Below are 144,179 nucleotides of genomic sequence, written 5' to 3' on the forward strand. Positions count from 1 at the left end.
TAGTAGTCCGGTAGCTCTGGCTGACGGGATGATGTGGGATATTAGGGGTAGTAGTCCGGTGGCTCTGGCTGACGGGATGATGTGGGATATTAGGGGTAGTAGTCCGGCATCTGTGATGGGATGATGTGGGATATTAGGGGTAGTAGTCCGGTAGCTCTGGCTGACGGGATGATGTGGGATATTAGGGGTAGTAGTCCGGTGGCTCTGGCTGACGGGATGATGTGGGATATTAGGGGTAGTAGTCCGGTAGCTCTGGCTGACGGGATGATGTGGGATATTAGGGGTAGTAGTCCGGTAGCTCTGGCTGACGGGGTGATGTGGGATATTAGGGGTAGTAGTCCGGTAGCTCTGGCTGACGGGATGATGTGGGATATTAGGGGTAGTAGTCCGGTGGCTCTGGCTGACGGGATGATGTGGGATATTAGGGGTAGTAGTCCGGTTGCTCTGGCTGACGGGATGATGTGGGATATTAGGGGTAGTAGTCCGGTGGCTCTGGCTGACGGGATGATGTGGGATATTAGGGGTAGTAGTCCGGTGGCTCTGGCTGACGGGGTGATGTGGGATATTAGGGGTAGTAGTCCGGTAGCTCTGGCTGACGGGATGATGTGGGATATTAGGGGTAGTAGTCCGGTGGCTCTGGCTGACGGGGTGATGTGGGATATTAGGGGTAGTAGTCCGGTAGCACTGGCTGACGAGATGATGTGGAATATTAGGGGTAGTAGTCCGGTGGCTCTGGATGACGGGATGATGTGTGGTATTAGGGGTAGTAGTCCGGTGGCTCTGGCTGACGGGATGACTTAGGATATTAGGGGTAGTAGTCCAGTGGCTCTGGCTGACGGGATGATGTGGGATATTAGGGGTAGGAGTCCGGTGGCTCTGGTTGATGGGATGATGTGGGATATTAGGGGTAGTAGTCCGGTAGCTCTGGCTGACGGGATGATGTGGAATATTAGGGGTAGTAGTCCGGTGGCTCTGGCTGACGGGATGATGTGGGATATTAGGGGAAGTATTCCGGTGGCTCTGGCTGACGGGATGATGTGGGATATTAGGGGTAGTAGTCCAGTGGCTCTGGCTGACGGGATGATGTGGGATATTAGGGGTAGTATTCCGGTGGCTCTGGCTGATGGGATGATGTGGGATATTAGGGGTAGTAGTCCGGTAGCTCTGGCTGACGGGATGATGTGGAATATTAGGGGTAGTATTCCGGTGGCTCTGGCTGACGGGATGATGTGGGATATTAGGGGTAGTAGTCCGGTAGCTCTGGCTGACGGGATGATGTGGAATATTAGGGGTAGTAGTCCGGTAGCTCTGGCTGACGGGATGATGTGGGATATTAGGGGTAGTAGTCCGGTAGCTCTGGCTGACGGGATGATGTGGGATATTAGGGGTAGTAATCCGGTGGCTCTGGCTGATGGGATGATGTGGGATATTAGGGGTAGTAGTCCGGTAGCTCTGGCTGACGGGATGATGTGGGGTATTAGGGGTAGTAATCCGGTGGCTCTGGCTGATGGGATGATGTGGGATATTAGGGGTAGTAGTCCGGTAGCTCTGGCTGACGGGATGATGTGGGGTATTAGGGGTAGTAGTCCGGTGGCTCTGGCTGACGGGATGATGTAGGATATTAGGGGTAGTAGTCCAGTGGCTCTGGCTGACGGGATGATGTGGGATATTAGGGGTAGTAGTCCGGTGGCTCTGGCTGACGGGATGATGTGGGGTATTAGGGGTAGTAGTCCGGTGGCTCTGGCTGATGGGATGATGTGGGATATTAGGGGTAGTAGTCCGGTAGCTCTGGCTGACGGGATGATGTGGGATATTAGGGGTAGTAGTCCGGTGGCTCTGGCTGACGGGATGATGTGGGGTATTAGGGGTAGTAGTCCGGTGGCTCTGGCTGACGGGATGATGTAGGATATTAGGGGTAGTAGTCCAGTGGCTCTGGCTGACGGGATGATGTGGGATATTAGGGGTAGTAGTCCGGTGGCTCTGGTTGATGAGATGATGTGGGATATTAGGGGTAGTATTCCGGTGGCTCTGGCTGACGGGATGATGTGGGATATTAGTGGTAGTAGTCCGGTGGCTCTTGCTGACGGGATGATGTGGGATATTAGGGGTAGTAGTCCGGTAGCTCTGGCTGACGGGATGATGTGGGATATTAGGGGTAGTAGTCCGGTGGCTCTGGCTGACGGGATGATGTGGGATATTAGGGGTAGTAGTCCGGTGGCTCTGGCTGACGGGATGATGTGGGATATTAGGGGTAGTAGTCCGGTGGCTCTGGTTGATGAGATGATGTGGGATATTAGGGGTAGTATTCCGGTGGCTCTGGCTGACGGGATGATGTGGGATATTAGGGGTAGTATTCCGGTGGCTCTTGCTGACGGGATGATGTGGGATATTAGGGGTAGTAGTCCGGTAGCTCTGGCTGACGGGATGATGTGGGATATTAGGGGTAGTAGTCCGGTAGCTCTGGCTGACGGGATGATGTGGGATATTAGGGGTAGTAGTCCGGTAGCTCTGGCTGACGGGATGATGTGGGATATTAGGGGTAGTAGTCCGGTGGCTCTGGCTGACGGGATGATGTGGGATATTAGGGGTAGTAGTCCGGTAGCTCTGGCTGACGGGATGATGTGGGATATTAGGGGTAGTAGTCCGGTAGCTCTGGCTGATGGGATGATGTGGGATATTAGGGGTAGTAGTCCGGTGGCTCTGGCTGACGGGGTGATGTGGGATATTAGGGGTAGTAGTCCGGTAGCTCTGGCTGACGGGATGATGTGGGATATTAGGGGTAGTAGTCCGGTGGCTCTGGCTGACGGGATGATGTGGGATATTAGGGGTAGTAGTCCGGCGGCTCTGGCTGACGGGATGATGTGGGATATTAGGGGTAGTAGTCCGGTGGCTCTGGCTGACGGGGTGATGTGGGATATTAGGGGTAGTAGTCCGGTAGCTCTGGCTGACGGGATGATGTGGAATATTAGGGGTAGTAGTCCGGTGGCTCTGGCTGACGGGATGATGTGGGGTATTAGGGGTAGTAGTCCGGTGGCTCTGGTTGATGGGATGATGTGGATATTAGGGGTAGTATTCCGGTGGCTCTGGCTGACGGGATGATGTGGGATATTAGGGGTAGTATTCCGGTGGCTCTGGCTGACGGGATGATGTGGGATATTAGGGGTAGTAGTCCGGTGGCTCTGGCTGACGGGATGATGTGGGATATTAGGGGTAGTATTCCGGTGGCTCTGGCTGACGGGATGATGTGGGATATTAGGGGGAGGAGTCCGGTAGCTCTGGCTGACGGGATGATGTGGGATATTAGGGGTAGTAGTCCGGTGGCTCTGGCTGACGGGATGATGTGGGATATTAGGGGTAGTAGTCCGGTGGCTCTGGCTGACGGGATGATGTGGGATATTAGGGGTAGTAGTCCGGTGGCTCTGGCTGACGGGATGATGTGGGATATTAGGGGTAGTATTCCGGTGGCTCTGGCTGACGGGATGATGTGGGATATTAGGGGTAGTAGTCCGGTAGCTCTGGCTGACGGGATGATGTGGGATATTAGGGGGAGTAGTCCGGTGGCTCTGGCTGACGGGATGATGTGGGATATTAGGGGTAGTATTCCGGTGGCTCTGGCTGACGGGATGATGTGGGATATTAGGGGTAGTATTCCGGTGGCTCTGGCTGACGGGATGATGTGGCATATTAGGGGTAGTAGTCCCGTGGCTCTGGCTGACGGGATGATGTGGGATATTAGGGGTAGTAGTCCGGTGGCTCTGGCTGACGGGGTGATGTGGGATATTAGGGGTAGTAGTCCGGTAGCTCTGGCTGACGGGATGATGTGGAATATTAGGGGTAGTAGTCCGGTGGCTCTGGCTGACGGGATGATGTGGGGTATTAGGGGTAGTAGTCCGGTGGCTCTGGTTGATGGGATGATGTGGGATATTAGGGGTAGTATTCCGGTGGCTCTGGCTGACGGGATGATGTGGGATATTAGGGGTAGTAGTCCGGTGGCTCTGGCTGACGGGGTGATGTGGGATATTAGGGGTAGTAGTCCGGTAGCTCTGGCTGACGGGATGATGTGGAATATTAGGGGTAGTAGTCCTGTGGCTCTGGCTGACGGGATGATGTGGGGTATTAGGGGTAGTAGTCCGGTGGCTCTGGTTGATGGGATGATGTGGGATATTAGTGGTAGTATTCCGGTGGCTCTGGCTGATGGGATGATGTGGGATATTAGGGGTAGTATTCCGGTGGCTCTGGCTGACGGGATGATGTGGGATATTAGGGGTAGTATTCCGGTGGCTCTGGCTGACGGGATGATGTGGGATATTAGGGGTAGTAGTCCGGTGGCTCTGGCTGACGGGATGATGTGGGATATTAGGGGTAGTAGTCCGGTGGCTCTGGCTGACGGGATGATGTGGGATATTAGGGGTAGTATTCCGGTGGCTCTGGCTGACGGGATGATGTGGGATATTAGGGGGAGTAGTCCGGTAGCTCTGGCTGACGGGATGATGTGGGATATTAGGGGTAGTATTCCGGTGGCTCTGGCTGACGGGATGATGTGGGATATTAGGGGTAGTAGTCCGGTGGCTCTGGCTGACGGGATGATGTGGGATATTAGGGGTAGTATTCCGGTGGCTCTGGCTGACGGGATGATGTGGGATATTAGGGGGAGTAGTCCGGTGGCTCTGGCTGACGGGATGATGTGGGATATTAGGGGTAGTATTCCGGTGGCTCTGGCTGACGGGATGATGTGGGATATTAGGGGTAGTATTCCGGTGGCTCTGGCTGACGGGATGATGTGGGATATTAGGGGTAGTAGTCCGGTGGCTCTGGCTGACGGGATGATGTGGGATATTAGGGGTAGTAGTCCGGTAGCTCTGGCTGACGGGATGATGTGGGATATTAGGGGTAGTAGTCCGGTGGCTCTGGCTGACGGGATGATGTGGGATATTAGGGGTAGTAGTCCGGTAGCTATGGCTGACGGGATGATGTGGGATATTAGGGGTAGTAGTCCGGTGGCTCTGGCTGACGGGGTGATGTGGGATATTAGGGGTAGTAGTCCGGTAGCTCTGGCTGACGGGATGATGTGGAATATTAGGGGTAGAAGTCCGGTGGCTCTGGATGACGGGATGATGTGGGATATTAGGGGTAGTAGTCCGGTGGCTCTGGCTGACGGTATGATGTGGGATATTAGTGGTAGTAGTCCGGTGGCTCTGGCTGACGGGATGATGTGGGATATTAGGGGGAGTAGTCCGGTGGCTCTGGATGACGGGATGATGTGGGATATTAGGGGTAGTATTCCGGTGGCTCTGGCTGACGGGATGATGTGGGATATTAGGGGTAGTATTCCGGTGGCTCTGGCTGACGGGATGATGTGGGATATTAGGGGTAGTAGTCCGGTGGCTCTGGCTGACGGGATGATGTGGGATATTAGGGGTAGTAGTCCGGTAGCTCTGGCTGACGGGATGATGTGGGATATTAGGGGTAGTAGTCCGGTGGCTCTGGCTGACGGGATGATGTGGAATATTAGGGGTAGTAGTCCGGTGGCTCTGGATGACGGGATGATGTGGGATATTAGGGGTAGTAGTCCGGTAGCTCTGGCTGACGGTATGATGTGGGATATTAGTGGTAGTAGTCCGGTGGCTCTGGCTGACGGGATGATGTGGGATATTAGGGGGAGTAGTCCGGTAGCTCTGGCTGACGGGATGATGTGGGATATTAGGGGTAGTAGTCCGGTGGCTCTGGCTGACGGGATGATGTGGGATATTAGGGGTAGTATTCCGGTGGCTCTGGCTGACGGGATGATGTGGGATATTAGTGGTAGTAGTCCGGTAGCTCTGGCTGACGGGATGATGTGGGATATTAGGGGGAGTAGTCCGGTGGCTCTGGCTGACGGGATGATGTGGGATATTAGGGGTAGTATTCCGGTGGCTCTGGCTGACGGGATGATGTGGGATATTAGGGGTAGTATTCCGGTGGCTCTGGCTGACGGGATGATGTGGGATTTTAGGGGTAGTAGTCCGGTGGCTCTGGCTGACGGGATGATGTGGGATATTAGGGGTAGTAGTCCGGTGGCTCTGGCTGACGGGATGATGTGGGATATTAGGGGTAGTAGTCCGGTAGCTCTGGCTGACGGGATGATGTGGGATATTAGGGGTAGTAGTCCGGTGGCTCTGGCTGACGGGGTGATGTGGGATATTAGGGGTAGTAGTCCGGTAGCTCTGGCTGACGGGATGATGTGGAATATTAGGGGTAGTAGTCCGGTGGCTCTGGCTGACGGGATGATGTGGGGTATTAGGGGTAGTAGTCCGGTGGCTCTGGTTGATGGGATGATGTGGGATATTAGGGGTAGTATTCCGGTGGCTCTGGCTGACGGGATGATGTGGGATATTAGGGGTAGTATTCCGGTGGCTCTGTCTGACGGGATGATGTGGGATATTAGGGGTAGTAGTCCGGTGGCTCTGGTTGATGGGATGATGTGGGATATTAGGGGTAGTATTCCGGTGGCTCTGGCTGACGGGATAATGTGGGATATTAGGGGTAGTATTCCGGTGGCTCTGTCTGACGGGATGATGTGGAATATTAGGGGTAGTAGTCCGGTGGCTCTGGCTGACGGGATGATGTGGGATATTAGGGGTAGTATTCCGGTGGCTCTGGCTGACGGGATGATGTGGGATATTAGGGGGAGTAGTCCGGTAGCTCTGGCTGACAGGATGATGTGGGATATTAGGGGTAGTAGTCGGGTGGCTCTGGCTGACGGGATGATGTGGGATATTAGGGGTAGTATTCCGGTGGCTCTGGCTGACGGGATGATGTGGGATATTAGGGGTAGTATTCCGGTGGCTCTGGCTGACGGGATGATGTGGGATATTAGGGGTAGTAGTCCGGTGGCTCTGGCTGACGGGATGATGTGGGATATTAGGGGTAGTAGTCCGGTAGCTCTGGCTGACGGGATGATGTGGGATATTAGGGGTAGTAGTCCGGTGGCTCTGGCTGATGGGATGATGTGGGATATTAGGGGTAGTAGTCTGGTAGCTCTGGCTGACGGGATGATGTGGGATATTAGGGGTAGTAGTCCGGTGGCTCTGGCTGACGGGGTGATGTGGGATATTAGGGGTAGTAGTTCGGTAGCTCTGGCTGACGGGATGATGTGGAATATTAGGGGTAGTAGTCCGGTGGCTCTGGATGACGGGATGATGTGGGGTATTAGGGGTAGTAGTCCGGTGGCTCTGGCTGACGGGATGATTTAGGATATTAGGGGTAGTAGTCCAGTGGCTCTGGCTGAAGGGATGATGTGGGATATTAGGGGTAGTAGTCCGGTGGCTCTGGTTGATGGGATGATGTGGGATATTAGGGGTAGTATTCAGGTGGCTCTGGCTGATGGGATGATGTGGGATATTAGGGGTAGTAGTCCGGTAGCTCTGGCTGATGGGATGATGTGGGATATTAGGGGTAGTATTCCGGTGGCTCTGGCTGACGGGATGATGTGGGATATTAGGGGTAGTAGTCCGGTGGCTCTGGCTGACGGGATGATGTGGGATATTAGGGGTAGTAGTCCGGTAGCTCTGGCTGACGGGATGATGTGGGATATTAGGGGTAGTAGTCCGGTGGCTCTGGCTGACGGGATGATGTGGAATATTAGGGGTAGTAGTCCGGTGGCTCTGGATGACGGGATGATGTGGGATATTAGGGGTAGTAGTCCGGTAGCTCTGGCTGACGGTATGATGTGGGATATTAGTGGTAGTAGTCCGGTGGCTCTGGCTGACGGGATGATGTGGGATATTAGGGGGAGTAGTCCGGTAGCTCTGGCTGACGGGATGATGTGGGATATTAGGGGTAGTAGTCCGGTGGCTCTGGCTGACGGGATGATGTGGGATATTAGGGGTAGTATTCCGGTGGCTCTGGCTGACGGGATGATGTGGGATATTAGTGGTAGTAGTCCGGTAGCTCTGGCTGACGGGATGATGTGGGATATTAGGGGGAGTAGTCCGGTGGCTCTGGCTGACGGGATGATGTGGGATATTAGGGGTAGTATTCCGGTGGCTCTGGCTGACGGGATGATGTGGGATATTAGGGGTAGTATTCCGGTGGCTCTGGCTGACGGGATGATGTGGGATTTTAGGGGTAGTAGTCCGGTGGCTCTGGCTGACGGGATGATGTGGGATATTAGGGGTAGTAGTCCGGTGGCTCTGGCTGACGGGATGATGTGGGATATTAGGGGTAGTAGTCCGGTAGCTCTGGCTGACGGGATGATGTGGGATATTAGGGGTAGTAGTCCGGTGGCTCTGGCTGACGGGGTGATGTGGGATATTAGGGGTAGTAGTCCGGTAGCTCTGGCTGACGGGATGATGTGGAATATTAGGGGTAGTAGTCCGGTGGCTCTGGTTGACGGGATGATGTGGGGTATTAGGGGTAGTAGTCCGGTGGCTCTGGTTGATGGGATGATGTGGGATATTAGGGGTAGTATTCCGGTGGCTCTGGCTGACGGGATGATGTGGGATATTAGGGGTAGTATTCCGGTGGCTCTGTCTGACGGGATGATGTGGGATATTAGGGGTAGTAGTCCGGTGGCTCTGGTTGATGGGATGATGTGGGATATTAGGGGTAGTATTCCGGTGGCTCTGGCTGACGGGATAATGTGGGATATTAGGGGTAGTATTCCGGTGGCTCTGTCTGACGGGATGATGTGGAATATTAGGGGTAGTAGTCCGGTGGCTCTGGCTGACGGGATGATGTGGGATATTAGGGGTAGTATTCCGGTGGCTCTGGCTGACGGGATGATGTGGGATATTAGGGGGAGTAGTCCGGTAGCTCTGGCTGACAGGATGATGTGGGATATTAGGGGTAGTAGTCGGGTGGCTCTGGCTGACGGGATGATGTGGGATATTAGGGGTAGTATTCCGGTGGCTCTGGCTGACGGGATGATGTGGGATATTAGGGGTAGTATTCCGGTGGCTCTGGCTGACGGGATGATGTGGGATATTAGGGGTAGTAGTCCGGTGGCTCTGGCTGACGGGATGATGTGGGATATTAGGGGTAGTAGTCCGGTAGCTCTGGCTGACGGGATGATGTGGGATATTAGGGGTAGTAGTCCGGTGGCTCTGGCTGATGGGATGATGTGGGATATTAGGGGTAGTAGTCTGGTAGCTCTGGCTGACGGGATGATGTGGGATATTAGGGGTAGTAGTCCGGTGGCTCTGGCTGACGGGGTGATGTGGGATATTAGGGATAGTAGTTCGGTAGCTCTGGCTGACGGGATGATGTGGAATATTAGGGGTAGTAGTCCGGTGGCTCTGGATGACGGGATGATGTGGGGTATTAGGGGTAGTAGTCCGGTGGCTCTGGCTGACGGGATGATTTAGGATATTAGGGGTAGTAGTCCAGTGGCTCTGGCTGAAGGGATGATGTGGGATATTAGGGGTAGTAGTCCGGTGGCTCTGGTTGATGGGATGATGTGGGATATTAGGGGTAGTATTCAGGTGGCTCTGGCTGATGGGATGATGTGGGATATTAGGGGTAGTAGTCCGGTAGCTCTGGCTGATGGGATGATGTGGGATATTAGGGGTAGTATTCCGGTGGCTCTGGCTGACGGGATGATGTGGGATATTAGGGGTAGTAGTCCGGGAGCTCTGGCTGACGGGATGATGTGGGATATTAGGGGGAGTAGTCCGGTGGCTCTGGCTGACGGTATGATGTGGGATATTAGGGGTAGTATTCCGGTGGCTCTGGCTGACGGTATGATGTGGGATATTAGGGGTAGTAGTTCGGTGGCTCTGGCTGACGGGATGATGTGGGATATTAGGGGTAGTAGTCCGGTGGCTCTGGCTGACGGGATGATGTGGGATATTAGGGGTAGTAGTCCGGTAGCTCTGGCTGACGGGATGATGTGGGATATTAGGGGTAGTAGTCCGGTGGCTCTGGCTGACGGGATGATGTGAGGTATTAGGGGTAGTAGTCCGGTTGCTCTGGTTGATGGGATGATGTGGGATATTAGGGGTAGTATTCCGGTGGCTCTGGCTGACGGGATGATGTGGGATATTAGGGGTAGTATTCCGGTGGCTCTGGCTGACGGGATGATGTGGGATATTAGGGGTAGTAGTCCGGTGGCTCTGGATGACGGGATGATGTGGGGTATTAGGGGTAGTAGTCCGGTGGCTCTGGCTGACGGGATGATTTAGGATATTAGGGGTAGTAGTCCAGTGGCTCTGGCTGACGGGATGATGTGGGATATTAGGGGTAGTAGTCCGGTGGCTCTGGTTGATGGGATGATGTGGGATATTAGGGGTAGTATTCAGGTGGCTCTGGCTGATGGGATGATGTGGGATATTAGGGGTAGTAGTCCGGTAGCTCTGGCTGACGGGATGATGTGGAATATTAGGGGTAGTAGTCCGGTGGCTCTGGCTGACGGGATGATGTGGGATATTAGGGGTAGTAGTCCGGTGGCTCTGGCTGACGGGATGATGTAGGATATTAGGGGTAGTAGTCCAGTGGCTCTGGCTGACGGGATGATGTGGAATATTAGGGGTAGTAGTCCGGTAGCTCTGGCTGACGGGATGATGTGGGATATTAGGGGTAGTAGTCCGGTGGCTCTGGCTGACGGGATGATGTGGGGTATTAGGGGTAGTAGTCCGGTGGCTCTGGCTGACGGGATGATGTAGGATATTAGGGGTAGTAGTCCAGTGGCTCTGGCTGACGGGATGATGTGGGATATTAGGGGTAGTAGTCCGGTGGCTCTGGCTGATGGGATGATGTGGGATATTAGGGGTAGTATTCAGGTGGCTCTGGCTGATGGGATGATGTGGGATATTAGGGGTAGTAGTCCGGTAGCTCTGGCTGACGGGATGATGTGGAATATTAGGGGTAGTAGTCCGGTGGCTCTGGCTGACGGGATGATGTGGGATATTAGGGGTAGTAGTCCGGTGGCTCTGGCTGACGGGATGATGTAGGATATTAGGGGTAGTAGTCCAGTGGCTCTGGCTGACGGGATGATGTGGAATATTAGGGGTAGTAGTCCGGTAGCTCTGGCTAACGGGATGATGTGGGATATTAGGGGTAGTAGTCCGGTGGCTCTGGCTGACGGGATGATGTGGGGTATTAGGGGTAGTAGTCCGGTGGCTCTGGCTGACGGGATGATGTAGGATATTAGGGGTAGTAGTCCGGTGGCTCTGGCTGACGGGATGATGTGGGATATTAGGGGTAGTAGTCCGGTGGCTCTGGTTGATGGGATGATGTGGGATATTAGGGGTAGTATTCCGGTGGCTCTGGCTGATGGGATGATGTGGGATATTAGGGGTAGTATTCCGGTGGCTCTGGCTGACGGGATGATGTGGGATATTAGGGGTAGTATTCCGGTGGCTCTGGCTGACGGGATGATGTGGGATATTAGGGGTAGTAGTCCGGTGGCTCTGGCTGACGGGATGATGTGGGATATTAGGGGTAGTATTCCGGTGGCTCTGGCTGACGGGATGATGTGGGATATTAGGGGGAGTAGTCCGGTAGCTCTGGCTGACGGGATGATGTGGGATATTAGGGGTAGTAGTCCGGTGGCTCTGGCTGACGGGATGATGTGGGATATTAGGGGTAGTATTCCGGTGGCTCTGGCTGACGGGATGATGTGGGATATTAGGGGGAGTAGTCCGGAAGCTCTGGCTGACGGGATGATGTGGGATATTAGGGGGAGTAGTCCGGTGGCTCTGGCTGACGGGATGATGTGGGATATTAGGGGTAATTGTCCGGTGGCTCTGGCTGACGGGATGATGTGGGATATTAGGGGTAGTAGTCCGGTAGCACTGGCTGACGGGATGATGTGGGATATTAGGGGTAGTATTCCGGTGGCTCTGGCTGACGGGATGATGTGGGATATTAGGGGGAGTAGTCCGGAAGCTCTGGCTGACGGGATGATGTGGGATATTAGGGGTAGTAGTCCGGTGGCTCTGGCTGACGGGATGATGTGGGATATTAGGGGTAGTAGTCCGGTGGCTCTGGCTGACGGGATGATGTGGGATATTAGGGGTAGTAGTCCGGTAGCTCTGGCTGACGGGATGATGTGGGATATTAGGGGTAGTAGTCCGGCATCTGTGACGGGATGATGTGGGATATTAGGGGTAGTAGTCCGGTGGCTCTGGCTGACGGGATGATGTGGGATATTAGGTGTAGTAGTCCGGTGGCTCTGGCTGATGGGATGATGTGGGATATTAGGGGTAGTATTCCGGTGGCTCTGGCTGACGGGATGATGTGGGATATTAGTGGTAGTAGTCCGGTGGCTCTGGCTGATGGAATGATGTGGGATATTAGTGGTAGTAGTCCGGTAGCTCTGGCTGACGGGATGATGTGGGATATTAGGGGTAGTAGTCCGGTGGCTCTGGCTGACGGGATGATGTGGGATATTAGGGGTAGTAGTCCGGTAGCTCTGGCTGACGGGATGATGTGGGATATTAGGGGTAGTAGTCCGGTAGCTCTGGCTGACGGGATGATGTGGGATATTAGGGGTAGTAGTCCGGTGGCTCTGGCTGACGGGATGATGTGGGATATTAGGGGTAGTAGTCCGGTGGCTCTGGCTGACGGGATGATGTGGGATATTAGGGGTAGTAGTCCGTTAGCTTTGGCTGACGGGATGATGTGGGATATTAGGGGTAGTAGTCCGGTAGCTCTGGCTGACGGGATGATGTGGGATATTAGGGGTAGTAGTCCGGTGGCTCTGGCTGACGGGGTGATGTGGGATATTAAGGGTAGTAGTCCGGTAGCTCTGGCTGACGGGATGATGTGGGATATTAGGGGTAGTAGTCCGGTGGCTCTGGCTGACGGGATGATGTGGGATATTAGGGGTAGTAGTCCGGTAGCTCTGGCTGACGGGATGATGTGGGATATTAGGGGTAGTAGTCTGGTGGCTCTGGCTGACGGGATGATGTGGGATATTAGGGGTAGTAGTCCGGTAGCTCTGGCTGACGGGATGATGTGGGATATTAGGGGTAGTAGTCCGGTGGCTCTGGCTGACGGGGTGATGTGGGATATTAGGGGTAGTAGTCCGGTAGCTCTGGCTGACGGGATGATGTGGAATTTTAGGGGTAGTATTCCGGTGGCTCTGGCTGACGTGATGATGTGGGATATTAGGGGTAGTAGTCTGGTGGCTCTGGCTGACGGGATGATGTAGGATATTAGGGGTAGTATTCCGGTGGCTCTGGCTGACGGGATGATGTGGGATATTAGGGGGAGTAGTCCGGTAGCTCTGGCTGACGGGATGATGTGGGATATTAGGGGTAGTAGTCCGGTGGCTCTGGCTGACGGGATGATGTGGGATATTAGGGGGAGTAGTCCGGTGGCTCTGGCTGACGGGATGATATGGGATATTAGGGGTAGTATTCCGGTGGCTCTGGCTGACGGGATGATGTGGGATATTAGGGGTAGTATTCCGGTGGCTCTGGCTGACGGGATGATGTGGGATATTAGGGGTAGTAGTCCGGTGGCTCTGGCTGACGGGATGATGTGGGATATTAGGGGTAGTAGTCCGGTGGCTCTGGCTGACGGGATGATGTGGGATATTAGGGGTAGTAGTCCGGTAGCTCTGGCTGACGGGATGATGTGGGATATTAGTGGTAGTAGTCCGGTGGCTCTGGCTGACGGGGTGATGTGGGATATTAGGGGTAGTAGTCCGGTAGCTCTGGCTGACGGGATGATGTGGAATATTAGGGGTAGTAGTCCGGTGGCTCTGGCTGACGGGATGATGTGGGGTATTAGGGGTAGTAGTCCGGTGGCTCTGTTTGATGGGATGATGTGGGATATTAGGGGTAGTAGTCCGGTGGCTCTGGCTGACGGGATGATTTAGGATATTAGGGGTAGTAGTCCGGTGGCTCTGGCTGACGGGATGATGTGGGATATTAGGGGTAGTATTCCGGTGGCTCTGGCTGACGGGATGATGTGGGATATTAGGGGTAGTATTCCGGTGGCTCTGGCTGACGGGATGATGTGGGATATTAGGGGTAGTAGTCCGGTGGCTCTGGCTGACGGGATGATTTAGGATATTAGGGGTAGTAGTCCGGTGGCTCTGGCTGATGGGATGATGTGGGATATTAGGGGTAGTATTCCGGTGGCTCTGGCTGACGGGATGATGTGGGATATTAGGGGTAGTAGTCCGGTGGCTCTGGCTGACGGGATGATGTGGGATATTAGGGGTAGTATTCCGGTGGCTCTGGCTGACGGGATGATGTGGGATATTAGGGGTAGTAGTCCGGTGGCTCTGGGTGACGGGATGATGTGGGATATTAGGGGTAGTATTCCGGTGGCTCTGGCTGACGGGATGATGTGGGATATTAGGGGGAGTAGTCCGGTGGCTCTGGCTGACAGGATGATGTGGGATATTAGGGGTAGTAGTCCGGTGGCTCTGGCTGACGGGATGATGTGGGATATTAGGGGTAGTATTCCGATGGCTCTGGCTGACGGGATGATGTGGGATATTAGGGGTACTAGTCCGGTAGCTCTGGCTGACGGGATGATGTGGGATATTAGGGGTAGTAGTCCGGTGGCTCTGGCTGACGGGATGATGTGGGATATTAGGGGTAGTATTCCGGTGGCTCTGGCTGACGGGATGATGTGGGATATTAGGGGTAGTAGTCCGGTGGCTCTGGCTGACGGGATGATGTGGGATATTAGGGGTAGTAGTCCGGTGGCTCTGGCTGACGGGATGATGTGGGATATTAGGGGTAGTAGTCCGGTGGCTCTGGCTGACGGGATGATGTGGGATATTAGGGGTAGTAGTCCGGTGGCTCTGGCTGACGGGATGATGAGGGATATTAGGGGTAGTAGTCCGGTAGCTCTGGCTGACGGGATGATGTGGGGTATTAGGGGTAGTAGTCCGGTGGCTCTGGTTGACGGGATGATGTGGGATATTAGGGGTAGTAGTCCGGTGGCTCTGGCTGACGGGATGATGTGGGGTATTAGGGGTAGTAGTCCGGTGGCTCTGGTTGACGGGATGATGTGGGATATTAGCGGTAGTAGTCCGGTGGCTCTGGCTGACGGGATGATGTGGGATATTAGGGGTAGTAGTCCGGTGGCTCTGGCTGACGGGATGATGTGGGGTATTAGGGGTAGTAGTCCGGTGGCTCTGGTTGACGGGATGATGTGGGATATTAGGGGTTGTATTCCGGTGGCTCTGGCTGACGGGATGATGTGGGGTATTAGGGGTAGTAATACGGTGGCTCTGGTTGACGGGATGATGTGGGATATTAGGGGTAGTATTCCGGTGGCTCTGGCTGACGGGATGATGAGGGATATTAGGGGTAGTAGTCCGGTAGCTCTGGCTGACGGGATGATGTGGGGTATTAGGGGTAGTAGTCCGGTGGCTCTGGTTGACGGGATGATGTGGGATATTAGGGGTAGTATTCCGGTGGCTCTGGCTGACGGGATGATGTGGGGTATTAGGGGTAGTAATACGGTGGCTCTGGTTGACGGGATGATGTGGGATATTAGGGGTAGTAGTCCGGTGGCTCTGGCTGACGGGATGATGTGGGATATTAGGGGTAGTATTCCAGTGGCTCTGGCTGACGGGATGATATGGGATATTAGGGGTAGTAGTCCGGTAGCTCTGGCTGACGGGATGATGTGGGATATTAGGGGTAGTAGTCCGGTGGCTCTGGCTGACGGGATGATGTGGGGTATTAGGGGTAGTAGTCCGGTGGCTCTGGTTGACGGGATGATGTGGGATATTAGGGGTAGTATTCCGGTGGCTCTGGTTGACGGGATGATGTGGGATATTAGGGGGAGTAGTCCGGTGGCTCTGGCTGACGGGATGATGTGGCATATTAGGGGTAGTATTCCGGTGGCTCTGGCTGACGGGATGATGTGGGATATTAGGGGTAGTATTCCGGTGGCTCTGGCTGACGGGATGATGTGGGATATTAGGGGTAGTAGTCCAGTGGCTCTGGCTGACGGGACGATGTGGGATATTAGCGGTAGTAGTCCGGTGGCTCTGGCTGACGGGATGATGTGGGATATTAGGGGTAGTAGTCCGGTGGCTCTGGCTGACGGGATGATGTGGGATATTAGGGGTAGTAGTCTGGTGGCTCTGGCTGATGGGATGATGTGGGATATTAGGGGTAGTAGTCCGGTGGCTCTGGCTGACGGGATGATGTGGGATATTACGGGTAGTTGTCCGGTGGCTCTGGCTGACGGGATGATGTGGGATATTAGGGGTAGTAGTCCAGTGGCTCTGGCTGACGGGATGATGTGGGATATTACGGGTAGTTGTCCGGTGGCTCTGGCTGACGGGATGATGTGGGATATTAGTGGTAGTAGTCCGGTAGCTCTGGCTGATGGGATGATGTGGGATATTAGGGGTAGTATTCCGGTGGCTCTGGCTGACGGGATGATGTGGGATATTAGGGGTAGTAGTCCGGTGGCTCTGGCTGACGGGATGATGTGGGATATTAGTGGTAGTAGTCCGGTGGCTCTGGCTGACGGGATGATGTGGGATATTAGGGGTAGTTGTCCGGTGGCTCTGGCTGACGGGATGATGTGGGATAATAGGGGGAGTAGTCCGGTGGCTCTGGCTGACGGGATGATGTGGGATATTAGGGGTAGTAGTCCGATGCCTCTGGCTGACAGGATGATGTGGGATAATAGGGGGAGTAGTCCGGTGGCTCTGGCTTACGGGATGATGTGGGATAATAGGGGGAGTAGTCCGGTGGCTCTGGCTGGGTGGATGATGTGGGATATTAGGGGGAGTAGTCCGGTGGCTCTGGCTGAGGGGATGATGTGGGATATTAGGGGTAGTAGTCCGGTGGCTCTGGCTGACGGGATGATGTGGGATATTAGGGGTAGTAGTCCGGTAGCTCTGGCTGACGGGGTGATGTGGGATATTAGGGGTAGTAGTCCGGTAGCTCTGGCTGACGGGATGATGTGGAATATTAGGGGTAGTAGTCCGGTGGCTCTGGCTGACGGGATGATGTGGGGTATTAGGGGTAGTAGTCCGGTGGCTCTGGCTGACGGGATGATGTGGGATATTAGGGGTAGTAGTCCGGTGGCTCTGGCTGACGGGATGATGTGGGGTATTAGGGGTAGTAGTCCGGTGGCTCTGGCTGACGGGATGATGTGGGATATTAGGGGTAGTAGTCCGGTGGCTCTGGCTGACGGGATGATGTGGGATATTAGGGGTAGTAGTCCGGTGGCTCTGATGGGATGATGTGGGATATTAGGGGTAGTATTCCGGTGGCTCTGGCTGACGGGATGATGTGGGATATTAGGGGTAGTATTCCGGTGGCTCTGGCTAACTGGATGATGTGGGATATTAGGGGTAGTATTCTGATGTCAGATCTAGGGATTATTCGGAGATAAGCGGCGTAACATCGGCGCCGCTGATCTCTTCCTGCAAAAGCTGCTTTTATCAGATCCTGCAGATGATTGCATGTTAATTATATCTGTCTCCCTACTCTTTTTCCAATATATTGTATGAGTGCATGCCAAATTGCTGATGAAAGGGACATTTTTTACCAAATTGGTGCCAAAAATACATTTTTTTTTGCTAAATTGGTGCCAAAAATGACTTTTTTTGGCAAATTTGTGACAAAAGGAAATTTTTTTTGTGTAAATATTCACATTTTATTTTGATATATCTGGAGCCGCTGCATTTTGGTCTTTTCTTCTCGCCATAAAAGAAGAGACTAATTTTGCTTTTATTTACAGTTTAAAATCCCTCTGCAAGATCAGTGCTGCCCGGCAGCAGCATCCGCGAGTGAGCCGACGACCTTGTGCTGCAGCTGTCAAAATATAAAACATTTTCTCTATCTGCTCTTTTGCGTTTTCAGCAAAATTCAATCCGCTTTGATTAAATATTAATGATCGTGTTCAATAGTTTAGGCAAATAGGTGGCGTACTAATTGATCTTTCTGCTGCATTTGTACAAGAGAAACTCACTGTTCACATGTCGCAGTGATTCTTCCAAAACCGCAGAAAAATACTGCACTTCTGCTACATTCTTGGAAAAATCGTTGCAAAGAAGCACACGTTTTTTTTTCTGAACGCCATTTTCTACTTTACATACAAAATTTTGCAATGTTTTAAACACATTATTGTTACCTGATTTACAGTCTGAATTATTGTGTCCAGAGCTGCATTCACAATTCTACAGGCTCCAGAGCTGAAATCTCCCAGCATCTCTTGCTGCTTGATTGTTTGCACAGAACTTGTTCTGGTTATTTGTGTAATAGGTGATATAAAAGTAATTACTGCCTGTGGACTGTTTCCAATGGTGACCGACAGAATAGTGAGTGCAGCTCTGGGGTATAATACAGGAGGTAACTCAGGATCAGTAATGTAATGTATGTACACAGTGACTGCACCAGCAGAATAGTGAGTGCAGCTCTGGGGTATAATACAGGATGTATCTCAGGATCAGTAAAGTAATGTATGTACACAGTGACTGCACCAGCAGAATAGTGAGCGCAGCTCTGGAGTATAATACAGGATGTAACTCAGGATCAGTAATGTAATGTATGTACACAGTGACTGCACCAGCAGAATAGTGAGTGCAGCTCTGGAGTATAATACAGGATGTAACTCAGGATCAGTAATGTAATGTATGTACACAGTGACTGCACCAGCAGAATAGTGAGCGCAGCTCTGGAGTATAATACAGGATGTAACTCAGGATCAGTAATGTAATGTATGTACACAGTGACTGCACCAGCACAATAGTGAGTGCAGCTCTGGGGTATAATACAGGATGTAACTCAGGATCAGTAATATAATGTATGCACACAGTGACTGTGTGGTAGGGGCCGGGATTGGGGGGTGGACCGCTGCTTACCCGGTGCGGATGACACAGACACCAGGCGATGCAAGGACGAGGCAGAGACAGATTTCAGTTGTAACAGTTCTGGATTTATTCGTCGTCCTCCTGACGACCACAACCACGCACTGCAGCCACTTTACAGTTCTCTGTCTCCAGGCCCGGGTACCTGCACCTTTGCTTTAGTCGAAGTAACGTCCCTCGCTGGGGCTGTCCTAGACCAATCTACCGCCAGCGCTTCACCTGCCCGAGGTCGTCGTCCAATCGGTACCCCCGGGGCCTCACCTATCCTGCGGTCCGTCGGGTCAGAGCCACCCCCCTGACTGTCTCTTTCCTGTCAGTCCCCTAGTCGAGCTCTTCGCTGTCCTCCATCTTCTACCGAGCTCCTCCCAGGATTAACCTCCCTGGAACCCTACCCTGTTCTATTTATCCCCTCTCTCACCGGGAATTCCCCTCCAGGGTTCCTGTCTCCCTGCCCCCCATGACTATGCAGTTTCTATAGCCATAAGCTGATGTAAAGTCCTGTACTACACTCCTCCCTGCCATCTTGTGGTCAAATCTCAGTACTGCACTCCCTTTTCTGCCTCTCCCTGCTGTTACCTTTCTGTCACTGCCAATCCCTGTCTACCGTGCACACATCGTCCCCTCCTACTACCAGTCTTGTCTGTCCGTCAAGTCACCTTCCCCACACTCCCCCTCCCTTTGTCCATTGTCATCCCGACAATCAAACTCCTTACCTACATCGTTCTGAAACTTGTCCACAGTCTGTTGTCGGACCAGTCGTTGGGGCAAAACCCGCTGCCTATGGGGCCGAACTAAACCGGGAGCACCATGCTCCGAGCAGCCTACTGTTACTCGCCAGCGTGCACGCCACATGACAATTTCTTTCAGGTTGGCGAGGTCCACCCGGACTACTCTACGGCGTGAACCTCCCACTACTCTCCCCTTCTACTACCTTCAGCTACTGTCCTTTTGGGGTGTCCGTGGTGTCGGGGACTTGACTGACGGACCACTGTCTGGTTCAAAATCCTTTGTCTCTTTGTCCTTCACTTAAAAGAGTCATGGTCGGCGTCTTAGTTACATCTACCTCGTACCCGGAACCTGTTACATACACATTTTTGTTATACACACTACTCACTAAATCAACTTTAACATACTGTTATCTCTATCTTAATAACAATATGAGTTACCCAACAGGGGTAACCCCTTTTCCCTTGTTTGCTTTTTTGTTTTTTTTTCTTTTCCTTCAGCATAACATTTTAAAACAGAACATAAATACTCCCCCTCCCTTTAACATGAGTACTTCCTCTCCTAAGTCCCCGCTATGCCAGGAGCAAACAATCAACAATAAAACATGTCCCTTATATTGGACGTCGAACAGTCCTCTTGGGGCCTGCACAACGGTGCAGCGAAATCCCAACAATGCGGGCCATCTCCTGATGGCTGATATTGCGCCAGTCCAGCAGGGGAACCCCACAACCATAAGGTTCCCGGGATGTCTCGACTGTTCCTGAGCCCCGAGTGTTCTTTTTGCCCAGGGCTCAAGGGTCATCTCCCTCCTGAGAGATGAGTCAAAAGGGGTAGAAGGGGCCGAAGGTGGTTCCACGGCGTGCGTTCCGCGCCATTTCTCTACCTTGGGGACCAGCAGTCCACCAGCGGTGGTGACGTGGACGCGCTCATCTCTGTCGAGGTGGTGGCTTCACTCCATCCGGCCCCCCGCTCCTGCAGCTCCAACCACAGGTGATGGACCGGGGTCGTTGACCGATGAGAAGCGGAGAGGCAAAGCTGGGGCCTGCTAGTGTGGATGGCAGAGGGCTCCGCAGAGGCGGCGGAGCCCGATGACCTGGCCGAAGCCGCCATCCGGAGGGGGGCCGGAGCAGCCGCGGACCTTGATGGGCAGGCCACAGCCGCAGTATGGAGTGTGGCAGAGACGGCCCTGGGTATCAGTGAGCAGGCCGCAGCTGGAACCATAAGCGAGGCCGAGGCGGCCGCGGGTGCCGCCGGGTAGGCCGTGGCCGGCACCGCAATCGAACCAGAGGCGGCCGTGGAGCAGGCCGCAATCGGAGTCGCAGACGGGGCCGGAGTGGTGGCCGGCACTGATGAGACCGCAGGGGAGGCCGGAGTGGCGGCAGGCTTCGGGTGGTAAACCGCTGCTGCCAGGTGGAACACAGCAGCGTCGGCCACGGGCTGGTTCCGCACCGCGCCGCCGGGCGGGGTGGCTCAGGGTGGCGAGTGAGAGCGTCGGTCGGCCCAGCGGAGGCTGCAAAGCCCTCCGCGACCGGGCCCACAGGAACGCAGGAGGCCTTGCGGGAAGGCCGGGTGGAGGAGGCTGGTCGCGGAGCCGCCGGTCGGTGGAACTCTCACCTTCCCCGGCACCGCGGCCTCCGGCAGGTCACTCCGCAGCTCCTCCCGCGACCTCCGATCTTCGCCCCACCGTCTGGCAGGGCTAGATTCCAGGCTCGTGGGTCCCGCGGGGAGGCTCCCAGGCGATGTCTTTGGCGGCTGCTCCAGCAGAGCCCGAAGTCGCTCCTCCTCTCCGCCCGATGTCTGGGGGCCATCAGTGGCTCCCGAAAGCAGGCCTCCTGACGAGATTCGACCTCTTGACGCCACTGCCCCTGATCCGGAACTAAGTCTCCAATTATAATCCACAGGTGAGCAGTCTTGTAATCCACAGGTATTTGTAATCCACAGGTGAACAGTCCAAGTCCTGTTGGGTTCTTCAGACGCAGGCCTGCCGCGGAAGATGTCGTATTAGCAGCGGCGATCCTGCCGACTACGCCAAATGTGGTAGGGACTGGGATTGGGGGGTGGACCTCTGCTCACCCGGTCCGGATGACACAGACACCAGGCGATGCAAGGATGAGGCAGAGAGAGATTTCAGTTGTAACAGTTCTGGATTTATTCATCGTCCTCCTGACGACCACAGCCACGCACCGCAGCCACTTTACAGTTCTCTGTCTCCAGGCCCGAGTACCTGCACCTTTGCTTTAGTCGAAGTAACATCCCTCGCGGATCTTTTGCTGGGGCTGTCCTAGACCAATCTACCGCCAGCGCTTCACCTGCCTGAGGTCATCGTCCAATCGGTACCCCTGGGGCCTCGCCTGTCCTGCGGTCCGTCGGGTCAGGGCCACCCCCCTGACTCTCTCTTTCCTGTCAGTCCCCTAGTCGAGCTCTTCGCTGTCCTCCGTCTTCTACCAAGCTCCTCCCTGGACTAACCTCCCTGGAACCCTACCCTGTTCTATTTATCCCCTCTCTCACCGGGAATTCCCCTCCAGGGTTCCTGTCTCCCCGCCCCCATGACTATGCAGTTTCTATAGCCGTAAGCTGATGTAAAGTCCTGTACTACACTCATCCCTGCCATCTTGTGGTCAAATCTCGGTACTGCACTGCCTTTTCTGCCTCTCCCTGTTGTTACCTTTCTGTCACTGCCAATCCCTGTCTACCATGCACACATCGTCCCCTCCTACTACCAGTCACGTCTGTCCGTCAAGTCACCTTCCCCACAACTGCACCAGCAGAATAGTGAGTGCAGCTCTGGAGTATAATACAGGATATAACTCAGGATCAGTACTGTAATGTATGTACACAGTGATTGCACCAGCAGAATAGTGAGTGCAGCTCTGGAGTATAATACAGGATGTAACTCAGGATCAGTAATGTAATGTATGTACACAGTGACTGCACCAGCAGAATAGTGAGTGCAGCTCTGGGGTATAATACAGGATGTAACTCAGGATCAGTAATGTAATGTATGTACACAGTGACTGCACCAGCAGAATAGTGAGTGCAGCTCTGGAGTATAATACAGGGTATATCTCATCCATACAGGTAATATGAGTAATATTAGAGTCCCATCATAGATATCCTAGCAGATGACCGAACATCAGCAGGAGATATATTTTGCTGAATATAAAGCAGAGAAATGAACAGCTGAGTACACCCGTGCGCAGATTTACATTCTCTCATCCAAGGCCTCTGCTTCTCTGTCTTTCTCCACAGTTTAGGAATGTAAAAGATTCCCAACTGGTCGGTCGGCCAGCAGTGTCTAGGGGACAGGTGCTGGCACTACATCATACGTTCAGCATTTCCGAAATAGAACCCTCCGTGGCGACCAAACGGCCACCGCTGACTATAATTACAATGCTAGATGAAAAATCATTTCTATAGCAAATATGGCTGCTATTTGCACTGTACATGGAAAATCTAGAACGTGGGAAACGATAGGAAATATGCACATAGTGAGATGACCGCCATTCATCACCCACCTAATACTGACAACACCGCACTGTATGATGCTCTAATATATGGAAAGAATACAAAATACTGACATACAGTACCGTCATACTGCAATAGCATGTCCTACGGTGCCTATATAATAGCACCAGAAAATGCACGTATATTCCCTCCTGATATTGATAGGTCATGTGAGTAACACACAGGTGCTGTGGGGCACATCCTCACGCGGAAAACAACAGATAGTGGCGCACCGCTCAATTATTCCCTTATGTACGGCACTATACATAACATAGCACTATACAAACTAAAGCGTGGGTTAATAATATATACATTTTTTATATTAATTGTATTACTTAATATTGAGCAGAATTAAGTATGGTGGCATCACCCGATATATACAGTATGAGCCCCCACATAGCTCATGAGTCCCTTAATACAGTATGAGCCACCACATAGCCTCCTATATACATTACAAGCCCTCATATAGCCCCTATACACAGTATAAGCCCCCACATAACTCCCTGTATATACTAACTCCCCACATAGCCTCCTATATATAGTAAAAGCCCTCACATAGCCTCTTATATACAGTTTGAGCTCCCTCATAGCCTCCTATATACATTACAAGCCCTCATATAGCCCATATATACAGTATGAGCTCCCACATAACTCCCTGTATATACTAAGAACTCCCCACATAGCCTCCTATATAGAGTACAAGTCCTCACATAGCCCCAACATACAGTATGAGCCCCCAAATAACTCCCTACATATATTATGAACCACCCACATAGCAACCTAAATATAGTACGAGCCCTCACTTATCACTCTATATAAAGTATGAGCCCTCACATAGCTCCCTATATACAGTACGAGCCCTCACATAGCCTTCTATATACTGTACAGTATGAGCCCTCACATAGCTCCCTATATACAGTACGAGCCCCCACATAGTCTCCTATATACAGTATGAGCCCTCACATAGCTCCCTATATACAGCATGAGCCCTCACATAGCCTCCTATATACAGTATGAGCCCCCACATAGCTCCCTATACACAGTATGAGCCCTCACATAGCCTCCTATACACAGTACGAGCCCTCACATAGCCTCCTATATACAGTATGAGCCCCCACATAGCTCCCTATATACAGTATGAGCCCTCACATAGCCTCCGATATACAGTATGAGCCCTCACATAGCCTCCTATATACAGTTTGAGTGTTACACCGCTCCGCCATACTCACCCGGCCTCCGCTCCCACGCCGCAGTCGCCCTCCGCTCCCACGCCGCAGCCTCTCTCCACCCGACGGCCTGACGGCCTGTCACCTGAGACAGGCCTGCCACCGATGCCTTCCCTGCATGCTATGCGCATGCGCCATAGGCCGCGGTCGCGCCTCCTTCCTGCTTCTTATGCTCCGGCTGTGCCCTGACCCGGAAGCACCTTTGGACCTATGGCTGACCAGACGGGGCCATATCAGGCCGCTTCCCCCTGAGGGAGGCGCCTGATCGTTGTGTTTCCTGACACTCTGGCCTCGCTCCATCGTGCACACTCTGCTCCTGCAGTTCCTGTCTCGGCTGCTCCTCACAGCAGCTTCTCAGTCCAGCTACCCGTGTTCTTGGTTACCTACTCCAGTCATGCCTTCAGTGTTCCTGTCGTCCTACTCCAGTCCTGCCTTGTGTTCCTGCTGTCCTACTCCAGTCCTGCCTTCAGTGTTCCTGCCGTCCTACTCCAGTCCTGCCTTGTGTTCCTGCCGTCCTACTCCAGTCCTGCCTTCAGTGTTCCTGCCGTCCTACTCCAGTCCTGCCTTCAGTGTTCCTGTCATCCTACTCCAGTCCTATCTTCAGTGCTCCTGCCGTCCTACTCCAGTCCTGTCTTCAGTGCTCCTGCCGTCCTACTCCAGTCTCAGTCTTACTCCGGTCCATCCTGAGCCGCCCCTCTCGGTACCGGCTACCGTGGTACTCGAACCCCTGGGCCTGCTCCTAACGGTCCCTGTATAGGGGTCGGTTCCACCTGGCAGCTCGCCCGGGGTCCCTCGGTGCCACGGTCCAGAGGGTCCACTCTCGAGTTCCCGCTCCTGACCACCCGCGCTAACAGTACGATCAGGCCATGGACTCCGCCGGTACTACGGCTGCTACCCAGAAAGAGTTGCTATTCCTACGGGAGAATCAGGGGCGCATTATGTCAATCATGAAGTCGATGGACACCAGTTTGTCGGCCTTACAGGTGGCCGATCCTGGAAATGCCACTCAGCTGGCCAGTCTCCAACAGGAGCTGGGTCAGCAGCAAGATACTCAAACCCACATTTTGTCCTACATGGCCTCCTTTGATAGTCGCTTGTCGGCCCTCCAGGCTGCAGCTGCAGTGCCGACTCCTCCCCCTGCGTCTACTGCTCCTCCGACGCCCCGCCTCGCCAAGCCGCCTCGTTTCACCGGGGATCCCAAGCTCTGTAGGGGGTTCTTAAATCAGTGTAGTCTCCACTTTGAATGGCTGCCGCAGCAATATCCCTCGGACCGGGCCAAAGTGGCCTTCATCATGTCCCATCTGGAGGGAGAGGCCCTTTCTTGGGTAAACCCGCTCTGGGAACGTGACGACCCGGTCGTTTCAAGTCTCCCGGTTTTCCTGGATACGTTTCGTAAGGTTTTCGATGAGCCGGGCCGGTTAGCCTCTTTCACTGAGTCACTCTTTAACTTACACCAGGGCTCTCTCACGGTCGGACAGTACGCTATTCGCTTTCGCACTATTTCCTCCGAGCTCGGCTGGAATAACGCAGCTTTGGTGGGGGCATTCTGGCGCGGTCTTTCTAGTAAAATAAAGGATGAACTCGCAGGTCGAGATACCCCGTCCACCTTAGAGGACCTTATCTCGCTGGCTACCCGCATTGACCTGCGCTTCCTGGAGCGCGCTCGGGAGTCAGTGAGAGACAGGCGCTCCTCCAGGTCAGTTTCTCCTTTCCCTCAGTCGGCCAGCTCACGTTCAGTCGGATCTTCTTCCCTCACTTCGGGTGAGCCCATGCAGATAGATCATCTCAGGTTGGCCGAGTTACGTCAGAGAGAGAGACGGGCACAAGGTCTGTGCCTCTATTGCGGTCATTCGTCACACTATATCCGCACCTGTCCTAAGAGACAGGGAAACGACTCCACCTAGGTCAGGTAAGAGAGGCCTTCCTAGGTGATGATGATGATTCCTCTCAACCCCTTACGATTTCTGTGCTTTTGGTTTCAGGAGGGAGGCGTGGTTCCGAGGTGGCCTACGTGGATTCGGGCTCAGCGGGTAACTTCATTCGGCCGGAAGAGGTAGACAAATACCAAATTCCTGTAGTCACTCTATCTAAGCCAATTCAGATTGCCACCGTGGATGGCAAACCGCTACAGGTGACCGTCACCTTGGTCACTGAAGAGGTGGAATTGCAAACCGGAGCCTTACATCGAGAGAAGATAGCCTTTTACGTTTTACCTAAGCTCTCTCACGCCATTCTACTCGGTCTTCCATGGTTAAGGACTCATCAGCCTGTTCTCGACTGGTCTTCTGGGGAGATACTCCGCTGGGGGCACCCGTGCCAAGCTCGCTGTCTGACTCCTGTCCGCCTGGCGGCCGCTCCACGGTCACCTCCAGACCTCCCGGGTCTTCCTCCAGCTTACAGCTCCTACGCCGATGTTTTTGATAAGAAGGAAGCGGAGGTCCTCCCTCCACACCGGCCGTTTGACTGCCCAATTGAACTTGTTTCTGGTTCAACCCCCCCAAGGGGCAGAATCTACCCTCTGTCTCCCGCGGAGACCACCGCCATGTCTGAGTACGCCCGAGAGAACCTCGCCAAAGGCTTTATACGGAAATCCTCTTCGCCCGCAGGAGCCGGGTTCTTCTTCGTCAAAAAGAAGGACGGGACTCTACGGCCATGCATTGACTATAGGGGCTTGAATGAGATTACCATCAAGAACAGGTACCCTCTTCCACTCATTCCAGAACTGTTTGACCGTCTCAGAGGGGCTCGGGTCTTTACCAAGATGGACCTCAGAGGAGCCTACAATCTGGTCCGTATCCGTGCAGGTGACGAGTGGAAGACCGCTTTCAACACTCGAGATGGCCATTACGAGTACCTGGTCATGCCCTTCGGTCTTTGCAATGCTCCTGCAGTCTTTCAAGAGTTCGTCAATGAGATCTTCCGGGATCTCTTGTACTCCTGTGTGGTCGTGTACTTAGACGACATCCTCGTCTTCTCGCCGGACCTCTCGTCCCACAGAAAGAGTGTCCGCCTGGTGCTTCAGCGTCTTCGGGAGAACCGTCTGTATGCAAAGATCGAGAAATGTCTCTTCGAACAGACCTCTCTGCCATTTCTGGGATACATTATCTCCGACGCTGGTCTAAGGATGGATCCCAAGAAGTTGTCTGCCATCCTCAAATGGCCTCGCCCCGTCGGATTAAAGGCGATACAACGATTCCTCGGGTTCGCCAACTATTACCGGCAATTTGTCTCCCACTTCTCCGCGATCACAAGACCCATTTCTGTGCTCACCCGTAAAGGGTCTACTTCCAAGGATTGGTCTCCTGAGGCAGAGGAGGCCTTTCTGACCCTAAAACGGGCTTTCTCCACGGCTCCGGTCCTGCATCGCCCTGAGAGCGATCGACCTTTTGTACTCGAGGTGGACGCTTCCTCGACTGGTGCCGGGGCGGTGCTGTCCCAGAGAACCGCCTCCGGTCGCCTGCACCCTTGTGGCTTCTTCTCGAAGGCCTTTTCTCCATCCGAGTGTAACTACTCGATCGGTGACCGGGAACTTTTGGCCATCAAGTTGGCCTTGGAGGAATGGCGCCACCTCCTGGAAGGAGCTGTCCATCCTTTTGTCATCTTCTCGGACCACAAGAATCTGGCCTATCTCCAGTCTGCCCAGAGACTAAACCCTCGCCAGGCCAGATGGTCTTTATTTTTTGCCCGATTTGATTTCGAGCTCCGATTCCGTCCCGGCAACAAGAATTCCAAAGCCGACGCCCTGTCCAGGGTCTTCCAACCACACGAATCCACGGAGGAACCGTCACATATCATTGATCCCACTAGGATCATCACCGTGGCTCCAGTGAACTGGCTTACTCCTCCGCCTGGCAAGACGCTTGTGCCAGAGAATCTCAAGCAAAAGGTTCGTCTATGGGGGCACTCCTCCAAACTGGCCGGCCATGCCGGAACTAAGAAGACCCTTGACCTTATCAAACGTCACTACTGGTGGCCCTCACTACGCCAAGATGTACTCGACTTTGTGGCTTCTTGTCCATCCTGTGCAAAAAACAAGGGGCCACGGAGATCTCCGTCCGGCTTGTTGCTTCCGTTGCCTGTCCCTACGGTTCCTTGGGAGAACATCGCCATGGATTTCATCACCGACCTACCCTGCTCTGCGGGCTGCACAGTCATCCTGGTGGTGGTGGATCGTTTTTCCAAGATGGCTCACTTCATCCCTCTGCCCGGTCTTCCCTCAGTGCCAGAGCTGGCCGAAATCTTCATTCATCAAGTCTTCAGGCTTCATGGACTACCTCGACGCATTGTGTCTGACCGAGGGGTTCAGTTTACCTCCAAGTTCTGGCGTTCGCTTTGTAAGCTCATGAACGCTTCCCTCGACTTCTCCTCGGCCTACCATCCACAGTCCAACGGACAAGTAGAGCGTACCAACCAGACGCTTACGGGATACTTACGCCACTTCTCTAACGCCCACCAGAACGATTGGGTCAACTTACTCCCCTGGGCAGAGTTCGCTTATAACAACCATGCCGGTGAGTCTTCGGCCAAGTGTCCGTTTTTCATTGTTTTTGGCAGACATCCTGGTGTTCCTCTTCCGATAACCCCTGCCTCTGAGGTACCCGCGGCCAATGCCTTGTCCTCGGTCTCAGCCCAAATCTTAGAAAATTCCAACACATCACTCAAGAGATCCGCTGATCAGATGAAGAACTATGCAGACAAAAAGAGGTTGGATTCTCCTCCGTATCGTGTTGGCGACAAGGTCTGGCTCTCCTCCAAATTCGTCCGACTAAAACTTCCCTCCTACAAGTTGGGTCCACGCTACATTGGTCCGTTTGAAATTCTGGGACGTATTAACGAAGTTGCCTACAAATTGAGGTTGCCTGCTATACACATTACGAGCCCTCACATAGCCTCCTATATACAGTACGAGCCCTCACATAGCTCCCTATATACAGTATGAGCCCTCACATAGCCTCCTATATACAGTACGATCCCTCACATAGCCTCCTATATACAGTACGATCCCTCACATAGCCTCCTATATACAGTATGAGCCCTCACATAGCCTCTGATATACAGTATGAGCCCTCACATAGCCTCCTATATACAGTATGAGCCCTCATATAGCTCCCTATATATAGTATGAGCCCTCACATAGTCTCCTATATACAGTATGAGCCCTCACATAGCCTCCTATATACAGTACGAGCCCTCACATAGCCTCCTATATACAGTACGATCCCTCACATAGCCTCCTATATACAGTATGAGCCCTCACATAGCCTCTGATATACAGTATGAGCCCTCACATAGCCTCCTATATACAGTACGAGCCCTCACATAGCCTCCTATATACAGTATGAGCACTCACATTGCTCCCTATACACAGTACGAGCCCTCACATAGCCTCCTATATACAGTATGACCCCTCACATAGCCTCCTATATACAGTATGAGCCCTCACATAGCCTCCTATATACAGTACGAGCCCTCACATAGCCCATATATACACGCACACGTCCCATACACATATTATTAAAAAAAAAAAACACCACATACTTACCTCGCGCCCGTTCCCCTTGCGCTCTGCTCTTGTCCCTGAGGCTCCACTTGTACTTATGGTGCGTTCATGCTGGTGCGCTGGCTGATGATGTCATTGCGGCAGTACGACACAGCAGAGGCGACGGGAGCTCCCCTGGAGTTGCGCTGCTATCCTGTATCGGCTGTGGAGCTGCAGGAAAACTCCCTGTCGAGATATGTGCGTTGCTAATGACGGAGCACAAAACATTATGCTAAGGACAATCTGGCCATGGGTCCCCCCCACAGCCTTGGAGGTAGCCCAAATTGCCCTCATTATAATCTGCCTATAAGCACTCCCATCAAAGTTTTTATCCTCTTAACATATTGCAGTCATATTATACAGCACTGTGTACTTACAATTGCTCATTTTGCCTTTCTACCCAGCTAATTCATCTCTTTTCCATTAGGTCTATGACATCACATGATTATTAACAGACTAGCTGAATCCTTCCAAGCTCTATGTAGAAACAGGAGGTCAATTTTCTCTGTATGAGTCATGAGTCACTGCAAAAGTCCCTGACAGGGGAAGGAGGGAGCAGCTGGGTCAGTAGGTGAAGAAGGGAATGATAAATGCAGGAACAAGAGACTTCGTGTTTCTACATAGAGCAAAGAAAAGAGAAGAATTAGTGGGGTAGAAAGGTAAAATGAGCAATTGTAAGTACACAGTGCTGTATAATATGACTGCAATATATTAAGAAGATAAAAAATTTGATGTGAGGAGGAGGAGGAAGAGGAGGAGAAGGAGGAAGAAGAGGAGGAGGGCTTCTTTAAAAACAAAGTATGCCAATGATGAGCATCGAAATCAAAGGGCTGTTCATGTAATGAACGTCCGTGCTGCATTCTCCAGATTCTGCTAAGTGTGGTGTGCCCACTACAAAATATGATTGCTTTCAAGACTCAAACTAATTCTTTCATTAATTTGGAGCGTTCTGCTTCCTCTTGAACTAATGCTTTGGCTCAGCTTCAATTATGACTTAAGTCACGAGAGTGAGCGACCGTCTAAGGGACATTATTGGACTTTTGTACTTTGTAAATGATGTCCATTGACTCCGTGTTCCACTTCTCCCAACTCTACAATTATTCATTCGTCAGATTGCTAAATCTCAGGGCATGTCTGCTGTAGGGGACAAATGAAAGTCAATCATATTTTTTTTTAACTTGTCGTGTGCCTCGAGGGCATATTTGATTGATATTTAGGCAATATTTCAGCGATTAGACCAATATAAGGCTTTGTGTTACCTGTGCTGGCTCCAGCGCCAGTCTTTGTGTCTTGCTTGTTGCCTTATCATGGCAATGCACACCTCTGATTGCACTCTCCGGGACCTGTTAAGGCTGGCTCATGTGGCTGTATACCACCTGAGTGTACAGGTAGTTGGTGATCAATGTCACTAATACATCGTTGAAATTCAATACTCCCAATACCACTTGAGAGACCCAGATCTACTTCTCCAAGGTGCCTTTCTGTCCACCTGTCTACAAACTCGCTTCTGCTATATTAAGGTGACTGACCACCTATTCAGCTTAGCTGTTGTAAGGTGCTTATCTGCACACTCAGCTCTGCTTTATCAAGGTGTCTGGCTTTCTGACTCTATTGTTTAAGGCCGGTCTCACACGTCCAGATAATTCCGGTACCGGAAAAAATGGTAACGCAGTTATCCGTGTGGCAACCGTGTGCCGCATCAGGACCACATGGACGGCCACTGGGAAGAAGCGCTACAGTAAGCGCTGTTCCCTTACGGCTGGTGCTGAACGCGGCTGTCATTCTTCTCTCCTGCTCTGCCGGCAACAGCGAGCAGGAGAGAAGAATGGATGAAAACCCGACGTGGGGTCCCCCTCTGTTTGTGAACCAACCAGCAGAACTTACAGCTGGGGACTGCAGCTTTCAGCTGTAGGCTTCAGCAAGGTTGGTTCTCAAGAATAGAGGGGTCCCCACGCTGTTTTTTTAATTATTTAAGTAAATAATAAAAAAAAAAGGTGTGGGGTTACCCCCTATTTTTGACAACCAGCCTGACTAAAGCTGACAGCTGAGGGCTGATATTCGCAGGCTGGTAAGGGGCCATTGATCTTGGCCCCCCAGCCTAAAAACAGCAGCCCGCAGGGGAACAGCGGCTTACTGAAGCGCTTCTTCCCCGGCGGCCGTCCGTGAGCACGGAGGACAGTGTGAACTATTCTCTGTGTGCACGTGTCCAGCACTTTTGCGGACTGTGCGCTTCCACGAACACTGACATGTCTCTGTGTTTTTCACATGGACCGTGTGTCCATGAAAACACGCTGACATGTGCAGAGACACATTCATTTTAATGTGTCTACGTGTGTCAGAGTCTCCTGTACGTGAGGAAACTGTCAGTACACGTACCGGAGCCACTGGCGTGTGAAACCGGACTATGGTGTTTGTCTGCACATTCGACTCTCATATATCAAGGTGCCCGACTGCCTTTCCGGCTCTGCTGTTCTAAGGTGCTTGTCTGCACACTCGACTCTGTTATATCAAGGTGCCTCACTGCCTTTCTGACTTTGCTGTTTTAAGGTGCTTGTCTGCACACTCGTCTTCTATCAAGGTGCCTCACTGCCTTTCCGGATTTGCTGGTCTAAGGTGTTTGTTCGCACTCGACTCTCATATATCAACGTGCCTGACTGCCTTTCCGGCTCTGCTGTTCTAAGGTGCTGGTCTGCCCAGTTGATTGTTATTTCAAGGTGCCTCACTGCCTTTCCGGATTTGCTGGTCTAAGGTGTTTGTTCGCACTCGACTCTCATATATCAACGTGCCTGACTGCCTTTCCGGCTCTGCTGTTCTAAGGTGCTGGTCTGCCCAGTTGATTGTTATTTCAAGGTGCCTCACTGCCTTTCTGACTTTGCTGTTTTAAGGAGCATGTCTGCACACTCAACTCTCTTATATCAAGGCGCCTGACTGTCTTTCTGGCTCTGCTGTTCTAAGGTGCTTTTCCACACACTCGATCCTGCTATATCACAGTGCCTGACTACCTATACAGCTCTGCTGTTTTAAGGTGATGACATCATATTCTACACTGCTGCCTTAGTATTTCATATTCCTCTATTATTCCTACAGGAAATCTATTAATAAATTAGCGATTATATCAAAAGGGGGATAAAGTGTCAGCCCGGATTGGACATTCAATGTGAAATCAGGGCCTTTAAACTAGTAGTTTCAATTTAAATACCCTCTAGAGTCAAGGTGGGTGCTCCTTGGTTGAAAATATTGTGTGGCGCCCCAAGGGGTAAGGTCACCACACTGGCTTTGCCTTCCTCCAGGGGAGGGTAATGCCAGGCTTGGAAGCAGTGAAGGGTCTCTCTCGCAGTTTACCTATGCATACAACACAGTTCCACTCCAGGACAGCAGGGGGAACTCTGAACCGAAATTAAGGGGAGGGGTGCTCCCTGAGGGTCGAGAGGAAGGAGTGGTTAGTTAGTCTGTGGAGGGTGAAGTGTGCAGACGTGTAGAGAGAAGCTGGAGGTTGAGCTGAGGAAAGAGAGCTCCCTCACAGTGAGAGCGCATGATCTGGAACCTGGTCTCCACGGCTGTATGGACACTGATGGTCCTACAGCAGATACCAGAGGAATAGGAGGCTGTAAATGCCCTACCCCCATCTAAGACTCGGAGGGACAACAGCATGCAGTGAGCCAGGAGAGGAATAGCGGCTACAGCTGTCTGCCATACGAGGAGTGAGAGTAGAAGAGAATTGAGAGGAACTTCTGTGTAACTCAGTACTAGGAGGACTTCATTCAAATAAGCGCTAGGAAGGAGACTGCACAGCCCATCTGCTGAGAGAGAATCCTGAGTTGCTTCCAGGCTAGCCTGCTCCGGTACCATCTGTAATCAGGACCCTGGACTGTAGTTATCAAGTAAAGGTACAGAAACTGCACCCTGCTGTGTCTTGTCTGCTTCCTACCTTTCCGGCACTGCTACATCCCCGTGCCAATCACATCTACACTGCCCTGGGACTACAGCTTCACCTGTGGGGAGCTTTTACATCTCTGCTGCGCAATTAGTCCCAGCGGATCTGCATGCAGCGTCGGCTTAACACCTCCCTTGCCGAGCACCACAGGTGGCGTCACGAACTATTCATCTAACTACATTCCACCATTACATTCCCCCATTACTTGGGCGCCCAGGGCCACGGACCGGGTCACCGCTGCTGTGACACATCCCGCTGACACCGGCCCTGTACCAAGTACCCCACAGCCCTGGGAGGGCGACCGAATTGACCCTAAAGGCGATCACTACTACCAGCCCATGTCATATCTCTGTAATACTACAGATGAAACATTTATGAATTAAGTGACTCACTGATGTGAATGAGCTTCGAAACTGAGCTAAAAATCAAAACTAGCAATAGAATGAAAGTGTCAACATGACCTGAAATCCTGAGATACGGAGGCAAAATCCATTTTTTCGAGGCTGTCTTTTTAAGTGATGCGCAATATTTAAAAAAAAAAAAAAGGAAAAAAAAAAAGTTGCATGGAAATAATAGGCCATCCGCAGCGCAGAACAGTAAAAATAAATCTACAGATGTTACACGATGTCTATAATTACGGAGGGAATGGAATTCATATGAGAAAACACTTAGGCAAAAAAAACAGCGAATATCGGTGGAGAGGTGCCAGGACGTGGGAACGCAGGGTAAAAAAAAATATTACATTGACTTCAATACAGCGGCGAAACGCCCCGGCACTGTTATTAACATTGCACTGTTATCAGATGTTACGCCTGCTGACGGGGCTTCAGAAGATGCGGTAAGGAGAAGCAAAGGGAATAGATTACTATGGGGAAAATAAAACTTTTAAAGAGGACTCACGTTTTACAGAGGGCTTTATTCATTATGAATGCTGCAGAAAATTCCCTTATGCTTCAGACAAATGGTAGAGAGCTTCAAATATTTACATGCAACATGTCCAGGATGCCTGCTTGTTGGGTAGATGAATTCATATTCAGCCACATATAAAGCATAAAAATAGTCCTATATGGCTGGGACCTTGCAACAGATGGGATGAGGACCTTGACTTACATCTGGTTGACTTGTTCCCAATGTTTAGATCTTGATCAAACGCAAGGTTGGCTCAGTATTCAGGTAGGAGTGCCCACATACCAGGAGTGAAATCACACTTTCTACTTCCCTATGCTCTAGCTAGGTGTCTGACTACCTTCCCAGCTACTCCTGATTGCTATCCAGCAACCCGTATCCACTAAGAAAAGTCAGTCAAATAATTCCTGGTGTTCTCTGCATCCTAAACTCTGCTAGCAAGGTACCAACTAATCCTTGTGCTATTCACGCCTTAAACTCTGTTATCAAGGTATCTGAAAACCTTTTCATCTCTGCTAATCATCATGCTGTTCACACCCTCAACTCTGCTATCAAGGTACCTGATAACCAACTCATCTCTGCCAATCCTTGTGCTGTCCACTCCCTCAACCCTGCCATCAAGATACCTGATAACCATTTCCTCTCTGCTAATCCTCATGCTATTCACACACACAACTCTGCTATCAAGGTACCTGATAACCAACTCATCCCTGCTAATCCTGGTCCTGTCCACAAGCTCAGCTCTGCTATCAAGGTACCAGATAACCGACTCATCTGTGCTAATCATTATGCTGTCCGCACCCTCAACTCTGTGTAAGGAGATAAACAAATAAGAGATTACCACAATTTGAGGCCTAATAAAATATCCGCAATATGTACCCCGCAAATGTTGTAGGACAAAAAAACTAGCAAAAACTGCATCAGCAGGAACTGTAGGGCAAAGTACATGGTTCCTGAGGGGAAGAGATTGGAGGAGATCTCAGGTCAGGGGACAGCTGTGGCACAGTTATTAATTATAAAAGGCCCAGGAAGGCTAATACAACATCTTCCGCGGCAGACCTGCGTTTGAAGAACCTAGAAGGACGTGGACTGTTCCTCTGTGGATTACAAGTGCCTGTGGATTACAAAGACCTGTGGATTACAAATCACTGACCTGTGGATTACAAAATGGGGACGCTGTTTCGGATCTGCGTTGCCAACAGAGGATCCGGGGCGGCGCCAGATTCCGTCCAAGATGGCGGTGGAACTCCAACGCCGGGGATAGGCCCGGGAGTTTGCAGTTGTTCTGGATGGACTGGGGCCATCTCCAACGTACCCCCAGGGGGAACGGTGTGTGTCTGGAGACCGCCGCCCCCTCATACTGGACCCGGGCGGAGAAGAGGAGCGACTGCGGTCCCTGCGGGAGCAGCGGCCAAAGATGTCACCTGGGAGCCTCCCCGCGGGATCCCCGAGCCTGGAGGCTAGCCCTGGCGGATGGCGGGGTGAAGATCAGAGGCTGCGGGAGGAGCCGCGGGATGACGTGTCGGAAGCCGCGGCGCCGGGGAAGGTGAGAGTTCCCGCGGCTCTGCCGGCGGCTCCGCAAGCGTCCCCCACCACCCGGCCGCATGGCGCGGCCTCCTGTGCTCTTGGAAGCCCGGCTGCGGAGGGCTCTGCGGCCTCCGCCGGGCTGAGCGAAGCCCCTGCTCCCGTCCCCGAGCCGCCTCGCCCGGCGCTGAAGCCGGCCGCTACTTCGGCCCCGTCTGCAACTCCGGTTGCGGCCTGCCCCGCGGCTGCATCTGTGTCATCGCCATCACAACTTTATTCTGCTAATCCTAGTGCAGTCCACACCCGGTACTCTGCTATCAAGGTACCTGATTCTGGTGCTGTCCACATCCTCAACCCTACTATCAAGGTACCTGAAACAACTTGATTCTACTAATCCTAATGCAGTCCAGACCTGGTACTCTGTTCTCAAGGTACCTGATAACCAACTAATCGTTAATAATCCTGGTGCTGTCACACTCTCAACTCTGCTGCATCATGATGCCTAATTACTAACTCATCTCAGCTATTCCTGGTGCTGACTGCACTCACAACTCTGCTCTTCTTAACTCTGCTGCATCAATACCTCTGATCCGTGCTGCTCGACCTGACCTATAGCTTAGCAAATCCATCTCCCTGGGTGAGCTCATAACATTGATGTATAAAACTGCTGTTTGGTAACTGTATATAGGCTCTTTTTAGGCACCATATGGCAGTATTTACTGTGTGGAGCTGCCACATACAGTATATTCTTTTTTTTTGCCAGATATGGCACCAGTGTGTATCAGTGTTAATTTTCTAGAAGTGTAAAGATGAAAAGAGCATTCCCTGCAGTTGCTCTTTCCGGAAAAAGCTGCAAAGAAATTCACAAATCTTAATAATAGAATGTTGTTTTTCAATAGCAACCACAGTTGACAGATTTAGGGAGATATTCCCTTCCAACGCAGTTTTTTTTAGCTACCACTAGAGGGAGCTGATTAAAGACTGATTTATACAGCTCCTATCGAGCTTACTGTCTTCAGTTACCTCTAAGGCTCCCCCTAGTGGTGGTTTCAGGCAAAGAGAGGTGTTTTTTTTTCTGATTAGCTCTATACTTAAAAAAAGATAAGACAAATTGAAAGATTCCATTGCAATAAAAAAAGTTATAAAATTCATCAAAACAAAGTCTGGGATCTATAAAAAAAAAATCCAAGACCCAAAAACATGAGGTGCATGACAAATTGTTGAAAATTGAATATGGCTTGGTTAATCATCTGACGATTGTTTAGAAATGACGGCTTGTATCAGATTTGGGACTCGATTACTATTTTAATATGGGATTTGACTTGTTAACCACTTCTGCTATTCTGACTCGTGCCGAGTTCTCCGTGTGATGAGAGTGTAAAAATCAGACTTTTCTCTGGTTAATTCTAGGAAGTCATGGTGGTGTTAAGATGACGAGCCTTGTCAGTTATGCGTGTAAGGGGGACTAATAACAATTCTTCTGCTCTGATTTGTGGATGGTCATGCGACTGATCACACATGAGCCATTTTTGTAGGTTTCAAGATTAAAAAAAATAAAATCCCATTTTTTTAAAAGCTTTTTTCATATGCAGCAGAAGAAAATGCTAGAGGTTAGAAAAAAAAATAATTCTCCTTTAAGGAGAGTATGGCAAATGAGGCACATGCCTACGGACCTCCACAATCTAGGGGGGCCTTCACTATTCCCTCTGCCTACTAACTATTCTGTCCAGCTAAAGAGGTAGAGCTATGTTCAACAGTGGTGTAAATAGAGTCTGATGGGCCCGGTGCAAAATTTGGACCTGGGCCCCCACCTGTATTTTGGTGAGATGTATGGGCCCTTGTAGCGTTCTAGATCCTATAAAGACATATGTGTTAACCCCACATATAATCATGTCCCCTATCATGGCACCTTCCTGTAATTATACCTTCCATCCCAGGCCTCTACCTGTTATAATATCCCCAACCCTGACACCTTCTAGTAATAATGTACCCCCTCCAGGTCCCCTACTTGTTATAATTACCCCCATCCTGAGTCCCTTCCTGTTATAGTGTCCCCCGTCCTGATCCCCTTCCAAGCATGATGTCCCCATCCTGAGCCTTTTCCAGTAATTATATTCCTCATGCTGACACTTCCCATAATAATGACCCTCATCCTGGGCCATTCTCATTAATAATGTCCCCCATTCTGGTCCACTTCCTAGTATGATGTTCCTCATGCTGAGCCCCTTCCTATTCTGATTCCCCCCTTCCTCAGCCCCTTCCTATAATAAAATCTCCCACCCTGGCCCTTTCCTATAATAATGTACAGCATCTTGACCCCTTCCAGTAATAATGTCCCCCGTCCTGGCCCCCTACTTGTTATAATTACCCCCATCCTGAGTCCCTTCCTGTTATAATGTCCCCTGTCCTGATCCCCTCCCTAGCATGATGTCCTCCATCTTGGTTCCCTATGTGGTGTAATATCCCTCATCCTCAGCCCCTTCCTATAATAATCTCCCCCATCCTGGACCCTTCTAGTAATAATAATGACCCGCAACCTGGTTTCCTACGTGGTTTAATGTCCCCCATCCTAAGCCCCTTCCTGGTATAATGTCTCCCATCCTGATTCCTTTCCTGGTATAATGTCCCCATCCTGATCCCCTTCTTGGTATAATGTCCCCATCCTGAGACCCTTCCTAGCGTGATATCTCCCATCCTCAGCCCTTTCCTATAACAATCTCCCCCATCCTGGCCCCTTCCAGTAACAACGTCCTCCATGCTTGGTCCCTTCCTGGTAATAATGTGCCGTGTTCTTCTCCAGCATATTAAAAAAAAGTATATTATTCTTACCTTCCTCTGCTTCCACGACGCGCGTTGCCTTACTCAATATTCGGCGCAGAAACGGATACACGATTTAAAACCTTTTCCATATACTCGGTTAGGAAATGTGGAAAGTAAAGAAGGAGTTTCCCGTTTTGGACCCCACTCTAGAAACCAAAATTGATTACATTCATGTAAATGGCTGACATGAAATACTAAAACTCACCTGCAGTGGCGCTGTAGGGAAAAAATGTTAAACGGATGGCTGGTCTTGTTTTTCCCGGCTAATTACTTAGAACTTCTGAAACATAAATTGTGTAATGCAAAAAACTGTTTCAGTTGCAAAAAAAAGTCACCAAAGGTGGACAAACCCTTTAAGAGAACATCAAAAGTTGTTATCAGTTTTTCAGCTTTTACACTTCTGCGTAAAAAGGAAGTTATGAAAAACAGATTAGTAATTCCCAGGCGTGAACTCGCTCGACATGTGAAGCCACAAGAACGGACTTCTTGGTATCTACCATTCCGTTGAAAGAAAAAAAAAAAAGAGATAAAAATAAAAGATGGTTCGAACAGTAAACGGAAGAGTATACAGAGTCATTATACAGAGTCATTTCCCTATTTTTGGTCATCAGTGTAGATTTTGCAATGTTGCTGGAATACCGGACTAAAGAAAAGAATGAGAAGTGTCATGATGATAACATAAATAATGCACCGCGTGGGGGCGAATTTCCCCCCCTGAATGCTCCAGATTTTGCCCAAACTCAAAAAACACGCTGATAGGTTAAATGTGCTGACCAGAACAAACGCAAAGATGAGTAATCAATATCAGATACTTGGGAGTCCGACACTGGGGACTCCCACCCGTCAGCTGCCAGAACTATAGTGTATGAAGCCAAAATAACTAATTTGGGCTGCAGTACTGGAGTTCGGCCACTATGCCGAGTATGGCGCTATTGTGCTCCTTAAACTGTGTAGTTCCAGGAGTGGTGAATGGTGGGGGTTGTCGGGTGTCAGAAATTAGATTGTGAGCCCCATGGGAGAAGGGGACTGGTGTGTATGATGATGTGTGTAAGACTGTGGTGGCGCTATTTAAGCAACAGATATAAATGCATACAGAGACAGAAAGTGGAGTAAACTGCTGCAGAGTATGCATACAGAGGACAGAAAGTAGAGTAAACTGCTGCAGAGTATGCATACAGAGGACAGAAAGCGGAGTAAACTGCTGCAGAGTAAGCATACGAAGGACAGAAAGAGGAGTAAACTGCTGCAGAGCATGCGTAGAGAGGACAGAAAGAGGAGTAAACTGCTGCAGAGTATGCATACAGAGGACAGAAAGCGGAGTGAACTGCTGCAGAGTGTGCATACAGAGGACAGAAAGTGGAGTAAACTGCTGCAGAGTATGCATACAGAGGACAGAAAGTGGAGTAAACTGCTGCAGAGTATGCATACAGAGGACAGAAAGTAGAGTAAACTGCTGCAGAGTATGCATACAGAGGACAGAAAGTGGAGTGAACTGCTGCAGAGTATGCATACAGAGGACAGAAAGCGGAGTGAACTGCTGCAGAGTGTGCATACAGAGGACAGAAAGTGGAGTAAACTGCTGCAGAGTATGCATACAGAGGACAGAAAGTGGAGTGAACTGCTGCAGAGTATGCATACAGAGGACAGAAAGCGGAGTGAACTGCTGCAGAGTGTGCATACAGAGGACAGAAAGTGGAGTGAACTGCTGCAGAGTATGCATACAGAGGACAGAAAGTGGAGTGAACTGCTGCAGAGTATGCATACAGAGGACAGAAAGCGGAGTGAACTGCTGCAGAGTATGCATACAGAGGACAGAAAGCGGAGTGAACTGCTGCAGAGTATGCATACAGAGGACAGAAAGTGGAGTAAACTGCTGCAGAGTATGCATACAGAGGACAGAAAGTAGAGTAAACTGCTGCAGAGTATGCATACAGAGGACAGAAAGTGGAGTGAACTGCTGCAGAGTAAACACACAGAGGACAGAAAGCGGAGTGAACTGCTGCAGAGTGTGCATACAGAGGACAGAAAGTGGAGTAAACTGCTGCAGAGTATGCATACAGAGGACAGAAAGTGGAGTGAACTGCTGCAGAGTATGCATACAGAGGACAGAAAGCGGAGTGAACTGCTGCAGAGTGTGCATACAGAGGACAGAAAGTGGAGTAAACTGCTGCAGAGTATGCATACAGAGGACAGAAAGTGGAGTGAACTGCTGCAGAGTATGCATACAGAGGACAGAAAGTGGAGTGAACTGCTGCAGAGTATGCATACAGAGGACAGAAAGTGGAGTGAACTGCTGCAGAGTATGCATACAGAGGACAGAAAGCGGAGTGAACTGCTGCAGAGTGTGCATACAGAGGACAGAAAGTGGAGTGAACTGCTGCAGAGTATGCATACAGAGGACAGAAAGCGGAGTGAACTGCTGCAGAGTGTGCATACAGAGGACAGAAAGCGGAGTAAACTGCTGCAGAGTATGCATACAGAGCACAGAAAGCGGAGTAAACTGCTGCAGAGTATGCATACAGAGGACAGAAAGCGGAGTGAACTGCTGCAGAGTATGCATACAGAGGACAGAAAGTGGAGTAAACTGCTGCAGAGTATGCATAGAGAGGACAGAAAGCGGAGTAAACTGCTGCAGAGTATGCATACAGAGGACAGAAAGCGGAGTAAACTGCTGCAGAGTATGCATACAGAGGACAGAAAGCGGAGTGAACTGCTCCTGCTGCAGAGTATGTACACAGAGAACAGAAAGTGGAGTAAACTGCTGCAGAGTATACATACAGAGGACAGAAAGCAGAGTAAACTGCAGAGTATACATACAGAGGACAGAAAGCGGAGTAAACTGCTGCAGAGTATGCATACAGAGGACAGAAAGCGGAGTAAACTGCTGCAGAGTAAGCATACGAAGGACAGAAAGAGGAGTAAACTGCTGCAGAGCATGCGTAGAGAGGACAGAAAGAGGAGTAAACTGCTGCAGAGTATGCATACAGAGGACAGAAAGCGGAGTGAACTGCTGCAGAGTGTGCATACAGAGGACAGAAAGTGGAGTAAACTGCTGCAGAGTATGCATACAGAGGACAGAAAGTGGAGTGAACTGCTGCAGAGTATGCATACAGAGGACAGAAAGCGGAGTGAACTGCTGCAGAGTGTGCATACAGAGGACAGAAAGTGGAGTGAACTGCTGCAGAGTATGCATACAGAGGACAGAAAGTGGAGTGAACTGCTGCAGAGTATGCATACAGAGGACAGAAAGCGGAGTGAACTGCTGCAGAGTATGCATACAGAGGACAGAAAGCGGAGTGAACTGCTGCAGAGTATGCATACAGAGGACAGAAAGTGGAGTAAACTGCTGCAGAGTATGCATACAGAGGACAGAAAGTAGAGTAAACTGCTGCAGAGTATGCATACAGAGGACAGAAAGTGGAGTGAACTGCTGCAGAGTAAACACACAGAGGACAGAAAGCGGAGTGAACTGCTGCAGAGTGTGCATACAGAGGACAGAAAGTGGAGTAAACTGCTGCAGAGTATGCATACAGAGGACAGAAAGTGGAGTGAACTGCTGCAGAGTATGCATACAGAGGACAGAAAGCGGAGTGAACTGCTGCAGAGTGTGCATACAGAGGACAGAAAGTGGAGTAAACTGCTGCAGAGTATGCATACAGAGGACAGAAAGTGGAGTGAACTGCTGCAGAGTATGCATACAGAGGACAGAAAGTGGAGTGAACTGCTGCAGAGTATGCATACAGAGGACAGAAAGTGGAGTGAACTGCTGCAGAGTATGCATACAGAGGACAGAAAGCGGAGTGAACTGCTGCAGAGTGTGCATACAGAGGACAGAAAGTGGAGTGAACTGCTGCAGAGTATGCATACAGAGGACAGAAAGCGGAGTGAACTGCTGCAGAGTGTGCATACAGAGGACAGAAAGCGGAGTAAACTGCTGCAGAGTATGCATACAGAGCACAGAAAGCGGAGTAAACTGCTGCAGAGTATGCATACAGAGGACAGAAAGCGGAGTGAACTGCTGCAGAGTATGCATACAGAGGACAGAAAGTGGAGTAAACTGCTGCAGAGTATGCATAGAGAGGACAGAAAGCGGAGTAAACTGCTGCAGAGTATGCATACAGAGGACAGAAAGCGGAGTAAACTGCTGCAGAGTATGCATACAGAGGACAGAAAGCGGAGTGAACTGCTCCTGCTGCAGAGTATGTACACAGAGAACAGAAAGTGGAGTAAACTGCTGCAGAGTATACATACAGAGGACAGAAAGCAGAGTAAACTGCAGAGTATACATACAGAGGACAGAAAGCGGAGTAAACTGCTGCAGAGTATGCATACAGAGGACAGAAAGTGGAGTGAACTGCTGCAGAGTATGCATACAGAGGACAGAAAGTGGAGTATACTGCTGCAGAGTATGCACACAGAGGACATGAAGTGGAGTAAACTGCTGCAGAGTATGCGTAGAGAGGACAGAAAGTGGAGTAAACTGCTGCAGAGTATGCACACAGAGGACAGAAAGTGGAGTAAACTACTGCAGAGTATGCATACAGAAGACAGAAAGTGGAGTAAGCTGCTGCAGAGTATACATACAGAGCACAGAAAATGGAGTAAACTGCTGCAGAGTATGCATACAGAGGACAGAAAATGGAGTAAACTGCTGCAGAGTATGCATACAGAGGACAGAAAGTGGAGTAAACTGCTGCAGAGTATGCATACAGAGGACAGAAAATGGAGTAAACTGCTGCAGAGTATGCATACAGAGGACAGAAAGTGGAATAAGCTGCTGCAGAGTATGCACACAGAGGACATGAAGTGGAGTAAACTGCTGCAGAGTATGCGTACACAGGACAGAAAGTGGAGTAAACTGCTGCAGAGTATGCATACAGAGGACAGAAAGTGGAGTAAACTACTGCAGAGTATGCATACAGAAGACAGAAAGTGGAGTAAGCTGCTGCAGAGTATACATACAGAGCACAGAAAATGGAGTAAACTGCTGCAGAGTATGCATACAGAGGACAGAAAGTGGAGTAAACTGCTGCAGAGTATGCATACAGAGGACAGAAAGTGGAGTAAACTGCTGCAGAGTATGCATACAGAAGACAGAAAGTGGAGTAAGCTGCTGCAGAGTATACATACAGAGCACAGAAAATGGAGTAAACTGCTGCAGAGTATGCATACAGAGGACAGAAAGTGGAGTAAACTGCTGCAGAGTATGCATACAGAGGACAGAAAGTGGAATAAGCTGCTGCAGAGTATGCATACGGAGGACAGAAAGTGGAGTAAACTGCTGCAGAGTATGCATACAGAGGACAGAAAGTGGAGTAAACTTCTGCAGAGTATGCATACAGAGGACAGAAAGTGGAGTAAACTGCTGCAGAGTATGCGTATAGAGGACAGAAAGTGGAGTAAACTGCTGCAGAGTATGCATACAGAGTACAGAAAGCGGAGTGAACTGCTGCAGAGTATGCATACAGAGGACAGAAAGCGGAGTGAAGTGCTGCAGAGTATGCATACAGAGGACAAAGCGGAGTAAACTGCTGCAGAGTATGCATACAGAGGACAGAAAGCAGAGTAAACTGCTGCAGAGTATGCATACAGAGGACAGAAAGTGGAGTAAACTGCTGCAGAGTATGCATACAGAGGACAGAAAGTGGAGTAAACTGCTGCAGAGTATGCATACAGAGGACAGAAAGTGGAGTAAACTGCTGCAGAGTATGCGTATAGAGGACAGAAAGTGGAGTAAACTGCTGCAGAGTATGCATACAGAGGACAGAAAGCGGAGTGAACTGCTGCAGAGTATGCGTATAGAGGACAGAAAGAGGAGTAAACTGCTGCAGAGTATGCATACAGAGGACAGAAAGTGGAGTAAACTGCTGCAGAGTATGCATACAGAGGACAGAAAGTGGAGTAAACTACTGCAGAGTATGCATACAGAAGACAGAAAGTGGAGTAAGCTGCTGCAGAGTATACATACAGAGCACAGAAAATGGAGTAAACTGCTGCAGAGTATGCATACAGAGGACAGAAAGTGGAGTAAACTGCTGCAGAGTATGCATACAGAGGACAGAAAGTGGAATAAGCTGCTGCAGAGTATGCATACAGAGGACAGAAAGTGGAGTAAACTGCTGCAGAGTATGCATACAGAGGACAGAAAGTGGAGTAAACTTCTGCAGAGTATGCATACAGAGGACAGAAAGTGGAGTAAACTGCTGCAGAGTATGCGTATAGAGGACAGAAAGTGGAGTAAACTGCTGCAGAGTATGCATACAGAGTACAGAAAGCGGAGTGAACTGCTGCAGAGTATGCATACAGAGGACAGAAAGCGGAGTGAAGTGCTGCAGAGTATGCATACAGAGGACAAAGCGGAGTAAACTGCTGCAGAGTATGCATACAGAGGACAGAAAGCAGAGTAAACTGCTGCAGAGTATGCATACAGAGGACAGAAAGTGGAGTAAACTGCTGTAGAGTATGCATACAGAGGACAGAAAGTGGAGTAAACTGCTGCAGAGTATGCATACAGAGGACAGAAAGTGGAGTAAACTGCTGCAGAGTATGCGTATAGAGGACAGAAAGTGGAGTAAACTGCTGCAGAGTATGCATACAGAGGACAGAAAGCGGAGTGAACTGCTGCAGAGTATGCATACAGAGGACAAAGCGGAGTAAACACACAGAGGACAGAAAGTGGAGTAAACTGCTGCAGAGTATGCATACAGAGGACAGAAAGCGGAGTGAACTGCTGCAGAGTATGCATACAGAGGACAAAGCGGAGTAAACTGCTGCAGAGTATGCACACAGAGGACAGAAGGCGGAGTAAACTGCTGCAGAGTATACATACAGAGGGCAGAAAGTGGAGTAAACTGCTGCAGAGTATACATACAGAGGACAGAAAGTGGAGTATACTGCTGCAGAGTATGCACACAGAGGACATGAAGTGGAGTAAACTGCTGCAGAGTATGCATACAGAGGACAGAAAGTGGAGTAAACTGCTGCAGAGTATGCATACAGAGGACAGAAAGCGGCGTCAACTGCTGCAGAGTATGCATACAGAGGACAGAAAGTGGAGTAAACTGCTGCAGAGTATGCGTATAGAGGACAGAAAGTGGAGTAAACTGCTGCAGAGTATGCATACAGAGGACAGAAAGTGGAGTAAACTGCTGCAGAGTATGCATACAGAGGACAGAAAGTGGAGTAAACTGCTGCAGAGTATGCGTATAGAGGACAGAAAGTGGAGTAAACTGCTGCAGAGTATGCACACAGAGGACAGAAAGTGGAGTAAACTGCTGCAGAGTATGCATACAGAGTACAGAAAGCGGAGTGAACTGCTGCAGAGTATGCATACAGAGGACAGAAAGCGGAGTGAAGTGCTGCAGAGTATGCATACAGAGGACAAAGCGGAGTAAACTGCTGCAGAGTATGCATACAGAGGACAGAAAGCAGAGTAAACTGCTGCAGAGTATGCATACAGAGGACAGAAAGTGGAGTAAACTGCTGCAGAGTATGCATACAGAGGACAGAAAGTGGAGTAAACTGCTGCAGAGTATGCATACAGAGGACAGAAAGTGGAGTAAACTGCTGCAGAGTATGCATACAGAGGACAGAAAGTGGAGTAAACTGCTGCAGAGTATGCGTATAGAGGACAGAAAGTGGAGTAAACTGCTGCAGAGTATGCATACAGAGGACAGAAAGCGGAGTGAACTGCTGCAGAGTATGCATACAGAGGACAAAGCGGAGTAAACTGCTGCAGAGTATGCACACAGAGGACAGAAGGCGGAGTAAACTGCTGCAGAGTATACATACAGAGGACAGAAAGTGGAGTATACTGCTGCAGAGTATGCACACAGAGGACATGAAGTGGAGTAAACTGCTGCAGAGTATGCATACAGAGGACAGAAAGTGGAGTAAACTGCTGCAGAGTATGCATACAGAGGACAGAAAGCGGCGTCAACTGCTGCAGAGTATGCATACAGAGGACAAAGCGGAGTAAACTGCTGCAGAGTATACATACAGAGGACATAAAGTGGAGTAAACTGCTGCAGAGTATGCATACAGAGGACAGAAAGTGGAGTAAACTGCTGCAGAGTATGCATACAGAGGACAGAAAGTGGAGTAAACTGCTGCAGAGTATGCGTATAGAGGACAGAAAGTGGAGTAAACTGCTGCAGAGTATGCATACAGAGGACAGAAAGCGGAGTGAACTGCTGCAGAGTATGCATACAGAGGACAAAGCGGAGTAAACTGCTGCAGAGTATGCACACAGAGGACAGAAGGCGGAGTAAAGTGCTGCAGAGTATACATACAGAGGGCAGAAAGTGGAGTAAACTGCTGCAGAATATACATACAGAGGACAGAAAGTGGAGAATACTGCTGCAGAGTATGCACACAGAGGACATGAAGTGGAGTAAACTGCTGCAGAGTATGCATACAGAGGACAGAAAGTGGAGTAAACTGCTGCAGAGTATGCATACAGAGGACAGAAAGCGGAGTGAACTGCTGCAGAGTATGCATACAGAGGACAAAGCGGAGTAAACTGCTGCAGAGTATACATACAGAGGACAGAAAGCGGAGTAAACTGCTGCAGAGTGTGCACACAGAGGACAGATAGTGGAGTAAAATGCTGCAGAGTATACATACAGAGTACAGAAATTGGAGTGAACTGCTGCAGAGTATGCACACAGAGGACAGATAGTGGAGTAAAATGCTGCAGAGTATGCATACAGAGGACAGAAAGCGGAGTGAACTGCTCCTGCTGCAGAGTATGTACACAGAGAACAGAAAGCGGAGTAAACTGCTGCAGAGTATACATACAGAGGACAGAAAGCGGAGTAAACTGCTGCAGAGTATGCATACAGAGGACAGAAAGTGGAGTAAAATGCTGCAGAGTATGCATACAGAGGACAGAAATTGGAGTGAACTGCTGCAGAGTATGCATACAGAGGACAGAAAGTGGCGTAAAATGCTGCAGAGTATGCCTACAGAGGACAGAAAGTGGAGTAAACTGCTGCAGAGTATGCATAGAGAGGACAGAAAGTGGAGTAAACTGCTACAGAGTATGCATAGAGAGGACAGAAAATGGAGTAAACTGCTGCAAAGTATACATACAGAGTACATAATTGTGAAATGAGAGTCGTAGGACCCCCCTACACATTACATGATCTCCTCGCGTTCGGCTGACTTTTATCTAATGTGTATGGAGGCCTTTAGAGCAGACAGGCATTCATGCATTACCAGTGGGTCCAGAGAAGAGCAGGCCTGAAGCTCACCTACAAAATACATTACTGAAGGGGTATACGGGCGGGAAACCAAGATAGAAAGAGAGACCGACAAAAGACCAAACTGGTAGTAAAATATATTTCAGACGTTATTAGATCAAGATATAGGTGTACATACGGAGAGGAAACAACCAGAAAGGGGGGGCAAATCAAAGTGTGTCGCATGAACAATAAGTATGTAAAAAACAATATATACCAAATACAATGAATTCAAGGTATCAAAGAATACGCTTATAGTTAATAGAGGATTATAAATGCAGATAAAAAAAATCATCAAATATCTAAAGCTAACATAAAATGGAGCAGCATATAGTAAAAAATCCATGTAGGAGGTAATATGCTAGCATGTGTTTCTGTCTTCAAAGTGTGGCTAAAGCTCTATAGTACACGGATACCTCGATGAAAAGAGGGCTCCTAGCATATATAATGTTGCTAAGTGATCTAAGCAATATACTATGAAGGTAGGTGATGTAAATGTTACATATATACCGGGGTAGAAGCCAAGGGTCACACAAGGATGCACCCACCCCGACGCGCGTTTTCGATGTATGCCTTCCTCAGGGGCTAGGGTCACCTTTTGGGAGTGATATGGTGCAAACTTGCCACACCATCAAGCACCACGTTCAGCTCCCCAACGGTTACATCTGAAGTACATGACATGGTGTGAGATAAGGGCTCAATACCCACATTGCCTTCAGGGCATTGACAGTCTTCCCCTTCTAGTTTCCAAGTCTAGTGCTACATAAGGTAGGATCATCTTCCGTGCCCCCATTGTACTCAAACCAAATATGAATTATCTGATATGTTATTGTCTTCTGGAGGAAACCGCCCTAAAAATGATACACCCGATAATCTGTATTCCTTGCAGCAATGAAGATATGAGAATATTCAGTTACATTTTATTTCTTATGATTTTTTCCTAATTCTAGGATTAATCTAAAGTTACATCTGTAGAGGGAGCATTGTTGTATGGTAATGAGAACCAGTAAGTAGATAGGCCTCCGCTGGAGCACTGCCCTTCTCACATTCCTGTATCTTATGTACATTTCAGCTTCGGATGACCACGGAATCCATAGACTGTTGACCTATTTTTTGTGGCAAACTTTAAAGCAGGACCTCAGTATGGGCCCATATTTTATTTCTGTGCCCAATTTATCACTTATGTGTTTGATCATAAAAATAAGCCACTAAGGCGTTTATACTTGTAGGTTACAAACCTTGGGAAACTACTTAGCGTAATTACTGGCAACCTGGTATTTACATAACCCTGCAACCCATTAATGGAAATGGGCACTGTTGCTCTTATTCATTCTCATCTGAACTAGTGCAACTCTCTACTAATCGGTCTCCATCTTACTAAAATCCCCCGTCTCCAATATGTCCTGAATGTAACAGCCAGAATCATATTCTTTTCCAACTTTTACATTGATGCCTCCACCCTGTGCCAGTCATTACACTGGTTGCTCATCTGCTTCACTTATGTCTCCATCTTGTGCCAGTCATTGAACTGGTTGCCCATCTGCTACACTTATGCCTCCAACCTGTGCCAGTCATTGCACTTGTTGCCCATCCACTCCACTGATGCCTCTACCCTCTGCCAGTCATTGCACTGGTTGCCCATCCACTACACTGATGCCTCTACCCTCTTCCAGTCATTTCACTGGTTGCCCATCCACTACACTGATGCCTCTACCTTCTGCCAGTCATTGCACTGGTTGCCCATCCACTACACTGATGCCTCTACCCACTGCCAGTCATTGCACTGGTTGCCCATACACTACACCAATGCCTCTACCCTCTGCCAGTCATTGCACTGGTTGCCCATCCACTCCAGAGTTTAATATAAGCATATCACTGTCACCCACAAAGTGCTCTATGGTTCATCTCCTCTCTTATCTCAGTCTATCACCCTACCCATGCACTCCGTTCCACTTATGACCTAAGACTAACATCCTCAATAATCTGAACCTCCCACTCCTGTCTCCACGACTTCGCGCGAGCTGCACTGATTCTCTAGAATGCACTACCCAGGACAATTAGATTCATTCCCCAATACCAACAATTGTAAGCGTGGTCTAAACACGCACTTCTTTAGACTTCTGTTACCTCACCTCCCTTATCTAACTATTCCCTTTTTGCTCTTCCACAATTTTCTTTCAAATCTGGTCCCTCATGGCATCTGTTCACACTCTTCATGCACTTTATAACCCCCTGTACACATACTGACCAGTTCATGCTGCGTTGTGTGATTACCCTATTGCTGGCCGGACGGTACATTACGAGCACTTTTCGCCATTCACCTTTCATGTCCCCCCTATTCTCTGATAGATTATGGCTTGTGAACCGGACCCTCACTACTTTTGGTATCTATTGAATTATGTGTTATTGTCTGTAAAAGTCCTTTCTAAAACGTAAGGTGCTGGGGAATATGTTGGGGGCAATAGAAATAATAATATTATTATTATTATAGTGGGACCAATAGTGATCAAATATTTATCGATCTATAGTCTATAGTGAGATGACCCCTTTAAAAATGAAAGGCCCTAATTAGTAACAAAAACTAGGACGAGTGACTTCACGAAGTCCTTAGAGTTACGATAACTTGTGTTACCGCCTCGGAGACAAGTCAGCTGTTCTGGAACACAGAACCTGAATACGCACGTTCCGGAACGCCGGTCGTGTGTGATCTGAGTGTAAACACAAGAGATGATGAATGAGACAAGACCGGGCGTGGCAGGAGAGAAGACACTGTGCGGATGAACATCTCCCCCTTTGTTTTTTTTTATAGAGACGTTCAGTTTATTTATACCCGCAATGTATGTACTTATTATATTTATACAGAAAACAATACCGGGATTGTCCCACAATGGAACGTAAGGTCAAAGGGGGCATCTGGGATTTAACAAGAGAGTGAAGGACTTTTTCTCTATTTCTTTTGATTATTAAAGTGTTATTTCAAACTCCGGAAGTGATCATCTGTCTGTGTTTCTGATCTTTGGGGGGTCTGACAGCTGGGACCCCCACTAACTCCTTAAACTGATCTATGAAATGCCTCCTTAAAGCCACCCCCTGTCCGTAGGACTGTTAGAGATAGACAGCCACTGCGCCCGGCTTTCTTCAGCAGTTCCATGGTGGTTGATGAATGGAGTAGTAACAGGGCAATTAAGTCGTTTATTTTCAGGATTGGTGGGGTCCGGCCACATTCCGACTAGACGTGTCCAGACTAGCTGAATACGCTAGCATTGAGCTAGGTTGTTCAGGTTTAGTCGGTATGTGACTACAAGTATGCAAATCACATACTTGCTATCACAAGAATGCCGCTCCCAACGAAGAATCCTTACAGCGCGCAGTGCGCGTGATGTGAGGATTCACAAGTCTGCAGTCACATAGAGCGACTGCAGACATGTAACTTAGGACTGAAAAACCCTTTTAATAGGCCCTCTTCAAGGGGTTGTCCAATGGAGAAAAATATTTCTGTAAAGGGCTCAGCATAAATATTGAAAAAAATGAAAGAAGCCATGTTTACCCTAATTGGCATCTCACCACTACCCTTCCCCCGCTAACCTGGCTGCGCCGGTCTCTACTTACCAGTCCCGTTATCAGCACACAGCAAATGCCCGCTCAGCCAATCACTGGCTGCATCGGTGATCCACCTCAGCCACTGATTGGCTAAGCAGGCATCTCCTGGCTGAAAAAGAAAGTAGAGACGAGCAGGGGACCTGATGAGCACTGAGATAAGGGAGGTGGGGGATGATGTGAAGGTGAATGTGGCTCTTTTACATTTTTTTTTTTTTTTTTTAAACTATTCTAAGCCCCTTGCAAAAAATAATCAACATTTTTTTATGATGGACAATCCCTTTAAATTTTGCCAGATTAATGACTTGGGAAATGATTTTGCTCACTCATAAGAATATGGAAGCCGCTGGGTCTTCTGACAATACGTCCTGTCAATATTCATGCAGGAATATGGTGTCATGTGCCTCTGAACGCTACACGGGACTCTAGACTACAACTAGTGGTAAAAAAGTGGTATTGCATCGTGCTTCAACAATTCTTCCCATGGGAAAAAAAGTTGCAAGTGACCGTTAGAAGAAACCAAACATTTCTCCCCCAGAGAAACATTGAAGTTTCAGGACAAGTGACTGAAATGTCACCTCCTTACCACGACTGATGGGCGATCAGGGATCCGTGACCTTATACCAAATGGGATTTCCCAACAACCTGACCAGTTTTCTAGACTATACTTGTGAAATGATCCTTGAAAGTTTCTGATTCCTGCGTATTCTCTTCCCGCCTCAATTTTACTTATCTCGACTATTTTTAGATGGCATTTTTAGACAGATCGGTCTCCGTGACAGATGGTTGTACTTTATCGGAGCGTTTCTCAGCTACACAAAGAGAATCTAGAGTTTTTCTTAAAGGCTTGAAAAAAAAAATATATATTATTTTTACATACAGTTTGTTAGTGGTGACCTTTAGTTAATACAGTTTCTCTAAGTTTCAGTCTGCAATCTTCATTCCTTATTTCATTTTCATACCCCCTGACATGAAATTTCCAGCCCGATCCAAGTTTCAGATTTTTATTTTGTGGGAGTGTCTGTATAGGTGTTACGCCCAACGGTGACGCAAGTGGACTTGTGGACCCCCTGTGCCACAGGATAGGGTCTGCCTAGGAAGGGGTGTAGCTAAGCAGCTACCAGGTGTTCACTGGAGCACCTAATGGTGGAGACAGCCTGGGCTGTAGGTAGCCGCCAGATACCACTTCTAGGCAGATCCCAGTACTGCAGCTGCTGACCCCGAGGGTCAGGTTCGCTGACATGTATTAGGGGTATGCTCAGGCACATCGGTCTAGGATACTGGATAAGGGACTGGCCGCGCGTAAAACGCGTAAACCGTAAACCAATGTTTGGCCGCTGGCCGCACTGGGACTAGGGGACTTTGGTACAGGACTGGCCGCACCAGGAAACAATGTTCAGAACTCTGGCCGCACTGGGACCAGGGATTTGGGGTCGTGACCCTGGCCGCACCAGGACCAGGGATTTGGGTTCAGGACACTGGCTGCACAGGGACCAGGGATTCGGATTTAGGACACTGGCCTCAATGGGACCAGAGATTCAGGTTCAGGACAATAGCCATGCTGGGACCAGGGATTCGAGTTCAGGACACTGGCTGCACAGGGATTCAGGTTAAGAACACTGGCCACGCTGGAACTAGGGATTATGGTTCAGGACACTGGCTTCACCAGGACCAGGGATTCGGATTCAGGACACTGGCTGCACAGGGACCAGGAATTCAGGTTCAGTGCACTGGCCATGCTGGGACCAGGAATTTAGGTTCAGAGCAGGCAAGCGCAAGCACACGTGCACTAGGCGCGCCACCAAGAACTGTGGCGCACACACCAGGAAGCAGCATGAGCACGCCGAGGAACCTCGATGCTGGGCAGGGGTGGTGAGTAAGCCGACGTCCCTCCCTGCATGGAGTGAGAAGGGGGTGCCGGCAATAGTGCTACAATAGGCTGGATGTCAGTAGCTAATATATATCAGCACAGCTTCTATCCTGCACCTATTTCTTCTGCATGTGCTTTCCTCTTTTTTTCTATAGCCTGTTCGCTGTCACTGTGATACTTTTTCCCTTGCCCATGCTGTTAAAAATCAGCTCCCTGTTACCTCTAAGGAGGGAAGAGCAAAAAGAACTGCAGAACCAGTAACAGGAACTCTGACAAATTGGGGACATTTTTTGCAGATCGCTCAGCTAGATGAAAGACTTACAAACTGCAGCAGAAAAACAGCAGAATATTTGTAATGATGACTATTTAGAAAGTTTCTTAACTTTGCATTTGGGAAGCAACTGAACAATGAAAAAAGAATTGTACGTACGTGGCCTGAAAATACTGAACATCAGTATCACTAAATTTAATATCCTACAATTCTAGGATGTTAGTGAATGGTAGGGATGAGCGAGTATACTCGTTAGGATTCGGTACTCGGCAAGTAATGCGGTACTCACGGTACTCGAATCTTGGCGAGTAAATTTCACTACTCGCCTTGCAATATTCGTCACAGCCCGGCACAGTCCCGCACAGCCCAGCACAGTCCCTGTGGGACGCCCTCACTCCCAGGGCTGTGGGGTACTCGGTACCGGGCCCGATGAGCTTCAATGGGAGATGTCACGGCAGCTGGGACCCGACCCATGGCCCTGGGCGCCCATTGTAAAAGGGGAATGTTCAGTGTGCTTATGATGAGTGATTCGTGACACCACCTGTGGTGTTCGGCAATAGAGATGTAAGCCGACGCTGCAGACAGATCCTCTGGGACAGATGGTGTGGTGCAGCAGTGATGGTATAGCCCTCCACAGGCAGGGCTGTAGTCCCAGGGCAGTGTAGGTGAAGTGACACTTAGATGGTGTAGTGTCAGGCGCAAGGGATGTAGCCGTGCTGGGCAGGTTGGCGCAGGAATACTTTTTATGCCCCCTGAGGAAGGAGCTTATTGCTCCGAAACGCGCGTCGGGGAAACGAGCGTTCCGCCCGGTTATCCTGCAGCCTCATTAAGGTAATGGTTTTGGGTCCTAATCTATTTAGGGCGGGTTATTTGCCCGCCGATGCAGCCCTGGTATTGTTTGCTGCATCATTTTGCGTCTTTTTACATATGTAAGATGTGTTCCACATGGCCCGAGGGTAGTATTGTTAACCTGTTGTTAACCCCCCTAATTACCTCTTTTGGGATAATGTATAGATTTATTTTGTATGATAGATGATGGGCATTGTTCCCCTTTCTATGTAAGATATATAATGCTCATTATATGGAGTATAAATACAGGAAATATATACATTAATCCCGGCATATGATAGTTCAGGTTGACTGGGGCAGGTCCTGCTTGTATTAGCATTTGTACTATTGCACTTTTTTGATTGTCCTTTGCACATGTTCCCCATTTTTGTCTTGTCTTGTCCATAATTTAATAAAGAGAAGCAATTTTATCAATACGGATCTATGGTCGCAATTTTTCCTGTGGTTTCCACAATTTTTGGTGTATATATTAGCGATTGATCCTAGTTTGTCCAAACAGAGCGACACCTATAAGGAGTTATATATAATATATTTAGGATGCGGCTCTGTACCGTTGCTGTTATAATTTGGCGCAGGAATATGTGGAGGACACCAGGGCGTGTAGTTCCAAAGCTTTACTCACAGTCTGTTGCAGGTACAGGTGCCCGCATCCGTGCCGTGTCCTCCGGGTCCAGAGCTCAGCCAACCTCCAGGCCAGATGGAATACTCCTTTCCAACACTCCGCCAACATATGTGCCTTTCTGAACGTCTCCTCTTATAGCGCCTTTGAGTGAAGTACTCCTAGTACTGAGTTACACTGGAGTGCCTCCTGTCAGATGTTGCTATGAACTCTACTTGTACAGCAGACAGCTGTAGCCTGCTTCGGGGACTCCTTGCTACTAAGTCCCGGCTCACTAATATGTTGCTGTTGTGCCCCCAAGTCTTGTGAGGGAATAAAGGGGTCACTACTTCTATTCCTCCGGTATCTGATGCAGTACCATTAGTATCCGTACAACCTCGGGGACCGGACCCTGGCCCTGCGCTTAGAACTTGAAAAGGGTTCTCCTCTAACCCTGGTCCTTGTTCTCTTATTCTCCTCACGTTCCGTGCTAATCCTTCTTCCCAATAGAGAATCAAGCTTCCTTTCTCTGTCTCTTTCCTGTGCCAGCAGACCCAGATCACTGTGGCCTGCTGCAGCACTTCCTTCTTCCATCCCTCTCCCGGGGATCTTCTCTGTCTCACACTCTGTCCTTCTACATCCTCACTCATTGACTGAATGAAAGACTGACTGACTGACTCAACTCTTCCCGCTCTTTTGTGTGAACTAAACTCCACCACCTTCCAGCACGTTTCGTGTTCCAAGCAGGGAGCCACCAAGGGGTGCTATGCTACACTCCAAGCAGGGAGCCGCTGAAGGTGCTTTGCTACACTACTTTGTGGTGTGGGATGTGAGTGTTGGAGTGTGGTCAGGTGTCTCCACCTTACCTGGATAGTGGGGTACCACACCTCAGGAGAAGGTGCAGTACCTCTGTGGCGACTGAACCCTCAGGGGCGCCATACCTGCACAGCCCAGCACAGCCCGGCACAGTCCTGCACAGTCCCCGCACAGCCCGGCACAGTCCCCGCACAACCCAGCACAGTCCCGCACAGTCCCTGCACAGCCCAGTACAGTCCCGCATAGCCCGGCACAGTCCCCACACAGCCCAGCACATCCTGGCACAGTCCCGCACAGCCCGGCACATTCCCGCACAGCCCAGCACATTCCCGCACAGCCCAGCACAGCCCAGCACAGCCCAGCACACACACACACACTCAGCCCATTACTTGCATTTCCTATAGAATTACATTCGACTTGCTACTCGTTACGAGTACCCGAGTATTAGGAGCTACTCATAACGAGTACAGGGAGTCCCAGTATTTCTCTTCATGCTCATCCCTAGTGAATGGTTATATCCACTTTCAAAATTCCATTTTCACATAGGAGACCCTTTGTATGTAGCTGGTTAAGGGAGTCCCTCATAGAAAACCCTCATTCTGCATCCAGCAGGTTTATAGATTTATTGTTTAGGTGGATTTTTAAATGTTTAAAGCTAAATTCACACACTTTTTAGGTCTAGTACATGACGGGTAACCATCATTTTATTTTTTATTTCATAAATTAATAATACACATGAAAAGAAGCAACTTTGTAATGTATCTTATAAGAGAATTCTGCTTCTTTCTCCTCCTGGACTGATATTTCATTTTCAATTCATAGGGAAAATCTGTAATCAGCGAAGATAAATTTTACCATTACTGAGCTAGAAGATGAAAGTTGGTGCTTTTAAAATACTATGGAGGAGGAGGAGATAGAGACTGGCACAAAAATTCTAGGGAGGAGCTAGAGGAAACAGAGACATTCCAGGGAGGAGCTAGAGGCAGTCACAGACATTCTAGGGAGGAGCTAGAGGAAACACAGACATTCTAGAGCGGGGCTAGAGACAGACACAGACATTCTAGAGAGGAGCTAGAGGCAGAAACAGACATTCTAGGGAGGAGCTAGAGGAAACAGAGACATTCCAGGGAGGAGCTAGAGGCAGCCACAGACATTCTAGAGAGGAGCTAGAGGAGACACAGACATTCTAGAGAGGGGCTAGAGGCAGACACAGACATTCTAGAGAGGAGCTAGAGGCAGAAACAGACATTCCAGGGAGGAGCTAGATGCAGACACAGACATACTAGAGAGGAGCTGGAGGCAGATACAGACATTCTAGGGAGGAGCTAGAGGCAGACATAGACATTCTAGGGAGGAGCTAGAGGCAGACACAGACATTCTAGAGAGGAGCTAGAGACAGACAGACATTCTAGGGAGGAGCTAGAGGCAACACAGACATTCTAGGGAGGAGCTAGAGACAGACACAGACATTCTAGGAAGGAGCTAGAGGCAGGCACACATTGCAGGGAGGAGCTGGAGGCAGACACAGACATTCTAGGGAGGAGCTATAGGCAGACGCAGACATTCTATGGAGGAGCTAGAGGCAGACACAGACATTCTAGGGAGGAGCTAGAGACAGACACAGACATTCTAGGAAGGAGCTAGAGGCAGACACACATTGCAGGGAGAAGCTAGAGGCAGACACAGACATTCTATGGAGGAGCTAGAGGCAGACACAGACATTCTATGGAGGAGCTAGAGGCAGACACAGGCATTCTAGGGAGGAGCTAGAGGCAGACACAGACATTCCAGGGAGGATCTAGAGGCAGATACAGACATTCTATGGAGGAGCTAGAGGCAGAAACAGACATTCCAGGGAGGATCTAGAGGCAGATACAGACATTCTATGGAGGAGCTAGAGGCAGAAACAGACATTCCAGGGAGGATCTAGAGGCAGATACAGACATTCTATGGAGGAGCTAGAGGCAGAAACAGACATTCTAGGGAGGAGCTAGAGGCAGATACAGACATGCTATGGAGGAGCTAGAGGCAGATACAGACATTCCAGGGAGGAGCTAGAGGCGGACACAGACATTTTGCTGCAAGTTCTCCTGCAACAACAGTTCCAGTTCTCCATAGACCTTTCTGAGCACTAACTGTCATCTCCTTTGTCAGTAAGGTTATATGCGGATGTTCAGTATTAGGCAGCGCTTTGGATGTAGCACATGTCCGCTGAGTCCAAAGCGCTGCCATCTTTTGAACGCAGGTGATTCCACGTGTGTTCATTGAACCGTGCAGATTCACAGCATCCAATACATTGTATGGGTGACATTTATCTTATCTAGACTTGCATCTCTGCAAGATAAATTGACATGCTGTGGTCTGGAAAGACGCACCACATGTATGCCTCCGCGGGTGAGCCGCAGGCTTTTGTGCACACATAATGGACATGGGATTTCTTGAAATCCCATCCACTATGTTGTAACATCTGGACGCTGCAGATGTACGCAGCATCCAACCCGGAGCGTTTACTGACTGTGGGAACGTACCCATAATGGGAAATTCTGTATTCACTGAAGACACATTTTACCAGTGTTTTAAGAATTTTTACAATGAAAAACAGGTCCAGGAGGAGAAAGAAGCAGATTTATTTAATGAGAAATGTTACAAAACCGTTGGTTTATTAAATAAAATGTAAACTATGGTTACTGTTTGGACTTGTTCACATGTTGCAGAAAATGAATGAGATTTCTAAAATATCATGCACATGCTGTTTGCTTTTTCCTTGCAGACTTGAACTTTCTAAGTCTTTTTTTTTTCCAAATCTGCAGCCTGTCTGTCAATATTTTTTAGTGTTTTTCACCCACTCAAATGAACGGAAAAAACTAAACAAAAAAAAAGTCTTCTAGACCAAGGGGAAGAGTCCTTAGCTCAGAAAAGTCTGCTACTTGAATACAGTCTGTTATCTGAGGTGCAGACATTTGAAACTGAATAGAGTAATGGCGCCATCTGCTGGTGAAAATGCATAGTGCATGCGTACAGTACATGACCCTTTAGAAAAAAAAATGGTACAAACAGAGCACAAAGAAAAATAGTTAAAACCAAAACACTTAACCAACATAAAGACAAAAAATACAGCACAAAAAAGTTTGTAGCTTCCATAATTTTTCTTTTGTACGGCGTCAAATTAGAACTCCTGTAGAGGTGCATGGGGCCCTAAAGTACCATCGTAATCCAAAACTGTGTGTTAGTCACCCTTCCCAGGTCCAGGACAGAGTCTCCGCTACTGCTGCTTTTGTCTGTTATTTTCTGCAGCACTGATGTCACGGCCACAGGACTGCAGCCAATCAGTAAGCTCATCAGTTCTGTCGGCGTATGCTGTATATATTCAGGGCCTTGAAAAAATATCTATAACCCTTGAAATTTTTCACATTATACCCAAAAACGTAAATTTATTTTATTGTGATTTTATGTGATACCAACACAAAGTAGCCAGTATTTGTGAAGTCTAAAGGAAATGAAACATGATTTTCTAAATATTTTAAAAATATAAATCTGAAAATTGTGACATGCATTTGTATTCACCCCCCTGGAGTCTGATACCCTGAAGTAAAATCCTTCGTGTCTAATTGCCCCCAGAAATCATGTAATTAGTAAGTTGAGTCCACCTGTGTATAATTTATCCTCAGTGTAACTACAGCTGTTCCGTGAAGGCCTCAGTGGTTTGTTTGAGATCATTAGAGATCAAGCGGCATCATGAAAACAAAGGAACACACTGGACAGGTCAGGGATAAAGTTGTGGAGAAGAGTAAAGCAGGGTTAGGTTATAAAAAATAGCCCAAGCTCTGAACATCTCATAGAGCGCTATTCAATTCATCATCCAAAAATGGAAGAGTCACGACCCACAAGGAAAATATCACGACCCACAAGGGCCGGTCCAGCGGATGGCACAACGAATACCAACATTGGGGATGGAAAAAGGGAGAGGAATGCTGTAACAATAGGGAACGAGGGATGGGGCACCTCCTAACACAGCCTGTGCCTATTTCTAAGCTCCCCTAATGCCCTATGCAGGTCCTCTCCCGCCACCATCACGTGCCTAGTCCCTAGCTGTCACCTCGCTATACCCTGGCTAGTGCAATGGCCGGCAAAGATGTTAGCATCACCACTGCAGATGGTATAAACACAGGGGGTAGTGAGAAGCACGAGACAGACAAAGACAGGGAATAAGAAAACTTAGCTTTCAATCTTCTGCTGCAAGCTCCACACAGCAGAGGATACCAAACAGGACCTCAAGCAGCTGATACATGCTGGAACCAGAGAGCTCCCAACTCATCAGCTGGTCTTCAGAGAAAAACACTGTCACCAACAGTCAACTGATGCGTCAGGTGACTATTTAAAGGATGGTGGGAGTGGTCACCACCCACATCAGCTGACTAGCAACAAAGCAGCTGCCAGCAAGGAAACTGACAGTAACCCTTGCTGGCCATAAAGGAAAAAAGCTACATTTAAATTATAGCGGAACCAGAGCTGCCACAAATCCAAAAATGAATCGTGACAGGAAGGAGTATGGCACAACTACAAACCTACCAAGACATGGCCATCCAACTAAACTGACATCTCAAGCAAGGAGAGTGCTAATTAGAGAAGGAGACAAGAGGTCCATGGTCACTCTGGAGGAGCTGCAGAAATCCACAGCTCAGGTGGGAGAATCTGTCCACAGGACAATTAATAGTCGCTTACGCCACAAATCTGGCCTTTATGGAAGAGTAACAAGAAGAAAGCCATTTTGCTTTTCTTCAGCAGAGACCGGAAAGCTGGTCAGAGTTGATGGGAAGTTGAATGGAGCTAAATACAGGGCAATACTGGAGGAAAACCTGATAGAGGCTACAAAAGACTTGAGACTGGGGCTTAGATTCACCTTCCAGCAGGACAACGACCCTAAACATACTGTCAGAACTAAGCATATTCATGTCTGTGAATTGCCCAGTCACAGTCCAGACCTAAATCCCATTGCTGCTGTCCACAGACGCTTCCACCCAATCTCACTGAGCGAAAGCGAGTGTGCAAAGCTGGTCGAGACATACCATGAGCTGGTTGGCAAAATTAGAGAGGACCCCATGAATCTTTTTATAAAATTTATTTATTTATTGCTCAGACTCCGGCTGGTAAAAACTCCCACCATCGTACACCTTCTCTCGCTGCTATCAGGGAGACCAGGTATAGGATGATGAGAGTAGTACTCTCATCAGCTGATGCCTGTGACAGCTGCTGACTCACACAATGTTATCTGTATGACAGCTTGGGAACTGCAGGAGGCTGGCTCACACAATGTTATCTGTATGACAGCGTGGGAACTGCAGCGTTCTGACCGGCGGTAACGAACTTACCACCGATCAGAGTCGGTGTTTCTTGCACGTCACACAGATGACAGTGTGGGAAACATCCAATGTTCAGGCCCCCCATTCATTTGAATAGAGTCCAGGTTTGGGTTTGAGTTTGGGTACTGTTCTTGTACACGAATGGAACTTCTTTAAAATGTTCAGCCGAACCCGCCGGACCCGAACATGCACGGATTCGCCCATTTCTACTTAGTATTGGTATATAGCGTCCAATTTCACTTGCGGTACAGAATGGATCAGTTGTGGTGGAACTAGTGGTGCAGCCATTTCTCCATTGGGTCCCAGGAGCCATATCTTCAAACGCCAGGACGCATTTTGCTGGTACGCCTGGGAGCAGCCTGTGTGACCTAAATGTAATCCCATGGCCTGCAGCATCTCCAGACTTGTCTCCCATCGATCACATCTGGGACCTTATTGGTCGGTGATTACACAGGAGCTGCCAGCAGCGGATTTTGATGATTTGCCCAAGTGCACGCAGCACGACAGAACATTAATAAACTCACTGATAGCAGCTGAGGCTGTAAGTGCCAGGATTTCTTCATGTGGCGTTCAGGCTCCATACTGAATAAATCGAGATGTTTAGAAAATATTTCCTTTTTTTCATCATTAACATGTCCATCCATCCTGTGATTTCCATAATTCCCAAATTATTTATATACAGTTTATATAATACTCTTCAGGGGCGCTATCTAAGGAACAATATTAATTTTTATATGGACACTTAAAGGGGCTTTATTATTTTACAGGGGGCAAAAAGGCAAAAAGATGGCACTATTACTTTCTAGGGTGTACATGTGTGTAATTACTTTCTACGGTCCACAAAGGACAAAAAGTAATGCCCCCTTAGTTATAATTTTCTGGGGGACCATCTTACTGTTTAAAGGGCACTAGGGGGGCATCATTACTATTTAAGTGGCATGTTGGGTGGCCACTATTACTATGTGGAGCAATAAATGTCACTTTGTTACAGGGCAATCACAGCAGGTGACATAAAAAGGGGCAAATAGGGCAGTAACAGGGACATTAACGGGGGTTGGTGCAGGTTGGAAATAAATGGAGACGGTGCTGACGCCTTAGTGCGGCATGCACTGGATCAGGCGCGCGTCGGAGCCTTTGGGCAGAAGGACACATCTCCGTTCATTTTATAGATGTTCTGCAGAACGGTTATCTACTGTATGGCATTAATGTCAGTCTTGGTCTTAGCATAGTGATTTTTATTCCATAAACCCATTATTGTGTACTGGGGGCCGGATTAGCCGGACTGGCCATCTGGCAAGTCAAAGTTTTTCTTTTAAGACCTCTTCAAGAAAAAAATCTAGGTGTGCCCAGCGCTGTTTCCATCCTCATCATATTATTTTATGCTAAAAAACTTTTAATTCGCTCCACTCCCAACGTTGAATCCTCCATCCCTGCACCTGGGAATCATCCATGGGACGTAGCCGCCATGATCTTACATAACGTTGCGAAATGTCAAATATGCAATACCAGCAGCGAGCAGCAGATGGGGGAAGGTTATCACGTAAGAATGCAATATAGAACCACTTCAGAAGTAAGAAAGCCTTCTCTAGTGTCATACCATCCCACTCCAACAGAATATACGGTGCAAGTGTGTAAAAGGTCTATAAGGATACCATGTGAGCAGTATGGGAAACATCGGACTCGATTAATTATGACTGGCGTTTTGTGCGCAGATCCTAATGAAGCTCTAGAGTCGGATGCGCTGTCATTCATTCTTTCTTGCAACCCCAGAAATCTTCCTCCACCCAGTGGTCGGTGTACATTTTTATCGGAATTTATACCACCTTTGTGGCGCAAATTAAATGTGAAGTGTCGTGGAATATGTTGGCGGTAGAGAAATAAAACTGTAATTAATATTAAATTATGACGAAAATTTCAGGCCTCCCAGCTCTAGCAACTTTTCAAAAGTTGGGACTGAAATAAAAATGTCATCAAATGTATTACAATTACACATGTTTTGTTATACACATGTTTATTTCCTGTGTGTGTATTGGAACAATCCCCCCAAAAACTGAGAAAAAGGCAAATTGGACATAATTTCACACAAAACCCCAAAGATGGTCTGGGTAAAATTGTTGGCACCTTTCCAAAATTGTGGGTAAACAACTTTGTTTCAAGCATGTGATGCTCGTTTAAACTCACCTATGGCGAGTAACAGGTGTGGGCAATATGAAAATCACACCTGAAGCCAGATAAAAAGGAGAGAAGTTGCATTGTGTGTCTGTGTGTGTGCCACACTAAGAATAGAGAACAGAAAGAGGAGAAGAGAACTGTCTGAGGACTTGAGAACCAAAATTGCTGAAAAATATCAGCAATCTCAAGATTACAATTCCATCTCCAGAGATCTTGATGTTCCTTTGTTCATGGTTGTGCAACAATTTTACAATCCATGGCACTGTAGCTAATTTCCCTGGACATTGATGGCAGAGAAAAATTTATTTTTTACATTTATTTGAACAAGTGAAAAACACTGTAAAACGGTGAAAGAATTGACATGCTGCAGATTTGGAAAAAAAATAAGCAGCGTGTGCATGAGATTTCAGAAATCTGATTGGCCCAGACTTGTCAACCTCACCGAATGACAGCAGCGGAACATAACTCCAAATCAAATCTAGGAACAGCATGCGGCTCTCAAAAATATTTAGCGGGTCATTGTAGCCACTCTCTCCAAGTTTTTAGAAGGTCATTAAGCGACACTCGTATCAAAATTTTTAAAAGGTCATTATGCGTCACTGTATTCAAATTTTTAGAGGGTCATTAGAGTCACTCTCTCCAAATTTTCAGAGGATTATCATGCGGCACTTGTTCACAATTTTTGTCTTCCAGGGTGTATCGCAGTCCCGCCTTCTAATTTTTAGCAGCCTTTATGTGGCGCCCCCAGGAGTATGGTCGCCATAGTGGCATTACCTTCCTCCTAGTGAGTGTAATGTCATGCTTGGAAGCAATGAAGGGTCTCTCTGGCAGTTAACCACAACACACAACACAGTTCCATTCCAGGTCAGCAGAGGGAGCTCTGAACCAAATCTGGGGAGGAGCTACTCTCTGAGGGCCGGGAAGGGAGAATGAAAAGTTTGTGTGAGGAGGGCAACGTGTGTGGACGTGAGGAGAAGAGCTGGGAGATTGAGCAGAGAGTTCAGGCTCATTCTCAGCTATAGCGCATGATCTGGAGCCCGGTCTCCAAGTCTGTACGGACACTGATGGTCCTGCAACAGAAACCGGAGGAATAGGAAGCTGTAAATGCTCTATTCCCACATAAGACTCGGAGGCACAACAGCGACGTGTGAGCCAGAAGAGGAAGGCTACAGCTGTCTGCCATACGAGGGAGTTCTAAAGAGAATAAGGAAGTGGAACTTCAGTGTAACACAGTACTGCAAGTACCTAAAACTAAGCGCTAGGAAGGAGACTACACAACCCATCTGCCTAGAGAGATTCCTAAGTTGCTTCCAGGCTAGCCAGCTCCTGTGCCATCTTTAATCTGGACCCTGGACTGCATTTGCCAAGCAAAGTAAAGGTAAAGAAACTGCACCCTGTTGTGTCCTTGCCTTCTTCCTGCAACCCCGTCAGCACTGCTACATCTCGGTGCCAGACACTACACCCTCTTCCTCAACACCTATCCTCACTGCCCTGGGACTACTGCCCTACCTGTGGAGGGCCACAACATCACTGCTGCACCCCACCATCTGTCCCAGGGGATCTATCTGCAGCATCGACTTAACATCTTCATTGCCGAACACCACAGGTGGCGTCACGAATCACTCACTCATAAAATTTATTCCATCACTTCATGGGCGCCCAGGGCCACGGTCCGGGTCACCGCTGCTGTGACATTCCCCTCTGAGAGACCGGCCCGGTACCGAGTACCCCACAGCCCTGGGAGGGGGCGACCCATTTACACTTAGTTAAAAGTCTTTACGAGTGTAGGAGTCCCACTACCTAATCATTTTAACAGAGCGTACTGTATGTGAGGCCCTACTTTACGTCTAATACAGGGTGTATCGGAGTACCTCTTCCTTCTAATTTTTGGCAGTTCTTTCATTGTCCGCATAGGCTTTGTGAGTTTTAGAGTTCTTCCTTCATAAATTAAATAATATGTGTCTGACCATGTCACACACACCACAAGCCCAGATAAGGTAGTAAAATGTTAAAATTACATTTACCGGTGCCTACCGGTGGGTGGAGTTTTATTCCCCCCCTCTACTATGTCATCTACTGTAGGCATAAGCGATGGGGAAATGCAATGAAAGATGGATGGGTTATTAAAGGGTGGAGGAGGTGTTTTTTTAAGCTTTTTCTTTTAATTTAGCCTTATATACAAGTCATTTTACATGGAAGAATGTTTCCTAATTTTTTTTCCTGTAAAATCTACTTTATGTTTGGTTTTGTATGTTTTATGGTCAGTCCGTAAAAGTTGCATACTACTCTGACGACATTGTTCCCAGCAGCGACCTGGGAGTCAGAGATATCTCCAGGGGTCTTCCCCATGCTAGTCCCTAGGCATTTAAGCACTGTTTCTATCCATTTCAGCAATTTTCCTGCCCCCCATCAATTCGAGTAGCGTCTTCTGGAAGAAATGCTTGAATTTCCCATTGACTTCCATTTTACTCGTTACTTGAGTCAAGCCCGTCCGGGTGTCCGACTTGCTTGATCCGATTGCCGAGCACTTGAGCATTTTAATGCTCGATCATCACTACTAAAAATCAGAAGTTTTGAAAAGAATTTTGTTTTGTGCTGTCTGAAAACTTCTACGTCAGCCCAATCTATCTGGACATCTGGCTTGGAAGGATCTTCTCATCTCAGTGGATGGTCAACTAGCGTCTTAAGACATCTATAACATTGCTGTGTGACTCAAGCCTCCAAATTCTGATAACACCAAGGATTTCAGTATTCCACCTCGAGATCAGCTGACTGTGCCTCCTTGTCTCCATCTTGGACTTCTCCTGGCTGATCCATGGCTGTAGGGTCATCCCTGGCTATGAAGTACGTCATGCCCAGGTTTTATTATCTTATTGACTTGCTCTCCATGGCCCAAGGTGCTTAGTCTTTTACCAGTTTAAACAAGGGAAAGTTGTTTACCAGGTCAATGAAGCACACCAGATGTCCACCAAGCCCATGAAGGAGACGTATTACCAATCCTTGTACCACCCTAAAGGCCCCTTTACACATAGCGATGTCCCAGCGTCATATACCCATTATCTTCTGGCAATCTCCCTTACAGTGAGATGGCATTCTCTTTTAAAAACCTCTCTGAATCATACATTGGAACCATATTTCATTTGTTTACATGTAAATCTTATGTAATTTAGATGTTTTTGACCTTTTCAGCTAAAATGAGATTTTTACTGATGGATCACAGCCGGCAAGTGATTAATAGGTTGAAAGAAGCTATGGCATTCGACTAATTTCCGCTGATGGTTTTACGACCTGAATGTACCATACTGTAAGTACTTAGTGTAAGGCTGGTTTCACACTAGCGTTTTATCGTGCAGCGCATCGTGCGCTATCGGGCACATGCGCAATGTTCCCCTATCTGTAACATGGTGGTCGCAGGGTCTTGCGATTGCACGCGCTCATCAGCGTTTAGTGTGCGCTGCGCATTTTCCAGGTGTGCGCCCAGACGCGCCGTACGCTACATGTTGCATTTTTTGTTCCGCCTACATCGTTAAAAAAATCGCGCGCGCACGTGTGCGCACGGTGTGCGTCCAAAAATAGCATTACAGTCTATGGGGTCGCTGGCGTGCGCTTGGATGCGCGCACGTCAGCGCTTTGTGCGCGCACGCGATTTGAGTAAACAATGTCTAGACACTTGTTTAAACCTCCTCCTAAACAAGCAACATTGTTTGGGAGGAGTGTTGATAAGAAGGTGTCTTCAGGGCCAGACCAATACTTTACAGACAGTCTTGCAGAGACCAGACAAGAACATAGAAGAGCCTTCCAACTGTGGATTCAAGCTTCAGCAGCCAAAATGTGAGTATTCTTCAACATAATGAGTGTGTGTCCTGTACAATTTATTATGTACTAATGTATTTTTTGTTTAAATTTCAGCATGTCTTTTTCTGGATTGGTCTATTCGCCATCTCGGCAAGAACTGGCCCAAGCTGATCGTGAGGTGAGGATGTTGCTGCCTTTGGGTAAGTTTAGCTGCCTCTAGAAAAGTGTAATAATTTTTTTTCTTTACAGACATCGGACACAGCCAGTGAAGGTGAAGTGCGGGAGCAGTCTGAGTGGAAGCAGTCTGAGCGGGAGCAGCGTAGCCAAGTCGTGGCGAGGAGACGCAATGTTAGTATATACTCTGTCCTTTTTTTTTCTGTCTTTATTTTCATCTTTTATCTTGCTTCTTCTCTGTGTCTTTTTCTATCTTTTTCATTCTCCAAAATTATAAAGATTCTAATTTTTTTTTTCTAGGTTACACAACGGGATGACGAAGAAGTTTACATTGACAACGAGCACCTGATCCGCCTTGTTGAGGAGCGTATCCCGTTGTGGGACAGCCGTGACCAGCAGTACAAAGACACAGTGGTGACCCGGCAGCACTCGAATGAGGTGGCCGCAGCGATGATGGATGGCTGGGACAGCGCCTCTCCAACTTCAAAAACGGCGTTCAGTAAGTATAAAGATGCTCTGTGATGCTGCATTGATTTTTGGTCCAGATGGTACAGGTGTGTTTGTGGCAAGATATATTATTGCATCAAACACACCAATGCCTTCTGGAAAACAGTGATTGCTTTGTGTATTGAACTGCTGTCTTGAAGCTGCATTCATTTATGGTCCTGATGGTGCTGGTGTGTTTGTGGCAAGATATATTCTTGCATCAAGCACACCAATGCCTTCTGGAAAACAGTGATTGCTTTTTGTATTGAACTGCTGTCTTGAGGCTGCATTGATTTTTGGTCCAGATGTTACAGGTGTGTTTGTGGCAAGATATATTCTTGCATCAAACACACCAATGCCTTCTGGAAAACAGTGATTGCTTTGTGTATTGAACTGCAGTATTGATCCTGTTTTCACTCTTGCTCCTGATGATACTGTTGTTTTGGCTGCTACATATATTCTAGTAGGAAACATGACAGTGTCCTCAGGATCAACAGTGACTGCATTGTGTATAGAATTATTTCTTGCTGCAGGATTGACTGTTTGCAAAGTTCTATCAGGTGTGTGTGCTGATAATTATGTTGCCTTCAGTGCATTGTCTAATGTTTTTTCTTTTTTTTCCAACAGTGAACAAAGTCCGCACACTTTCGCGCTCGAAGAAGGACCGCTTCAACACTGATGTTTGTGCTGAGGGACAGGTTCGCAGTGGGTCAGTGGCAAGGCGCAGAAGAAAGTACCGCTATCATCGCGAGTTGGCTTTCCTGAGACCGGTCCTTGCCAGCAGAGCGTAAGTGTTTTTTTTTTTTTTCTATTCCACAGCTGATGCTTCTTGTTAATGCATGATAGTAATGTTTTCCCTTTCTTTCCACAGCACTTGGAGCAGCACCCTGCAACCTGTCCCTTGAGCGGTCCTTCATCAGACGACGTCGGACCCGTCCCAGCCATCCGACAGCCAGGAAGCATCTTGAAGGTCAGCAACATAGACAGCTGGTGACCAGGAAGCTGGTCCATCAGGTGTTCCCCTGTCCCAGATCTCTGTCACTGGTTATGCGGGCACTACCCGCCAACAGCAGAGGGCCTTGGACAGGCCTGTTATGCCCGAGTTCATGCACTTGAGCGAGGCCTTTAAGGCCAGCCTCACTATGGCAAGCACTGCTCCTGTATGGAGCACCACCACCGCCACTGCACCACCTGCTTGGAGCAACCCCTCCACAGAACCTGCTTGGGCCACCGACACCACCAGTCAACATCAAAGGAGCACCGCCAGCACTCCTCAGCAAAAGAGCACAGCCAGCACTCCTCATCAAAGGAGCACCGCCAGCACTCCTCATCAAAGGAGCACCGCCAGCACTCCTCATCAAAGGAGCACCGCCAGCACTCCTCATCAAAGGCGCACTGCCACTACTTCTTATCAAAAGAGCACCGCCACCACTCCTCATCCAAAGAGCACCGCCACCAATTCTCCTCCTAGGAGTCCCGCCAGAACTTCTTCTGCTCGGATCACCGACACGCAGCCTCCTTCTTTGAGCACCGACACGAGTTTGTCTCCTCGTATCACCTCCACCACCGCCACTTCTATGAGCACCGACACAACTTTGTCTCCTTCTAGGAGCATCGCCGATGCCACTTCTAGGAGCACCGCCACCGCCACCACAGAGCAGCAGAGTGGTGACCCACATTCCATCTTTTACAGGTCAACGCCACGGTCCACCATCTCCAAGCGGTCGAGCAAAGTATGGCGGTCACATGGTGGAAGTTGGTCCAGGCAGGATACTCCTGCGACAAAGAAAAAAAAACTTTGCTCGTCCATCCACCCTCTCCTCCTAATGTGTCTCAACCTGCCTCCATGTCCATTCCAGAGCTCCCTTCCCCCAGTACTTTCGTCGCCCCTTCTCCTAGAACCCCTTCCTCAACCTCCAGCCGTTCCTCGTCTCTCCACACCCCCAAAGTATCCCAATCTTCCCCCAAACGTCATTCCTAATAAAATCTTTGTTTTTTTTTTGTGGAAAAATAAATGTGAAATTCTGCTATGAAAAAATTTGGATTGGTTACTGTGTCAATCACTGACTACACACACTGCGCCGTACACACACTGCGCCGTACACTTAGCGTTTTTGCCACCAGATATCTCCATTACTGAGACATGTTTCTTGTGTCAGTCTTGGAGATATGTGTGTTGTCAAAAAAACAATCTATATGACTTGTATTTTCCACACCAGTCTCTACATTCTTGTAATATTGCACAGACTGGATCCAGCAGGGTTCCCCAACTCCAGTCCTCAAGGTCCACCAACAGATCATGTTGTATGGAATTCCTTTTTTTTGCTCATGTGAAGCAGTTATCAATGGAGCAATGGAATTCCTTACAACATTATCTGTTGGTGGACCTTGAGGACTGGAGTTGGGGAACCCTGCTGGATCCAGTCTGTGCAATATTACAAGAATGTAGAGACTGGTGTGGAAAATACAAGTCATATAGATTGTTTTTTTCTTACAACAAATTTCCAAGACTGGCACAAGAAACATCAGTAATGGAGATATCTGGTGTCAAAAAACAAATCTATGTAACTTGTATTTTCAGCACCAGTCTCTTCAGTCATATAATATTGCACAGACTGAATCGAGCAGGGTTCCCCAACTCCAGTCCTCAAGGCCAACAAACAAATCATGTTTTACGTAATTCCATTACTCCGGTGATAACTGCATCACCTGAGCCAAAAAAAAAAGGAAATCCTTAAAACATGATCTGTTGGTGGCCATTTAGAACTACATTTTGGAAACCCTGGCATAGAGGATGGTGTTGAGTGCAAGGCATATCTATTACCTTGCCTTTTTTGTACCATCCTCATTTAACTATTTTAGAGACAAGGCAAGGGACTGTAGATGTACCTTGTAATTAACCACATACTCTATTACGTGTGTGTTGAAGAAACTGATGACCTGATGGTGAAAATAAATGTTATATTTACTTCACAAATACCTTGTATCATCATCACTATCACACCTGGGCAGGTGAATACACGAGTTTTAACCTGCAGCGTTGCTTAACTCTCCATATATTTGAAGAAGAGTGTAGCGATGCTGCAGTTTAATGTGTATTCTCCTGCCCATGTGTGATAACTTTGTGAAGTAGTCATCACTTCAGCATGACACCAGGCCTGGGTATTGTAGAAGTTGTATAAACTTTATGATGTCACCAGTGTGCTTTCAAAATCCAAGCCACAGTGCTGATCCTACAAATAATATTTATAGTCGCATGTTTCGGTGTCATAAAAAATGAAGGATGCCAGTGCATCCACAAATCACTATATGTAAAATCGCCCCGTGTGACACAAATATTAGTTGTATTATCTCCACCGTCGCTGTTAATTGAACACACTGTAGATATTATAAAGGTCATACAACTTATGTGTGTTGTGGGGAATAGATAGCTCAGCTGGGATCTTTGCTTTGGCACAAGCGTGTGGCTATGAAGTCACTTCAGCAGACTAGCAAGTTCCACATGAATATGGACACGGCATATTTATTGTGCACACTTGTTATTCAATGTTACACATGCCAAACATGAAATAAAGCATCTAAGGCCGTCTGGCCACTAACTAACAATAGCAGGCTAACTACAAAATAAACCTATATAACAGCAAAGAATTCCATGTAATCTTACTGTGTCAGCTCCCAGCTCAGCAGACGAGATAGACTGAGAGATCCCAGCTCCTCCTGATTATATCAGCTGGACCAGTCAGGAAACCAAAACCTGGATTGAATTAGTGGAGGGGGAACTACCAGTCCTTTCCATGCTGATCACTAAGGAAACCAGGACTGGATTACAGTGAAATAAACTGGCTTCATCATCAGTACAGGGAGACATATGAAATGAAACGGGGAGAAATATACCTGTTTTCTCGTACCTCTCCCCTTGGCACCTCACAGTGTGTATGTATAGTCACCTGGTCAGGAGTAAATAGTAAATTCATGATGCACAAAACACAGCATCATAAATTCACTGGTACACCTGGCTACTTGATAATAGTATTTGGAGTGTAAAAACACAGAATGCACTCAGTACAGGTATCAAAACAGTGTTTTTTATTAACATACCAACAAGACAATTTTTTTACACCATTTGCTCTTGCCATTCCACCCGTCCTACATCTGAATTGAAGTAGGCCGCAAATTGGTCCCTCATTTCGCCAACTTCAACGGATGACCTGAGAGGGTGCTGAGTAAATTCAGGCAATGGATTAGGATCAACATCATCAAGATCTAAGTTCGGGTGCTCTCGAGAAATTACAAAATTATGTAGAATGACACAGGCCTTCACCACCTCATCCACTGTTTCCAGTTTCAGATTAATGGCTGTGCCAAGAATGCGCCATCTAGATACAAGTATACCAAATGCACACTCTACTGTTCTCCTGGCCCTGGTCAGCCTGTAATTAAAAATTCTTTTGTTGTGGTCCAAGTCCCAGCTGGAGTAGGGCTTGAGCAGGTTTTGGCACATCTGGAATGCTTCATCACCAACCATTACAAAGGGCTGAGGCGGACCTTCGGTGTTGGGAAGAGGACGTGGCATGGGGAAATTGAAGTTGTTGCCATACAACCTCTTGCCCATGTCCGAGTTCTTAAAAGCCTGGGAGTCATTCCCTCGGCCAAATGCCCCAATGTCCACAGCAATAAACATACTGTACTGCATGAGTACAGTAGAAAAGTACTTTTTATAGTTGTAGTACTCAGAGCCTGTTCTTTTGGGCTTGATAATACGGATGTGTTTCCCATCCACCGCTCCCAAACAGTAGGGGAAATTGCAGACAGTCCAGAATCTTTCGGCGATTTCCAACCACTTTTCTGCGGTGGGCAGGGGGCATGAATTCTGGACAAAGAACGTTCCACAAAGCCCGGCAGGTGTCCGCTACAATTCCAGACAATGTGGAGATTCCAATACGGTACTGGAAGTGGAGTGAAGAGAGTGTTTCTCCAGTAGTCAGGAATCTGTGACACAAAGAAAAAAACAAAAATTAATATTCGTGTATATGGATTTTTAACACACCTAAAATTCAATAAAAAAAAAAAAAAACATAAAAATACATCTGCAGCCTTTTGTTCAATACATGCCATAAAAAAATTACCGCAGCCTTTTGTTAACTACATGGCAGAACTATAATTCTGCCAGATTTGGAAGAGTACATGATACAACAAAGAAAATTCTGCAGGCATTGGTTTTGCAAAACTACGTACCGTAATGTGACCAGGAGCCGTTCCTCAGGAGGAATCGCACGCCAGAGCTGCATGTCCTGTCTCCGGATGGCTTCTTGGACACGTTAAAGGTTTCTTGGGTCATCCGGGTATAATCCGTAAATTTCTCTGGGTTTGCCTGTAGCTCGCTGTAGAGGTTGTGGTACGCTCCACGGCTCTCCCGGAGTTCAATAATGGGATGTATCCACAAACGCCGCTGTCTTCGCTGCCTCTCTCTCTCCCTTTGTTCATGGCAAGCAACTGCATAAGCCTGAGCAATCCTCATGTCCAGATCCAAGTCAAAGTAAAAACTCTTCCAGCGCAGATCCATGTTTATCAAGGCAAATGTTTTTTGTCGTAATGCGCACAATAATGGTACAAAAAACGCAGCGTTTACATGCGCTTTTGACATGAGTTTCACGTGCGCTCGATACGCTGCGCAAAAAGGCGCAAGTGTGAAACTAGCCTTAGAGATGTGAAATTGACGTTTTTTCGGCTCTACTTAGAGCCCTTGAAGAAGGATAATTGTGTGAGCAGATTGTTTCAGAATAGCTGTATGATCCTACACATGAGATGCGGGAGACGGCGCAGACAGGAAGTTATTTAATTTGTTAAGTATAGGAGAAAAGAGAAACTTGTTAATATCAGTGTGAGAAATAGGGGAATAATGGAATCGATCGATGAAAGGGGACAGGAAAGTAGAAAAGCTGAAAAAGTAGAAAACCGCTGTTTTTTGTTCTTTCTCTCAGCCACATAAATTCGGCAGAAGGTCCTAAAAATATGTACGTGTTCATTCGTAACTTGGAGTCTAACCACTGGGAAAGAGGCCAGGACGCGCCATTATATATTGTACAGTATAGTGGATATCTGATTGGGGTTCCAAGGGCCAACAGGTAGAAATGACTCTTGGGGTCAAAACAAGAGCTATATGCAAATATCTGCTAGGTGCTAGTGTGAGCAGGTTACGGGATGCAGTGATGGACAGGAGGCAGAACAAGAGTTAACAGGTTTATTACAGGGAATACTCCACGCAGGGAGATAATGGGTTAAGCAGGGAGTATGGGGGGTGAGATAAAGCAAAGAACAACTGTTCATGAAACAAGTAAACTTATCAGTCCGCTGGCTTCCTGGCTGTAGAGGCTTGAAATCCCACGATGGCGCCCACAGGAGTGGCGTGTGAAGTCTCTGGCGTGGTCCTGAAGAAGTCGAGGATCTGGTTCCCGAAGAAGGTGGCGTATCCTGGCTGTCCTAATCGAGGTCCTGTGTTCACGGTTCGTCATAGGGAATGCGGCACAGTCTGAAACTCCGCCGGAACATGACTCAGTTTGGCGGTGGAGGCGGTAAAGGAATTACCCGTTTCCATGTGAGTCACTAGGTCAGTCTTAGGCGGCACGCTCGCAGCAATCACCGGGACGGTACGAGTCGGCTTCTCAGTCACAGGAGCGAACGGGCACGCAGCAGCTTGCTGCTCACAGTATGTGTGCTCGTGTCTCGTTTATCTATCACATTGTTCTTAGGAGGGAGTACAAACCTTCCCCTGCTGCGCATTCTGTCTTCCCGCCAAGACTGTCGCTTTCCCGCGCATGGCCTATTTTATCCCTGACACGCCCCCTGCTGTCGAGTTCTGAGGTCCGTCCGGGTCAGAAAGCTTTCCCCCCAGCAACATTGGTGACAGCCCCGACAGTTCCTGGACCGGCGCAAGAGAGGTACCCCCGGTCTGGTCCATCTTCCTACACTATCTCCACTAGAGTGTAGCATCTACTGTAAAATATAGGTGACATCGGCATTTCTACTGTAAAATACAGGTGGCACCGGCACATCTACTGTGTGCGCACCATAACTGGGATGTAAAAGAGGATCCTGTGGATAGGTTCTAACTTATTGATCGGTGAGGGTCCGACTGCTGGAACTTGCACTTATCGGCAGAATAGGGAACTTTTAAACCGAATGGGTCACTTTTTCACTCTTTCAAAATGGAGCGGCAAGTGAGATGTTGGACCTCCACTCCATTTATTCTTTATAAGGCCTCTTTCACACATCAGGTTTTCGCCGTCAGGCGCGATCCGGCGCTTTTGACAGAAACCGGATCCGGCGAAATGCAATGCCGGATCCGGTTTCCCCCCCATTGACTTGCATTTGCGCCGGATCGCGCCGGATGGCCATGCGTTTCATCCGGTTTTCGCCGGATCCGGCAATGTGTCGCGATCCGGCGTCTGGAAAAAATGGCTACTGTAACGTTTTTTGTCTCCGGCGAAAAAGCCGGACACGCCGGATCCGGCGCGTCCGGCTTTTTCACACAATGAAAGCCTATGAGCGCCGCAACCGGATCCGGTTTTTTGGTCTGAGCATGCTCAGTAGCTCTGCCCACAGGAGATATATAAAAGCAAGACAATGGGACCCTCAGCCACACCCAACATGCCACCCAAGCCAAGAACCAGGAGCAGGAGAAGGCAGCAGACATCTGCAGCAGCAGCAGCAGCACCATCAGCACCACCACAAATGGAGCAGCAAATGGAACATGCTGAGGAGGGGAGTCCAGCAGCAGATGAGAGACGGTAATTATCAAATCCCCCATTCCTCCAAACTAGGGCCATGGAATATCAAGATATTCATTGGCCCTTTGTTTCTCTTTATTCAACAGCCGCCAAAGAGATGCAGCAGCAGCAGCAGAAATGGCATCACTGGCAGCAGCAACAGCAGCAGCAATACCCACAGCCATGGAGTCTGGCCATCAACAGGACAGCACATCTTCTTCTGGGAGCCCTCCCTCGCATCGTCAGCGTTTGACGGTAAGTTTTTATTTCCAAAATCCATCATCTCTGTAATATATGTCTATTCATTGCCTTTTATTTCAAAACAGGAATCACAAGATGAAGAGGAGCTCCCAGAAGAAGAAGGAAGGGGTGGACAGACACCTGGAGTGGGCTCACAATTGGTAAGTTTTTTGCATCAAACGCAGAAACACAACATCACACTACACACAACACATAGAAAACAATGTTCTGCAGACCACACACAGCAAACAAATGCCTACATCCAAAGACATAACATTTTTTGTTTTCTTCTCTAGTCTTCCCAATCTGGTGCTCGGCCAAGAGGTCCTCGCAGTGCCTCCCAGGGTCGTCGGCGACAGCAACGCGGCGGTCACCAGCGTGTAAGTATAAATATTTTTGCTTTGTTTTTTTGCACTTTTTATTTCATTTCTTTTGTGGAGGCTAATTATGTTATTTTTGTCTTTTTCTTTAACAGCCTTCACAGCGTGCTCCCGACTCTGACGGTGAGGATGGAGGGATTGATGTGGACCGCCTCATCGATCTCGTCAGAGAAAGGGAGCCGCTCTGGAATATGGCTGACCGCCGCCACGCTGACCTGATCGTTACCCGACGACTCTGGGAGGAAATCTGTTTGCTCCTTGTGGGCCGCTGGGAGGACCTCGAAGCTCGGGCCCAGATTAAAGAGCGTAAGTATATACAGTACCGGTTGCTTGATGTAAACCAGTGTTTCCCGAACTCCAGTCCTCGTGGTCCCCACGGATCATGTGTTCAGGATTTCTATTTACTATGGAAATCCTGAAAACATGACCCCTGGGGACCATGAGGACTGGAGTCTGTGAAACACTGATGTTGTATACTAACCACTCCTTTCTCGTTTCAGGGAACAGAATTGTGAATCGGTGGCGGTCTGTGAGAGATCGTTTCAAGAAGGAGTTCAATAAAGAGATGCGGGCCCCGAGTGGATCTGGAGGACGCAGGAGCAAGTACAAGTACGCAGAAGCCCTGTCGTTCCTCCGGGAAACAATGCTCACCAGAAGGTAAATATTACACACCACATGTGAAAAAAATGTTAGATGTAACTTTTTTTTTTCAGCCAGGGCCATACCATGTCAGTATTTTAATTGTTTTTTTTTCTCTTTATTCCACAGCACGGTGAGCAGCACTCGGGAGCCTGCACGATTGGACCCTTCTGAGGCGATCCCTGAGGAGACCGGCACCGAGGGACACTTCGACCTCCCCGGTACATCTGCACCTTCCCAGCCTTCCCACACATTCGACCCATCTGTCCCATCCACCAGCACAGGAGCATCGTGGCCGCCTACATTACATGAAGCTGCTGGTGAGGAGATCGCTTTCCCTTTACCCCACCCTTCTGCCCCTGCCACCTCTAGTACACCTGCGGGTACTGGGCGGCAGCGGCAGAGGGGTCAGGAAAAGAGTTATGCGCAAGAGTTCTTGCATCTGAATGCATCTTTCCAGAACTGTCTAAAAGTCTTGTCAGAGCAAATCTCCGCAGGCTTTCAGCAGATCAACTCCAGCATTCTGGAGGTGAAGACACTTCTGCAAACCATGCATTCAGAAGCAAGATCTTCGCCAAACCACACCTTTTTCAGGTCTGTTGTGGAGCGCACGGCAACACTATCTCCTACCCAGCAGATGCATGTCATGCATTCGTGCCACGGTGCTCTACAGCAGGTTACCTCCCAACCTCCACCTCCCACCACTGCAGTTCCTCCACCTGCACCCCCTCCAGCCACTTTCCATCCTCCCCCTCCTATTACATCTGCACCCCCTCCAGCCACTTTCCATCCTCCCCCTCCTATTACATACCAGCAACCTCACCAGTACCAGCAACCTCCCCAGTACCAGCAACCTCCCCAGTACCAGACATCTCCCCACTTCCAGCAACCTGCCCCGTACCAAACTCCTTCCCCGTACCAAACTCCTTCCCCGTACCAAACTCCTTCCCCATACAACTTTCCATCAACATCATCTGCTCCTACAGTCCCTGCCCAACCCTCCACTCCACCGCCCACCACCTCTTCTGCCTCCCACATGTCCACCCATTCTCTAGCTTTTTCCACACCATCACCTCTAACTGTTCCTTCCCCACCACGATCCCAGTCCTCTCTCCACACACCCAGTGTCGAAGTGTCCCGCAGCCCCTCCAGCAGTATTTCCACCCCACAGTACACAGATTTGTAATGTGTGTTTTTTGTAATAAAAATGCCCATTGGGTTTAAAACCTTTATTAAAAAAGTTTTTTGCACTTTAAAAACATTTTACAAAAAAAAAAAAATTTTAAATAAAAGTTAAATTATCGTTTCACAATGGTTGTCTGTCATTTCTTTCTGCGGCGAACTATGTTTAAAAAAAAGGTTAAATACAGGGTATTTCAAAGGTAAAAAGGTATTCAAAACCAGGTATATAACTGTGGGTAAATTTTAGCTTTTTGCCACAGTTGTGTTCCTGGTTGTGTTTGAAGCAAAGTATTTCACCTAAAAAGTTGTGTTTATTGTTGTTGATTTCCTACCAATGTACACAACTTTTGTTAAAAGGTGAAATACTTTGCATAAAACACAACCAGGTACACACCTGTGGCCTAAAGGTAAAAATAGTAAGACCATGACAAGATAGCCAACTTTGGTTGGCAAAGGTATATACTGTTGGTCCAGAAGGTACACAAGTTTGGTTAGGGCACAAATCTTTCACACTCTGTCATCCTGCCAGTGTACTCTGCCTTGAGGTGACATAAAGTATAGTGGAAAATTGTCCCTCATTACTGAAACCGTCACAGAACTTCTAGTGGTAATATTTCCAATGACAACATCCATCTTCGCCAGTAACTTGCTCTTCTCTCCAACCTGCACTTTCTTCTCTACAACCTGTCAAAGAAGGGCTGTAGGAACATGCTATATATAGTTTTCCAGTAGCCAATCCCGTTCGGAAGACCACAAGGGTCAATTTTAAAAACCGGATCCGGCGTAATCCGTCGAAAAACGGATAGAAAAACGGATGAACCGGATGAGACGGATCCGGTTTTGTCTGTCAAGAACAAGACGGATCCGGCAGAAAACCGGATCCGGCACATCAGGTTTTACAAAACATTTGCCGGATCCGGCATTCCGGCACGACGCCAGATCGCGCCTGACGCCGAAAACCTGATGTGTGAAAGTAGCCTAAGGTTACCATAAAAAGTGAGAACATCACTTGGTAGCCACAAGGGAATGAATGGAGCAGTGGCTGAATATGTGGCTCCATTATAATAGGGATTTCTGCCGATTGGTACAGGTTCCACTAATAAATAAGCTATCATTTAGCCTGTGGATAGGTGATAACTTGCTTTCACTGGAGAACTTTAAGTGCAGCTCTGCTACTGTGTAATAGTATGTCACAGGATAGGGAGGGGTTCAGCTTCCAAGTATTTAATCTCTAACAGAAATAAAGAATATTCTCATTATTGATATTAGAGAGAACAAGTGACCGCCATACACAACACAATCCACTATACTCCAGGAGCAATATACCATTAATAGCATATATAATGGATAAATACTGCCACACCATGACCAAATAATAACACATACAAGTGATAAATACTTACACACCACAAACAGACCAGATATTACTACTACATAGTGACCAAATAATATCACATACAAGTGATAAATACTACTACACCATGAATAGACCACATATTACCACCACATAGTGACCAAATAATACCACAAATGGGCATATAAGGGCAAATACCACCACACAGTGCCCAGACTACATATTACCACTACATAGTAACCAAATAATACCACATACAGTGGGGGAAAATAGGAATTTGATACACTGATGAGTTGGCAAGTTTTCCCACCTACAAAGAATGGAGAGGTCTGTAATTTGTATCGTAGGTACACTTCAACTGTGAGAGATAGACTCTAAAAAAATCAGAAAATCACATTGTATGATTTTTACATAATTAAATTGCATATTAATATAATGTTATCTAAGAGCAGTAAAAAAACAGATGACCCAGTGCCCTAATTTAAATATGTAATAACAAAAACCTTGAATTAATAGCAAAGTATGGTGACTCATTACAGTATGATGCCCAAATAGTGATCCCCACATAGCACTCCGCACAGAATAATGTGCCCCACATATAGCTCCATATTGTATAATGGACCCCACATAGTCCTCCATACAGTATAATGGCCCCACATAGTCCTCAATACAGTATGGTGGCCCCCACATAGTTCCTGGTGTTCCGGACCAAATATAATCATCCTAAGGGCAAGATTTGGCCCGTGGGCCAGAGTTTTACATGTCTGCTGTAGAGAGATGAAGATATGTCCCCTTTTTCTATAGAGAGACAAAGGCCTGCCCAATTTCCTGTAGAGAGACATAGATTCTCTCCACTTTCTATAAAGAGAAAAAGACCTTGTTCCACTTCCTATAGCGAAACAAATACTTGACCCCACTTCTTATTGAGAGACAAATACCCACCTCCACTTCCTGTAGACACAAACACCGGCCCCACTTCCCGTAGAGAGACAAACCCTCCCCCACTTCCTGTAGAAATAAAAAGACCCTCCCTCACTTCCTGTGGAAAGACAAAGACCTTCCCCCACTTCTCGTAGAGAGACAAATGCCGGCCCCTACTTACCGTAGAGAGACAAAGACCCTCCCCCACGTCCTGTAGAAATACAAAGACCCTCCCCCACTTCCTGTAGAAAGACAAAGACCCTCCCCCACTTCCTGTAGAAAGACAAAGACCCTCCCCCACTTCCTGTAGAAAGACAAAGACCTTCCCCCACTTCCCGTAAAGAGACAAAGACCCACCCCCACTTCCCGTAGAGAGACAAAGACCCTCCCCCACTTCCTATAGAAAGAGAAAGACCTGCCCCTACTTCCCGTAGAGAGATAAAGACCTGCCCCTGCTTTCTGTATTCTGCTGCCAGACAGAGAATCAAGTATCATGAGACCCATAGGAAGAATGGTGGAGAATATGAATAAAAGTTTTCTTCAGGACTTACGGTAGATATTGATGACCTATGTACTGTATAGGGACCATTCTCAGGTATTTTTAGCTCAGCTCCTTGCCCCACCGGAGCTGCATACAGCTGATCAGTGGGTATACTGGGTGCTGAACCCCCATGGATCTGATATGGATAGCCTCTCCTAAGCATAGACCATCAATATCTGCTGTATGTCCTGGACAGGCCGTATAATAATGAATTTTATAAAAATAATATTACATGTATAAACTGATTGTAAACCACTGGACAACCTTCTTTTGGACCTTAACATGAGATTATGTAAAAAAAAAAAGCTGACATCCACATTAAGTTTTTTTCTTTGAAGACGTTTTATAACTGAAGAGACCAATTCAGTGCTCACATATCAGTCTCAATAGCAGAAAACACACAGCGTGATAGCCAATCCAACTGAAAAGACCATCAGATCAATTGTCAAAAATAGGGGAAAAACAATTATCTACAACAAAGGAAGATAACACATCAAGTCACTGCTTGTGATCGGGGAAAATTGTCCAAAATGAAGCTAATCATTGTCTTTGATGTACGGCTTTTCCCGAGAGACATTCTAAATTCACAGAGGTTTTTTTTTTCATATACCATAAAAGCCGAAAAATGGCAAAATTAGCACTTCTTGGGTAATTCTGAGCTTTCCGTTCTCATTGAGCCAATTGTTGGCTTTGACAAAGCTGTGTAAATCCCTATTCATAGACCTAAGAAAAACACTCAATTTAAAATTTATGTAACCGCCTAATTTTGAGGGTAATGCTGGATACTAAGGCAGCAAAGAGAACAAAAAGTCTTTGTAATCAATATTTATTAGTGGCTGGACGGCAGCGCTATCTGGATCAATGGGATGGACCGTCCCTGAAACGCGTAGGGCATTAAAGGTCTCAGCTTGTGAATAGGCTGGTCTCCTCCATCAGAGATCACGGAACTTATCTAAAACATGACTAAAAGCTGGCGGCTCCTGGGAAGAATAAACTTCATTTTCTTCTAATAGCCACACCTTCAGCAAGGCAGCCAGGCAACATGGTAACACTATTTAGCTGTCCAAGATTCCTGCGTTTTCTAATCCAGGAATTAAAGAAAAAAACATGAAACCGTTAATGTAAAAAGTGCAAAGAAGGTTCATTTTGCCCTGCAAAAAAAAAACTAATTCAAAGTAACACTAAAATCATTACAGCCACAGAAATAGCAGCAAGTTTATTTCTGCAAAAATAGGGTAGAAAGGTAACCTATTATAAATTACAATTCTTTATGCTTTAGGGGCTGTCATGTGCTGCTGATTGGTGGGAGTCTGGCCCCTGCCCTGATTCATAAGTCAAAACTCTGTTCAGAAGTACTTGGCTCTTTTGTTCCTCCCTTCCTTGCCTTCTACCTTCATTCCTCCTTTCCTTACTCCTGCAAAAATGAAGTAAAAAGGCACCTATGATAAGTTACATTTTTTTATTTGTTATATAGTATCCTATGTACTGCTGATCAGTGGGGGTCTGGGTCCTGACAACCCCATTGATTAATCTAATCCTGTTTGGGAATACACCGCTCCTGCCTTCCTCCCTTCCTTATTCCCTCCCTCCCTTCCTTCCTCCCTCCCTTCCATTCCTCCTTCCTCATTCTATTCCTTCCTCCCTTCTTCAATTCCTTCCTTCCTCCTTTCCTTTCTTACTTCCTCCCTTCCTTCATTTCTCCCTCTTTTCCTTCCTTACACTTTCTTTCCTTCCTTACTTCCTCCTTCCCCTTTAGCCTTCCTTCCTCCCTCTCTCTTCCTTCCTTCTTCCCTTCTTTCCTTCCTCGTTCCCTTCCTTCTTTTATCCATCTCTTCCTTCCCTTCCATCCTCCCTTCTTTCCTACCTCCCTTCTTTTTCTCCTCCTTCCTTCCTCCCTCACACCCTCATTTTCTTCCTTCTTCCCTTCTTCGCTTCCATCCTCGCCTCTCTTCTTTCCTTCCTTCCCTTCCTTACTACCTCCCTTCCTTCATTTCTCCCTCTCTTCATTCCTTCCCTTCCTTCTTTGCTTCCTCCTTCCCTTCCTTCCTTACTTCCTCCCTCCCTTCCATCCTTCCTTCCTCATTTTCTGCCTTCCCCCTTCTTCACTTCCATTCTTCCTTCATTCTTCCCTCCCTTCTTTTGTTCCTTCTTCCCTCCCTCTTTCTTCTTTCCTTCCTCCCTTCTTTCTCTCCTCCTTCCCTTCCTTCCCGACGTCCTCCGTCGCTTCCATCCTTCCTTCCTCATTTTCATCCCTTCCATCCTTCTTTTATTCTTCCCTTCTTGTCTTCCTTCCTTCCTCCCTTCCTTTCTCCCTCTCTTCCTTCCTTCCTTCTTTCCTTCCTCCCTTCTCTTTCTCCTCTTTCCCTTCCTTCCTTCCCTTCCTTGGGTCAGTCATGCCAACTTTGCCCCCCATGCTGTCCCTATCTCCAGTTGACACCTTCCATGATGCCAGAAGAGGCAGTGACCCACAAAATTCAAACACAAAAGTCTCTTTAATGTGTTATCGTCACACATAAAAGTCCAATCCACATGTCACGTCGCCGTCAGACACAGGGACTGCTGTTCCTGCCTCGGCCACTGGGAGGCGCCGGACTGTCACCTCGCCGTCAGATACAGGGACTGCTGTTCCGGTCTCGACCACTGGGAGGCGCCGGACGGTCAAGTCGCCGTCAGACTCAGGGACGGCTGTTCCTGTCTCGGCCACTAGGAGGTGCCGTGGTTCGCCTGTGGGTGGTGGTGTCAGAGAAGGGGCTCCTGCGCAGGCATCTGGTGGGCGCAGGCTCCGCTCCTCTGTCAGTCATGAAAGGGTTGGTGCATCACCATCTGGCCTGGTCCTGGGGGCGGTCCAAATGACGTCATCAGACTGTGAGCCTGTGAGGGGTAGCCTGATCCTTCAAATACCTTGGGGCCTGTCTTGCAGGCCGCCAGATATAGTCTTGGTTTCCCCAGTGTGCTAGTTTGTTATTTGCTATCTTTGACTCTGATCTTGGCCTGGATTTTTGACTCTGCTCCTGCCTGACGATTTTGTACCTCTGCCGCCCTCCCGGTTTATGACTCTGACCTTGGCCTGGATTTGACTCTGCCACTCTCTGCCGTTTTTGTACCTCTGCTGCCCGCCTGGTTTAGACTTGGATTCCTGACTACGCTTTTGGTCCCGTTTTTTAACCCCTTTTTGGCGACCGTCCTGCTCTGGCCCGCTGCTCATATTCAGACAGCGCCTCCTGGGCTCTGCTGTAAATCGAGATCCCTGTATAGAGGTAAAGGGTATCGGGGTTGCTCGGGGTGCTGTCTTACTGCAGCCCAGACTCACAGACGGACGTCACACACAAGTGCATATAACTTCAGTACATATAATTAGTAACCTTTTCACCATTTGCAGAATATATATTATACGGCATCCTTCATTTTACAGAAAATAAACATGCCAGTCTTCCTCTGACTAGTTCCCGTGGGTGTCTATGTGCCACACAGCATTACATGTTGCAGGCATTACACACGCTAGTCCTCCTCTGACTAGTTCCCGTGGGTGTATCAGTCTCTTTACTCACACAGCCGTACACAGTCCAGTATATCCTCCGGATCGCAGCCAACACCATATCCACCTGTTTTGCAATCGTTACACATGCCAGTCTACTTTCGGGCACAGGACATCCACCTCCTGTTCACCTCCGGGCACAGGACATCCACCTCCTGTTCACCTCCGGGCACAGCACTATCCACATCCGAGACCAGTCACCGTGGATGGCTTGCATCTCTGTGTACATGGTGAATTGCCAAGCCTCTCTCTGGCCCTGACACACCCTGAGACTCCTCAGTCTCACTCAGACTTAGGCTGGAGTCACACACAAGGTAGAAAAATACGGACCGTATTTTACGTCCGTAATACGCATAAATGGTCCCTAAATAGTGCTCCGTATGTCATCCGTTGTCAGGGTGTGGCCGCGTATTTTTCTCATGTAAGCATCTGTATGTAATCCGTATGGCATCCGTATACCGTTTTTTTCTCGCAACCTTGCAAAATGGACATTTAACGGCTTTGAGGCCTGCACATACCGTATTTTTCAGACCATAAGACGCACTTTTTTCCCAAAAAATTTTGGGTGAAAGTGGGGGGTGCATCTTATGGTCCCAATATACTAACCTCTGATCATGGCTGGAGGCTGGTGCGGGTGCCGCGGGGCTCTGTAGTGCGGTGGTGGCAGCGGGCTGTGCTCCAGTGCAGGGGTAGCGGAGGTTCTCGAGGGACGAGATCTCGTTGCCGAGATTTGAATCTCGTCCCCCGAGATCTCGTGATGAGATCTGAACCTGCATATGCGCCGTCCCCGGACCGGCGGCCATCTTCCCGGCGTCCATGTTCCCGAAGGCCACCGCAACATGGCGGCGGCCAGCAAGGGATGTGCGGGGGCCTCCGGGCTTGGAGGAAATCCTGCCCCTGCACCGGAGCACAGAGAGCCGCCACCCTCACCCCTACAGAGCCCACCTGCCCCAGCACAGCTGCTCCAGCCCCAGCACAGCACAGCTGCCCCAGCCCCAGCACAGCTGCCCCAGCCCCAGCACAGCCCAGCTGCCCCAGCACAGCTCAGCTGCCCCAGCCCCAGCACAGCTGCCCCAGCACAGCTGCCCCAGCCCGAGCACAGCTGCCCCAGCCCCAGCACAAATTCCCCAGCCCCAGCACAGCACAGCTGCCCCAGCCCCAGCACAGCTTCCCCAGCCCAGCTGCCCCAGCACAGCTGCCCCAGCCCGAACACAGCTGCCCCAGCCCCAGCATAGCTGCCCCAGCCCCAGCACAGCTGCCACACCCCAACTGCCCCAGCACAGCCCACCTGCCCCAGCACAGCCCAGCTGCCCCAGTACAGCCCAGCTGCTCCAGCACAACCAACCTGCCCCAGCACAGAGCCGCCACCGCACGAGCCTGGACCACTGAATGACCCCTGTGACCACTCCTCCACCTGTGCCAGATCTCTTCCCAGGTAAGCTGAATTCGGGCTGTAAGACGGACCCCCATTTGACACATTATTATTTTTTCCCTATTTTCCTTCTGAAAATTTGGGTGCGTCTTATGGTCCGGTGCGTCTTATAGTCCGAAAAATGCAATAATTTAAATCATCAGCACCAACACTATTTATTGCCTCAACATCAGGTGGCAGCCTCCAATCTGCCCATTTTGGTGCTCTGCTTGTGTGGGTGTCTTGCTGGTTGTTAGCAAACATGTCTGACACACTTCAGTTCACCCCAACTGACCGTGTTCTCTTCAACTGGTTTTGTCCAGGCGCTTTGGCCAGCCATACCCACTGATTGTGGATCCGAGGAGGAGGAGACGCCTGTGGATCCATCCACTTTTGAGGCAACGACTCACAAGAGGTCATTTTCATCCCCTCTATTCTTCTCTGCGGGATCATCCGGAAAAATTTTACAAATACTGTCGCATGAGCCTTGCAACATTTGATCTACTCTTGGAGACAGTGCGCCCTGGGATATCCTTTCAGGACACAAGGATGCGCAAAGCTATATCTGCAGAGGAGCGACTTCTACTCACATTACGGTTTGTACTACACAACCACATTCTCTATGTTCATGATGTGTTGGCCAAAGTATGTTTTTTATTTTGTCCTAAATTTAATGCCCTCATCTTATTCCACATATATATAAACTTACAGACCAGAATGTTATGTGTAATATGTACTGAATATCACGTAGTCATAGTGCGACAAAATCTTTTGTGTGTTAGTAGATATGAATCACTAACAAGTTTGGTATGTATGTACCCGGTGTTTTGTTAATTTCTGCATTCTAAAATGTTCCATTTCTGTTGTTCTTCAGCTTCCTGTCCACTGGCCTGTCTTATGCCGCCCTCCACCATGAGTTTCTCATTGGAAGATCAACCATATCTGGCATAGTCAGGTCGACATGTAGTCAAATATGGTCAACACTACATCAACTCGTCATGCCCCAGCCCAGGATGGAAGACTGGTTGAGGATATCAAGGGACTTTGAGGAGGAATGCCAGTTTCCTAATTGTATTGGGGCCCTTGATGGCAAACATATCCGGGTGCGTAAGCCGCCGAACTCAGGCTCCCAATTCTTCAATTATAAACAATACTTTTCTGTTGTATTGTTGGCTCTGGCCGACCCTCAATACAAGTTTATAATTGTTGACATTGGGGCCTATGGAAGGACGGGAGACTCTAGAGTCTTCAATACTTCCATTATGGGTCGGCGGCTACGCACCAACCAGTTGGATCCACCACCACCACGCCAGCTACCAGGATCCACTCAAGAATCAGTCCCTTATGTCCTTGTGGCAGATGAGGCCTTTCAGTTATCGCGCAATGTCATGAGGCCATATCCCTGGCGCAACCTGGACCACCGGCGCAGAATTTGTAACTTGCGCCTATCACGTGCTCGGCGACTGGTGGAGTGTTCCTTTGGCATTCATTGGGCCAAATGGCGGGTCCTACAGTCTGACATTCAGCTGAGTGAACAAAATGTAAATGAAGTAATTAAAGCCTGTGTGGTTCTTCATAACTTCACCAGGATGCATGATTGTTCCTCCTCTGCTGGTGTTGTGCGTGGGTCAGACAATGTACGTAGGGCGAGACCACCTATCAACCCTCAACGTAGACCACTCTCTGGGCTCAAAGTGCGTGATATTTTCACAAATTACTTTATGTCACCTGAGGGGGAAACTTCCCGGCAAGAGCATGCTGTGTCTATGTTGTAAATGTTTGTTTTTGGGCTTTGGGAAACTATATATATTACAACCCCTTATGTCTTTTCTCTATTTTTAAATCAATGTGTAAGCATATGGCCGCATGTCGTGATGTAAGTGCATCATTGATAAAGACAACAACAATTCAAAGTTAAAACTTTTTATGTATCCTTTTTTTAAAGGCCTTGTGAAGCCTTTTGTTATTTAGCAAAATGGCCAGAATTGGCCTTAGAACACAAACAAATTTTTATAATGTTACAATACAGCATTTAACCACAAAAACACACACGAAGTTATAAATTGTAGTATGTAGGGGGGGGAGAAGGCGGCAGCCCAGCCTGTGTTGCCTGATGGCTAATGTGGCCACCTTGGCCCTTGGCGTGTGTGGGGGCATACTCTTGCCCATGATGGAGGTAGTGGGACGGCTCATGGGCTTGAGGTGGATACTGGGCACTATATTGGAGACGACTCTCCTGTTGAGGCTGGTAGGGCCGTGAGTCTAAACCACCAAAATGGCCATGTCGTCCCCAACCAGATTGGGACCAGCCTCCAACATTGGCTGGGAACAAGTGGCCATATTGGTGTGCTGGGCTATACCCTGACATTTGGGAATGATGTTGACAATGTTGGGTAGGGGGAGAAGGGTGTGAGGTGTAGGCCCACGTGTAGGATGATCCTCAGAACCTGATTGAGCAAGCACTTGGGGGTGTGGGTTAACACGCATGAGATTCCTGGGTGACAGCTGCCACCTCTCCAGATACTCAAACAGCTCATAAGGGGTATTGGGGGGTGTGCTTGCGTCAATTAGGATCTGAATGGATCCTCGCACAAGTAGCCGCACCTCACGGGGAAGGGAACAAAGATAATGGGCAAGGCTGCATGAGTACTCCTCCCCATCATCAGTGGCAACTCTGTTACGAGAATTTTGGTCCCCTGTATCCACATTGGTCGTGGTATCAGTGGCAGGGATATGGCGCCTTCGTCTACATCGCCTGGATGGCACAGCAGGCTGGGGGGAGCCCTCTAGCCAAACAGTTGGGCTGCTGCTGTTGCCCTGTTCATCCTGGATGTCGGGTGGTGATGCAGCTGACGGTCCTTGTTGTGGCTCTGTTCCTGGTGGTGGTGTTTCTGGTGACGGCCCAGGTTTTAGGGCAGGATCAGGTCGAGCCGGAGAAGTGACATGGGCCTGGCTACTTGGAAGGTCACAAGATGGGCCAGACACCTCAACCCCTCCACCTACAGGATCGATGTTGGCCTCTGATTCAGACCCTGTTTCCCTTTCAGTGATGTTAGACTGAGTTCTGTGATTAAATATAAAATGTAGAAAAAGGAAATTTTTGATCGTGCCCTATAAAGCATTTGTGTCATGTGGTGTTTTTGTTATATTTACGGTCTGAGATCCATAATTGGAGCGAGGAGCGAGAGGCGGTCGAAATAAACATATTTCCGCTTTGTGTGGGCCCCTGAACCACTTCTTGCCCGCTGCTGGCGCTCACGGCGATACTGGTCACGGATGCTGCGCCAGCGTCTCATCACATCTTCGACTGCAATGTGACATAAAAGAATAAAAACTTACAATTTGCCGAAAACAAGTTTTTGAACTAGTATCAAAGTCATGTGGCTACTAGGGTGTGAGTTCTACCCAGCGTGGCATATAGCATTGCTGCAACCAGGACAGATGCACAGGGTAACAGTAGCTCATGTGGCAAGTAGCAACTCTTTAAACTGTTTTTGCTAGGCATTATGAGGAGCTTGGGGACAGGGTAACATTCTCTCAGGGTCCAACAGTGGGTCCAAAAATAATTTACAAGCCACAAGAGCCCAATATCAGAAGGACAGGATGTGGGGGGGCCTACTTGCTAAATTTTTTTGGGATGGCAGGTAATTTGACATACATAATTTATGTGCACGTACTTATGTGCTGCTGCTCCTCACGTGGCCGATCACCAAAATCAGGGAACATTTTGCGACATATGCGCCTCCATGCAGCCTCCTTTCTTGCCCGGTCGGCATAATGTGCATCCCGTTGGTCCCATAATTCCAGGCGATCATGCACAAGAACAATTAGCAGCTCCACATTCAGATTCTGGTAGGGTGCCATGATGCTGTACTCCGTGGAGGCGTACTTCCTGTATGTCTGGAGCGCTTTTTGAGCTAATTTGCATGTCTATGCTTCCTGATGATGGATTGGCCCATTTCCTGTGACCAGGAAAAGTCTGGCGTATTTCTCGCAAGTCACACGGGTGGTCCATGTGTAATACGATTTTTTTGCGCACCCATAGACATGCATTGGCGTACTATGGTCGTAATACGCTGACAATCGCAGCATGCTGCGATTGGCACGGACCGTAGAAAATACGAGACAAAAATACAGCTGATGGGATTCCCATAGGGAATCATTGGTCCGTGGGCAATACGTTTTTTTTATCGCCTCTCACTCGTCCGTATTCCTCTCTAGTGTGACGCTGGCCTTACTCAGATCTCTCTAACCCTTTCTTGCAGGGCTTTTATCACAGAAACCTGTGGCTTTCAGCCACATGGAAAACCTGGGGCCCGGAATGGAACAGACTGCAACACTATCATACTGCAATCTGTTTCAAACACAACATCCAGAGCAGGTTTTCCCTACCTCTGTCTTGGACTCTAACATGTCCAAGACTAACACTTACTTTTATTATCAGCCTGCATTGCAGTCACAGCTACGCCCGTGAATGCCATGCACACCTATGGCCATCATACACCTCCGTGCATATCCTGGGGTAACTGGGGTAACTATATAGCAACCCCTACCTGTAACATCGGTCACTGCTTCCCCATTTCAATCCCAGCTACGCCTGTGACCACAATGCATCCTCATAGCCTCAATACGCCTCCGTGCGTATCCTGGGGAGAACACACAGCGCCCCCTAGCTGTAACAGGGGTCACTGCCTCACAGGTGATATAAGTATATGGTGGGCAGTGGGCAGAGAGCTTCTTAGCCAATCAACTTTCCTCACAGAAAACTACTTTAATAAATGTAGAATCTTCCCACAGAGCCACCACAGGGTAAATGTGGTTGTGCTAAAATTAAAAGGGTATTCTCAAGTTTGCAAGTTTTTCCATAGCCAAGGGATAGGGGATAACTTGCAGATTGCTGGATTTCTGACAGCTGAGACCAGGATGGACCTGGAGTGAAATTCAGCCCTGGCATTTGAAAGCACATAGGTCCATGTTGTTCCTCCCCCCTAATGCTCAGTCTCAACTGCACCCTGAGGATGCTGATACTGTTATCAACCACGATAGGACCAGCCCATCTGGCTTTTGCCAGAATTGCCAGATGGGCAGTCCGGCCCTGGCTGGAACACTTGAGTATTGGAGGCTCTGTGTAAATGGAGCACTGGTCGATCATGATCACGCGAACTAGCGCTCCATTCATAGTTATAGGAGACATCTCTGGCGGTCCCATCAAGAAGGAAAGGAGCGACAGTGCACATGATAGACCACCGCTTCATTCAGAAGCGACTCTTCAGACCACTAGTTCTTGGGATCCCAATAGTTGGACCCTCAGCAATTGGGAAGTTATCACCTATCCCATGGCTATGGGAAAACTTCCAAACTTGAGAATGTCCTTTTAATGGACTCTATGTAATAAACAAAAGATACTATCTCCAACCACTTTCCGCTTCAGTTAATTGATGTGGTTATAAAACATAAAATTTTCCCCTCAATATCGCAAAAATTGAAAATGAGAAGTGGAAACCACTTTATACAGCAGCATTGTGCCAGGGGGCTCTAGAGCACTTATACCATCTACTCCTCCGTGTTCCAAAACTTATACTAGACATTTATTAAATGTGTTAAAAATGGGAGATTTTACAATCCGAACGGCAATGTGTTATTTTGCATAAAACCCCTTCACTTGTTCTGTTTCATAAAGAGAGTTATTACGTAAAAAAAGAAAGGGTGTAATGAAGTATTTCATAAGCTCCAATGCTTCTCCTTAAGCCACCCCAAATTGGAAGATTTTGACCAACACTGTGACACTCGAGGTTTAGGATGAGGCCGTTATAAAGAAAATATAGAGGGTAAAATTAATAGGAAGGTTGAAAGTTTCTTTATCTGTCGGAAACATCTTTCTTTTTCCTGGAAAACCCTTTTTGTAATCTTTTCTATGACTCAAAAATCCATGAAAACATTTTGATATATTACAAAATAATTACCAGTTATTCTCATTATTTTCTGAAAACAAGTAGCACACAAAATCAAGTTTTCTTGTTAATTGGGACAAAATGTAGAAAAACAAAATACAGGATTTAAAGCATTATCGTCGATAGCTACGTGACGTCAGTGGCTCCTGCTTCCGAACCAGTCTCAGCCATTTCTGCCACCAGTGCTTCACCACTAATAGCAGCAGACTATACGGCTAGGTTCAGGATACGTCCACAGGGTCTTAAATTCATCAGTATCTTCATTGTAGGAATGCAAATGAAGTTAAACGCAATGTTGGAACAGTGAGCTGTTTGAGGGGATTGTGCAGACATCCTAATGTAGTGCGGGTCACTATGGGGGCATCATACTGTAGGGAGGTCACTGTGGGGGCATCATACTGTAGGGAGGTCACTGTGGGGGCATCATACTGTAGGGAGGTCACTGTGGGGGCATCATACTGTAAGGAGGTCACTGTGGGGGCATCATACTGTAAGGAGGTCACTGTGGGGGCATCATACTGTAAGGAGGTCACTGTAGGGGCATCATACTGTAAGGAGGTCACTGTGGGGGCATCATACTGTAGGGAGGTCAATGTGGAGGCATCATACTGTAGGGAGGTCACTGGGGGCATCATACTGTAGGGAGGTCACTGTGGGGGTATCATACTGTAGGGAGGTCACTGTGGAGGCATCATACTGTAGGGAGGTCACTGGGGGCATCATACTGTAGGGAGGTCACAGTGGGGACATCATACTGTAAGGAAGTCACTGTGAGGGCATCATACTGTTGGGAGGTCACTGTGGGGCATCATACTGTAGGGAGGTCATTGTAGGGGCATCAAACTGTAAGGAGGTCACTGTAGGGGCATCATACTGTAGAAAGGTCACTGTGGGGGCATCATACTGTTGGGAGGTCACTGTGGGGCATCATACTGTAGGGAGGTCATTGTAGGGGCATCAAACTGAAAGGAGGTCACTGTAGGGGCATCATACTGTAGGGAGGTCACTGTAGGGGCATCATACTGCAAGGAGGTCACTGTGGGGGCATCATACTATAGGGAGGTCAATGTGGAGGCATCATACTGTAGGGAGGTTACTGGGGGCATCATACTGTAGGGAGGTCACTGTGTGGGTATCATACTGTAGGGAGGTCACTGTGGGGACATCATACTGTAAGGAAGTCACTGAGGGGGCATCATACTGTTGGGAGGTCACTGTGGGGCATCATACCATAGGGAGGTCATTGTAGGGGCATCAAACTGTAAGGAGGTCACTGTAGGGGCATCATACTATAGAGAGGTCACTGTGGGGGCATCATACTGTAGGGAGGTCACTGTGGGGGCATCACACTGTAAGGAGGTCACTGTGGGGGCATCATACTGTAGGGAGGTCAATGTGGAGGCATCATACTGTAGGGAGGTCACTGGGGGCATCATACTGTAGGGAGGTCACTGTGGGGGTATCATACTGTAGGGAGGTCACTGGGGGAATCATACTGTAGGGAGGTCACAGTGGGGACATCATACTGTAAGGAAGTCACTGTGGGGGCATCATACTGTTGGGAGGTCACTGTGGGGCATCATACTGTAGGGAGGTCATTGTAGGGGCATCAAACTGTAAGGAGGTCACTGTAGGGGCATCATACTGTAGAGAGGTCACTGTGGGGGCATCATACTGTTGGGAGGTCACTGTGGGGCATCATACTGTAGGGAGGTCATTGTAGGGGCATCAAACTGTAAGGAGGTCACTGTAGGGGCATCATACTGTAGGGAGGTCACTGTAGGGGCATCATACTGTAAGGAGGTCACTGTGGGGGCATCATACTATAGGGAGGTCAATGTGGAGGCATCATACTGTAGGGAGGTTACTGGGGGCATCATACTGTAGGGAGGTCACTGTGGGGGTATCATACTGTAGGGAGGTCACTGTGGGGACATCATACTGTAAGGAAGTCACTGTGGGGAAATCATACTGTTGGGAGGTCACTGTGGGGCATCATACCATAGGGAGGTCATTGTAGGGGCATCAAACTGTAAGGAGGTCACTGTAGGGGCATCATACTATAGAGAGGTCACTGTGGGGGCATCATACTGTAGGGAGGTCACTGTGGGGGCATCACACTGTAAGGAGGTCACTGTGGGGGCATCATACTGTAGGGAGGTCAATGTGGAGGCATCATACTGTAGGGAGGTCACTGGGGGCATCATACTGTAGGGAGGTCACTGTGGGGGTATCATACTGTAGTGAGGTCACTGTGGGGACATCATACTGTAAGGAAGTCACTGTGGGGGCATCATACTGTAGGGAGGTCACTGTGGGGGCATCATACTGTAGGGAGGTCACTGTGGAGGTATCATACTGTAGGGAGGTCACTTGGGCATTATACTGTGTGGGTGTGACTGTGGGGGCATAATACTGTGTTAGGGTGTGACTGTGGGGGCCTAATAATGTGTGTGATGGAACTGTGAAAGCATCATACAGTGGGGGTAATTTTGGGGGAATGTTGTGTGGGAAAATTAACTATGGGGATATACTGTATGTGGGAGGCCATTTTTTGAGAGTATCATTCATGAAAGGGATATCAGTGGGTAAGAACATTCAGGGGCTCCAGTAAGGGTACTTGTGACGTCTGCCTGCGGTCTGGGCTGCAGCCAGACAACACCCCGAGAAACACTGATACCCTTTACCCCTATACAGGGATCTGGACTTATAGCAGAGCCCAGGAGGCGCTGTCTGAATAGGAGCAATGACCAGAGCAGGACGGTCGCCAGAAAGGTGTTCCAATACAGGACACAGAGGCAATGATATCCGAGACTAAACCAGTCAGGCAGAAATGGTATAAAAACAGTAGAGAATAACAGAGTCAGAATCCAGGCCGAAGTCAGAGCCATAAACCAGGAGAGTCTCAGAGGTACAGAATCGTTAGGCAGGAGCAGAGTCAGAATCCAGCCGAAGTCAGAGTCATAAACCAGGAGAGTCGCAGAGGTACAGAATCGTTAGGCAGAAGCAGGGTCAGAAGTCCAGGCAAAAGTCAGAGTCAGTCAAACAGTAATTCACACAGTAACACGCAAGGGAACCAAGAATATATCCGGCGGCCTGCAAGAGCAGTCCCAAAGTATTTGAGGGATCAGGTCATCCCTCACAGGCTCCTGGGCTGATGATGTCATCTGGACCGCCCCCAGGACCAGGCTGGATGGTGATGCACCAGCCCCTTCATGACTGACCGAGGAGCGAAGCCTGCGTCCAGCGGATGCCTGCGCAGGAGCCTCATAACTATCGCCGCCATCACTCGGGGTTGAAGCACAGCGCCTCCCAGAGACCGAGGCCGGAACCGCAGGCCATGAGTCAGACGGTGATGGGACAGTCCGGCGCCTCCTAGTGGTCGAGGCCGGGACAGCAGGCCCTGAGTCTGACGGTGACGTGACAGTACTATTTCTCTGTTTATGCTGCAACACATATCCCTCTCTTTATCTTTGAAAGTTGGGAGGTATGCTGTGTTGGGACTGTGCCTATGGGCTGTGACAACGACTACGCCACCGAATTTTTTTTTATTTTTGGAGGTGGGGCATAATTTCTATGTATGCCCCTATCTGCTAATCTTTTCAATGATGAGCCTTGTATAACCCCACCCACAACATTGATTGACAGATCTGTGCCTGCTATTACGCACCTGTCCAGGGTATCCCAGGCTCTGCTTTCTTCATGTCAATCCACTGCCCTCTGTTGTGTTCCACATTGGAGAAGGGCATTTTGCAGGTTGCCTGGTGTAGCTCAGGGACATCATCTCTATAATCTTATCTAAGGCCCATTAGGATACACACCTGTTTCTTAGCATTGAGACGCTAGTGTTCCATGCTTGGTTTGCTCCATTAACTGCACTTCTTGTGTTTTCAACTTGCATGCATTCCTACTGGGTTCCACTTCATCTGTCTGACTGCTCCTGAGTATCCAGATAGTCCCAGTCCTTTATTTTATGTTTCCTCTGAAAAGCTACACCAACACCCGGGGTTTGTGTGCCCCACTTGGACCAGAGTGCCATAGAGAAAAATTGTAAAATCCATAAAGACATCTCCGGAGAGGGGACATATCACCCTTACATTGAAGATATGGGATTAATTATAACTGGGACGTGATTTAGAAATGACATTTCAATCTCCATTGAAGTAGGACTTCACACCGAACACATGGAATTCATTATAACTGGGGAACAATAAAACTAATGGGTCGCCCTCGCACACCCAGGGCAGCGGGGTACTCGGTACCGGGCCGGTGTCAAGGTGGGAATGTGTCACAGCAGCGGTGACCCGGTCCGTGGCCCTGGGCGCCAAATATCAATGGCGGTGATGTTAATGGAGATAAAGTTTATTAGAATAGTTTGTGACGCCACCCGTGGTGTTTGGCAAGTAAGATGTTGAGCCAACGCTGCATGCAGATACGCTGGGACTGATGGTGTGGTGCAGCAAAGATGGTGTAGCTCCCCACAGGTGGAGCTGTAGTCCCAGGGCAGTGTAGGTGCAATGGATGAGGAGAGGTGCAGAATGGTATGGAGGCTGGTACCCAGGTGTAGTGGTGCAGGAATAACTGGAGGACACCCGAGTATGCGGTTCCAAAACTTTACTCACTGTTTGCAGTTCACTCAACTGCCTGTCTCCGTACTGTGTTCTCCAGGTCAGGGCTCCAGCCAACCTCCAGGCAGGATAGGATTCTCCCTTCCACACTCCGCCAACATGTACCTTACTGAACGACTCCTCCAATGCGCCGTTAGGTGTGAAGCACTCGTGTACTTAGTTACCCTGGAATGCCTCTCTCTAGGTGATCCTAGTCTTTACTTGTATGACAGACAGCTGTAGCCTGCTTCGGGGACTCCTCACTGCGTCCCGGCTCTCTATTCAGTTGCTGTTGTGTCCCAAGTCTATGATGGGAGCAAGGCGTTATCGGCTCACTACTCCTCTTTCTGTTGCCGGACATAAAGATCCAATCAACCTCGGGGACCGGGCCCCGGCCTTTGCGCTCTCTGGACTGGAAGGGTTCTCTATCTTTCTTCAACCAGCTTCCCACCGTCCTTCTATTCTCCTTCGTTCTCTCTCTCTTATGGAAGGTCAAGTTATCAATCTTATCAGTCTCTTTCTCTGTCTTTCTCGTGCCAGCAGCACAGATCACTGGGACCTGCTGCAGCACGTCCTTCAGACATCCATCTTCCTTCCTCTCTAACTCTGTTCTCCTACTCTCTCTAACTCTCACTCTTCCCACTCTTTTGTATCATCTTACTCCACCCGCCTCCCAGCACATCTCATGTTACGAAGCAGGGTTCCACGAGGGGTGCTCTGCTAACCCCCTCCTGAAGCTGTTAGGTGGCCCCACTGAACTATCCTGTGGGTGCAGGTGTGGAGCGTGGTCAGAAGTTCCCCCCATACCTGGATGGTGGGGCACTACACCTTAGGAGAAGGTGCAGTACCTCTGCGGCGACTGAAGCCTCAGGGGCGCCACACTAATAATAACTTGGGAATTGAGAGGGGACTGACACTTTCACCTCCATTGAAGTAAGACCACACATTGAACATATGGGAATAATTATAACTGTGTAAGTGAGAAAGAGGTGACACTTCAATCTTCCTTGAAAAAGAGACCTCCTGCATCAGATATCTGCTGTGAAACAGCCACCAAGACAAGGATTGGTATACTCAGAGGAGGAGAAGCAAGGGTTTCCTCTGTTCAAAGGTCTTGTCTCAGAATCTCTGGAGCCAGTGGAAAGTGATGATTATTGGGGTTTGCATTGATCTGATATTTATGGGAGATATATTTTTGGCATCAAACATAATGCATTCACTTACATCAGCGTAAGGCCGGCTGAACACTTCCAACTTTATATAGGTCAGATGGATGATGCTATCCTTGCCATGTTTCATCTCCATAGAAAGGTAGAATTATGATAGGAAACATGACAACCATGTCTCCGGCCTGGGACTTTCAGGGGCAAAGATATCCTGAAAGTTGGGGATCTCATTCTCATAAGCTTCTAAAACACCTAACACATCCCACATAATCTCCCCAAGAGGAGATATGTGACCGTAAGCTTGTACTAAGACTAGCAGAGCTGCAGCAGACAGTGTAGTGGCTTTTTCAAACTACAGAAATAAACTTTGTGAGGGACTGATTGTAAAAATCAGGGTCTCTGCCTCTACTTTACACTGGTCTTAAGTGGGGCAGCAAAAATTTGGTGGCAAATTTGCATTATGAATATACTACCACATTTTGTCACATGTGTTAGCTGTGTCAAAAACTGCAACCATTTCATATATTTGTTTGAGGGTCCTAGCAAAAAAAAACAAAACAACAAAATAAATGGTTTGTTTTCATAATTTTTGCACACTGGAAGCAATGACTTGGGACATCAGTTGTGCGTCATCTCAGGACAGGTTTATTTGTAGTAGAACTGCTGACTTGCTTTGATTCTCTTGTTTTACAGTTAAATGGAGTACAGTCTGATTGGCGCTCATCCTCGCCTCCACTGGTACTGTACATGCTGTGCCCAATCTGCTGTCGGTCACTTAACGAAGGTACAAAACAAAATACAAAACTAATTCCCAGTGTGATACATTTTTCATGTAGAAAGCAGAATCCGGCCGCAGACAGCTGGTTCCAGGCTGCTCAATAATGACTTTGTCCAAATAGAGTGACAGCTAACGCTAGGCTTCGATTTACCCCCGAGATAGACATTTTTTGCTTAAAAGTTTCTGAAGTGTATGATTTTTGGAAGGAGGACAACCTGTGACTAGATACTTTAGGTTAGGTAAGTCCTACTTATTAATGTTCATGTTTGAAAAAGTGCTAACAGGGTTGGACGGAAAACAAAAAAAAAACAATATTGCAACAATACATCCGTGGAGATTAGAAGTCTTATCAAAGGAAAATTTTGATCTTTTATGAGTTCTACCCTTAGGTCAAGGCTAGACGGCCGTAAATTCTCTCATCTAAGAAAATCAGGCCAATTTTGCAAATTAAACTCTGATCAAATGCTGATCAGAGTTTGATCAGAGTGTGATCAGAGTGTGATCATAGTGTGCTCCGATTGTCTTGGATGAGGAGAAGATGGAGAAAAAAATGTCTTCATCTTCTCCATACTGTCAGTTCGTGAAAATCAGACCTGACTCAGATGTCATCCGTGTGTAGTCTGGTGGTTTCCAAGGACTCGTTGACTATATCGGACCAAACTCAGGCATGCAGCAATTTTTCCCCGGATAGACTCTGTCCAAGGAAAAAAATTAGACATTTGTGCTCGTTGACATGGCCACCATCACTTGTCTTGTTCACTCAACATTCCCTTTCTCCTGGCATTGAGATTTAGTCATTGCCTGTAGGTGATGCCAGCACAACAAGCTAATTTTGATTCTGGCATTCTCTGCTCATGGGTTGGTCTTTACTTTATATGGTATATGCCTGGTTAGCCATTTTGTTTTCATGCCCATGTCGGAGCAGCGGATTTTGAGTTGTACAGCAACGCTGAGCAAAGTTCACTCAAGCTGTTCCTGAAAGGAAAGACGTCACCTTTTGGTGAAAGAGAAATAGGCAAACAATACGGCCTGCCCAATGCTTGGTGGCCACAGTATTTATACCATTTTTTTGGTGAGAGAGGAAATAGAAAAACTTGAGCAATTAGCATGAGATTTGGAAACTACCCACCTGTTCTACCCGGCGCTAACTCAGACCAGTGACCAACTTCCCCTGACAGCTATTCAACTGCCCCAAGTCAACAGAACAGCTCTTCTTTTCCCAAGCTGCTCTGTCTGGGGTGTGACTGCCGACATCATGCTGATTGACAGTCGGCTCCCCGCAGTTAGGCAGTAGGGAACTAGCTGTCAATGAGCATGACGTAAGTTGTTAAGTGCGGTCCACAGAACAGAGCATAAGCATAAGATAATCTGTCGCTTTGTTGACGTGAGTGGAAGCGCCTGAATCCACGGTAGGAGCGATCTGTGACCTCTCTGATATCAGAACCAGGCACAACAGGCAGATAATTAGAAACCACCTGCCTGTTACTACTTAGGCCAGTAGCCCAAAAAAATTATATAGTCTGTTGTGAGTTCATTTTTCCCTCCGTCACTGAGGCCTGGTGAACTCCCTATTCTAGTGAAGGAAGGTAGTGAGCCTGATTATCAGGCACCTGGGACTAATGAAGACGATTGGCTGAGTGGAGTCACTGACTGGATTTAAGGCAGCCTACGCCCTTTCTGCCCTGCGGGTGATTTCTCTGTGGACTCTTGGACACCAGTCTGATTCCTGCTCTCCTAAAGCTAAGTTTTCTGTTTTGCCTTTTTGCATCTAAGATTTGTTTTTGTTTTTCTTGCTTTTTGGATTCTGCCACTCATTGCTGGAGTGTGCAGTGTTCCTAGAGCTCTGTCTTCTGAAAGTACCTGAGTGCTGATTTAGTTTTTGAAGCTTAGTTGCTTCAGGGCCATTTTTATATCAGCTTGTTGGCTTTTGTCTCTGATAGGGTTTTGGCAGATTGCAGACAGCAGCCTTCCTATCCGTTCCTATCTAGGTAGTTTTTGGGCCCCGTCTTTGCTCAGCCTGTCTTACTGTCTATGTAAGTGTTTTCATCTTGCTTCACCGTCATTATATGTGGGGGGCTGCCTATTGCTTTGGGGTCTGCTCTGGGGCAGTTAGATTTCCCCTTTCCTTCTTTAGGCCTATGTATCTCTCCGGCTGTGATCGAGGGGTCTAGGTCATCGTAGGAACCCCCCACGGCTACTGCTAGTTGTGTTGATAGGTTCAGGGGTCTGCAATCTGATAGTTGCCAACTTCTCTGGTTTTCAGGACTAGCTAGCATTTCTGTTTTTGCCTCCTACGGTGACTCAATCATAACAATAGTCCTTGATAACCTCTTTAAATCTATTTTGTCTGTTTAAGACTTTTTTCAGCTGATTTTTTCCTGAAGAGGCTTTGAAATACTTCTTGAGGCAATAGGAACGTGCAGGACCCTTCTATAATGTAAATCTTAAAGGAAACATCTCTAAACTTTGCCCAATCCAGTCAAAATGCTGCAAGACGAAAGTCTTCCAAAACTCTACAAAACAGCTTCAGGAGTAGAAAAACTTCTCTAAAACCTCCCCAATAAAGGAGTGTTCCCTGAAATAGTTTCTCCTTGAAATCTTGTGGTTTTTGAACTCCTGAAAGAAACTGTGAACATTCCCTATAAAATCTTGCAAACACACATTAAACGTAACAGGATTCTAAAAATGAAATATCTATGTTCACGCTGCTTGGCTGCAGAATGGCTGACCTTTGTCCTCCAAACTATGCTACCCCAATAACCCCCACCCCCCCCATACTCCCCCTCCCTTAACTCCACTTATCCCCTTCTCCGCAATAATGACAGACACTGTGACTTGCATAAAATTGCCACAGCAGCCTTTCTTCAATAACATTAACATTTTTTTCAATAACTTATTAATTAACCTGAATATGAGGAAAGCGTCTTTGGAAGCAAACCGCATTGAAAAGACCTGTCACCACCAGCTACTCCTTTTTGTCACCAACCACAATGAGCTGATTCGGGCGCCATCGTGCCACATCCATTTTCCCTCTGATACCTTTGTCCCAGTAGGGAACTTGAGTATTCCTAACCATCTACCACAGGAGGGAGGTGACCCTCCCAAAACAGGGTCTCACCCTACCTTTTACCATACCACCACTTAGCATTCCAAAGACCCGATCCCATCATTTACCATGACATGACGCTGACCCTTCTTGCACTGTCTCATACTTAATTGCGCACCTTGCTTATATGACAAAAACTGTTGAAACGAATATATCTAAGCGAGGGAGTGTGAGACGCTGATCTGCCAACGGACTGACCCAGAACCACCCATGGAACCCTATATGTTAGGAGTCAGATTTCTGCCTCTCCCTTGTTGAAATCTGGATCCTCACATGCTGCAGTCTCCTGCGCCTTTCCTGCTGTAGAGGAGATTGCAGAGGAGATTGCCCTGTGGCAACTCTCTCCAGAGGCAAAGTCCTTTGTTCCCTCATCTGAGCATGCTCATGGGACGAACTCCCATTGGAGTTCGGGAGTCAGGTGCTCAGGTCCTGTGTCGAATCCCATTGGCTTTTCTTGGAGCCTTGGAGATTTCCAGAAGGTCCCGTTCGCTATAAAAAGCGCACATGGCTGTTCCGCCATGCGCTAGTATATTCATGCTTGCTGCTGTATGTTTGTTGATGGATGCTTGGACTGGTGAATGACTCATTTGAAACCCCCATTCCTCTTATACTACGTCTGTGTGAGTGAGTTCTGCCAGTAGCAGCGCTAGCGCCAGCGCGCATTTGCTCCATCTACCTCAGCAGCTTAGCGTCTGACATCGCGCCTGCATTACTCCTAACATTATACTAGCGCCAGGGTCTGGCTAGTGAAGGCAGATCAGCAGCAACTTATGCAGTGCATACGGCAGCTTGAGAACCGGTTACTCACCCTCGAGAAGGCTCTCGCCGCTGCACAGGCTACGGATGCTGCTGTACAGGCTCTAACTGATGCAGTAGGCAGTATGTCCGTGTCCACCCTTGCACCGACAGTCACCCGCTTCCCGTTACCCGATAAGTTCTCCTGGGATGGCGCCTCCTGTAGGGGTTTCATCAGCCAGTGCTCAATCCACCTGGAGCTGCTGGCTGCGCAATTCCCCACAGAACGGGCCAAGGTGGCATTTGTTATATCCCTACTGTCAGGCAAGGCTCTGGAATGGGCTACGCCTTTGTGGGAGCGCGGTGATCCTGAGATACGGGCCGCAGGGCACCTGTTAATGGCCATTAAGCAGGTTTTCCTCGGCCGACGGGTCACGCATGACACGTCTCTGCAGTTACTCGCACTGACTCAGGGGTCACTCTCGGTTAGCCAGTATGCCGTCCGTTTTCGGACATTGGCGTCCAAGCTGGAGTGGTCCGACAAGGCCCTTATCCCCGTTTTTTGGCGTGGGCTAGCGGAGCATGTCAAGGATGCTCTCTCAACTAGAGAGATCCCCACCAGCCTGGAGGAGCTAATTTCTGTCTCCTCGCGTTTCGACCTCCGTTTTTCGGAGCGCGGTATGGAGCGTGCTCACTCCAAGTGGAGGACTAGCTCGGCTCCCAAATTTTTTGAACCTCTTGAGCTGCCTGAGCCAGAGGTTCTACCCCCAGAGCCCATGGAGGTGTCTCGCACCGGTTTTGATACAGGTCCGACCCAAGAGCCCTTTTGCGGTTGTTACCATGTGTGTGCTGCTTCTCAGGAAGCCAGCTCCCCGCAATGCTCGGAATCTGAACCGGTCATTGAGACCTTTGTCCCTCCTCATCTTAGGACTCAGGTTCTCGCCTGGGCTCACGCGTCCAATGCGCACAACCATCGGGGCTATATGCAAACCACGAAGCTATTGGTCGGTGCGTATTGGTGGCCCCACAGGGCTCGGGACATCAAAAGATTTATTCAGGCATGCACCTCATGTGCTCAGGATAGCCTTCCTAGGCTGAGGGTGGCGACGGCCGCTGACTCACGGCGACGCTCTGTTGCATCGGCTGCTCCCACCATTTCCCAGGTGTCTCTTCTGAAACCTGGTGACCTTGCCTCCACTGATGTCATCCAGGTGTCCCGGTTTACTGTCTCACCTACCAGGACACCAAGCTCGCCTTCGGCCGAGTTTGTGCCCTATGCCACCACAGGGCACAGGTTGATGGTCCGGAGGGCTCAAGGAGGAGGGGGCCCTAGGAGGGGGGTAATGTTAGGAGTCAAATTTCTGCCTCTCCCTTGCTGAAATCTAGATCCTCACATGCTGCAGTCTCCTGCGCCTTTCCTGCTGTAGAGGAGATTGCAGAGGAGATTGCCCTGCGGCAACTTTCTCCAGAGGCTGTCCTTTGTTCCCTCATCTGAGCATGCTCATGGGACGAACTTCCATTGGAGTTCAGGAGTCAGGTGCTCAGTTCCTGTGTCGAATCCCATTGGCTCTTCCTGGAACCTTGGAGATTTCCGGAAGGTCCCGTTCGCTATAAAAAGCGCGCATGGCTGTTCCGCCATGCGCTAGTATATTCATACTTGCTGCTGTATGTTTGTTGATGGATGCTTGGACTGGTGAATGACTCATTTGAAACCCCCATTCCTCTTATACTACGTCTGTGTGAGTGTTTGAGTTCTGCCAATAGCAGCGCTAGCGCCAGCGCGTATTTGCTCCATCTACCTCAACAGCTTAGCGATTGACATCACGCCTGCGTTACCAGCGGTGTCACTCGGCGGCACTATCCACGCCGCGCTGCAGTAGCAGCTTATTAGCGCGTTTGCGGTTGCAACACTGTGCACACTTGTCTCAACGGTAGGTCTCTGCGGGTGTAGTGCTGTCATATTTTAACTACTCCGGTGACCATTTACCGTCTGTGTGCTGCTGAATTCCTGTGCACCTAACAGGTTCAGCATACTTATATTTATTATTTGTCTATACGACTCTGTGAGTTCAACAGTCTATGCTGTGCACTTTGGGTGTAGTTTAACCCCATGCACACTACCGCCAGATTGCTCTGTCGTCACTTAGCTGCTGTTTTCCATCCTCCGCACGGTGGACCCCGAGTGGCGAAGGCACTTTTTTCAAATTTTTATTTAGTGCCTTCCGCCACTCCTAACACTATATACCTTGAGTACAGTGACCAATTAGGTATGGCCATCTCCCCTAATGTGTGACCCTACCCCTCACTGAAACTTGTCCTTGTCCCTAGACCACTGAAAAAACGCCATCTTAGAATTTTTGTCACCCTTGACACAAAACTTGACACAAGATCTGACTACTATCTGAGACTATTATCTCAGCTCTAAACTAAGCATCAAATTGAAGTTCTGCGACCGGTCCGTGCATGCAGCGATTTGGTTGAACCCATCGTGTTTTCCATGAGGAAAATGCTTCAGGACACGTTGGGGTTTTTTTTTGCCCTGAAGCACCTTCTGGTTATTTCTAACCGATAGCTTTGTCTTTTTTGACCACTGGTCAGCTTTTTTCCATTGTTTTTGGGTCATCTTTTCAACTACCAATATCAGTTTTAGGCTATGTGCAGTGCACACACTGCAGATTCACCTGCAGGTTTTTTCCCGCGGAACCGCAGGTAAAACTGCAGGTAAAGTGACCTGCGGTTTTGCTGCGGTTTGGCCTGTGGTTTTGCCCTGCGGTTTCACACCTCTACTATGTTAAGGGTATGTGTACACACTGCAGATTCACCTGCGGGTTTTTTCCCGCGGAACCGCAGGTAAAACCGCAGGTAAAGGGACCTGCGGTTTTGCTGCGGTTTTGCCCTGCGGTTTGACACCTGGACAATGGAATAGGTGGCAAACCACAGCAGAATCCGCAGAAACAATTGACATGCTGCGGAAAAAACCCCGCAGCTTTTCCGCAGGTAAAAAAACGCAGCGTGTGCACATGGCCTTAGGTTGTTTTTTTTTTGCTCCATTCAACAACAAAGAAACTATTAGCGATAAAGTTTTCATCCATTCCATTGAACCTCTCGTTATGGAGTCTTGACTTATTTGGAAGTACAAAAACCCAAAGCTAAACGCTGTAGGGAATCTTCTAGCAGAACAGGAGGAACCAAGATGGCAAAGTTGACGTTTGTGCTCCTAAAGATAACATCAATGGCTGCAATTAGAAGACCAATTATTGCAAACGCACTTCAATGGTCTTAAATGACATGAAAGAAAAGGAAAATAAAACGAGTACAATGCAGAAAAATGAAACATCCTGGCCTCATTCACCGGAGCATAATTCGTGGATTCGTTAGTTCCATGATTGGAACATTCCTAATATGGAGATGTCCTTGCAGGCTGTCCCCATTGACGTACACCCATGAGGGCTTCTTTTTCTATGGAACGATTTTCATTTTTTTTATGCCACCATTTTAATGTACATATAAGGACCGGATTCATCATTTATTTTTTTTACAAGTCATTCTTCTCAGCTCCTTTACCCCCCGGCGATTTTCCATTTTTCATATTTTTTTTCCTTCCCTACTTCCAAATGTCATGTTTTTTATTTTTACGTCAATATGGCCATATGAGGGATTGTTTTTTTCTGGGACAAGTTGTCATTTTGAATGACACCATTGATTTTCATCATATAGTGTATGGGAAAACAGGAAAAAAAATTCCAGGTACGTTGAAATTCCAAAAAATTCCCATGCAACTCCACTATTGTTTTTATTTTATTTTTTTATTATTTACCATGTTCACTATATGGTAAAACTGACTGTGTAGTATGATTCCCCAGGTCAGCATGAGTATGCAGATACCAAACATGTATAGGTTCTTTTTTATATAAGTGGTGAAAAAAATTCTGAAATTTGCCTGAAAATTTTTTTTTGCGTTTGCCACCATTTTCCAAGACCCGTAGCATCTCCTTTTTTCAGGATCTGGGGCTGGGTGAGGGCTTATTTTTTCGGCTTAGTCTGACATTTTTATTGATACCGTATTGGGGTAGATAAGATATTTTGATTGCCTGTTATTGTATTTTGCAAAAAAATGTAAGTTTGGCGTTTTAGTATGGCGGCCGCAGGAGCCGACACCAATAACAGCTGATCGGCGCGGGTGCCAAGTGCCGGACCACGGCCGATCAGACATTGATGCCCTATCCTAAGTATAGGGCATCAATGTAAAAGTCGAAGACAACCACTTCAAGTTTTGCTTGGAAACCGCTCGAAGAATGAACATGTTACTTCTTTTGACCGTTACTTCTTTTGGCCACGGTTTCCAAACACTAAAGCGGTTAAAAGACATGACAAAAGTCATTTGAACATGTGCACAGCAATGTTGTCTTGACGTTGCTGTGCATTATGTCCATTTTCTGAGTCATTTTTTTGGCACTTTCTCTGGTGGACTCCTCCTCTATTAGACTTTGTGTGCTCATAGCCACTGAGCAGAGAATGAGCATAAAGCCTCCAAGGCTACAGTATGTGCACATTATTATTATTATTATTATTATTATTAATTATTATTATAGCGCCATTTATTCCATGGCGCTTTACATGTGAGGAGGGGTATACATAATAAAAACAAGTACAGTAATATTAAAGGATACAAGTCATGACTGGTACAGGAGAGAGGACCCTGCCCACGAGGGCTCACAATCTACAAATGATGTCTTTTTTAGGCGGATTCTGCCTAAAATCCACCGGGAAGAGCGCTGCAAGACCGCCACAAAAAATGGACATAAGCCATGGCAATTTCGAAAATGATATGTCAGGGTCCTGTCAGTGCCGGCGTGCAGCCTCCGCTGAGCAGGGACCCACCCGCACTGTAGGGGGGCCCGGGGTCCGGTACGGCCAGAAAGTACTGACAAACAGGACCTGGGGACGCTGAAGTTTAGCAAGCAGTGAAGGACCTACGGCCATGTGACTGCAAGGGGGTAGGGCTTAGCGTCCTGCTTCCAGAGATCAGCAGGACACTATACAGAAATACTCAGGCAAAACAGAGGTCATACACAGAGATAGCAGTAAAGTACCAGGGATGAGACAGAACGGATAGTCGGGGCCAAGCAGGGGTCAAAACCAAACAGGCATAGAAGTTACCAAGCAGAATCCAACAAGCAATATCCAGAGAACAGACCGAGTTGTACACAAAGTATCAAGCAACCAGAACACAGCACAAACACACTCAGGGGTCAAAACAACTCTGCCAAGGGCGAATGTATAACTGACGGGGATGGGAGCTTCCTGAGGCTATAAGAAGCTTTCCCAGAACCAATGAGAGGCCACCATAATAAGTCCCAGGTGTGCAGGTAAGAGTCTGCACTGAGATCAAAACATTAACCCTAGAAGTGCAGGTCCACCAGCACTAGTATCATGACATGATATTTCCGGGTTCACAGCGTCTTCAAGACACCAGCAGAACCACAACATTTTTCCAGGCGAAACACTGCAATAAACTTCCGGCGGTCATTTTCTTAAGGTGTCCTCGCTGGCGGTTTTGCCTTAATTTTTGCGTTGACTCCTCCACTGGTACCTTCACGATTTGCTTTCAAATATAGAGAGTGAAGAATGAACATGTTACTTTTTTTAACCACTCCATGGTTTTCGATCCCTGAAGCAGTTAAAAGAAGATGGAACATGTGCACAGCAAGGTCGTTTTGACCTTGCCGAGCACTACATGCATTTTATGTGCCTTTTCGAAACCCAGCCGAAAAGTACGATGTGTCCTCATAGCTCAAATCTCAAAGCTCCTCGAAAAGTTTTGAGTTTTCGCTCTAAAAATTAGGCAAAAAGACTCTGGCTGTATTCATACATCACTTTTTTCCACCGACAACACAAATGTACATTTTATGGAGCCATTCACATGTTGCGAACTTCTCCGACTCTGGTCCATTTTCGGACAGAGCTCACACATTCAAGTTTGGCTTTTTTAAGTTGCTGGAAGAAACACGGAAAAACTCCATTTTTTTTGCATACAAGAGTGACTGATGGTAAAGAAAACGGACACAATTACGAAAAATGGATTGAAAACGCAAAAAAATAAAACTGTACTCCTTTTTTTGCACATTTGAAAAGATCAATGACTCTAGAATTAGATCTGAGATGGCAGGTGGTAGAGAATGGCAGAATTTTGGGGGGGAATCTATTAAGCATCCGTTAGAATATGAAATCTTTACTCGAAATCTCAGAGGCAAATGTAGGTAGACTGTAGATACAGTCAGTGACGTAGATCCCGAGTCGACAACAGCTACAATTATGGGCTTGCGGACTTGCATTTGAAGGCTAAGTATAGCAGCAGAACAGAACGGACAGAACTTATTTCTTTGTTTTGAACACTAAATCCAATTTAGTTTTCCGCTTGTAACTAGATGTAATGATGACGGCGCCATTACAGTCACAATGTGTCATCCTAGCCGAAAGACGTCGCAGATATGTTTTGCTTCTCTTTTTCACTTTTCTCCCCTGCAGATCTGAATGACTTTATTCATTTCTGAATGACCACAAATTCCTTACTTCAATTAAAGAAACATTCCTACCCAGTGTCGGAATGGGGTGCCAAGGGCAAATGTACAGTATATAACAATGAAATGGGCAGATTGGTAAATGAATAAGATGCTGCTTTTGTCTGTACATAATGATTTGGGTACATAGTGCTAAGTACTGCTCATATAAGAGGTTGGTGGATCACTCCTGCACAGCGGCCCACTAGAGGATTTTCCTGTTCTCCAGTGGGCCAGTCCATGACAAAATTCCAACCACAAGTTACATTCAGGCTACCTTCTCATTGTTTTATTTGTATGCATTTTTATAAATCAAATAAGCCAATGGGGAAAATGTATAAAATAAAACATGCTGCTCCCAAAAAAACAAATGACATCCAGAAGTCACAAAGAAATACAAATTAAAAATGTTAAAACTGGCATAAAAACAGTACTGCTTTTATTTCATTTTACTTTTTTTTATGATTGCTATTATTTGACTTTACTGTACGTGAAACAATTTAGGCTTTGCTTCACCAAACCTCAAATGTCACTAATACCGGCACAGTTTTGTAATAGGCTACCCCGGGGTAACAAGTCCGTTCATGACATTTCTTCCTCCTAAATATCCCCCATCACCTGAGTGATATTATTGAGAAGCTGAAGAAACTGCAGCAACTCAGCCACGAAGTGGAGACCACATAATGTTACAGAGCTGGGGACCAAGTGGTGAGGAGAAGAGGGCAGAAAAGTCACAAACTCTTCCTGACTCCATAACTGCAGAGTCCAAACATCTTCTGCTATTAATATCAGCACAAACACTGCACCCCCATCAGGAACTTCATGGTTGAGCAGCTGCATGCAACCTTACATCACCAAGCACAATGCCCACAATGCCGAGCATTGGATGGAGGGGTATTAAGTTGTCACAACTGAACTCTGGAGGAAACGTGTTTTGTGCAGTGACGGATCACACATCTCTATCTGGAATCTGAGGGACAAGTCTGGGTTTGGTGAATGCCAAAAGGATGTTACCCACCCAACTGGATTGTGCCCGCCGGACAGTTTGGTGAAGGAAAGGAAGGTTATGAAAGGAAGGGAAATCTAAATACTTCAGCACAAGACACTGGACAAATGGTCAAATGGTGGGAATAGTTTGTGGAAGGCCCTTTTCTGTTCTCTATGATTGTGCCAAGCACACGAGGTCCATAAGGAAATGGTTGGGTGAGTTTGGTGGATGTAACATGACCGGCCGCACAGAACCCAGACTTCAACTCCATTCAACTTCTGTAGGATGAACTAGAATGGAGATTATGTGCCCGGACTCTCCTCCATTATTACTCTCTGACCTCACAAACACTGTTTGAGATGAAGGGCCAAAAATTCCCACAGACACCTCCAAAATCTTGTGTAAAGTCTTCCCAGAAGATTGGGAGCTGTTATATCTGCAGAGGGACAGAATCCCTATTAATTATTATGGATGTAAAATGGGGGTCAGAAAAGTTCCTGTAGATGAAATGTGGAGGGGACACCTACTATTACGCACCTAATCCAGATCTAGGATTTGCTTCCTACGGCAACTTTCTTGTGCTCCTTATCAGGCTTTGCAAGTGGCCTGGTGTGCTCCAATGTGTTGAGTTTCCTAGGCCTATATAAGGCCTCCCAATACCCACACCTGTGTCTTGGTATTAACATTACTAGTTTGTCTGTGCACAGCTCCCTGTCTATCATCTTCAAGATGTTTCCTGGCTGCCTACCTCCTGGACGTCTCCAGTCTGCATGTGGTTTCCAGTTCCTCTGCTCTCTCTCTGCGGTCTCCCAGATGACTCATTTATGACTGTTGCTTCCAATACCCCTGCTGCTTGTTCCTGGACTTCCAGAACCTCTGCTACATGTTCACCTTTGGTTACCAGCATGTATCTTGTCCGCCTGCGGCTTCCAGACCCCTGCTACCTTTCTGGGGCTCCACAACATTTCCTGTCTCCCTGCAGCTTCCAGTACCCTTGCTACTTGTTCACGGTCTGCCAGGACCTCTGCTACATATCTGCCTGTGATCTCAAAGACGTCTCCCTGTCTGCCTGCAGCTTCCAGTTCCTCTGCTACTTGTTTCTGGTCTTCCAGGACATCTGCTACCTGTCTGAGGTCTAACCAACCCATTTAGATGGAAAACTGAAATAAATAATTCTGAATATCAAGGTGCATAACATTTAACCCATCTGAACCATTCTCTACATGGCAGTGACGCACCAGCCGAAATCTGCTATTGTTTCATTAACAAAGACAATGAATAAAGTAGCATCCTCATGGTCATAGCATGAAGTAATAGCATCCCCTACTCATCACCCCAAATGGCCACAACCCTATAAAGACTGAGTTTATGGAGCAGTGATCTGAATGCATGATCCTCTATCATGGGCAGCTGTCACATGCGGGCTACAGGCTCCAGTGTGGAGCTTGCGTCTGCAGCACATCACATCTCTCCTTCTGCCGCTTGTTTTTCAATGCCCAGATATAGCCAACGTGCGTATCATGTGACGTTATAATCGCTACGGCAACAGAATTTGCAAGCGAACTGGTCGCCCTTAGTTTTTGTATATTGATTGAAAGTGTGCATTTATAGAAAAATTCCATTTCCTGCCCATTAGCACTCGACAAAATATTATATTTCCACCTGCGCATTACTGAAATGGAGGAAAAACTTTACCACTTTTCTATCAATCAGACGTCTATAAAACTTGTCTATTTTTCAGAAAAAAATGTATTAACTCTTCTGGTAAAGAAGAGCTTGTGTCACTTTGTGTGATGTATGCAGCATTGTGCACGGCGTCCATGGCCAATACTGCTGCGCCCCCCTTGCCCACTCACAGTGCCCGACTATAGTGTGACTCCCTGCTCCCTGATACCAGTTTGGCCCTGTAATAGGAGCCACTGGGGTAACAAGTCAGTTCATGACATTTCTTCCTCCTAAATCTTCCCCCATCACCTCTGAGTGATATTATACTGAGAGGTGATAGGAACCGAAGCAACCCAGCCACGAAGTGGAGACCCTCTAACGTTAGAGCGGGGGGGGGGGCGAGTGCTGAGTAGCAGAGGACAGAAAAGTCACCAACGCTCTGCTGACTCCATAACTTCAGAGTCCAGATCTCCTCTGATATTAGCATCAGCACAAACACTGCACCACGGCCGGGAACGGCATTCAGCCTTACATCACCAAGCACAATTCTGAGCATTGGATTGAGTGGTGTAAAGCCACCACCACTGGACTCTGAAGGAAGCATTTTCTGAGCAGTGACAGATCACACTTTTCTATCTGGCGTCTGATGGAGGAGTCTGGGTTTACTGAACTCCAGGAGAACATTACCTGCCTGACTGCATTGTGCCCACTGTACAATTTGGTGGAGGAAGGATAATGCTATAGAGTTGTTTTTCAGGGTTTGGCCTCTCAGTTTAAGTGAAAGGAAATTTTAATACTTTGGAACAAGATATTATGGAAAATTGTAGGTTCCATCTTTGTTGAAACCAGTTTTGGGAAGGCTCTCTCTTGCTCCACATGACTGTACCCAGTGCACAAGGTCCGTAAAGACATGGTTGGAGGAGTTTGGTGGAAGAACATGAACGATTGCACAGAGCCCGGCCCTCAACCACATCCAACACCTGTGGGATGAACTTGAAAGTACATTGTGACCTCGGCCTCTCCTCCAACATGTGCCAACTCCATAAGGTCTGTAAAGACATGGTTTGAGGAGTTTGGTGTGGAAGAACATGACCGGGCACACAGAGCCCAGATCTCACAAATCTTTTCAGCTGAAGATGCAAAAATTCCCACAGACCCCTCCAAAATCTTGTAGAGCGGAAACTGTTATAGCTGCAAAAGGACTGACTTTGTATTAATATCGATATGTGTAGAATGAGAGGACAGAAAAGCTCCTGTAAGTGGAATGTGGATGGGGCACAATACCGCAAAAAATAGTTACTGATAACTGTGACATCTTAATGACCTTGGTTTAGAAGACACAAATCAAAGTAATTGAAAAGCGTTCTTACCAGCATCGTCACAGGTAAAATAGGGCCAATGAAGACCTGCACTCCAGGATTGTCTTGAGAATGCATCAAACCAATAGTCTAGGCAAATATGGGAAGGTAACTTTCAATAGGTGTAATTCAGTTTAGGACCTTCTCTGTGTTCCATGTTGCGAGGCACAAGTATGAACCCTTCTGGACATCTAGTGTTACCAAGGTGGGCTCACAACCCTCTTTAATGAGTCCCCTTTGAGCCTTCAAGAGTTCAGAAGGTGGAGGACCCTGTTTTCCAGTGCCTGTCCACCATATATTAAACAATTTGCAGTACGCTTTTGCCATCAAAAATACAGGAACCCCCAAAAGTCATTGAAGGGGTAGTCAGCTTCTCTTTCTTCCACCTCACCTGACACCTGGCCCTATCTTGGATTGCATCATACCTAGCAGACCGGACATTCAGCTTCTCCCATTCGCACACCACCTCCTCACCGCGCCCCCTATCCGTCGGAGTCCCGCAAGGTTCAGTCCTAGGGCCCCTGCTCTTCACCGTTTACACCTTCGGCCTCGGACAGCTCATAGAATCTCATGGCTTTCAGTATCATCTCTATGCTGATGACACACAGACCTACATCTCTGGACCAGATATCACCTCACTGCTAAACAGAATCCCTCAATGTCTGTCTGCTATTTCATCCTTCTTCTCCGCTAGATTTCTAAAACTTAATATGGACAAAACAGAATTAATCATCTTTCGCCCATCTCTCGTGACCCCCTCAACAGACCTATCCATTAAAGTAAATGGCTGCCCACTCTCTCCAGTCCCACAAGCTCGCTGCCTCGGGGTTATCCTTGACACTGATCTCTCTTTCAAACCACATATCCAAGCCCTTTCCGCTTCCTGCCGACTTCAACTCAAAAATATTTCACGGATCTGTACATTCCTCAACCAAGAATCTGCAAAAACCCTAGTCCATGCCCTCACAATATCCCGCCTTGACTACTGCAACCTCCTGCTCTGTGGCCTCCCCTCTAACACTCTCGCACCCCTCCAATCTATTCTTAACTCTGCTGCCCGACTAATCCACCTGTCCCCCCGCTATTCCATGGCCTCTCCCCTCTGTCAATCCCTGCACTGGCTCCCCATTACCCAAAGACTCCAGTTCAAAACCCTAACCATGACATACAAAGCCATCCACAACCTGAGTCGTCCATACATCTGTGACCTAGTCTCCCGGTACGTACCTGCACGAAACCTCCGATCCTCACAAGATCTCCTTCTGTACACCCCTCTTATCTCCTCTTCCCACAATCACATACAAGATTTCTCCCGCGCATCCCCTCTACACTGGAACTCTCTACTACATATCAGACTCTTGCCTACCATGGAAACCTTCAAAAAGAACTTGAAGACCTACCTCTTCCGACAAGCCTACAACTTGCAGTAACCACTGATCCACCAAACCGCTGCACAACCAGCTCTACCCTCGCCTACTGTATCCTCACCCATCCCGTTGTAGATTGTGAGCCCTCGCCGGCAGGGTCCTCTCTCCTCCTGTACCAGTCATGACTTGTATTGTTTAAGATTACTGTACTTGTATGTATTATGTATACCCCTCCTCACATGTAAAGCGCCATGGAATAAATGGTGCTATAATAATAAATAATAATAATAATTATAATAAAATCATGCATGGAGACGCTGTTGCATGCCAGGACGGATGATGGTTGAGGCAAATGTTCGGTACAGGGTACGTATGATTATCTTACTGATTAAAACAGGACAGAATCAAGATTTCTGCTGGCTGATGGATGGCTGCCTCAGCAATGGTCCCACCTAGCGTGCCGCAACATCTCATCTTGCTCACAGTCACGTGAGCCAAAAGAGAGAACCTTTAAAGTTTCTAAATGCTTCTGTCTTTCAGAATCTGGTGGGTTTCTTGGTGGGTTCCTTCTTCTTTTTGTTCCTGAGATATGGTCTCCTCTTCCATGTATGTCAACCTGGTCTCGTTAGTCAAAAGGACTGGATCCTCGTGTAGATGGCCACAGAGAGGAGTTGATGTCATTGCCTACTTGGTTAACAAGATTTGATTTACATATAATGAAGAGACTACCATATTTCACGAATGGAGAAGCATAGGAGCAAATTAAAAAAGAAAAAACTTGAAAAAAGAATGGTTAAAAGGAATGACCTATTTGGTGGAAGTGACACTTCCTCTTTAATGTGATTTTGCATAGTAAAGACAGCTGTAAAATGAAAATATTTTAACCTGAGAGCCCACCATACACTCCTTTTAGAACCTCCTAGAGGGTATCATTATATGAAGTGTAGACCACCCAGTCTTCATAATACACCATCACCCGAGTCATCCAGGTGAATATTTGCATTAATTTTTTTTGCTAAGCTTTAAAATATCAGCAAGGAAAACCCATCAAACCTTCAAAAGCTCATGACTCATAGCGCGGTGAGTCACTAAGTCCTGGATCTAACACAGATTTAAAAAAAAACACATGTCGATAAAACAGACATACGGTGACATTATAAATGCACTATAAATTGGTGTCATTATTCCGAGAGCTTCACGACTGCAAATTAATTCAATTATGATATTTCCCAAGATATCTATGTAAACATACTGTATATACTCCTGAACTTTGGAACTGCAACACCAAAAAGAAAAGTCTTGGAATTATGGAAATCACAGGATGGATAGATATATTGGTGATTTTCAAATGATGGAAAAATGGAAACAAGATTTTCGAAAACATCTTGATTTATTCAGTCTGGAGTATGACTACCCGTGCAGAAATCCCAGCACTTACAGCTTAGGCTGTTAACAATGAGGTTATTAATAGTTGTCTGAGTAATGTACTTAGGTAAAATCATCAAGATTCGCTGTTGGCAGCTCCTTTTCCAATTGCCGACCAATCATATCCCAGATATTCTTGATGGGAGACAAGTCCAGTGACACTGCAGGACATGGTAGCACGATTATGACCTCCAGGCTGCTCCTAGTTGAATGAGCAACATGTGGCCTGGCGTTGTTGGGTTGTGGCTCCAGGGACACTTTGGAGAAATGGTTGTACCATTTGTTCCTCGACAAAATCAATGTTACGCTGATCTGTTAGTGCACCTGTAATAAAGACTAGAGGATTCTGACTACCGGACACTGGTGTGATGTTCTCTCTGAAGACCTCTACATGGTGTTGCCCACTTGATCTCACCAGATTTGAAGAATGGGGCAAAGTGATCCATTCTGTACTGGAAGTGAAATGCAATATCACATGCCAAGCCTAAGGCTTCAAACAGTGTCTACACAAACCATCAGAAGACGTTTGCACAAGATTTTGCTACAAGCCAGACATCCGGCTAGTGCCTACCGGTGTCTATTGAGCTCATCCTCCACTGTCAAAGACTATCATAGCTCATAGAAATATGGCAATAGGGGCCACAATGGAGATCTATAATCTCCAATGAAGAGTCCTACTTTTGACTTGGATGCATTGATAGCCGCAGTTTGGTATGAAGATCACGTGTGCAACTCCAGGAATGTGAAGCTGTCCCATGAGCCATTTTTCAACACATCTACATCGGGCTGCATGTTGCTGGTGCTACTGTAAACAGCCTGTGTGACCTAAATGTGCTACCATGGCCTACAGCATCCCTTGACTTGTCTCCCATCGAGCACATTAAGGACATCATTAGTCGGCAAAGGGAGCTGCCAGTAGCGAATCTTGAAGATTTGCCCAAGTACATTCAACGCTGCAGAATATTCCAGACACGAACATTAATAACATTGGTGCTAGAAGCCAATATGTGTAAGAGCGTGGATTTCTGCAAGTGACACTCATACTCCAGAATAAGTAAAAGGATGGTTTTAAAATGTTGTTTTGACTTTTTCATCATTTGCGGATCAAACATGTCAGTCCATCCTGTGATTTCCATAATTCCATGACTTTTCCTTCTTAGTGTTACAATTAAATGTTGAGGAGTTTATATCTAGATGGATGTACAGATAGATAGACAGATAGACAGATATATAGATAAATAGATAGATAGGATGTGCCATCAGACATATAACTTTTACCTTGTTACCAGCCAGTGAGAATTGTAGATTTTTGAGAAAAAAAGCTTTCAGCTTTATAAGGGAACAACAAGAAATAACTCTAAGTGCAAGATAAAAATTGTTGTTGCCATGCCAATCTTCTCCATAGGAGTCAGGAAGTCACCGGTAGTCAAAGTAGTTTTACGTCATGCAAGATGTCTAAGCCTGACTTGCATACAGATTTCTTGATCTTGTGTTTGGCCTTATTTTCTGTCCTTGGGAGGGGGTTGACGCTCTTCGAAGCATATTGGAAGAGTTCCACGTACCCAACTAATTCTTATCTTTGGACAAATTAAGAAATGTCTGCCCTACAGTAAATCAAACAAACCTTCTGAGCTCTCTTTATGGGGCAACAAACAGTATCATGGTCCCTACTCCTTCTGTACTGACAATGAGGTCTCCATCTGTGGAGTTGGACTGTAGACAAATTCTGATGACATAATTAGCACTTTTCCTAATGGAATGTGATCAGTCTCAACCCAAGAGGAACCATCGTTGCTCTATGCTAAGACCAGCTTGAAATTCCCTCAACAGATCTGTAAGGTGTAAAGAAGTTTTTACTTACTTCCAACCACAATGTAAAGGGCTTTCCATACCAAATTGCTCTTCATGCCACAAATAGGCCCTCCTGTAATCTGACTAGGAATCTACACCTTTGACCACACTGATTTGTATTTGGCTCCCTCATTTTTTTTAATCTTTTGCCTTTGTGTTCAATTCTTCAGAGGCTTTCTACCTGGTCATACTGATGCCACAGTATTCCCTTCATCTCAAAATTAAGAATACTCCGACACACGACAGGTTTGTTGCCCATCAGAGGACAGGTATATGGCCCATCAGTGGAAAGGTTTGTTGCCCATCAGAGGACAGTTATATTGGTGATCAGAGGACAGGCTTGTTGTCCATCAAAGGACAAGTTTGTTGGCCATCAGAGGAAAGGATTGTTGGCCATCAGAAGACAGGATTGTTGGCCATCAGAGGACAGGATTGTTGGCCATCAGAGGACAGGATTATTGGCCATCAGAGGACAGGATTATTGGCCATCAGAGGACAGGATTGTTGGCCATCAGAGTGTAGGGTCGGTGGTGGGCCGAGCTGGGGGATGATAGGGGGTGGTCCCACTTCTTACCGCGCAGAGATGATAACAGAGACACGATGGAGGCAGATTCTGGGTGCAACAGGTCCAAGTTTATTCACGCTGGCCGTCCGACTGACGGCACACCTCGCGGCCCTCCGTTTCCAGAGCCGCTTCTCACACCGTACACTAGGGACGTGTCTGCACACACCGTCCCCTCCTTTACTGTCGACGCTCCTGACAGGTCCGTCACTGTGGCCGCCTTAGGCCCGTAAACCAACAGCGCTTCTACTGCTCAGTCGTCGTGTTACATACGGTGTCCTTCACCCAGAGCCTCGTCTCTGCTGCGGTCCTTTCCTGTCAGGACCACCCCCCTGACGTTTCCTCTCCTCAGTCCCCTTGGTCGGATTCTCCTCAGGGCACACAGACTGGCGTAGTCCTCCTGTCACCTGAGCTCCCCCTGGGGACTGGAACCTTCTGGAACCCTCCCTCAGTATTTATAACTCTCCCGGTTCCTTGAAACTGTCACTCTAACTGTCACCACGCCCCCCATGACCAACGGTTTCTAAAGCCCTAAGCTGCTGTAAAGTCCTTTGCTCACACTCCTCCCTGCCATCTAATGTCCACCCAAGGTACTGCACGTCCACTACACTTTCCTAGCTGTTTCCCTTCTATAATAACTGACACCTACCTACACTGTGCAAACCTATTTTTCTTCACTCTGACTAGTCCGTCCGTCCATCAGGTCACCTTCCCTACACTCCCCCTTCCTTTGTCCATTGTCGTCCTCGACAATCGTCATCCCTGCCTTCGTCGTTCTGAATCTACACCTACATTCTGTTGTCGGACCAGAAGTTGAGCCAAACCCACTATCTGCGGGGGCCGAACCATACTGGGAGCACTATGCTCTGAGCAGCCTACTGCTACTCACCAGCGCGCACGCCACATGACAAGGTCTTTCAAATTGGGCAAGGTACACCCGTATTCTCTCTACGGCATGTATCTTTCCCCTACTCTCCCCTACTGTTACCTTTCACTATCCGGTACGCCATGATCGAGGCCACTCACCTACCAGATCATTGCCGGCGCCCGCCTTTCCTTCTTCAGGGGTGTCCGTGGTGTTGGGGACCTGACCTAGGACGGCTGTCTTTCTCACGTCTTCCAACTCATTTTCCTTCTTTCAATTACATGTCATGGCGTCCCGGTCTCCCAGACCTCCTCAACTCTTAGATCCCTACCGGATCTCACACTTTCCTTTGGTCCCGCAGACCTTCCCTTACCCGGACCTGTTGCATTTACTTTGGCATATTATACATTAAACAACTTTATAATAGCACAAGTACCCATTTTTATAATTTTTTTTTTTCTTGCTTTTAAAACCAAAATATAACATAACATTGCATGTCTCCTTTCCTCCTCCCTTCCTTGGACATGGACACTCCCTCTCTTCTAAGTATCCCGCGCTCTGTCAGTCTAAAAAGTAAACACAAACTATCCTGTAAGAGGAACATAGAAAAACAGACATAAAAATCACAGATAAACATTTCTTTTTTTTTTTAAAAGCTGACCGCGAACTGTCCTTTTGACCTGCACAACGGTGCAACGAACTCCTGACAGTTCAATCCTCCTTTCGGTGGTCAGTAGTATGGGACCCCACAACCGTGGAGCTCCCAGGATGCAAGAAGTGTCCCTTTCTGCAAGATAGTATAAACGAGCCGTCCCGGGGGTCGTGCAGCCGCCATGCCAGCCTCTCTCCTCTCATGGAGCAGGTTCCAGACTTCTTGCCCCCTGGCCCTCTTCTTCTCTATAACTCCTGCGACCCAAACAGAGGGTCCGGCATGAGCCCTGGAGTCCGGTGGGCGGGACTTAACCGAGGAAGGGCGTGGATCAGAGGCGGCCGATGATTTTTGCGGCTCAACAGCCACTGGGGCCAGGTGGCAAATGGGGACAACCGGGTCCTCGGAGGCTGGAATCACAGGGCCCACTAAGTCGGCCGCAGTCGACTCCAGCAGCGGCATAACCGCGGCCTCAGGACAGGCCGCATCCACTACTTCCAATGGAGCCGGAGTAACGGCCGGTTCCAACGACGCAGCTGCTATCAGCAGGGGGAACGCAGCAGCGTCTTCTTTGGATGACTTCCGCACTGGCGGCTCCAGGCCGAGTACCTCAGGGACTTGAGCAGGGGCCTCGCTCAACTCTGCATACACCACCGGGCCCGATGTACCAAGGCCTTCTGTTGCGCAGGGGGCAGCGTGCTGCGGCGGAATGATGAGGGCCGCTGGCGGAGGCACTGGTGGTGCCGGGGGTACTCTCACCTTCCCCAGCGCTGCGGCCTCCATCACATCAATACGCGGCTTCACCCGCAGCCTCCGTCCCTCGCTCCACTGTCCCGCGGGATTTTCCCCCAAACTCGGGGGCTCCGCTGAGAAGTCCTCTGCTGGTATTGGCAGCGGCCGTTCTCGCTGACTCTGCTCAGGCTCCGCTCCCCAGCTCAACATCCCGCTGCTCTCCCGTGGCTCTGAGGGCGACTTCTGGCACAGCTCCATCCCCTGCCGCCACTGCCACTCTAGGCGGCCGAGGCCACGACACCTGCAGAGTCTCATACCGTCCGTTGGGCAGCACTCGAATGGCATCAGACAGCCGCAGCCAAGTTTTTCTTCTGTGCCACTCCCTTTGTGAGGTGAGGCGTCGGCAGGCCTCTCCACCCTCCTGTCAGGGTCCAATATATGGAAGCGTCGATCTCCAAGCACATACTGCTTCCTTTTGGGGTACGTTGGAGGGGGTCCCAGTCCATTCTGAACAACTGCAAACACCTGGACCTCTCCTCTGCGCTGAAGCAACACCGCCATACTGCACAGTACCTGGTACCGCCCCGGATCCTCTGCTGGCCACACAGATCCGCCACAGCATTCCCCATTTGTATTCCACAGGTAGGTAATTTGTAATCCACAGGTAATTGTAATCCAAACAGAGTAGTCCAAGTCCTTTTCCATTCTTTAAGGCAGGCCTGCCGCAGAAGATGATGTATTAGCGGCGGCGATCCTGCCGACTACGCCAAATGTAGGGTCGGTGGTGGGCCGAGCTGGGGGATGATAGGGGGTGGTCCCACTTCTTACCGCGCAGAGATGATAACAGAGACACGATGGAGGCAGATTCTGGGTGCAACAGGTCCAAGTTTATTCACGCTGGCCGTCCGACTGACGGCACACCTCGCGGCCCTCCGTTTCCAGAGCCGCTTCTCACACCGTACACTAGGGACGTGTCTGCACACACCGTCCCCTCCTTTACTGTCGACGCTCCTGACAGGTCCGTCACTGTGGCCGCCTTAGGCCCGTAAACCAACAGCGCTTCTACTGCTCAGTCGTCGTGTTACATACGGTGTCCTTCACCCAGAGCCTCGTCTCTGCTGTGGTCCTTTCCTGTCAGGACCACCCCCCTGACGTTTCCTCTCCTCAGTCCCCTTGGTCGGATTCTCCTCAGGGCACACAGACTGGCGTAGTCCTCCTGTCACCTGAGCTCCCCCTGGGGACTGGAACCTTCTGGAACCCTCCCTCAGTATTTATAACTCTCCCGGTTCCTTGAAACTGTCACTCTAACTGTCACCACGCCCCCCATGACCAACGGTTTCTAAAGCCCTAAGCTGCTGTAAAGTCCTTTGCTCACACTCCTCCCTGCCATCTAATGTCCACCCAAGGTACTGCACGTCCACTACTCTTTCCTAGCTGTTTCCCTTCTATAATAACTGACACCTACCTACACTGTGCAAACCTATCTTTCTTCACTCTGACTAGTCCGTCCGTCCGTCAGGTCACCTTCCCTACAAGAGGACAGGATTATTGGCCATCAGAGGACAGGATTGTTGGCCATCACAAGACAGGATTGTTGGCCATCAGAGGACAGGATTATTGGCCATCAGAGGACAGGATTGTTTCCCAACATTGGACAGGATTGTTGGCCATCAAAAGACATGTTTTTTCTCATCAGAGGACAGGTTTGTTGCCCATCAGAAAACAGGCTTGCTGCCCATCAGAGAACAGGTTTGTTGCTCATCAGAGGACAAGGTTGTTGCCTATCAGAGGGCAGACTTCTTGCCCTCGGAGGACAGGTTTATTGCCTGTCTTTCGGCATTCTTCCCTTTCAGTCACGATATTGACTTGTTTATAACTAAAGTGGGTGCCATATGTAAGTCAGCATTAGAGAAAGTGGATTTGCACTGGAGTTTTTGTCCCAAACACCAACATTGTAGCTCACAGCAGTTTGTCCTCCAACTGCAGGTGGATGATCTAGACAATAAAACTGGGCTTTCGATCCTACCCACTAAAGTAAGTATTCATCTGTATTTTTGGCCTTCCCTATGAGTCTCAGATTACGTTTGTTGCTGACCCTGATTTGCTAAGGGAAAAAAAAATCCAAATTTCTTCCTAAGAAGATGTACTGTGTAAAGATGTACTTATACAGGGTCTAGCAAAACATTTAATGTTCTGGCTTTCTCCCAATGTAACGGAAATAAGATAAAGAAAGTTTGTTTTTAACATGCAGAATTCTATGTTCTCAATAAATCTTTCACCAGAAATATATGGCAACAGAGCCGAGCGTGTATGAGTATTGTGAGGCAGTGACCCCTGTTACAGCTAGGGAGCGCTGTGTGTTCTCCCCAGGATGTGCATGAAGACGTAGGAAGGCCATAGGTATGCATGGCATTCACATGCGTAGCTGTGACTGCAATGCAGACTGATAATAAAAGTCAGTTTTAGTCTTGGACATGTTAGTGTCCAAGACAGAGGTACGGAAAACCTGCTCTGGATGCTGTGTTTGAAGCAGACTGCAGGATAGTAGTTTGTGCAGTCTGTTCCATTCCAGACTCAGGTTTTCCATGTGGCTGAAAGCCACAGGTTTCTGTGATAAAAGCCCTGCAGGAAAGGGTTATTGAGTGCTGAGTAAGTCTGAGGAGTCTCAGACGTGTCAGAGCCCGAGTGAGTTGGTGCTTGTTTCCGTGCAGAGCAGTTGGTGTGCAGAGCACAGGACAGAGCAGAGCCAATAGGCCTGGTATCCACAGCATACAGAGTCTTACTGCCATCCATGGTGACTGGAACCGGAGGCGGATATCCTGTGCCCGAATAAAGGACTAGCGTGTTTAACGGCTGCAATCAGGTGGATATGGTGCCCGGCTGCGACACGGAGGTTATCAAGGACTGGGTACGGCTGTGAGTAGAGACTGTGATACAGCGGTGCAGGACACCCACTGGAAATAGTCAGTGGAGGACTAGCGTGCATAGTGACTGCAATCTAAAGGATGTGAACTGAACACTGATAATATGCACTGAAGGTATATGCAATTGTGTGAATTTGGACTTGTATGCATGAAGACAACACATTAAAAAGACTTTTGTGTTTGAATTTTGTGGATCACTGCCTCTTCACTGCGTACGGTGCTACCGCTGCCTTACAGTATGGAGTGAGTAATAGTTGTCAACCGAAAAAGCTTTTGGCTGGTGGCAATCTAAGTTGTATTGCTACCTTAAGCTCTCTAAACTAGATGATAGATCAGTATTATGTCAGTAGCTTCGTATTGAAAAGTCTATCTACTAAGACAAACTTTATCTTACTTTGCATCCAGATGTCTCCTGCTAGACCTTACAATGATGTGCTGCTTTAAAATCTCAAGCCTCAGTGCATCTGGACAGGAATTTGATCCATTGTATAAGTAGGATTTCCTATTTGGCTTCCATGTTGACCAGAATCCCTCTATCATCTTGGCAGTTAATTTCTTTGCCACTTTGGGGCTCTCTACCTTTGGTTCCTCACCTGCTGAATTCTCTAGTCTTGCCATTGACGAGTCCAACACCTAAACTGAGGCCCTACTGATTCATGCCATTCACCCCCAATTGTCCGACCTCCCCTACGTCTTTTCTGGTCTGTTAGCTACCTCTGTTGAACTCTTTATGTAACCATTATTTTATTTTTATTTTTTCCATAAATCAATAGTACAAGTGAAGATAAGAAACGTTGTGATATATCTTATCAGAAAAATCTTCTCCTTTCTCATCCTGGACTGATCTTTCACTTTAATTCATGTGTCACCAGAACCAGGGGCTCCTTCCCTGTCCCTAACACTAGGGACATTCTAGCTCGCCCTGTTCCCTGGATTACTTCTGATGGTGAAGACACCGGGGCCACATACTTTGTCTTAGATTCTGAATCTGCCCTCAGTCTATACTCTTCCCCCACCCAGGGAAGAGAGGAGCAGTATTGTACCATAATACGCCAACCAACCTAACAAGGTAATACGAACAGAGGTAATGAAAAATGCCATACATACAAATATAGTCACACATACCACAAAGAAATGCATCAGGGAATGGAGGATGAAGTTAAACTAAAGAAGGAGAAAAAGTAAATTATCACACACTCAAAACCTAGCAACAGTCACAGATAAATCCACCAAATGCCTTCTCCAACAACCACCAACAACCTCCAGCCATGCAGCATAAGCTAACTTTGACAATCAGCGCTAGCCAGGGCCCAGATTATATAAGTGATGGGAGTGACTAACAGTGCACAGCTGATAACCTTAATGCAGGAAAGCTTCCAGGAGCTCTCAACTGAGTAGATTAATCCCTGCATTGCTAAAAAAGAAAACTACACCGTTACTAAGAAGGTGAAGTGCTTCTAATCAGTGCAGGAGTAGGAGAAATCAGACGCTGTGGTCTTCTGGCTCCTCTCTGTTGTGGTAATCCCGTGATATCATGGGTAAAATCTGAAGATAGATGTTCCCACTACTAAGATAGAAGATGACAGTTGGAGCTCATAAGATTCTTAGAGGTTAGGAGCTAGAGATAGACACAGGTATTCTGCTCATCCTTTCCCCTCCCCTCTCCATGGAACTTTATGAGCACCAACTGTCATCTCTCAGTAATGGGGAAATTCTGTATTTACTGAATACTAAAAGTAAGCAAATTTCACTGATAAGATATATTACAAAGTTTCTTATTTTCATGTATACTATTGATCTATGGAGAGAAAAATGTTTACCAAGATCTCTCCTAGTTTTTGGTGTCTGTTAACTTTCCAACTGCCATCCATACTAGTTTTTGGTGTCTGTTAACTCTCCAACTGCCATCCATAATAGTTTTTGGTGTCTGTTAACTCTTCAACTGCCATCCATACTAGTTTTTAGTGTCTGTTAGTGCTCCAGCTGACCTCGACATTTAACCCCTGAGTAGGGTTGCAGGTGTGGCTTTACTTCGCCTTCCTAGTGGTAATTGATATTACCCTCCAAGTGCCTCCTGTACAATCTTATATCTACGGTAGTTTCCAATGCTTAGCAGTTTTATCTAGAAATATCTCTGACTCGGAACATTCATGCTTCTAGCTCCGACGTTTCGCTTTCATTGTGCTCTATGGAACATGTTATGGGATATTTCTATGGTTGTCCACGTCACAACTGTACAATGTTACATTTCCAAGCTACAATGATTCCTTCTTGGCCCTGGCAATAAATACAAAATGTTCAAGGTTTCTGTTTCATGTAGATTGTGCAAGAAAACAAAAGCCAAGTCCTGTTCTCTCAAAAACCCACGCTGTTTTATAGTTTTGTAATGTACAATGAATCCACGTACTCTTCAGTTTTCCATGGAGTTGACAATTACATCAAAAACAGCAGTCTACCAGTTCTAAATGGGGAATGACGGGTTTTTGCTTCTCATCCGGTTCTATTCCAGTCACACGTATAGGTGAAGAACTGTAAGAATTATATCTACTTTATCTACTTTTAACTATTGCACTGCTGCAATAAATGTTGGGGAGGATATAAACCACCACGCAGTCAGATTTGGTAGGTCCTTGGCGCATTCTTGAAGCCAAGACATAACACAACACAAAACAACACCACCAGAATCTTTTGTCCATGTCTATAAAATGCAGAATGTTGGCACTGTCCTCTCATACTAGCATTGTCTTCTTGTGTTTACGCGAGTTCATCTCCCCCACTCCGCAAGGCACTAGTAGATGTCCATAAAATGGCCAGACCTGGACTCCCTACTAGTTCCGTTGAACCAAATTTATATCACTATGGGGTGAGTTAGGTTTGATTTACGAGAAACTCACATAGGTCTGGTTCTTCTGGGCAGCAAGGTGGCTCAGTGGTTACTGTAGGACTGTTGCTTTGCAGCACTGGGGTCCTGGGTTCAAATTCCACCAAGGACAACATCTGCTTGGCCTACTCTAGTTTCCTTCAACATTCCAAAGACTTACTGAAAAGGAATTTAGATTGTGAGCCCCAATGGAGACAGAGAAGATGATGTCTGTAAACTGCTGTGGAATATGATGGTGCTCGTATATAAGCTAGACAAGACACTGCCAAAGTCTAGCAGTCTCTAACTGCCCATTCACAAGACATGCACTCTTGGCCGAGATAACCATGCATGTGCATGTAAAGGGTTGGGAGTAATGGCTATGGGTTGAAAGAGCATTCATCCACCATTTATCTAAAATATATGATCACCTTCAGTCTTGAAATGTCTGGAATATAGCTGGATTATGGTTCATAGTGATGGTTTCTAAAGCTGGCCTCACGCTTTATATAAATGGCAGGCCAAACGCTTGTTTAGTGACAGCTAATCCTTCCGATGCAACCTGGGCTCAGTCAATGAAAGTGTTCAAAATGGCGGCAACCTATTTTCCCTAAATAATAAAAAGATTGGACCTGTTGAAGACCAACAGTCCGATCCTTGTCTTCCTCCATCTCTGCCATTAGGAGAGTGTTAAGCACATTATTTAGTTGTCTGGTCACAACAGTATCGTTAACTTTAGCAAATACAGTATAAGCCTAATGTTTATGGCAACCTAATGTCACGATTTTACCCCTCAGTGTGTCTGAGATGCAGTTACTGACAGCTCAGGCATCCAGTGTGGTGCAGGGCATGCTAAAGCTGTCAGTACTTTGATTGATAGCTCAGTCGTCCTTGTCCAGGCTGATGCAGGGGCGTGCTTAACTGTTGGCATTTTGATTGACGGCTCAGTCGGCTAGTCTGAAACTGGGAGGTTCTAGTTTGCCTTTAGGTGTTCCGTTTCCCAGGTGATTGCACAGCTACTTAGCTGGTTTGTCAGTCCCAGATCTCTGCCAGACGTACATTCAGCTCTGTGTGATTTTCTCCAGGTATTCTAACCTTGGACTGTTACCTGACTACACCTTTGCCTCTTCTCTCTGTTTATGACATACCCTTCTGGCTTTTGACCTCCGACTCCTTGATTAAGAAACAGAGGGCCAGAATGGCCTGTATCTGCTAATGACAGTCTTTTTAACCAAGGATAGAGGTATTAGATGAAATAAGGGAATGAACCACATAGATAGAGGGTAGGGGTTTGTGTGATAAAAGTAAGAGAATGGAGGGGCAGACACAATTTTACGCATACCATACAAGCAGTCAGTGCAGGTTATAGAAGCTACCTGATATGCACAAAATCATATATAAAGTTTTCCCCTGGCATTATACATATAGGACAAGATACATAAATAAATAACCTGCTCATAAACGATAATATGTGAGCACTGTACAGATTAGGAGCAAGTATGTACAGGTAGGTCAAATGGCCTACCCTAAGGGAAGAGGCCTGATACCAAAAGGTGCAAAGTAAAAAAATAATGGCTTATCTGTTAAGATGTGTTTCTCCAGATTGGATAGATGGTGCCAAATTCAATCTCGACGCGTTTCCCCCATCACTGGCTTCATCAGGAGATGTAAAGGTATTGGTACATAGCAGAGGATCAGTGTCCTGAGGATGATGCTGCTGCAGCCTTCACCCTGGTTCCTCCCACAAAAAAATACCTTAGCGTACACCATTGGTAGAAAGTCCGCTTCCTGGCTCAAGTTATAATATCCATAGAGGAAACATGTCCCCTATTTGTGAACGGCGCATGTCTGTGAAGCCCAAGCACTAGAGGCTAGGATGTTGAGTGCGCACTGAAGGAACAGGGTACGAGGTTCAGGCCCTGGCTGCTTCAAGAACAAGGGACGAGGTTTAGGCACTGGCCACTATGTGACCATGGGATTACGGATACAGGACTGGCCACACCAGGACCAGGGATAAAGGTTTAGGACACTGGCCATTCCAGGACCAGGGAACCTCACAACTCCCTAGTAGTACACTTTACTGACTGATGATTCTACTCATTCCTTGGCGACTCCTTAGGGGAGAGGGAGTCTTTTATATAAGATGTTTCCCAGCAATTGGCTGGGAGTCATCCTGCAGGTGCACTACATTATACTAAATGACTCTCAGCAACATGTTGAGGGCGTTTAGTATATGCGCTCTCTACCCCTATAAGAACAGTAAGCGCGTACTAGGCGTGTCGCTGGGAACGGTGGCGCGCATACCAGTTAGCAAGAGGGACACACTGGGAGACCACACTGTGGCAGTGCGTCTGCCAGGGTATCTGAAAGACTTGTTCTTGGAATAAAAAGGAGATACTACCTCCCCATCGTCCTTATGATTGCGCTATTAATCTTGTCCCTAATGCCAAATTACCTACAGCTTGCCTTTACAATTTATCTGGGCCTGAACGGACCACCATGAATAATATGTTAAGGAAAGTTTACGTAAGAGTCATATCGGTTTTTCCTGTGGTTTCCAAATATTTGCTTGTTAAAAAGAAAAATGGTAGCCTCCGCCCTAGTCTCAACTTCTGAGGACTAAACAAAATCACAGTTAAAAATACTTACCCACTTCCACTCTTCCCCGACCTATATAATCAACTTCTTAGGGCCAGGGTGGTTTTCTGAATTTGATCTTAGAGGGGCTTACAATTCCATACGCATCAAGAAAGGAGATGAGTGGAAAATTGTGTTTTTAACGTCTGAAGGTCTATTTGAAAACCTTGTCATGCCATTTGTGCTATCTAATGCGACTGCTGTGTTTCAACATTTTGTGAACGATATTTTCTACGACTGCGTTGGAACGCATGATGTGATGTACCTGGATGATATTCTAATTTCCTCGCACAATTTGAACTCTCACCAGGAACTCTTTGCTAAATTAGAGAAATGTGTTTTTTTTCTGTTCGAGAAATTTCATTCTTGGGGTTTATCTTGTCAGCAGAAGGGTTTAAGATGGCCCCTGGGAAGGAGCAGGCCATAACTGATTGGGTTCAATCTCGTGAACTTAAGGTTTTGCAATGTTTTTCTTGGATTGACCAATTACTTTAGAAAATTTAACAAGGGGTTTTCTCAGATTGCTAAACTTCTCACTGACCTTACACGTAAGGGGGCGACTCTCAAGGTTTGGTAGCCAGATGCTATAAGGGTTTTTAAAAAATTAAAGAGTATTTCATGTCTGCTCCCGTTCTAATTCCGCCCAACTCAATCTCTAAGAACCATTCATTGTGGAGGTGGATGCTTCAGAGCAACTCTGACCAATCTGCATCCATGTGATTTTTTTTTCTAAAACATTCTCGCCTCTGGAAATAAATTATGATGTTGGGAATCATGAGTTACTTGCTGTTAAATTGGCCTTTGAGGAATGGAGGAAATAATTCGACTTGACAGTTCATCAAGTTTCTCTGGCCACTGATAACAAGAATCTAGCGTATATTTAATCAGCTGAACGACTAACCCCCAGACAGGCCTGATGCTCCTTGTTTCTATAGGTTTAATTTCTCTATCACATTCAGCCCGGGGTCTAACCATGAGAAAGCTGACGCAATATCTTGCAGTCTCGATTCACTTTCTCCTTCAGAACCTCCATCCTCCATTGCTAACGTTGTGCCTGACAGGGGAGTGCAATTTTTATCTAAATTCTGGAGTACTTTTTGAAGTAAACTGGGGATTAAATTGTCATTTTTCTCTTCTTACCACCCTGAAAGCAATTATCAGTCTGAGCGGAAATCCATCTTTGGAACAAATTTTAAAGTGCTTTGTTGCAGCTCGGCAGGAGGACTTGTCGTCATTTTTACCTCTCTCTGAGTTTGGGTAAATCAGTCTCCCGGAACCTCACAGATTTTCTGTAGTTATGGTTTTTATCCTCATTTTGGGCAATTATCTCCGATTGGTTCTGAATGTCCTGTGGCAGATGTTGCTGTGCTGAGACTTCGAGATGTCTGGCGGGATGTACAAAAGTATATTAGGACCGCTCAGATTTGCCAAAAACAGAAGGCAGATAGAAAACGTTCAGTGGGTCCTGGTTTTAATATTGGGGTTAGAGTGTTGTTATCATCTAGAAATATTAGACTTAAAGTGCTTTCAGCAAAATTGGGTCCAATTGAGCCCCGTGTGAGATCCTAGAGGTGGTCAATGCGATGGCGTTTAGCTTAAAGCTCCCTCCATCCCTTCACATCCCAAATGTTTTCCATAAGTCTCTATTAAAGGAATTTGTGACTTCGGCAGTATCTCCCTCACCCCCACCTCTTACAGTTTGTCCGTTTGGGCTTGGAGTATGGGGTTCAAAGAATTGTGAATTTTCATAGAGCCTGAAATTCTCTCCAATTTCTTATCCACTGGAGGGGATACAGACCTGAAGAGAGATCCTGGGTCCCACCTTGAGATGAGAAGGCTGAGCAATTAGAGCCTTCCATCTCAGATTTCCTGGTAAACCTGGGGGTCCTGTTGGCCCCCTAGTAAAAGGGGTACTTTCACAATTCCACCCCTCAATGTGTTTTGGACATATTTACTGACAGCTCTGTTGTCTAATCTGGTGCAGGGGCGTTATGAAGCGGTCAGTACTTTGATTGACAACTCAGTCGTTCAATCTGGTGCAGGGGCGTGCTGAAGCTGTCAGTACTTTGACAGTTCAGCATCCTGTCTGGTGCAGAGGCGTGCTGAGCTGTCAGTGTTTTTATTGATGGCTCTACTGGCCATTCTGAGACTGGGAGGTTCTGGGTTGCCTTCAGGTGTTCCCTACCTCGGGTGATTGCCCAGCTACTTAGCTGGGCTGTCAGTCCCAGATCTCTGCCTGTTGTACATTCAACTCTGTGTGGTCTGCCTCTCTGTGCCTTGTGTTCTGCTTGTGTAACTTTTTGCTGCCTGACCTTGTACCTCATTCTGACCATCCATTTTTCCTGCTCCCTTCGCTCTTATCCGCTTTCCTCCTGGTATACTGACCTTGAACCATTGCTTGACTACACCTTTGTCTCTTACCTTTGTTTATGAACTACCCTCTTGACTTCTGACCTTGGACTCCTCGATTAGCCTGACTCTTGGCTTGTCTGCGAGAAGTGACTCAGTGTCACACTTAATAGGGGTTCTCCAAAATTGTAACAAAATGGCCCCTGTCACATAATTCAAACTGCAGGCTGTCCTAATCATGTGTCATGATGAGCTGCAGTCTGAAGAAATACAGCTTCTGAAATCTGGTTCTTAACTGACAGAGGCGATGTATCAGATGCAAACATACCCGATCTCCTGGAGAAGGGCTGTAACATCGGAAGAAATAAATCTCATTGGCTTACTGCTCAACTAGGACTGAGGTGGGGGAAATAATCCTTTGTGTTCAGTCAACCAAGGAGAAGATTTACTTCTCCTGTCATAGCCCTTCTCATCGGCTCATAGAGGTATGTGTTATGAGCTCATTTTCTGCTCCACCAGTTGAGAGTTCCCCTTCCGTTCTCCCTCTGGTGGTGACGGGAGGTGGTGAGGTTGGTTTGAGTGGTAGTGATCTGCCACCTTGTGAGGAAGATAGTGATTGGATCTCTGGAGTATCAGACTGCATATAAGACAGCCGCCGCCCTATCCTGTTGCTGGTGACTCAGTCTGCTTTTCAGGTCTAGGACTCAGCTCTGTTCCAGTCTTCTCAGGATAAGTTTGTTTTTTGCTAATGTTCACCCTTGCTTTTGTTGGTCTTTTCAGTTTTTTGTGTGGTCAGCCAGCCCGGCTGGGCTGTACTGAATTTCCACTCTTATTTGCCAAATTGCCTTTTTTTTGTCCCTTATTAGATTGGCCTCTTTTTGCTCTGTCTCAGAATATTTCAGAGTGCTGATATAGCGGGAGAAGTCTAGTGACTTCAGGGTTAATTTTGCTATCAGTTGTGTTGGACATTTTGTAGGGTTTTTTGGCAGACTGCAGACAGTGTCTCTCCTTTCCTGCCCTTTCTAGTTAGTTTGGCCCCATCGTTTGCTCAGCCTATTTTCCTGCCTTTGTTTGTGTTTTCATCATTTTTCACCGTCAATACATGTGGGGGCTGTCTTTCCATTGGGGTCTGCTCTGGGGCAGTTAGTTTTCCTCCTTTCCTGCTTTAGGCTTATTTAGCTCTCTGGTTGTGACGAGGCGTCTAGGACCACCGTAGGAACTCTCCACGACTGCTGCTAGTTGCGTGTTAGGATCAAGGGTCTGCAGTCTGCATAGTTACCAACCTCTTTGGTTTTCTGAGACTTAGCTTTGTTGTTTTTTTTATTTCCTCCTCGGCAACCCGTTCATAACAGGTATGTGTGCTTACGATACAGCTCTTCTGTTAGATGAGACACAGATCTCAGGAGCTGTATTTCTTTAGACTGCAAGTCCTGACATGTGACTAGGACAGGTTGCCGTTTGAATTATATAATGGGGTCTATTTAAATTACATTCTTGGAATATCCCTTTAAGGTCAGAATAGATTGAATTCCTCATTATTTCTCCAAACTGCAAATTACTTTAATTATTTGCATTTTTAAATTAATATTACTCCTTTATATATGCAACACTAGAGTCATTAGACAATTTAATCACGTGCCTCAGTCAAGAGGTCATTATTTCTTTGGTAACTGTCACAGTTTGCTTTGAAAAACTCTCATCCTATTAACAAAAACCATACAATAGCAATCTTTGTAGTTGCATTACGAATGTGATCACGGTTGTTATCTAAGCTCATTGACCTGTTAAAGTCAAGTGCTTTTCCAGGTTTATCACCAAGCTACAGCTCCTGCCTTGAAGGCATATCTATCATGTCTGCTATACAGTTGCAATTAAAATTAATAATCTCCCATTGCAAATTAGGCTTATTAGCAAAATTTACCAACTTTGTGCAATCTGCAATTAACCATTGAAACAAGAACACTGCAAATTGCATAATACAACTAATATAACAAGTGTTCACTCCAAATTCGGCATAAAATGCCACAATTTCTGACTTCTGTTATCTCAGAATTATTCACCCCCTTCATGACATGCATCCTTAGAATTAAGTAGAGACCCATTGGCTGTTATAACCTGCTGCAAATGTGATGCGTACCTAGACAACCAGCTTCTGGCAGCATGTCTGAGGAATCTTAGTCCATTACTTATGGACAATAGCCTCCAAGAATCTAATATTCTTGGGTTTGCTTTCTTCAAATCCATCCAAAGATTTTCTATAGAGTTCAAGCCAGGCAACTGTGATGGCCACTCCAGAATCTTCCAGGTCTTCTTCTGAAATCATATTTTGGTGACTTTGGGGTTATGATTGTTATCACTGTAGATTTCACTGAGCCATTGCCATGCTTCACTATAGACATCACTGAGTTACTGCCTTTTTAACTATAGGCATCTTAAAGCCACCACTACGCTTTACTATAGGAATCACAAAACCACTGCCATGATTCATAATCGAGCCTTCTTCATACTTCACTGTAGGTATAACTGAGTCCCCACCATGCTTCACTGTAGACATCACCAAGATACCACCATGCTTCATTGTAGACATTACCAAGCCACCACCATGTTTCACTGTCCCCATCACTGAGCCATCACCATATTTCACTATAGACATCACCAAGCTACTGTCATGCATCAGTGTAGACATCACCAAACCACAGCTGTGCTTCACTGTAGGCATCACCGAACTACTGCCATGGTTCACTGTAGGCATTACTGAGACGTCACCAAGCTTCACAGTATGCATTACTAAGCCACCGCCATGCTTCACTGAAGGCATCACCGAGCCACCACCACGCTTCACTCTAAGCATTACCAAGCCAACCCTGTGCTTCACTGTAGGCATCACTGAGCCACTGCCATGCTTCAGTGGAGCTATCACTGAGCCACTGTCAGGTCTTAATAAACCTACTTTGCAATGGGCTAAGATTTCCTTGAAATCTGTGGATTCATCTTCTGAGTAGCACTACTCTGTATCACATGGCTGTATTATACTGTTTTATCATTCAGTTCACTGTAGAATGCAATAAGTTCCCCTAATTGTGAGTATAGGCAGCCCCAATTTTATGTTATAAATATATGTCTATACAGGGAAATTGGGGCGCTATGTCTGGAAAACAAAGCTAGTACCGTCTTTAAAACACACTTGTTTTTTCAGATGATATTTCAGAATAACCTGTTTTCTGTTTTCATGAGCAATAAATATATTTTTGGCCATCATAAGACTTATTTCCTATATTTTTCCCCTTTCCGGACTTTAACGCAAATTCTTCGTTGTCTCAGAGTTAGTAGGTGGAAACTAGATGCTATGGTATCTCCTGTACACAGCACATACAAACATAAGAGACTAGCTTGGCCCGTGCGAAATTTTCGCACATTGGTCATCGGAGGCGCAGGCAATTTCAGAAAAAGCATGCTGGTCAAATGTAAATGTATTTTATGAGCTGATGAACACAGACAGGTATTTATATATGTAGATTGGTAATACAATAAATTGGTTTGAAAAGTAGAGGTCAAAAAATGTCTTCCGGTTGAGGTGCCACCTGCAGGTCATTGTTTCTTTCTGCAGGTTTATGAAAATGAATGTTTAAACTGTATTTAGTGATAAAATCGTGAATGTGTGGTTTGTTTGGCTCTTTTCTTGCTGAGCGGGGCAAGTTTATCTTTCAAATGGTGTACCATTTGTGTGTCTGGGGCGAAGTAATCAGCGTAAAAGCAGTCCATGTATACAAATGTGTTTGCATATGTGACTCACTTTTTGTGTGTGTGGGGTGAAGTAATCACCGAAAAAGCAGTGCATGTATACAAATGTTTTTGCATATGTGACTCACCTGCAGTGAAGTGTGCAAACCACCAATGTGCCTGAAATAGGCTGGGCAAGCACTTGAGCAAGCTGGAAAGACCCCAAGGCAAATGTTTGGATTTGTTTGTGATGTTTGTAAGCAGCTTTGTGGTAGTGTGCTTTGGGGTTGTGTGCTGCCACCTGCAGGTCACTTTACTTTTCAAATGGTGTATCATTTGTTTGTGTGGGTGGAGTATGAATGTAGCAAGTGTGCAATTCAATAGACAATGCATGCTTACAAATGTGTTTGCAGATGTGACTCACCTGCAGTGAAGTGTGCAATCCTCCAATTTGGCTGAAATAGGCTAGGCAAGCAGTTCGGCAAGCTGGAAAGCCCCCAAGACAAATGTTTGGATTTGTTTGTGATGTCTGTAAGCAGGTTTGTGGTAGTGTGCTTTGGGGTAGTGTGGTGCCACCTGCAGGTCATTTTTCCTTACTGCAGGTTTATGAAAATTAATGTTTAAACTGTATTTTGTGATCAAATCATGAATGTGTGATTTGTTTGGCTATTTTCTTGCAGAAGGGGGCAAGTTTACCTTTCAAATGGTGCATCATTTGTGTGTGTGGGTGCAGTATGAACGGAGATACAAAGTAATCACCGAAAAACAGTGTTTAGAAATAATAGAATAGATAACTGCTCTCCTGACCCTATGTAGTACATATTCAGAAGCAGCAGCATGTGCAACATTATACAGAAGTACTGAGTAGTGTGGCTGTGAGTCCAGCATTGGGCTAAGAAAAAAAACACATATTAGAAAGAAACTGCATAGTCTGTAAGTCTCTCTCTGCCCTTTTCTTTCACTCTGTTCCCGCAGCAGTATTCTGATGCCTCAGTGATCTGGCAGTTTAGGGCAGCACGGTGGCTCAGTGGTTAGCACTGCAGCCTTGCAGCGCTGGGGTCCTGGGTTCGAATCCCACCAAGGACAACATCTGCAAGGAGTTTGTATGTTCTCTCCCCGTGTTTGCGTGGGTTTCTTCTGGGTACTCCGGTTTCCTCCCACACTCCAAAGACATACTGATAGGGAATTTAGATTGTGAGCCCCATTAGGGACAGTGAAAAATGTAAAGCGCTGCGGAATATGTTAGCGCTATATAAAGATTATTATTATATTATTATTGAACAAGAAGAGTTTTAGCTGTTCTTCAGAGTGAAAGATGAGTTCAGTAGACAGGGGGAGGAGAAGTGGCTCACAAGTGGAGAAAAAAGCATATTTCTCTTATAAGAAATATAAATGTAGGAGATTGCACAATTTTGACCCTTTTTAGCTTAAAAAAAATCATCTATTATTAAACCTGGCTCTCAGTCAGTAAGAATACACTTCATGTTTGATGTTCAGAAATACATTCTTCTTCTAAGAGGTTTTTTTTTTATCCTAAGCTTAGCAGCAGAACATCATAGCAACACTTTCTCTTTTCCGCCTTTTTAATAGACAGTCATTTTGATCATTTATAGCCTGCATGACCAGTGGCGTATTTAGGGGGGGCAGCCGGGGCAGTTGCCCCGGGCGCAGCCAGCAGGGGGGCGCAGTCGGGCCGCCTAATGCAGCGGTCCGCAGTGTCCTCCCTGGCGGCTGCATTCTGCCGCCCCCCGCCTGAGAGTCGGCGGTTCTCTGTGTCAGCTGTCAAGCTGACAGCCGGCGCAGAGAAGGAGGCCGTGCCGGCTCCCAGGGAGCAATTGTACTGGCGTCTATACAGACGCCTGTACAATTGAAGCTCTGACCGCCGGGCCAGAGCGACGTCAGCAGCGTGATCAGGTCATGTGATCACGCTGCTGACGTCACTCCCCGGCGCCCAAAGCAAACGCTGGTGGTAAGTGTGCTCCACTGTGGAGCTGAAGAACCACCGAAGATGGGAGATGGAGGGGGATTTGTAGAGGGGATAGCGGTTAATGTGTGGGGGTATTTAGAGTGGGGATGGGGGTTAATGAGTGGGGATGCCATGGGGTTAATGTGTGGGGGTATTTAGAGTGGGGATGGGGGTTAATGAGTGGGGATGCCATGGGGTTAATGTGTGGGGGGATTTGGAGTGGAGATGGGAGTTATTTAATGTGATGGGGGTTAATGAGTGGGGATTGGGTTAATGTGTGCGGGGTTTAATGAATGGGGATTGGGTTAATGGGTGCGGGGGTTAATGAGTGGGGATTGGGTTAATGTGTGTGGGGGTTAATGAATGGGGATGGGGGTTAATGTGTGGGGGTATTTGGAGTGCAGATGGTTATTTAATGTGTGGGGGGATTTGGAGTGGTGATGGGGTTAATGAGTGGGGATTGGGTTAATGTGTGCGGGGGTTAATGAATGGGGATGGGGTTAATGTATGGGGGCGTTAATGAGTGGGGTTGGGGTTAATGTGTGGGGGTATTTGGAGTGCTGATGGGGGTTAATGAGTGGGGATTGGGTTAATGTGTGCGGGGGTTAATGAATGGGGATGGGGGTTAATGTATGGGGGCGTTAATGAGTGGGGTTGGGGTTAATGTGTGGGGGTATTTGGAGTGCTGATTGGGGTTAATGAGTGGGGATTGGGTTAATGTGTGCGGGGGTTAATGAATGGGGATGGGGGTTAATGTATGGGGGCGTTAATGAGTGGGGTTGGGGTTAATGTGTGGGGGTATTTGGAGTGCTGATGGGGGTTAATGAGTGGGGATTGGGTTAATGTGTGGGGGGATTTGGAATGGGGATGGGGTACTTAATGTATGTGGGGGATTGGGGATGGGGGAATTTAATGTGTGGGGAGATTTGAGGACACAAAATAAAGAGTATGTATGAGGAAACAGTATGGGGGATTGGTGCAGACAGTATGGGGAGCGAATGGGTTAATGTAAGTGGACACAGTATGGGGAGTCGGGGATATGTGTGAGCAGACAGTATAGAGAGTGAGGGGGTAAATATATGAGGACATAGTATGGTGAACAGGTGGGATGCTAGAGGGGACAGTATGAGGAGGGAGGGGAATAGTGTGTGGTGACAGTATGAGGAGGGAGGGGAATAGTGTGAGGCGACAGTATAGTGCAGATATTTGTATTTAGGAGCATTATAATGACACTTCTATCTTTAAGGACGTCGTGTGGAGATTTGCTGCAGAAGACCGGAGAAGATGGACGTCTGCAGAGACGAGATGTGGATGAGAAAACTCATCATGGGGTCTAGAAGAAAAGGAGACTGACTGCAGAGACGACGTCATCTATAAGGTACCTGGATGTAAATATTATTTGTGCTACTGACTAATTCTCATGTTTTTATTTGTTAGGAACATTAAAGGGCTTGTCCAGGTCTGTGCTGAGTCTGCAGTCATTCTATGTGACTGCAGACTTCTGAATTCTCACAGTGCTCACTGAACGCTGTCAGGATTCTCTCATGCCGGTAATTTACATACATGCGGTCACATGCTGACTAGACGTGTGTGGCCTCACTCAATGAAAGTGAACGGAGCGAGGCCGGGCACGTCTAGTTGGAATGTGGCCAGAAGTATATAAATCACATACTTGTGCTGACATGACTGTACATCGGCAAGGGAGAATCCTAAATGTGTGCAGTGCATTCGTTGTGAGAATTCAGAAGCTGCAATGTCAGGATTCAGCGCTCCAGCTTCCAGTAGTCATCACATGGACACTTCACTCATGTGCGATTTTCATACTTGACAACGAGCTTCTCTTCCTGCTTCTCTCATTTTTTTACTGAACATTGAGAGCATTAGGAGGAGCAGCTCGTGGGTACATGGCTAAGTGTGCAAGTCGCACATGTACTTGGGGGGGGGGCGCCGAACCGAATTCTTGCCCCGGGTGCCAGAGAGCCTAGATACGCCTCTGTGCATGACATCATATCATTGTACTAGAAAAATGGCAATAAATTACTACCGCACTTAATTTAATAAAGATTCAGCTGAACTCCTTGAACACCTTAATTTCCGAATTAAGGCACGTGACGTGAACAATTCTCACGCATTTTTGACACATGTATTTTTTTTCCCTCAAATTGGTCATATTTTTTAAAGAAAATGTAACTCTGCATGAAACACAGTTTTTAAAGACTCAAATTTCAACAGAAGGCATGGCTCTTCATAGAAGCGTGTCCTCTCTTTAAGATCCTCATTTCTTGAGAGTGGAGAGCGCTTGTAAAGGATGTATCCTCCACTGGAGGACCTGAGCTATCCTGCATTACATAGACAACCCATTCATTTTAAAGGGTACAGTGTAATGCTTCAAGTCCCCTGCGGTGGCACTGCTGGAAATCTGAACACTTACTGTCAGGTTTTCTCAAAGATCAGAGCTGATCATGGATGGTCCCAGCAGAGGAAGGATTAGCTTCCAGTGGGAGATCATGATAAGTTTATGGTATATTCACCCATCAGGAGGTCTCATGAGTAATGCATGTAATGGGGTAATTACCCTTTGCTATATTTGTGGGTTCCCCTTTGTATTTCTTTATGTCCCCTGTTGGCATGAGATTGTTTCTTTTTGACTTGCCACTTATCATGCTTAGCTTATATTGCACCATCGTATTCTACAGCATTTTACTGACATCATCATTGTCCCCATTGGGGCTCGCAATCTAAAGTCCCTATCAGTATGTCTTTGGATTGTGGGAGGAAATCGTGGAACCCAGTAGAAACCCATGGGAAGAACATACAGACTCCTTGCAGATGTTGTTCTTGGTGGAATTTGAACTCAGGACCCCAGCGCTACAAAGCAACAGTGCTTACCACTAAGGGCCCTCTACTGGCAAAATTTTTGGGCCCCATTGACATCAGGCTCCACCTCCACTTTTGCGCCACATCCTCACCAATCACACATTAAACAGTTCCCATCGAACACCAAAGTCAGCAGCTTTTGTTTTGTGCAAAAGATTTTTTAAGCCAACACCACAAAAAGGTAGACTCTTTAGCAGGATCCTACACTGTTCTAACCTATTAAAAATGTGTTAAAATATGCAATACTCTTTTTAGGTATATTTTTATTTATTTTTCTTTAAGGGAATGTGTCGCATACATTTTTTAAAATAAACAATAATACCACATACAGGCGATAAATAACGTCACACCATGACCAGATCACATATTACCCCCACACAGTGACCGAATAGTACCATATACTAGGAACAAATACCTCCACACCATGACCAAACCACATATAACTACTACATAGTGACTGAAAATTGCAATACTGATCATTAATAAAAAAAAACCCACAATACTAACATTACCATAGCTGCCATTATACACAGGAACTCTGCACATAGTATATAGTGTTTAGTGTCAGTGTACAGGTAATACAGTGCTCTCTGGTGACATTATATACAGGTGTTCTGTATATAATGTATAGTGTACAGGTTATACATGGATCACCAGTGACATGATACACAGGAGCTCTGTATATAGAGTCAGTGTACAGGTAATACAGTGATCACCAGTGACATGATACACAGGAGCTCTGTATATATTGTCAGTGTACAGGTAATACAGTGATCACCAGTGACATTATACACAGGAGCTCTGTATATATTGTCAGTGTACAGGTAATACAGTGATCACCAGTGACATTATACACAGGAGCTCTGTATATAGTGTCAGTGTACAGGTAATACAGTGATCACCAGTGACATTATACACAGGAGCTCTGTATATAGTGTCAGTGTATAGGTAATACAGTGATCACCAGTGACATTATACACAGGAACTCTGTATATAGTGTCAGTGTACAGGTAATACAGTGATCACCAGTGACATTATACACAGGAACTCTGTATATAGTGTCAGTGTACAGGTAATACAGCAATCACCAGTGACATTATATACAGGAGCTCTGTATATAGTGTATAGTGCACAGATAATACAGTGATCACCAGTAACATTATACATAAGAGCTCTGTATATAGTGTCAGTGTACAGGTAATACAGTGATCACCAGTGACATTATACACAGGAGCTCTGTATATAGTATATCGTGTACAGGTAATACAGTGATCACCAGAAACATTATACACAAGAGCTCTGTATATAGTGTCAGTGTACAGGTAAGACAGTGATCACCAGTGACATTATACACAGGAGCTCTGTATATAGTGTACAGGTTACACAGTAATCCCCATTGGCATTATACATAGGAGTTCTGTTTATAGTGTCAGAGTACAGGTAATACAGTGATCACCAGTGACATTATACACAGGAGCTCTGTATATATATATAGTGCAGAGGTAATACAGTGATCACCAGTGACTTTATACACAGAAGCTCTGTATATAGTGTCAGTGTACAAGTAATACAGTGATCACCAGTGACATTATACACAGGCGCTCTGTATATAGTGCATAGTTTACAGCTGATTCAGGGGTTACCACTGACTTTATACACAGGAGCTCTGTATATAGTGTATAGTGTAATATAGTGTATTTATAAAAAAAAGGTTTTTCATACTTGCCTCTTATATAATCCCCTGCCTGCAGCTCCAGTTCTTTTATCCTGGAACGTGTACATGTCAAGCCTGCACGATGATGTCTTTGCGTAGGCACCATCACCATCAAGCACGTCACAGAAATGGTGGAAGAAGCTCCCCTGGAGCTGTGCTGACGTTCTGTTTTGATGGCAATCGAGCTCCAGGAAATGTCCCTGTACCGAGATGTGTGCCGCTGATGGCACACAATACACAATTATGCCCTGGGGCCCGTTGAGCAGAAGCAAAATAGGGGGGTCTCGGACTGAGTCACTGGGCCCCATACATCAGTCTGGGAAGTAATGGCGACTCTGGTTCTATTTGTGCCATAAGACCATTCAGACTCCAAATGTGTGAATGACACTGAGACCTTGGCCAACCTAAGCCGATTAGCCTGTTCCTAATTCATGTGTGTGAATCATGCAGGTATGATGTGAATCTAGTAGGGGGTGCTTTAGTTTGGGATGAAGCATCATGTGCCCACATATACCAGCTTTGCAGCTAACACTGCCCACCTACCTGTTCTCTGCATCAATATATATGGATATATGAATGCCTCTTCTTTCTCGCTGGCTTCTGCCATGTTTGGGTATATCCCGTATGCCATGACTCGCTGTGGCACAGAAGGCTGACACCGGGCAGTAACAGAGGTGGCATTTTGACTGTCGGGCTGCAAACACCCCTCATATTCAAAGGTTACCTTTGTAACCAGCAACACATTTGTTATGTCATCATTACCGTTCATTCACGATACAAAGCCTCCTACCAGCCGCCCACACATAGTATTACAAATTTCCCCTACATTAAACAATAATATGAGGAAATAAAAGCTCTTAAAGACGTTTTGTGTCATCGGCTTTTAAAAAAATTTATGATCTTGAAAAGTTACTCTGCAGCAATATAAAAGGGCATCACCATTAATGACCCATACATCCAATTTTGATACTTAAAGGGGTTGTTCGGGACTTTACTATGAAATGGTCATCATTAGGATTCATTAATGTCTGATCACTTGGGGGGTGCGACACCAGGCATTCCCGCAGATCAGCTGGTCCCAGTGTTGGCCAGAACTCCTCAGTTACGGAGTTGCACAGCACAGCTCCGTCGCACCCCCACTGATCAGACAATGATGACCTATACTAAGGAGAGGCCACCAATTTTAAAGTCCCGGACAACCCCTTTAAAGAAACAATCAAAATTCTACAAATATGAAAGCAATTCCTTCTCTAGTCTAAAACGAAGCTCAGCTCTGTCCGCTCTTCCTCTTTTTCTCTGTCCTATATGACAACTGGCTGCAGCAGGAGCCTCTCCCCTTTGCCCTCTCTACATCATCTCTAAGCCCCTCACATTTTATCTAGAGGCATAGTTTTAGTCATCCAGCAGCTGAAGATGGAAGCCATCAGCAGGAGTTTAACCCCTTAATCCTCTGCAGGATTTCTTCATGACGGATTCATTCAGGACTACATAGGCTTGGCACCAAATTGGGAGACAGAATATATTTTATAACTTTTATTTTTTTTTCTTTGAGGTTGGGTGGATAAAAAATACATGTGAAATGTATCTGTTCTATCACATAAAACCTGTAGAAAAAGTATAACCTGGCTGCCGCCCTTAGAAAGCCAAACTGTCATGATCCAAATTGGATTACGACAGATTTTGCACAAGTAACCTTTTTTTTTTCCTTTAAGCTGTTTGCTTAAAGTTAGTTTTGCCCCCGGTGGCCATTAGGGTCATTACACTGTGGTTGTTTTATTTCTAGTTTTACTCCCGGTGGCCGTTAGGGTCATTGCACTCTGGTTACTTTAGTTGTCCCCGGTGGCCGCTAGTGTTATTGTACGTGATTATGAAGCAGGTGTGATTCCCTTGCTCCTACCTATAAAGGAGTTGCAGGTGGTCTCACTCACTGTTGGTTTATTGCCCATTTCCAACCAAGTCTGGTGAAGGAAGGAACTACAGAGGGGAGTTCCTGGCAGCTCAGGGGAGCTCTGGGGTAATAGCTTCAGGCGGAGGCTGAATTCAGGTGTCGAGCTTCAGGGGTGAAGCTGAACTTTGGTGCTGTACAATAGCAACAGAGCAAAGCTAAGTGGTGTTTTTCCCTGTTTGTGACTTTCCTTGTGTCTGTATTAGTGCAGTGGTGGGATTAGTTTCTGCACAATCCAATTCACTAGAAAGGGATAGGTGCAGGGCGAGCTAGGGATTTGAGGTATCCAGCTCGTCGCCAGGTGCGGAACCTGCCTAGGGATCGTCAGGAGTGACTCAGGGGAGTGCAGGAGGTCTCCACGTCCCCATTCCCTATTGCAGGGCCCTCCATTGTAACGGTTTCCTCGGTGTTTCCCTTAACTCTGTTTAAATTCGCCCTGCTGGAGGCGGTGTATCCAGGTTCACGGGTGTTATAGAAATTCGCCCTGCTGGAGGCGGTGTATCCAGTCACACGTGACCTTACACAAACATAGCTAAAGGGCTTAAATTTCTTTAGTTAGGCAGACAGCAAAAAAATAAGCAACTTTGCATTTGACTTCATTTTTCTATCTGCTGCTAGATACTGCTTTTATCTTTCAAAGTGTACAGCTGGTTTCCACGG

This window comes from Dendrobates tinctorius, unplaced genomic scaffold (genome assembly GCF_039654945.1).
Source record: "Dendrobates tinctorius isolate UK_male_01 unplaced genomic scaffold, ASM3965494v1 ptg000020l, whole genome shotgun sequence".
Lineage (NCBI taxonomy): Eukaryota > Metazoa > Chordata > Amphibia > Anura > Dendrobatidae > Dendrobates > Dendrobates tinctorius.